The sequence below is a fragment of the Molothrus ater genome, chromosome 1, assembly GCF_012460135.2.
Source record: "Molothrus ater isolate BHLD 08-10-18 breed brown headed cowbird chromosome 1, BPBGC_Mater_1.1, whole genome shotgun sequence".
Lineage (NCBI taxonomy): Eukaryota > Metazoa > Chordata > Aves > Passeriformes > Icteridae > Molothrus > Molothrus ater.
This window is the reverse complement of record NC_050478.2, coordinates 42,314,331-42,420,888: the sequence shown is the minus strand read 5'-3', so window position 1 is coordinate 42,420,888 and position 106,558 is coordinate 42,314,331. Positions and strand designations below refer to the sequence as shown.

Below are 106,558 nucleotides of genomic sequence, written 5' to 3'. Positions count from 1 at the left end.
TAATCCACAGCTGCTTCAAAATGTCCTTTCTGAAGCTCTAGTGCCTTTTTCAAAGTACTTTAATGAAGAATGCCTTTAATTAGTATTCATTTCAAGTAGATTTTTATTCATTTCATAAAAACCTGGTCTGAGGAGAGTTCTCATCATTGCAAATAATTGACTAAATACTAACATCCTAAAAATTAGAGCTAGCAGTAAGGTAATTCATATGCCATTTTCCCAGATTTCCTTTACTACTGCTTTTCAGCATGTCTTCATCTTGGTATAAAACTTAAAAGACTCTGTTACACACTGAAGAAGGTTTGAAATGAAAGGTTAAATGGCTAAATTTCACCAGAGCTGAATGTTTTATGTAATACCAGCCTTGCAGAACACTGACAATGATAAATATTGTGCAGTTAACTCCCTTTTATTGGGTCCTTTCTGTCCCAAGGACCAGAAGCACAATACTGAGCCATGGGAGAAAATGCCTAAGAAATCTGTATTTTCTGCTTTGATTAGCTTTAGTTAGCCATTTGCTGACTTTTTCTACTTGAGCATGTATGTGCAATCGAAAAAGACCATAAGAAAATTAAAGTTAACAATTTCCCAGCCTCCCTGTTTTTCTTTCTTCATCTATGGAGAGATTTTAGCAAAAATGCAATGTTCTCTGTCTTTATTTGGACTGAAATGTATTATTTCTACCTCTGATTGGAGAAACAGAGATGAAGTGAGTTACGTGGGCTGAAGTCACGTAGTGAGCCAATGCCAATTAGTAAAACACACCTTTCCAACTACTCTTTTAACTTCACAGGACTGCACTTCTAGCAAGTTGAGATATAAAGCGCCTTATTTCTTTGCATGGATCTCAAACTAGGATGTATGAAATGTGAACACCAGAAAGGACTAAGCCATAGTGAAATGAATTTGAGAAGGTATTTCATCCCTCAGAGACCAGCTGAGGCAAACACAAGGAGACTGCTTGTAGGCTTGTAGGACACAGTCATTTACCAGCCATGTGCATTTTTGGCATTATTGGCATTAGAGTACCACCTTATTAAGTTTAATAATTCGGGATTTTCATAACACCTGCCACTTAGATTCAGTCTTTGTACATTTTTTTTTAAGTTAACTTCTACATGTTCACATTATCACGCAGTGAATGGTTCTGAAGCTTTGGTGTTCTCCACCTGTGTTGAAACTACCACCCCAATCAAAGCCCAAACACCAACTTCTATTGTTTTCTGACTATATAATCTTTTTGAGTGATTTTCTCCCCATAACTCAAGTCCTAAGAAGCTGTGTAATTTGAAATACAAAGTTGATGTCCTCAATACAAGAGACATATGGAGCTCTTAGAGGAGGTCCAGTGGAGAGCTTTAAAGTTGATCACAGAACTGGAACATCCCTCTTACAAGGAAAAGCTGTAAGAGCTGGGCCCTTTCAGCCTCCAGAAGAGATGACTGAGAGGGGACCTCATCAATGTCTGCCAGTATCCAAAGGGAGGGTGCCAAGGGGATGGCACCACCAGGCTCTTCTTGGTGGTGCCCAGCAATAGGGCAAGAGGCAACAGCCAGAGAGTGATGCACAGAAGCTCTGCTGGAATGAGGAAGAACAGCTTTACTGTGCAGATAACCAAGCACTGGAACAGGCTGCCCAGAGAGGTTGTGGAGTCTCCCTCACTGGAGATACTCAAGAATCCCCTGGACATGATCCTGTGCCATGTGCTCTGGGATGGCCCTGCTTGAGCAGGGAGGTCGGACCAGGTGATCCCACTGTGGTCCCTCCCAACCTGACCCATTCTGTGATTCTGTGAAAGAACCGCAGGGCCCCTCAGTGTTGGCGAGCTTCTGAAGTGCTGTGCTCGAAGAAGGAATCACTGAGGGGGATGGAACACCCGACGGAATGGGCGAGCCTGGGTGTTTACCCACACGACTCCGACCTCGGGGCGAGTTGGGCGTTTGCTCCCAGGCTCTGGCAGCTCCACACCGAAGCCTGGTCCCTTGGGCGGCCCTGAGCCCGCGGCCAGGCCCGCGGCCCCGCACGGCGCTTCGGGCACCATGGGGACAGCACGACGGCTGCGCAGCGCAAGCCACGGCTCTCCCGCGTGGGCGGGGGCTGCCGACACGGGGGCACGGCCGCCTGGAGCTGCCGCGCTCGCCACCCCCATTGCTGGGGTTGAACCGCGCAGGCGGCCCCGCCGATCCGGCGAGAGAGCGAGCGAGGCCAGGCGGGTGTCCCCGCCGCCCCCCGCCTCGCCGCGCCGCGGCGCCGCCCTCACGCCTCCACATCACCCTCGCCCGCCGGCGCGGCGGCAGCTCGGCTCTTTGGGCGGGCAGGCGCCACTTGGACGAGGGGAATGGATCGGTAGACGAGGGCAGATAGTGAAGGGGAGAGGGTGGGAAAGCGGCGCGGGAGGCTGCAGGCGGCGGCCTTTTTGAGTTTGGAGAGGTGCGGGGCCGCTTCCTTCTGCGCCATGGTCTGTGAGACGTTGCTCCGGTTGTGTGTTTGGGGGCCGGGGCAGTGAGGGTGTCGGGAAGGACTTGTCGGTGGCCGTGGTTTTCTCTGAGCGGCCTGGGCTCCCTCGGTAGTCCCGGAGGCGGCAGCCTGGGAGGGGCTGTTCCCCCGCTCCCAGGTCGGGCCTGCAGCCATCGCGGGTGCCGAGCTAGCGCGGCTTCAGCGAAAGGTGCCCTAGTGAGCGGGTTTTGTGGGCTCTGTTGCCGTCTCTGCGCCACCGAGATGCCGCAGTTGAGGTCAGGGAAGGTGGTGAGACCCGGCGAGGTGAAGCTGGTTGACCCCGAGGTCAGCAGCCCCGGTTCTCCGCAGGCAGGGTGTGAGCCAGAGGGAAAGCTGGTGGTCAAGCGGAGTCGTCGCCTGGCACCAAAGAGAAAGCCTGAGCAGCCCTTACCTTCCTTTCCACAACCTGCCACACTCTCTTGCACTTCCTTTAAGTGTTTTGCTCTTCCTGTGGCCATGCAGAAAGACCAAGGTGAGAACAGACAGAAATTCCCAGGTAGAAAAACCAACGGAATCCAGCACAGGAAGTCTCCCCGAAGAAGCAAGGTTGTAGCTTCACTAATTTCAGACACAGCTGAGTGCGAAGATTGGCAAGCAGCAGCCACGGCTGCAGCAATGTGCTGGGAAGAGACTCAAAGAGGGACAGGTCAAAGCCAACAGCTGTTTTTCTCAGGAACTGCTTTGCAGAAAAAGTTCTCAGCAGGGATTGAAAGGAATGAACATTGCTCAGAAGACCTGAACTTCTCACGTTTCCACAAGGGTTCAGGGAGCTCAGGAACAGAAGGCAAACATTCCTGTATGGAAGTAAAATTACAAGTCCCAAACTTGAAGAGGGAAATTGAGAGCACAGAGAGACATGGAATATCCTGTTTTCCAGAACCAGAAGTTCTTCAACCCAACAAGGTCATGTGGAGTACTGAAATGCAATGTACTGACTCTACAATGACGCAGAATATGCAAATCCAAGATTTTAGGAAGAATTTGGGTGCTCAGGAAGTTGTCCCTCAACCAAAACCTCAGGAAGAGGTTGATATACTAGAGAAGTTGAATGGGTGTCCATTAGTTGGATCAAGAGCACTAGGGACACAGGAAAAAGAAGGGAGATGCTTGGGCAAGAAAGGCAGGAGATCAGTGAGGAAACCAAAAGTACATGGTCCCAAGGAGAGGGGTAGTTCTGCCTTGCTAAAACAGCATACGCAGTGTCCAGAGTCCAGGAAAGGAGCTCTGAGTATGAGGAACAGAAATGCCTTGCTGTCACAGCAGCTGCAGGATCTGAGTGGACAAGAACAACCAACAACCAGAAGAAAGACTCCGAAGCATTGCATGAAAGAAGAGCAGCAGAGTTCAAGCACTCAGAAACGACCAGACAGCCCAGGGGAAAGTGGTAAGCACTGGTAGCTCCATTGTAGAAGTACGGGTACAGAATTTAGGCTTCCAAATTGGTCCTGAAGTAAGACTCCTTGAAAAACTGGCTGCTGACTTAGTTTGAGAAAAGCTAGGGTGTGCTTCACAGTACTGTGAATACCACCAGTCTTAGAAGACAAGAGATTTTCAGAAAGAGGAAAGGCTTTTCCTGAAGGAGAAAAGAAGCCTGTTTAAGACCAGGGAGAGGAGACCAGTTAGCCTTTCAAGGGGGTAGAGGAACAGGGGAGGAAGGGAGAGGGGAAGGGATATGGACAGAAACAGGCAGGCCGTTGGTGGGGAGTGCTGGGAGTTTGTTTCTCTCAAAAGCATTCCCGATTTCTTCAGAGGTGGTCAGCCACAAGCAAGAAAGGTGGCAGTAGTTTCAGCAATGCCAGAATAAAAGACAGTCAAGTCCTCATTCATCTGTCTATTATCTGTTTATTTTTGATTATGTATGATGCTGTCTTCTTACAGTGTCTGCCTTTATAGGATGCTGGGGTTTGCTCTCAGGACTTTCAGTTGCTATTTTATGAAAAATCCCAAAATGTAGAAGCAATGATTGTGTTTTGGTGTTTTAAGAGAATGTTGAGTCAAACTGGAACAATTTTGAAAAAGGAGTTTTTAAAGTCTCTTTTTTCTTTCAGGATGTTGTCTAAAAACATTACTTTTGAAGTGAATACATTCAAATGACATATACTTACTGTAGATTATTAATATTTTATCTAAAAAATATATTCTGAAAGACAGATATTAACATTGTGTTTTACCTTGAAAACAAAGGTCCAAAAAACCGGCATTGCACTAGTATGCTCTTGAGTCCATTCTCTAGTCTAAATTTTCAGATAAACAGTTTTTTACATAATCTGTATTTGCTTTTAAAGAAAAAGTAGTAGTCTCTAAAAATGCAAGTCCTTCCATTTTTCTGGATCTTCTTGATCAATCAAATGCATTTGGTTGGACTGTGGATCTGAAAGATGTTCTTACAAATTAGTGTTCCTACTACAGAGAATATGCTGTGCAAACAAAAGATTTTAAGGCTGAGCATGCAAACAGCATCTGCATTTTCTTATTTTCCACTTATGTGGAGTACACAACAAATACACAACTTCCGGTGTCCTTATGACAGCTGTGCAGTTCTGCTTTTCTTTGCATTTGTTCCTGAAGGTAATACATCTTTTTTACTCTTAAGTGTCCTAATAGCGTTCATTTAAAAAAAAAGTCATAAAACTTCACTGAAATATTTTAGCCTTATATAGGGTCATGTTCTTTAGCAGCCTTTTATGTTTGAGGGTTTTGATTCTCTTTATAAAATAGTCTTTTTCTCTTAGAGTTTTCTTTAATGACGCTTCTTTGGTTTTTTAATCATCAGAGGAGCACTTGAAAGCAATTGAGCAAGACTCTGGTAATTCACAGGCTGTAAAGAAGGTTAAGACAAAGCAAAACAGGGTAGAAGATGCTATGGAAAAGGAATCTCACTATTCTAAATCTTCTACAGTTTCTACTTCAGGTGACACTGAAAGCAAGAGTTTCCTATGCCATGCTGTAACAGAAGAGCCTGGTGTGCAGTGTAGAAAAAGGCAACACAGATCTGGTAAAAACAAGCACTTGCAAAGTTTAAGTGTGACTGCAGCTGAAGGAGTGATGAATGTATCTACAAAATGTGGTGCTGAACATGGCACTAATGCCCTAAACCATTGCAGTGGCTTGCTCTGTGCAGCTGAAAAGAATCCATTTGTGGTATTACAGGACTGTTGTTACATCAACACATTAGTAAAGCCTTCAGCCAGTGGAACTACCAACAGTTATAAATTAAATGGATTCTTCCATGTAGCCCATGGTACTGGAGACCTGAGTGATAGAATTTGCAGCACTAGTAGAAAGCAGAATGAGAGATCACTCATAAAAGGTGGTTTTTCACCTAGTAAAGAAAAGAATGAAAAGGAAGAAGGCTCTGTTTCATGCTGCCTGAGTGAAAGCAGCAAGTGTTTAAAGGGAAAAAAGTGGAATATTGGTAGAAAGCCTAGAAAAAAGATGAAAATCACTGAGAAATCTGAAGACATGGCTAGTAAATGTAAGAAGTGTGAGTTACAAACCATGTCAAGCTCATTTTCAGTTTCAGGACTGAATCATACTTTCTCACCTTCATGTGATCATACATCAGATTTTGATACAGAAAAAAAAACTCAGGAAGTAAAAACTGTATCAGCCTGGAGAAAGAATAGTACCAAATTACTTGCATTTGAAACTGGCTTTAAGAAGACATCTGAGCTCTCTGCAATAGTAAAAGGAGAAAATTCAAGCAGTGTGGCACGTTATGCAGCTGCCTCAGATAGCCTTAGAGGGTTAGCTCAGATCCATGATGTTTCTGATGGTCACAAAAGAAAGACAGGAAGAAATTTGAACAAAGTTACTAAGAAATTGCAGCAGTTCACCTGTCAAAGAGCAATACCCATGACTGGTAAAAAAGTTTGGCCTGTTGAATCTTGTGCCAGGACTTCTGAATGGTTTCTTAAAAGTCATAGGTTCATCTCAGAAGGAAAAAGACTTTTAAGGGCTTCTTTTGAGGATTCCTCTGATAAAAGCAGTGTTAAAGCTGTGGAACGTAGTGCAGAGACTGAGAGTGTGAGACAGCTGGATTTGCATACATCACTAGCAGAAATTACAAAAGAAATTACACATAAAAAGATTGATCCAAATATTGACTGTCAGGCTTCACATGAAACAATGGAATCCTCTTCTGTGGATATTTATGAGACTTTGACAGTGAACAATGAAAATGGAGAATCACCAGTTAATACAGATAAAAGTGCTGTGGCTTTTAACCGTGATGATGTGCAAGAAGTTAAAGCAACCTTGAATTTTGCAACAAAACAAAAAGATGAAGATGAAGGAGATATAACAGAAAGAAATGTGTCTGTGACAGTCCAGAATGGTACAATAAAACAAGAAGATAAAGATGAAGGAATTGTGACAAATAGAGACCTGTCTGTGACAGTCCAAAATGGCACAACAAAACAAAAGGATAAAAATGAAGGAGAGGTGACAAGCAGAAACCTGTCTGTGACAGTCCAGAATGGTACAACAAAACGAAAGGGAAAAAAGGAAGATGTGACAAACAGAAACCTGCCTGCGACAGTCCAGAATGGTATAACAAAACAAAAGGATGAAAATGAAGGAGAGGTGACAAACAGAAACCTGTCTCTGACAGTCCAGAGTTGTACTTCTGCAAGTAACACAAACAGTATAAACTTCAGCCCTAAAGGATCAGTAGTGAACCAGACATTTTCTGATTTAAACCTAATTAAACCATTAACCTCTGGAAACCTGACAAAATTCAAAATTCCTTTATGCAGAAACAAACCTAAATCCAAGAAATGGGAATCTGTCCATTCATTTGAAAGCAAAACTTGTAGTCCACTAGAGCTTCTTGAAAGCACTAGTCCAGGAAGGCAGAAGACAGGTGAGGAGACTTTCTTGATAAAATCTGAGCAGGGTCCTCTTCCTGTCATGAGTGATGCTGCATCTTCAGCTTCCATACAGAAAAAAGCAGATGAGGTTGATAGTAAGGACTTCCAGTACAATGGTTCTGTAAAACTCTCTGATGAGATGTCTGCGCTCCCTGAAAGTTTCTCTACATATCCACATCCTCTTCTTGATGGACAGCCAGAGCCATCTGTGCCTGATTTCTGTGGTTCTAAGTGTGTGCTGAAATCCAGTTTTCCTGATCATTCTTGGAATGCAGTCGACCACCTTGTTGGATTAGAAATAAATGGTGATAGAAAATCAAGAGGGAATCTTTCACAAAAAATCAACAGTCAAAATTTACCAGATGTCCTTGAAGCTTACAACCAAGATGTTCTTGTCATTGATGTGATTCAGGATGACCCTGACCTTTTTGGAACCAGTAATGAAGAGGAGCTTGCACCTGCGCGCTGTGAAAATTGTCCAGTGAAAGCATCCTCTGCAAACTGCATTAAAGACACAAAGGTGTATATTAAGCCTGAGTCTCCTGTTGCGTCAGAAAAGAAATATTCAGTAGAAAGTAGTTTTAGGTATGCATATCATTTTTTTTATCACAATATTCCCAAGTACTTTTATCTCATATGCATATGCTTTGGTTGTAATGGTCAGGCTTCCTTAGAGAATTCCACTAATTTTTGTTTAAATTATTTCTTTATTTGATTTTGAGTGCTAATTTTGATTGAGCTGTGACAGTATTCTGAATGCAGATAAATTAATTTTTTCTTTATAAGAGCTGGGATAAACTGAATTGTAGGACAAGGTAGTCCTAAAGGGCTTGTTTAAATGAAGTGAAATATGAAAATAGAAACAAAGATAAATAAAAATAATATTCTAGATTTGAAAAAGCAGATATCCCTTTGAAGGCATTTTTCTTAGTTGTAAAGTGGTATAATACTAGAAATGTTTTTACTTTTTAGGTGTAGCTTATTTTTCTCTTGAGTCTGTAAGAGTAAATGGTTGTCTCTACAGTAGTGTTCTGTTCTGCCATTCTTCTTCCCTCTTTTTCTCCTATCCCCAGACATGTGAATATTTTTCAGGTATGTGATTTGGCTAAAGTGTTGCATAGGTTTATCATCCTGCATCTTCATTCAGCAGGATCCCGGTGTAAATCATCAGGTGTTAATGTTTTACTGGGTTTTCAGATGATAATAAAAGTCATAGGAGGAGGAAAAGAAATTTAAAGTAGAACCTAACTTTTGTAAATGAGATGGTAGTTCTTCATGGAATGAACTCATCTCTTGTTTAGCCTGTTTTCTCTCTTAAGCTTTGATACTTGTGTTCAGTGAAAAAGTTTTAAGATTGAATTTTTCATTTTTTCAAAGAAAAAAAAAAGGAGGTTTAGATAAAAATAATGCAAGATTTTCCTCCAAAGATTGGTTTTTATTGGGATGGGTGTTTTAATTTTTTTTTGTGTGTGGTCTTTCTAGGTGGCTTTATGCTACCTGTATTTTAAGTAACACTTAAATTACTTTCAGGATTGTACCACCTTATAGCTGCATTATTTTTTTTTTTTACTCACTGCTCTCCTTATCCTTTTCATTAAACCCATGTGCAAAAGAGGAAGGGAATCTTGTTTGAGGTACTGAACGCTTTTTTGAACATGAGAATATAAAACTTACAGATGTTAACAGAATAAAATTTCTGCCAAAACAAGCCTCTAGAGAACAGGGCAAGTCTGTAGTAGGAGCATCCAACTTCTTGAGAAGAAGCTAGGCTATAGCATAGCAAATTTATTAGAAGGAGTATTCATTTCTTTCTGATACCTGTTGAATTTGTTTGCCATTAGCCAAGGGAAATAAAAATGCATGGTTCTTCTTACTTAGAATTTCCCTGGATTTGCTAAAGAAACAGGCAAAATTTCTTGTTTTGCTTTTTACCTTCCATAATTTGATGCAGATTATTAGATGGTGATTACACATAGTTGATAGCAGTCAGGAACATATTAATATTATAATTCAATATGAGAATATTGAAATAAATTTTATTGGGTAACTTATGATATTACCAGATAATACCAGTTCATGGCCAGTTTTTTTTTGGGTTTGTTTTTTTTTTTTTTTGGGCGGGGGGGGGTTTGAGAGGTTTTTTTTTTTTGAGTTTTGCCAAATACAACTGAGACTTCCAACAGGCTATTTCTCTGATGCTTGCTTTTAACATAGAGAAGAGTGCTGGTCACTTCCAGGCATAAGGAAAACATTCTGACCTGAAGCCTGAATGTGGCAGTAAAACTAATTTTTCACATATGCTTTTGTTTGCCACTTTCTGTTGCCTTGACTGGACAGCTTGCTGTCATTACGCTTGATGTCATACACCAGGTACAAGCTTCTAAAATGTGTGATGATCATGAGCATGTTATATATATACTATGTGTAACATTTAAGATATCTATTTGTCCCTCCTGAGCTTTTCTAAGGAGAAGTATTAATTTTTTCCTTACTTATCTTTGAAATAGGTGAAGTATCTTCCTATGAACAGTTGTTTTTGTTACTCTCTTTGAGATTCATTGTTAAGCAAATTATTTTGAATATAAAATTACTGTAAATCACATTTTTTAGAAACTGATGAATTGACTCATTAGCACAGTATTTTCTTGATTTGCTATACTGAGAAAATTTCCCCTCCCGGTATTTTAGGCAAAGATTAAATGAGATGATGAACTTATACTGAAAATTTTGGGTTTTGAAATGTCTTGGTTTTACTTAACATGTGTAGGTGTTCATCTGAAGGGATGAACATAAGAAAGCCAAAAGAGAAAGTTAAAAAGAGTCTTAAAACAGTGTATTGGTTGTAAGTGTTCTGTCCATGGCTAAAAGTATTACTGAGAAGTTTTGATTTTATGTAACTTATAAATTATTTTTGCTTTTGTGCAAGATGGAAATCTTAAGTACACTTTTTGTTCAAAACAGATGCATGCAAGAATCTGGAAAGTCAAGTGATACTGAAAATTCCTGTAATTTGGTGTTAAAAGGTAAGGGTCTCTGGAAATTTTTGGTATATAATCCAAAGAAGAAAAAAAAAAAAAAACAAACAAAAAAAAAGAATTTGTCTACTTGTCTGGTTTTGTATTATCTTTTTATTGTTACAGTAGTTTGTTTCCTAATGCATATTGAGTCAACATCTTTCAAAATGACACAAGCCTGAGTCATAGAGGGAGCACGTACTTCTCTGTATTACTTGTCTGTTGGTAGGACTAGTGGGTTGGAGTGAGGTTTTTTGATTTGGTTTTGGTTCTGGGGTTTTTTGACATTTCTCTGACAGTTTTAGGCAAAGAATTCTGTTAGTTGTTGAAATCATAGTAAGACTCTGAGTCCTGTAATAGTGCTTTGGAGTTTAGGTCAGAGTTAGAGGTGGTTGTTCTGTTGTGTTCATCAGCACACAGAATTTTGTAGTCAGGTTTATTTCCAGATTGTCCTTTCGGGGGTTTTTTGTGGATGCTATGCCCATTCCACTGAGACAGTGTTTTGTTTTTAAAGAATGCCTTTTTCTAATGAAATAAGGTTACTTCTGATTTAGTGGGGTTTTTCTTCCTATTTAAAGCAGAACAGTCCAGCTAGGCAGCACATGAATGTGATTTGTTTTGTTTTCTGCAGTTTGCATACCAGACCTAGTGGTATACCAAGGTATATCTAATGTAGAAGTTTCTACTAGATAGGTTGGAAGAACAGGATTTGACTTTGGATAGAAGCCCTTTACTGACAGTGGTGAACATACAGAGTACTGAGACTGGTTTTGGAGGTTCATGGTGTTTCCCTTCTGGTATCAGTTTGTCAGCTTATTGTTATTCTGACATTACATGTTGATTTTGCTTCAGGATTGAAAGGTGTCTGACAGTACCTCTTGTGCTGGTTTTCCGCATTAATGTGTTAGATTCACTACAAAGCTTGATTTCAGCAGATAGTGCCTCCTGGAAAGGAGTGACTAGAGACTATTAGGGGAAGAGAAGATCTCAGGCTTCAGGTATTAGAAGGCAAAATAAAAGATAATGAGGATTTAGAGCTCAGATACCAAGAAATAGACACAAGTTCCCTGAGGACGAGTCAAGAGGAAGTGCACAGTTATGCCTCTGGTCATGTAAAGAGATTGGAGCCTGGGCCATGGAATCTGCAATGCTGAGGTGATTGAAGCCAAACCTGACAACAAATTTTGTACTATTCAGTAACTTCTGCATGTTCTTTGTTGTTTTACTTCATGTTCTAGCAAAGTTTGAGGCTGAAAGTCTTTGGTTCTTTTTGTGGTACTTAAAGTCCTTCCCAGATCTGAGAAGCAGGATCCCATCATAATCTTAGATGAAAATGCACACAGTAACTTACCATTTAATACATGACTTTAAAAAAAAACCTGCACAGAACAAAAGAAGGGTTCCTGGTGTTGCTAATTACTGACTATTTATGTATTTATTCAGAAATAGGTGTTACTGCTTTGGTGTCCTGTGTTACGTTAGTGAAGTCATGGCTCCTTGCCTTAGTGGCTTCACCATTTAAGAAAGGGAAAAAGTACTACAGTTAAAATATTCTGGGTAACATCAATCCTCTTCACCTTTCAAGTGGAAATCTTGTGTATGTTGTCTTCAGCCAGATGTGTCTTGTACTTGGTGATCATAGAGACCAGGGACTATAAGAGAAAAGCCTTTCCAATACTAATCTGATTCTTTCTTCCTGTGTCTGGACAGCACAGTGCAGTTGGAAGTCATTTGTGTGATCCAGTAGTGAATTTCTTTTCTATGCAGAACTCTTCTGTTGTACATAAACAGCCCTTTCAGAAAGTTGCAGCCAGGTGTGTCGTTCATTTCCTGTGGCATCTCCAAAAGGTGCTGAAATTTACTGACACTGAATTCTTACTGGGTTTACTATATTACAGGAATTTGGAGTTTCTCAGAGCTTTCTATATTTAGTTCAGGGTTGCATCATGTCAGTGTGATTAACTTATGCCCTTTTGTAACAAAGGCTAAGTCTTTTTGTTTAGCAAATTGCCACACATATCTTTGGCTGTGTTTTAATAAAAAAGCTTAACTGAATTTATTTCTAAGTATTGAATTCAATATTCTATAAGTAAACGTGTTGTACTGTTCAACAGGGACCATTAAAGAACATAGTGCTTGGATAGGATTTTAATTGCAGATTCAGCCTAATATTTATTTGAAATGGTTCTTGCCTTAAGCATGAAATATTTTTCCATAAATTTCACATTTAGGAGGTCCTAGGAGTTCTTAAATGTCATTAATTCTAAACCTTTGTAATATTTAGGAAATAAAAGCTTTGTTGTCTTGTAGCCTGGGAAACACATAAAGCAGTGCGTTTGTACATTTTCAGCTGAAGATGTGAAGACCCACAACTCCTCCAGAGGAAGCAGTCCTTCAGGAGATGTTAGTGAGGACTTTCTTAAAGATAGGCAACAGAGCAAACTAGATGAACTTTTGACAAGTGTGGACGGGGATGAAAAGGTACTGAGAAATTATGCTTTCTCTACTTAAATAGTTTAAGAAATTACAATCCACATAATTGGATAATTTTAATTGCTAATGCTGTTTTATCAACAAAATCTTAAATTTCCTGAAATAAAAAGAATATTAACATTTAGTAGATTACTGTGTATTGGCAATGTAATCTTCACTTAACAGAACTTGACTTTTTTTTAATTGTCAATTAAGCTTCAAATTGGAAGTGAAACAGGATATTTATTGTTACATCAGTTGTTGCAATAACATTGTATTCCCAATGGTATGAAAATTACTGTTCCAGTGTACTCCTATGAGTACTGCTTTGCATGTATGACATTTTTACATAACATACCTAATTTTAAATGTTGCTGTTAAATGCCTCTCAGTATCAGAAGGATGGGGCAATGTTGGAAAGCTGGGGAGCTGCACAGCCATCATGCATCAAAAAAATCATTCTGGGCTTCATTACTTGGGCAGAAGGGCCTTTAACATACAGATTTCTGGCTGTTCAGAGGAAATAATTTTCATGCTTACTGACTTTATTTGACCTTTCTCTGTCTTTCCTCCTCTAGATAATAAGTCTAGATCTTTTAAGATTTACTGGAATTTTATACTATTTGCTTCTTTGATAATTAATTGGAATTTACAGAGGGAGACATCTCTCTGCCACTCATACGTTATTGCTTGCTGTTTTCCACTACTCCAGGAGTGGCTAGTGGTTTTAACTGGATAAGTTAAACTGTACAATTCACAGGGTTAAAATTGGTAAGTAATTGGGAAATTAATCAAACAGCAGAGAATCGGTTTCCCTTTAAGCAAAAAAGTATTTAAAAGAAGAGAAACATTTCCTTCAGCAAATGGAATTGGGGCAGCTAACATGCAATTCACAAAGTTAACAGTGCCATTTTGTTTGCTGATCTTTTGGAGAGACAAAAAGGGTCTGTCACATTGTAAGGTTTGCTGAAGGTGGGATACTTGTCGCAGTATTACCAGGTTAGTCCCGTTTGGCTTGTTTCATAGCTTTGTGGCTTTATAAAATCAGCATCCTAGTGCTTGCTTTTCTGTGCTGTGTTGGACAGTAAAAAATACGTGCAAATAATCTCACCCAACCCAAACTCAAACCAGAAAATGCATACTAAGCCCTACCTAAACCTGTTCTGTATGTGGATAGAAAATAGCAGTGCACACCTGCAGGGGAAATGCGATGGCAGAACCCTTATTGCAGGTACTCTACCATCTGGGGAGATTTTTAGATTATGCTTTTTTGATGGTTTTTCCAGTTAATAATCCTGTGAGAAGGGCAAAAACTACGCATGGAGAAAATGCTAAAACTGTTCAGGAAGCGGTAAAAAAAAGTTTGGAAATCCAATGAGAACACAGTCATCTCTAGTTCTTTGGCTATAATCAATTTGTAATAGAATATGAAGTCCTAAGTTACTTTGTGAAGCCAGGATTCTCTGACTTCATTCTGAATTAGTCTTTTCAGATTCTCTCCTCCAAATATGTTTTGTGTTGTCTTTTGTCTCCATATCGTTGGGGATTTTTTAACTGTCCATGATTGTGTAGAGCTGAGCAAAAGGCTTAAATTCCTCCTCAGTGCAGTTTTAAATTTCATTAAACTTGTTGGAATAACTTTTGTGGTGTTCCACACATCTGTCAGGCGCAGTTAAAGTCGGGCAGTGGGCGTAAAAATTGCTGAGATTATCATGAGAGCAAAGAGAAGTGAAGACAGTCACACTGTCTTTTTTTCCAGTTAACAATCACTATTTTAAAGAACACAGTGTATAAAGGCAGTATGTTCATTAACAAAGATGTTGTAAGAATAATCCTACACACCAAATAACAGTTTCTGCAGTTAAGACTGTCTTATCACACCTTGCAATGATCTCTAACAGTTTTAAGTCTTGTAAAGCATAACAGCCTTAGTAGTGCTTTGTTGTACCTGAAAATAACTTGAATATCTTCACAGTTCAAGCTTGCAGATGGAGTGCCTGATGTTGAAGAAGAAAATAAGAGTGAAGCTGGGAAAAGGTACATATAGTGTGTCCTTCATGTAACCTGTGCTATTCCCCAGTTACTATACAAATAAAACGTGATGTTGTTACCTGAAAACCACCAGTATTTAATTCAGTTTTCCATGTTACTGTAACTATGTAATGAAGAACATAAATACATGAAATAATATAATTTCACTCCACAAAGGACAGAAGAAGTGTAGTCATAGCCTGACAGGACAGTAGGGCTTATTTTGACTTTTGACTGGTGACAAAATATATTAACTTCATGACAGTGTCTCACTTTTGCATCTCAATGTGAGTGTAGCATAAGATGCATTTCTTGCCACAATAGCACTTACCAGAACTTAACAAAACCAAAACATAGTAATAAATAAGTCATGAAGCTTTCCTTTTTCTTTTCTGCTTATGAAAGAATTGAAAGATCTCATTCAAATTCAGGCTGACAAATATTTGTACAGCAGTAGAAAAAGGTGCTTAAAAACATGTCACATGCAGTTAAGGACATGCTTTACTGTTCTTCTAGCTTCAAGCTGTGTTTGCAGTGTTTACTGTACACATTTCTTAATCTGATTTATAGAATCATTGAGTAAGCTGAGTTGGAAAGGATCCGTAAGGATCATCAAGTCCTACTCCTGGCCCACCACAGCACTATTTCCAAGACTCACACCATGTGCCTGAGAGCATTGTCCAAATGCTTCTTGAACTCAGGCTGGTGCTGTGACCACTTCCTTGAGGAGTCTGTTCAGTGCCTGACCCCCCCCTCTGGATGAAGAACCTTTTTCTAATATTCAGCCTAAGCCTTCCCTGACGCATCTTCAGGCCATTCCCTTGGGTCCTGTCACCAGAAAGAAGAGATCAGTGCCTGCCCCTCCTCTTCCCCTCACGAGGAAGTTGCAGACTGCAATGAGGTCTCTCCTCAGTCTTGTCTTCTCCAGGCCAAACAGACCAAGTGACCTCAGGCATTCCTCACCAGGCTTCCCTTAAGGCACCTTCACCATTTTCATTGCCCTGCTCTGGACACTCTCTAATAGTTTAATGCCTTTCTTACATTGTGGCACCCAAAACTGCATAAAATATTCAAGGTGAGGCCACACCAGTGTAGAGCACAGTGGGACATCCCTTGGTCAGCTGGAGATGCTGTCCCTGATGCCCCCAAGGTCACAGGGCCCCAGTTGGCTCTCCTGGCTATCAGGGCACTGTTGACTCAACTTGCCATCAACCAGGACCTCCAAGTCCCTTTCCACAGTGCTGCTCTCCAGCCTCTCATTCCCCAGTCTGTCTGTACTTCCAGGGTTGCCCCATTCCAGATGCAGAATCCGTCACTTTCCCTTGTTGAACTTCATACCGTGGATGATTTTCTGAGCCTGAATTACTGTCAGACTGAGAAATTTTCATTCATCAGCAATCCAGAAATGACAGAGAATTAGTTTTTGTAGGAAAGGTAGACTTAAGATGAAATTCTTAAGTAATTAGAAGAGAAATAACAGAGTGTTGTGGTCTAGGAGCAGTAATCACCAATTAGCTACTGCAAAAATTAACCCTTTCCTGGCTGGAACTAGGACGTAGTAATTTTCAAAATAACCAAGAAACCTTAGCTGACATAGAAGAGAGTACTGTTTTTTTTCCAACCACGCTCACATCTCTGCAACAGACTTGAGTCTGCCAGTAGTCTGTCAGAATACTGCTTCTTTTTGTTAATCCACTGGAGAGCTCCAAGCTCCTCCTTCTGCTATAAAGTACCCATTTAAATTTGCCTTACTAGCATAAATAGTTCTTTATATTACAGAGTAAGTAGATTGTGCTGAACAAAATATGTTTGTGCAGTGCAGTACTCTGTGTAGTTAAAGAGGCCTTCCTTTGGAGTTGAACTATTTTCACTAGTTTAACTGAAAAATGTTATCGTTGCAAAGTTTTATCTAGAAGAAAACATAGTTGCTGTTCTTATTTAGCAAACTCCTCTTCTAGTGATGCTGTTACTGAAAAAAATGCTTGTAGATGCATATAGTTTACAGTTCCTGGCAAAATAGTGTGTAATTTCATGTTTAGATTAAAGAAATCTGAAGGGAAACTGCTACGAAAATCCTATTGTGTCAGAACTGAGGCTGGCATCATGAGGTAGCATTAGAAGATTTTATGTGGTAATTTGAAACTTCTGAGTAACTAAAACTGCAGATTTTTGTTCCCTCTGGAAAACAACCCAAATACATTGCTGAGAATAAAGATTGATCTTGAAAAAATTATGTTTCTTACCTGGAATTTCTTCCTCTCTACAGTAGCATTTTTATTTCAAATTGTATTGAAAACATCCTAAAGTTTAGGAACTATTTGAATTATCTTGGCTATGAGAAGTGTTAAAAATTTTGAATCCCTTCTAGGAGGTAGCAACTCTGACTGCAGAGGAGCAAGCAGGTTAAAACCAGGATTGTACTAAACCAGGATTCTTAATGGAAAGGGGGAAGGGGAGCAAGATCTCATGAAAGGGGACGATGTTTTTCCTGTAGCTTTGTTTACAAATACAAAAGAGATTACCAAGTGTTTTCCTAGCAATATTTTTATCTTATTTTTGAAAACACCACATTTTAGTCATTTAATTCTCTGGAATGTACATATTTGGGAATAAAAGCAGAACAGTCTTTAATTAGTGCTCTCTTTGAAATCACCTAAATCTTCTGTCCAGTAATCAGTTTTTTAGGAAAGAAAACAGTCAACTCTTTAAATGTAATTTGAAAAGCCTTCGGATTTATTCTTTGACAGATATTATATAACAGACTAATGTAAATACTTTTTCAGAGATGACAGAAATAATCTCAATCTTCTTGTCAGCATGGTGGGGGGAGTGGTTCATAGGTGCCTTTTCTACTTATTTATTGAATTTAAATACAGTTATGCATTAGGGCAGAATAATCTCAGCTAAAATCATAATCAGATTGGACCAGGCAAATGAGAGTAATGAAAGTAAAATTGTTGGGACTGCTGGCTATTTAAATTTATGGCAAGTTTTGAAGTGTTGCATAAAGTTTTGCATAAAGTGTTGAAGAAATTCTCATCTTTTAAACACTTAATCCCTCTTTAAAGGCATGCATCACATGAAAGAAACCCCTGTTAAATTTGGTTAAACAAACTAATTTTAACAAAATTATGGTTTTTAATATTCAACAGTGACTGTAAATACAAAGCGAACTGTGAATTGCTATCAGGATTGCCATTGAATGACCAAAAAGTAAATCTCTTCAGTGGAACTACAGAGATGAAATCCTGGACAAATGGTATTGTATGCTGTATTGATGAGCCTGTCATAATTTTTTATTTGTGCTTTATTTGCCAGTAGAATCTTACGGACTATCTTCAGTTCCTGAAGATATTGACTGGAATTTTACTTTGCATATATAAAAGTAAAACTGCAAGATCTCATATGGTAGATTAGTGAGAGGTTTGGGGTTGGGTTTTTAGCAGAATTCTATTCTAGAAATAATTCTATCTGGTATTTATGCCTGTCAGATAATGTTAGGGGAGTGCATGTGTTCTTGGTAGTCTGACACATTGTGCTTGACATGTGTTATTAGCAAGTAACTTGTTTTCCTTTATTTGTGGTCAGAGAATGTGACTGCAGATTGGGTTGGTTGATTGTTCTTAGTAAGATTTGCTAAAGTGGTTTACCCACCTTGCTGAAGGTCAGAACTTTGTTGTTTATGCCAATTCAAATGTTTTGAGGCATTCACTAGACTGGATCAAATAATTATATGGATTTAATAAGTAGCACTTCTTGTTGACCCAGTATATTTCACATGTGGGACAGATATCTGTGCCACCAGAGAAATCATAATGGAACTGGAGTCACTGCACATTACAAATCTGACATTTAGCCTTGCATAAATGTATGGTTTATTTGGCATACAAGATAGAGAAAAATAGGAATCAATTACTTGTGGATAGATACTGCATTCTGTTTCTTTGCAACAGGTGCTTTGGAGATCAATGTTTTTAGAATTACTGATTAATATAGATATTTATAAACATGGATTTCTTGAATTAAGATCAGTGACAGGGGTCCTTGTTGAGTTTCGAATTATACTGTCAGTCAGAGCTTGTAGAATTTTATCATGTTATTTAACAGAATTTTATCATGTCATTTAACAGTATTTTCATGTAGTGCAAGAAACACATGCTATAAAAAGCAATTTTGAATATGTCTTCAGACTCCAGTTATTTGAAGCTATTCATATCTTTGGCCTTCAGAGTATACCTTCTGAAGAGTTCTTCAAAGTCTTCCTTCTTAAAGTTATTTGAAAGTTGCCAAAGCAAGAGTTTCTGTGCTGGGACAGAGTAAAACAGCCTTTTATTCCCAGAACTGTGCAGGCAGGATTGGCTATTCCACTTTAGGGCCTGCTTCCCTACAAGTCTGACCTACAGTCAGCGAGAGAGAGTACAAACTCTTGAAAGGAGTTGGGCAAAAACTTCGTGCTTGGGGATGGCAAGAATCTGGAAGAAAGATCAAAAAAGAATCCGGAGGAAAGATCAAATTCCCGGTGGAATTTTCTATAGCTGTGGTTGGCTCTTTTCTCACTCTTTTTCTTGTCACTAAATGTATCCAGACCTGAACTTATCAAGTGGCCCACTGTCACTTCACAAGTTTTTGCAATGTGACAATACATAACATTTGATACTCATTGTTCTACATTATGCTCAGTCCTTCCTATCCTGGGATAGCCCTATCTATTAGGAAGACATGGAGATTAAGAGCCATGTACCTAGGGCCAGTCTCTAGAACATTCATTACTGGATGCTCTCTAGTAACTGTAGTTTGCTAGAAGGGGCTAAGCACCCTGTCTTGTGGGCACTCAGTTCTTTGAAGGGGCCAGATGAGAATCCTAGAATGCAGGGCATTCAGAAACTCATTTGTCTTTAGATATGGAGTTGAAAATTTTAACTTTTATCTTCCATTAACGTTATTCGGTTTTCAAAGAAAGAAAACTGTCATTCAATAATAATTAAAGTTCTAAAACCAAGTTTCATGGTTAAGAAACCAGTAACTTACACTGGGCTTAAACTTTCTACTTGCATTGCTTAAAACATAAGAATATGAAAGGTTTTCTATCAGTTCAGAAAAAATAGCTTAAATTTAGGGCTAGTGATGTTGGAATGCAAAGATTACTGATAAAGTGGGTAGGTTTTGAAATTAAAACTTCTGGATATTTTTATTCCTTTTCTTATCTCTGTAAGTTAGAGCAGGATCCTTGGATAAAGTAGTGAAGTTTTTAATTTAAATGTGCTTACTCTTGAAGTTTGTGTAAAGTCTCACTTTTAGGATAATTAAGAAAACTGTAATTTAAATTACTGGCTTTAGACTGCATTAATCAAATTTTCATTAATCATTGCTGTGACTTGAAGGAACTATAAATATAAAGGAAAATAAGATAAATGAGAGTGGTTTCAGTATGATTCATTTTTATTATGTGATTTGTGCCCTCATCCTAATTTTTAGGTTACAAATCTTTGGGAATAAGTACTTCACTGCCATTGAAGAATTGTGGAGATTTTGAGCCATGGAAGATGGAGAAAAATGCAAGTGTGAGTTGTTAAATCTTTGCCTTTGGCACTAAATTTCTTATGGCTCTTCAGACAGTTCCCCATGTATCAAGTCAGAAACTGTGGATCTGTATATGTTTATGTTTTTACACCTTTAAAGATGCTATCACTGAGTAAGTATAATTTCCAAGAACAAAATCAGTGATGAAGGGGCTGCTATTCACAGTGAACTTTTCTTGATTTCTGTTTTCAGCTTAAGCAAAATCAAATAATTATTTTTGCTTTATTGGTGTTTGTAGAACTGAAAAGCAGACAAGGTTTCACATGTTCAACACAGCCTGCTTTATCCATGATGCTAGGCACTGGAAAAGGGTTAAGGAAATTGATGTCCCAAAATTCTCAGATGATTACTCAGAGCTGTGCAGGAACTTGTCACCTTTCTCCTTCCTCTTTACTTTTTGTCCATCTCATTTAGCAGTTCTTGCATTATCCCTGTTTGTGGTCTTCAAGACAGGCTTTTGTTGAATTAGACAGTAACGTGACATGGCAAGGGGATTGATCTTTGTGTCCTTTGAAATGCTGCAAGTACAGTACAGAGGTGAGGGTTGTTTCAGAGGCTGAATTATAGATCACATTTTCTGCTTTTGTTTATAGTTTGTAGATATTTTTAAATTTTAAAAAACAAAGACCATGTTTGCTTTCAAGAAATATTATTTGGCTTTTTCTGCTTGTTGTAATTTTATTGTATTCCAGGCTTCTCATTCAGTCCAGCAGATCCTTGATGCACTTAACTTGCCCCGTAAATACTGCAGATATTATTTCATGACTTCACGTGGGTGTGAAAGAACAAGATGTTGGTTCTGTCATGTTCCAGGACAAGGGGATGAAAAGGTAAAAAAAATTACTGAAGTAGGGAAAATATTCTAAATGTGAACACTTTTTAAAATCAAAGCATCATATTTGTTCATTTATATATGGGAAGTAAGTAATCAATCAGAGATTGATGAATGAAAAAAATGTTGAGAAATTCTTCCTCTCAAGATCTTCTAAAGTTTTTTTTAAACATGGTGTAATTTTGAACTAGTAGATGCTTTAACACGTATCAACAATTAGGCTGTACAAATACAGAGTAGTAGAATGGGCAGATTCTGAGACATTTCTACCCTGAGCATCAGAGACTTGAAGCAAACCTTTGCAAAGACTTTCTATGTACTGTTAAAGCCAAAAGCCATCTATGGTATATTACCTTCTGAATATTTTGTGCAACAATAGGCGTGTTTGTTTTAAAATACTGTAATCTCCTTAAATAGAGCAACAATTCTCATAATATTTGCAAGCAAGAATAGTTTTCCAATGATGGGCAAAGTAAGTGTGTTTTCAAATCATTTAACAGAGGCATTTTGAGTTTAATACTTCCAAGAAATGTGCAAGGCAAGCTAGTTGTACTGACAAGTAATAAGATTTTGAAATTTGCTGTATGAAAGTTTTGTGACTTAACTGGAAGCAAATAAAAACATCAAAGCAGGTAACCAATAAAAAATGCCTAACTTGTCCTCCTCAAGTCTTACAAGATTTATTTCTTACCTACCATCTTACTGGTATGAGTGCAATTTTATCATTGATGTCAGTAAGTAAAAAATTCCAGAATCAAAATGTAAAAAAATAACTCACAGTTAACCTCTTAGACATGGTTGCTAAAAAAAATTAACACCTAAAGCAGCTTGTCTATCTTCCTGATATCTTAAATATACTGCGTCCAAATTTTTAAAATACATCAGTGTAATTTGGTTTTATTTTTCTTAATGTTTTCTCTTTTATATATATTTTGTATGGAACATTTTTCCTTTTTTCTCAAGTGTGATACATCTTTGGCAGGCTGTTGTGAATATTTGTAATTTTCAGCTAGTTTATCTGAATTATTGTGGTTTTTATTGCTTCATTATATTACAGGCCCATTAAAGAATTGTTTGCCTAAGACTATTAAAAATCCATTCCATTTGATTTGACTTGTGGTACAGCACTCCAGCAGACTTTACCACTTCTACCCACCAAACCTAGACAAACTTTCTTGGTAGTCTAAAAGTATGCCTGAGTTTTGTTCATTTGTGTATGTATTTATGTTTTTAGACCTGTCCATTTAAAAATGATAGTAGGCCAAGCACCTCATGGTGGCACCAAAGTGCATAAAAGAAAAACAGGTAAAGAAGCTATAAAGGCATCTGATTTTATGCAGGATCATTTATTCCAGGAGGAATACATCTCTTCAGGAGAACTCTTATGCAGACTGATAGTCCACTTGCTTAGAGCTCAGTGTTCTCACTGATAATAGTCACTGAGTGTTTGAAGAGAAATACTTTTCCCCATAATGATATTTTTTCTTTTTTGTTAAGTAACTGGTTGATGCTTTAAGGCATAACTTCCTAATATTTAACACTTTACAGTTGTAGTTGATCACACAACACAGCCATGCTTGAATTCGTAAAAACATCATATGTTTTGAAAATCAGCATATTCTTGAGCTCAGCAAGTTGTACAAGTTATCAATTTTTTTTTTGGTTTTTTTTTTAAGATGCCTTTCATTTTCAAACAGTGAAATCTGTTTTGTATTAGATAAACAGAAGACTGTTTCAAATACTTGCCAGAGTATTTAAGGGAAGAGTGGGTCTTAACAATATGTATCAGTGATGGAGAAGAGGATAAAGGAGATGATGCTGGATTCTACTCCATGGTCCTCAGTGAAAGGGCAAGACACACTGAGCTTAATACAGTAAATTGTTTTGCTCAAATGACATTTCAGAGTGTGGCACGGGCAATCATTTCATGGTTAAATAAGTGGTTTCAAAACATGTTGTTATGCAAGCCTGTATTTCTCTTTGTGAACCTCACTCATTTTTTTTACTCCTATCCATTGAAGAAGTTTTTACTTTCTGTGACTTCATATTCTCCTTTTCCTTCATCCTGTGAACCTCCTAACTGGAAACAAAAAGGATATAAAATAGGAATATTTCTTTCTTCATTAGTGTTGTCTTAAAACTTCAGAGCCTTGGATATTTGCTTCTGTTGTGGTGGATTTTGGTTTTATTTTTTTAATGTGTCTTCCTAAAGAAATGTGATTCTACACTGTCTTTTATTACTGTCTCTAACCACCACTAAATGACCTTTGAACCTTTTGGTCACTTTCAGCCACATTGAATAGGAATTGTGCATCTCAAAGCTTCCACAGCATTCCTGTAAGAAGGATCCTGATTTTGATCTCACTGAGATAAAGGCTGCAGTATGGGGGTTTCTTCCTTTATTAAACAACAGAGTGGGCACTGGCTGGGAGATGCTGGAGTATTTAGTGAATTCTTGTGCTTGTTCTTCTGAATAAGCACCTCTGTGTTATTGTAGTAGGACCATGCTCTTAGTGGAGAGTTGGTTGGTTGGTGTTATAAAACACAGAGGCCTTTATTATGGTTTTATTAAATTGTGATGTTAAATGAGTCATGGAATCAACTGGCAGATGACAGAATAGTGTGATATATACTGCCTTTTGAAAAGAGGAATAATCTCTTTCTACATTCAAAATCTATTACAGCTAACTCAAAATTTAAAGATTCTGACATTTTTACATAGTCTGTGGGTGCAGTTACACCTTTCAAAATCGGAACAACTAAATCAACTGAAGCCTTCTAGAAGGTGTAAATGAATAACACATTTAGTTTCTTTTATTAATGTAATACAGCATGTCCCATGATTGAATACTACTACAAGTGGTTGTGCAAGCAATTTCACTAATACTTGGAACAGTCAGAGCTCCAGATGCAATCTTGGCCTTTTTTGGGAGTCAGTCCAAAGAAGGAAAAAAATGGATTCCATAAGAAAGCAAACTAATTTCCTTACTCTAAGCTAAAGTTTATTCTGGAAATGGCCTCAGCCACCTGGGAGTATAGATTTGGATTAAGTGAGTTAACCTGTTCCCAAGTGACACTTCACATAAATTAATGATCAAAAATTTGACATGATTTTCTAAAAGGTATATCTTGGAATATAGCTCAACATTGCAATACTGCTTCCAAATAAAAACAATAAGCTTTATTTATACTTAGATGTATCATTTTTGTATTCTTTGGCTTGATGCTCTAAACAGGTTAATGGCTTTAAAATAAGATGCCTTGGCCATAAACCAGTATCTTTTGCTTTGATGATAATTAATTTGCTGCATAATGAACTTCATGTGTCATTTTGAAGTTGCATGTAAAAGTAAACCTGATTCAGTTATGTATTACCATGACTGCTAATTTAGGGCATTTTCTGTCTCTTGACGTTTAACTATTTCACAAAATAGTATTAAATATGACCAATTTACATTGTTGTGCAGAAAGACTGTAAATGTTCTAGAAGTGACAGAGAATTTCTAAAAGGAGGTGGGGGTTTTCCTGAACTTGGAATTCTAAGATATAACATCAGTAGTCTTTATTAGCAGTGTAAGTATGTAAATATGTAAAATGTGTAAGTATCACAAAGCTGACAGCTTAAGAGGTTAAGACAAGAATGTTCCAATACTAAATAACATTAAAATATCTAGGTGTGGATTTTCTTGTTTTTAGTCACTTCAATCTGTGGTGAAATGGCTCATTAAATCAAGTTAGTTCTCAGCTTTTTGTTCTGTGTCCTTATGAATGATTCTTTGTGACAATTGGTGTTACCAGCTTCATTTCTGGATGATTTTTTGATTTCTTAGTTGGTACATTCATGGAATTTTTACTTATCATGTTTCACTTTCACGTTTTTGCTTCCCTTTTTTTGTTTACAGTCTGCCACATTTATGCTAGCTCTGAAGTAACTGCATTTTCAAATTTTCTTTTTTTCTTCTTTTTTTTGTTTGCTATGAGTATATACATACACATGCAAACATTTGTGGTCCCAGCAGCCTCTTTCCCGAACATTGCATCTGCATTATTTTTCAGTTTGATTTGCTGGCCTTTTGACAGAGCCTTTGCCTACAGACCCCATTACCTTCTTAAATCATTTATCAGTATGTATGGCTTACATGGAAGCAATGTAAAGCTCATTATATAATAGAGCTCATGCTTGTGAGTAGTTCTTTTGTTCAGCATAAACTGAAATTACATTTTACTGTAATTTTTTTCTTTTTTTACAGATTTGCATGGCAATTCTTAGGACATACGTTAGTATCAAAGAATCAGGCCTCCTAAAACGTGCAGGTATGATATAGTAGTAGCTGTTGATGATCTTTGTTACTTTACTTATTTAAAGTAAATTAAATAGGCTGTCAAAAGAGAAATGGCTGCCACTTCAGCAGTGAATAAAAAGTTCTTCAAATTAAAGAATGCATTCAATCCCTGTATTTTAATGGTTCCGTTTCCCAGTAAGGGTAGAAATTTTGATAGGCACTTAGCTCAGGAGGTTCTTAGAAATCTTACTTCCACATAAAAAGAACATACCTGACTGTAACTAGACTTGGGAGTAGAAATATGTAAATAGGGCAGGTAGGAGGTTTAACAGAACCTAAATTTTATTAAGGTGCTTTTGAACACCCTGGCTAAACATTAGAAACCCAAAAAGTTGAGAATGGAGGCTCTTGAAATTAAGTGTTGCTTCTGCACCCACCCCCAACAGCTTTAGTTTAGTCCTTACACCATAGATGCAAAGGATTGTGAGTAACACATTTTAGGGACTGCAGTTCATTCAGACCCATCTGAGCTTTTGAGTTCAGTCAGAAAGGGCTTTTGTTTTGTTTTTACTCTGGACAGTGATTTCTTTTATACTGGTCCTGAGCATCTCTAAGTTTTTGAAAGCTTCTTAGAGTGTAGCAGAATGAGAATGGGGAATTCAGTTGCTCCGTGTGCTGCAGTGTTCCCGTGCTGAGCACGAGTGTTTTAACTGTGGGTAACACTGGATACCAGCAGGCCATGTTTGTCAAGGAAGGCTGGCACTGGAACAGGTTGTAAGACCATCCACTGTAACACAGCACTTCTAGAGCTTCTGTCTGGAAAGGCCGTACTACCTGATGCATGTACCAAATCCAACCTGGGTTTGTGCATTCTTCTTGTGCTGCACCAAATCAGCTAAACTTGCTGGGAACCTACAGAGCTTACAGTGCTCAGCTCAATGATACAACATATTTCAGAATAGTCAGTTTGGTTCTGATAAGGTTAATACTGTATTCAAACTGGATCCTTTCACTCATATTTCTCCTATCCCTGTTCCATAATATCTTGGACAATTAAGCTGTCATTACACTGTGTCTAAAATGTAAGGAAATAACTTATTTAAATAGTTAGCATCAGTTAACCCCAAAGTGAAATTCAATTTAATTGCTTTTTCAGTCCAGATATTTGTGCAGTATTACAAAGAAGTTACTCCTGGTGTCGATTTTGCTTCTGAAGTGCTGAATGATCTTCTTGTTTCATTGCTCAACAACTGCTTGTTGCAGGAAGTATTTCAGATATTGAATGTAATTGTACAAATCAAGACACTGGTAGGTGACTTTGTAATATTTTTTAAATCTTAGTTTCATAATTTTAGTTTTTTGACTACTATGCTATTTATAGTAATAGGTTTGTTTTTACTCTGGTACTTAAATCTTGGGTGAGGGGAGTAATTCAGAATACCCTATTACAAAATCTCTACACTTTCTAATTGAAAGGAGTTGCAAAACTGAATGTGCTTTTTTGTCTATATTAGCCAGCTGTAGAAGTTCTTCTGAAAGTTTTTGAGCATGTGGCTTCTTTGAATATAAGAAATGCTGTGCCTTCATTAATCAGTATCTTCTGTAAGGTATGAGTTTCATTTGTACTACTGCTGCTTGTTGGAATTTCTGAAATACTATATTTACACATATTGCCTGTTTGAAAACTCTAACATATCAATTTAAAAACCAGTACTGAAATAATATGAGAAGTGTTACTGTGAGTAGCTGGATTCGTGGTATAGATTTTCATTTATTCCTTCATTTTTGACTGAGATTCACTGCAATGTGTTATTCCCAATGTTGTTTGCCATTTACCTCTGAAGATGCATTAAGTCATCAAAACTTTTAATATGCTTACTTTTCTTACCTTGTTTGATATTACAGCTCATTGATGCTGGTATGTTCCTTGAGTTAGAACATTTTGACTACATTATTAAGTTACTTGGCCAATTGCAAGTTTCCAGTTGGGAAATGAGTACTGTCTTGAACATAAAATCCAGGTATGTCTTTAAGGAGATATTCTCTAATTATAGCTGCTTAGCTCCTTCTTCAGCATCTATTATTATAAATTTATGTGCAATCTTTAAAAGATGTGTTGAATGAAAATACTATCATATCATGCCCAATTGTATTTTAAAGTGCTGTCAATCTACTGTGTTTTAAAGACCAAGTATTGTTAAATCAAAATTTAGATTCTGACCACAATTATTAGTTTTTCCATATCAATCACCATTGTACAATTTGCTGCCAGCTGTGATAGAAGTTCATATAGCTAGCCAAATTAGAAACATCATGGTTTAATATATAATTTATAATATTAATATATCTCTTAGCCACTTCAGCAAATGGTACTTCTGCAACCCTTCTAGGATTAGTTATAATCTGAAGTAGTTTTCTAGTTTCCTTTACAGTTTGATTACATAAACATTTGTGCCAACACTACTAGGGAGGAGGGTCATTTTTTGAGTACTGCTGGGATATGCTGGACAAAATGTCAAATCTGTTCAAAAACTGCTAATACTTCCCCATCTCTTGAACAAGATTGTGATCCTTTTTCATATTTGTATTGTCTGCATGAAATACACACACAAAAAAGTTGAGAAACTAAATTTGTGATTCATAAACATACCTTTGATTCTTAGTGGAAACCAAATATGCGGCATCTGTGAAAATAGCTCTGTTCAATTATTTGTTTAATACATGGGCTAACTTCCCTTGGCAAGATTTTAAATGAGCGTTTTCAGTGTGCAGTTTGTGTAATGTGAAGCAAATAGGATCAAAAATCACATCTATATAATGTTCATATGTGATAATTTGTTGTTCAATAGGATGTATTAAAATTCAAGTATTCTTTTTTTTTTCATATGGAAGAATTAAGGAAAGATATTTTGAAAAGACATGGATTTTTGACTTCAACTTGGCAGTGGCTGAAATTCAGGTACAGTATGTGCATTCTTCATGACTTCTTTAAAACCTACATGAAATAGCAATTTCTATACATTTTTTAATTAGTGGGCTTTATTATCAAGTATAGTCAGCTTATGCAAAGCCATGTTTGGGAAGAGTTAACGTGCAGGAGAAAGAAAACTGTCTTTGGCCTTTCTGTAATGTCAGTCTTTTGATTTACATACTTGTAGTTTTTTATCTTCATTTTGCATCAAACTCAAAGATTTAGTAACTTAAGCAATTATTTCCTCTGCTTTATATTTGTTGTGCTTGTAACTGGTAGTGGTACATCATTCCTCACGAAAAAATTTATTTAATACATTATTTGGCAGATAGAATTCATATCTGGTATAAAAATAGATAAGAAAATTGTCAAAGCAATTGACAACATTGAGCAGTATGTTAAAGAATAAGAAAATATTGTAAAACATTCTTTATTTGGATGCTTGTGTCTTTCATATTCAAGGTCAGATTACTCATTATGCACAATTATAATATAGTTTGCATATTATCACACATACTGTATAGATCCAGAGATTGAAATATAAAAAGGGAAAAAACAGTAGTGATTTTTTTTCCCCTTTAACACCAAAGTCATCAAGTGATCTAGCAAGCAAAAGACTAATTCATATAGAAAATAACCATAAACTCAGCATGCATCATGGGAAAAAAAATACTGAATAAATGCCAGTTCCTAAATAGGATGAATAAGTTATGAGCTTTCTCAACTGGGGTCATGACATGAAAAAAGGAATTTAATTTCTTGAGGGATAGAAGTAATTAGCAGTCCATGCAAGTTTGGCAACATGTAACTGCCATATGACCATGAATGTTCTTGGCAGTAGCATTTCATCTGCATTTTTTCTCCTTTAAGTCTTATCCCAGGTGCGTATCTCAAATTTCACTTTATTTTCTGTTTGGTTTTCTGGAAGCAGGTATGCTTATATTTATCCTTTACCTCCTTTTCAGCACTGCAAGGAAAAAAGGGATTGGACAAAGCTGGGAGCTTTGTATCTTAATGCAAGAACTGGATGTGAACATTTTGAGGATCTTCAGAAATTGTTTATATCTATTGCTGAAATTCTAACCAAGGATTCTGAGACAGACAGACCAGGAGTCCCTTTTTGTGATTTTGCTGATATAGGTAAAGTTAAGGTGCAAGAAGTGCTTTTCGTAGAGGTTTTAAAAGAGATAAAAAATTAATTCATACAGTTTTCTGATTATTAGTTAATTTTATGTTACAATATTCTGAATCATTGAGGTGTAAATACAGTCAGCTGTAATGTTCAGTACAAGCTGTTTTCCAGTAGAAATAAAATGCTTACACTTAAGGAAGATTCAGAAAGAGGAGCAGTAGAGTTTTGTGAAATCAAAAAGAGAACCCAGAATTCATGATCTTTCAATAAAAATGGCCTAGGCTCAGAACAACAGCAAATGTATTTCAGTATTTTCATGTAAAGTGTCACATGAAAATGTTACATCATATTAATAGCATAAATAAGCTTTACTGCTGTAAGTATATATATACTTCTGTATTTTAAAACACATTGAACAGGTTATATCATGTATATAATTTTTACCTTTTTTTAGTAAATTGGATTTTTAGAATTATTTTATTCTCCAAAGAATCAATGGTTTCTGCAAGGGCTGGGTGCTCGAGAACCCAATGTTTTAATGGTTCTGGCAGGTTTTCTTGCCTCTTTCCTCCCTATGCCCCTTCATTTGCATATCTGTATCATTCTTCCTAATGAGTTTGCAGATTACTGAGGCTTGGTACAGTGTCAGTGGAATATTAAATCGTTTTGCAAAGGATTACTTAGATATTTTTCAACCTGTATTATCTACTAAAACATAATGAATATTTATTCCAGATATGTGACATATCCTTTCTGACCATGGACTTTCATATCATAAAAAAGCTTCAAGTTGTGACAGAGGGAGAAGATTTTGTTGGAGCTTGGAACTTAGTCTGTCTTTATTAGAGCAGTGGTCTCCCAACTGACAGGCACCTCCATCAGTAAAAAATTCTTGAGCAGTGACCCACAATTTATTTATTTATATGTTATATACATGTGCTACTACACCAATATATTAAATTCTCTATAAACCGTACACAAAAACAGGAATTACAAATACGAGTTAAATATTAAACAAACACTGTATTTTAAATTATTTTGCTTATTTTTATTTTCTAATAGTACAAAAAATATTTCTTTCCCACAACTGAATAGATTGTTGTGCTCACACCCTACTTTGAGACCACTGCTCAAAAATTCTAAGTGCTTCAAAAGAGGTTGTAATTACTCAGTTCTGCAATTGCCAGAATTTCTTCATAGTGCCATAAAATGTAAAGCTTACTTTACAAATAATGATGTTACTAAATTATGCCATCACGTGTCCAATCATTTTATGGATGACTTGGACTACTATGAAATACTGTCTGAATAAACTATAGTTATTTACTCTCCTGATGTTAAGACTTAGGAAGTTGCTGCTTTCAATGGCAAATATTTCAGAAAATGTATTTAGTATTTTCACAATTACTGTGTTTTTGAAATGTGTAATTTCTTTAAAACTGCATTTACATGTTAAATAAATAAATAAATAAGCCTTATTCTTTTTCTTTTCCAGTAATAAAAAATTCCCAGCATAATAAAGCAGACAGACTTTTCATTGGAAGGACTGGGATAAGCGTAATGTATTCGTATCACAAAGTACTGCAGTGGATAAAGGTATGCAGTTCTACAGGAGCCTGACTGGAAAAAAAAAGAGAAAAAGAATTAGCAATTTCTCGTCTGGATTTTAAACTCTAGTTTCTCTAGTGGAATGACTGGGTGTGCCCACCTGCCTCCTTGCTCTTTTAGTACTTCCTAACTGTCCAGCTGGACCAACGCCTTTATCGTGCCTTTCTGAGCAGTAGTCTTCTATGGAGCCTATCATAACTTGATCATACAACCTAGAAACTGATTGCTCATGTTCATTTTGTGTTTTTTTCTGAGTTGAGGTTGAATCTGAACTAAGAGACAGGCCTTCCTGAGATTCTGAGTATATATATAATATAATAGTATAGTATAGTATAGTATAGTATAGTATAGTATAGTATAGTATAGTATAGTATAGTATATAATAGTATATAACAGTATATAATATAATAGTATATAATAGTATATAATAATTCTGAGTATATAAATAATGATGGCATTATTTCCCAGAAACATTACTTTCTTCCACCTGACAATCATGTTGCATTCTGAGACCTCCCAACTGAAGTGGTATTTAGAGAAGTTTGGGCAATTTCCTGCACTGGTGCTTCTGCATCTGACCTCAAATAGAATGGATAAGGCCTGGAAGATAGAAAAGCAGTATAGCATGCCTGTGCTTGGTCATCTCCCTGCTCCCCAGAGCTGCTGAAGTGCTTTTCTTCCACTGAATCTAAGTTTCTAAGTTCCATGAATCTTGTAAAATTCCAGTGGTCACAAAGAAATACCTTTACAATCAAATCTTTGCTGTCAAACATTACACAGAGCCAGGGCTAAGAGCCTAGACTTTTGACTGGATATTTTACATTCCTTATGCTTCAGGCAGTATTGGTCATAATTTCACTGCAGTAAGATCCATTTCAATGTTAAATTTGTCTTTTTCTTCCTGGAAGGAGCTAGTGTATACCAAACTCAATCTCTTATAGAAAGCAACATGAAAAGTGATAGCATAAGAAGTAATATAAACCCCTAGTCATTTTAGATTGTGATCCCATCATTTAGTCAGTGATCCCATTCTGAACTTGGGCCTGATCCTTTCAGCTAATAATTATGCTGTACTGGGATGTGTGGCATCCCATGAATTCTCCCCGCTTGGTCAATCCCCAAGCCCTCAGGGATGTTCCTCATCCCGTACAGGACGATTTCTAGCTTGCATTTTTATGAGCAGGAGGAAATGCTCTCGATCCCCTTTTGTCTCTTGAAGTTTTGGGTTGGCTTTTCTGTGCAAATTACCATCAGGGAACGCTTCCTAGTTCACATCGAGGAATTAAATTGTCTTTTGTACGATTGTCTCTAGGGGATGCCCTTCAGGAATTCTGTTATTCTGTGCGCTGCTCAGTCTGTTTCCAGGGTCAAGCCGAGGAGGTACATAGTAGAGGTGCTTAGTCTAGAGACAGGATGCCTGTTCTGATAAACCATTAATTTTGCAGCATCACCTTCATGAGTTGAATGGTCTTCAGCAGGTCCCTTTCAAGCTGCAGCACAGCGTGGTACTGTTTAAGAGTAAAAGGAAGGAGAGAGGGTCTTTGCATTAGCACTTGAGTAATACTGCACTAGAACTCTAGGGTTTTTTGTTCCATAAAACTTAGCAGTTAGAGCAGTTAAGATACTCCTGACCACAGAAGAGGAATCTAAATTCTTGGCATCGAGGAGTGGCAGTGCTCACATGCCCATTGAAGAGTTTCATTTGGCGTGGGTTTTGGCTGTCTTCTTCAGCATATAGTGTTTGTGTGCCCTCAGACATTTTAGCTGTTTTCTGGTTCTTAAGGAGAGCCTTATCTTGGATTGCGTAACCCCTGATAGTTCAAGGAGATTCATCTTCATGTCCTAATTTCTTCTCCTAATGTGTGAGAAGCACGTATAGTGTTATTCTTGTACAACATGAGTTACTAAAGGTAGATACTTAGAATACTATGATTTCTTTCATGTCTAGAGCAAAACATCTTTATTTCTTTGAGAGTGTTGTGTTAGGTATCAAACCTACTTCTCAAGAGATTACTGACCAAGATCCTCAAACAGCTTTGTAGACAACCTGTGTTCACCATATTAGAGTGTGAATGAGGTTCTGCTCTGAATGATTTTTATCAAAACTGGCAGATCCCAAATTTATCTCTGCTTCAGGAAGCTGTCATTCTTACCTCTCTCTACCTGTTTCACTCCATTATATATCACATAAATTCCTAATCCTGGGCTGATGGGCTAGTATCTACTTGGTCCATGTCTTTTTTGCCCAAAAGGTAGTCCAGAAAGTAAGATAGTAATGAATTTGCTCTTCCTGCTCTGCCCAAGTTAATTTTGGCTTTAGGACATGCTCTGTGCTGTTTTATGAATATGTTGGACTGCCTGAAACCCTAAATGTGCTTTTCATATCATTTTTCCGTCAAGAACATCAAACCCCTTTATTGCAGAGCTTTGGTGGCTCTTGGGGGTAAAATATGTGTGCTGCTTGGTCCTGAAGAGAATTTTCTTTGTAAGAGGTAAGGAAAGTTCATAAAACAGATGTACTTCAAAAAAACATGGAACAAACAGCCAAAAAGTTGTTAAGATGACATTTCTGTAGAAAACCAGTCTAAATACCAGTCTGGAATCTGATGATAAAGTTGTTGGTTGTTACAGTGTTGGCCAGATAGGCCCAACTTCTTCCTATTTACTGTCCTGCTGCTTACAATCATCAGTGTTTTCTTTGACTTACGCTGGAGTAATTATTTCAGTTTAACAATTATGTCTCTGCTGCAAAATGAAAATTATCTGTGTGATCTTTTAGAATTGTGTAGATTGTGTAGTACTGAATGAAATCAAAATTAAAAACACTAATAAACCAAAGTTAGCACATAAAAATTAATTACAAAGTGTATTAAAAGTACTGTCTTGAACATTATATAGTAGAAATAATGTTATGGGTAATAGTGTGTTGGGAACTCTACAACAATAAGTTGGTAGAGTTTTTTTGTCTGCATGGTAAAAAAAACCCTGAACTCTTCATTTGAAATTCTACTAGACTTCACCCCTGACTCAGTTTGCAGCAGATAACTGCATTGATACCTATAAATCTGTGTCACCAAATTAAATCTGTTATATTTTACGTAAATATACTCTGAGTTCACTGATAGCATTGCTTTCTCTGACCTTCCCTCTTTCCCTCTCCCTCTTACACCAGGGAAGGAAGGTTTTGGATAAACTGCATGAGCTACAGATAGATTTTACCCTCTTGAAAGGACTTGTAGGTGCAGGGAGGTCAGCATCCAGATGTCAGATCGTTAATAAAGCTGCAGAAATCTTTCTTTATTCTGGACATTTGGATGGAGCAACAAGGGTATTTAGAGGTAAGCCTGTCTTAAAATTTTGACTTAAATTTGAACAGTTCACTTCTATGACAGTTTTCAGATAAAAGTTACAAGCTGGTCTGTGTTACTAAATATAGTCAATAATACTGAGGCAACAAAGGAAAGGTGATCATCTTACTGGTTAATATTCTTCTTTATATATATAAGAAATATTATAACTAATTTTTTCAGATCTTTTCACAGTATTCTACTATCAACACCATTCTACCTAAAAATCTGCCATAATGAGGGAGGAGTGCAGCATGGAAAATGATGCTGTCCCATGCTGGGAGTGTAGTTTTCCTTTGAACCAGGGGACATTCAGTGTCAAATTTCTGGCCTGGGTCCATGCAATGTTCCTTTGTGCCTCACAGAATCCTCATTTAATATAATTGCTTTAGAACAGTACCATATTTCTGCAATTATCACATATGGCTTTTTGGAACTCTGATCTGCTGAAAATAGAAGAAAGTCAGAAGTAAAAAGAATAGAATGTATGCTGTAAAGTGATATTGAGGATGTAAATTTGCTGTTCAGTTTTACAGCTTTACATAGATACATACATATCTATATATGCCACTTACAGTCCATTTTACTGCAGTGATATTTCACAAAAGAGGTGATTTACAATATAATGGTTCAGAGAATCAGTCTAAGGAGTATTGGTCACGAGGAACAAATTATTAGTAAGTCGAGCTACACTTCCTGTGCAGTTCTGAAGTCTGTGTCATGGTACAGTTTACAGTACATTCTTACTGGCTCAAAGTCTCAACATCAAGAAGTTCCAGTTCCTAGAAATAACACTGCGCTATTGTTTGCCACAGAGTCAGAGTGGATCACAGATGCACCATTGTGGCCCTGTGATAAAATGGACATCCTCAATCGACATAATCTGTTATGTGCAATAGTGCACAAATACTTGAGGAAGAATTTGTACAGGCCGGCATTTGAAGTTCTGCAGAACTTACCGGGTTTGCAGAAACATTCTGGTAAGTAAAGAAAAAGATACTGTGTAAAGAGCTAAAAATTTAACAGGTGATCCTGTGCTGTTCTTGTATGTTTTCTAGCTAAAATTTGCTGAAGTAAGATGGGTTTATACAAGCCTGTTTGTGTTTTCCAAAGAGTATAGTGTCAGTTAATATGTGTTGTGCTCTGCAGCTCTAGCTGCACTTTTGCACACACTTGGATGTGCACACACACCCGTCCTCTTTTGCTCAGTTACTATGCAGGGCAACAGGAAAGACTCATTAAATTTTTAAGGATCTGTACAGTCTATACAGTGAGATAAAATAGGAATATTTTAATTTTATCTTAATTTCAGATGAACGAGGTGGGGATTTTTTTCATTAACAGAGCTGGCTAACCTAAGCATCTCTTACATACCATGTTGAGAACCAAGTGCTCTTTCAGGCTTAATTTATCTGACAAATTTTGGATGAGTACTTCAAAATGAGATATGTAGTTACTTAGGCTCCACTGAGAAAACCTCAGCTGATTCCTGTGTGTAGGTCTCAGTCTACTGCAACTTTTAGGTATGTTAGGAGAGATTGGTGGGAAGACCATCTACTTTAGAGAATACTGAAAGATTGTAGTTCTTCAAGTTATGAGGTAAATACAACAAGGCTGCTCAGTCCTGCCAAAAAGGTGACAGTTCAGAGTAAGAGTAGAAGCAGAACACCAAGGGGGGTTTTATTGGTGGAAATCTTAAATCTGAGAGATCAGATGAAGATTGTATTTATAGGCTGGAGCAAGTGAATGTATTTTTATGTGATTCTATTGGTTTTGGCAGCATATTGTTACTTGAACCTTAACACTTGTCCTTCACAATGTGAATGAACTACTGTATGAAAAAGACTTTTGATGAATAAAGCATTCATGTTATTCCAGCCTTGTTCCATCTTGCTGATAGGGGCAAGAGTTCTGATTTAGGTACTGATTGAGAAATGATCCTTCAACTAGATTTGCATTTTCATCAATTCAGTAGTTAATATTTTTAATTTCATTTCAGATATTATAGATGCTTCTCAGTACAGCTGCCTTTTTAACAAGCTGATAAATGCCTGTTTTGAGAACAAGAACCTTGGGGTCTCATCTTCTGCAGTAGACTTCATGCTTTCCAAAAGAATTGCTATTGATTTTGTTTTACTTAGAGGATTAATCACAGCTTTGGGAAGAAGTTCTTTATGGTCCAAAGCTAGGACCTATTACAAAAGTAAGTCGCTTCTTAAACAATATCCTCCCCTTACATTCTTCAGATAATGTGCTCATAACATTTCAGTATGAGTAAAAAGAAAAACAGTAGTTTCTGTATCACTCTCAGGAATTTATTTATAACCAAAAATACTTATTAGGAAATGGTGAGTTGAAAATAAGAATACTATCTGGCATGAAATAAATGTAATTGTGATAAAATTAATTTTTTACATTCAGTTCCAGAATTTCAAGTATGTGAGCTCTGAAATGATTGAAAAGTGCATCATCTTCACATTTTCATCTAGGCAAATTAGATTTCCTGATACTTCTCTCTAGAAGTGTACCAGCATCTCTGTGGTGGTAAAATTATTAATATTTAAGATTTGAGAAGTCTGGCTAATTATTTTATCCTAACTAGAAGAAATTTCATTTCAACCAAAAGCTGATAGTCTGTAATTGTTTTCAACTCCCCATTTCGGAGCTAAGATAATACTGGATGAGCAGAGGGTCTCTCCACAGAATCACATTATTTACTGTTTGATCCTGTCTTAGAATTGTTGTGGTTAGCAGATTGCTTTAAGAGACCATCCTGTCTGGCATGGAGACTTGGTTTTGTTAACATTGGAATTAGAGTTTTTCCTCATCTCTTTTTTTTTTTTTCCCTGAAATGCTATGTTGGGTTGCTGGGCTCACTTGACAGAAGAGAGGGGAACAAAGCAGGAGATGCTGTTCAAATGTTCTCTCACTTTGACCATGATTAACAGCTTATGTTCTGACCTGCCTAAATTGTACTTGTGTTATCACAGACTTGCTATCTCCAGACTTCTGACACAGCTTTTTAATCATAGCTGATAAAAGTCATTGCAAAAAAAAATCCAACATTTTGTGAATATTGCGTGTGAATGCTGTGTGCTGTGTTCTCCAGTCAGGCTATTTCATAGGTGAAATAGTAAAATCCATTAAGGCTTTGGGGTTGGGTTTTTTCCACATTTAGTCACACAGAAGAGAGATCTGTGTTTAGTATTGGTAATCCTAATTCCTCATTTTCTGCATTTACTCTCAGATGCTTTATCACTGGGTTGCTACCCAGAGCTGCAGGGAAATTTATATCACAAACTTCTGAAGATTCCCTCTTACTTGTCTGAAGTTGAGATGCTGTTGGCCATTGAAATATTTCTTGTTTCAAATGCCAGTGATATTCAAAGTTCAAGGACTACTAGCCAGACTCTTCAAATAATACTGAAAAGGTTTGTTGTCAGATATGTACCACTTTGATTGTATTTATTCATGTGATCATGTAAGTAATAGATCTTGATTTCCTTATCCTTCTCAAAGAATACATCTCTTCCTTTTGTTCCTTGGATAAGTGAGAAGTTTTTTATCTCTTGTTCCCATGTGTATGCTACTGTATATATATGTTTGTTTTCTTAAATAGTAAGTTCTGCTTTTGCAAAAAATGTAGACATGTCACTTAGGCACAACCTTGTTCCAAAAGTAATAATGTGCCAAAAGTGAGCATGTTATAGATTCAAGCATGTACCTTAATTCTTGCTATATCCAGTTCATTAAATAGTTTGCATTCCTTTACTGAATCTTCCAGCCCAGAGACATTTTTGCATGAAATGTGCTGTGAATATCGCAGAGCTACTTTGCACTGGTATTAAAGCTTACTATTTTTCATTACCATTAAATATGTTAAAAATACTCTTTCTATAACTTTTTAATTCTTCAGAACAATAATATAATCTGTCTAGAAATTAGCATAATATTTATCAGTGAAAAATACAAGGCATTATTTTAATGCGTTTTTAATTTTCCTGCCAGTATAAAGTGTTAGACAAGTGACACATAGGCCTGTATGGTACCTAATTTTATATTTGTTAAAATTCCCTTACAGATCTGAAGATACAGTTCAGAATAATGGTGCATATCACAAGGCAGTGGAGAGGCTGATCCAGGCGGCTCATTTATCTGATCCAAAGCTTTTTCTTAAGCATTTGACAGTGAATGTTAATATGGAAGAAGTTTACAGGCTGGAGCATTCATCTGCTCTAAAATGGCTTCAGGAGAATATGAAATGGGCTGAGAAGGTCTGGTTGTTCCAGTAGTTACTGAACAGTTTCCACTGTGTTCGGACTGTGCCTTACTAATTTACAGCAAGGTTTCAAACTCAAGTTGTGGTTTCTAATACTATATTGGTGATAATGCAGAGAGTAGCACAGAAATAGCAATTTTTTCCCTATCAAAATGACTTATATAGATGTTTTGCAATAGCATCACCAGATAATGAGGAAGCTGCAGCCTCAGAACCTACATTCTCCATTCTTACAAAGAATTAGCACTTAGCTTGTTTCTCCCAGCAGGTAATCATATAATATAAGCATAGATGAAAGTGTAGGTAAGTGCATTGGTTGAGTGCATCGGCTGTTCTTGAGTGAGACATTTTCCACATTCATTCATAGTCTGTAAAGTATTCCTATTTACTTTGTCTGCCTTACAGTAACTTGTGAGGTCACTGTCCCAACTGTTTGCACCTTAGATCTTAATTTCTTTGCTCCAAAAGCCCAATAAAAAGCACTGAGAATAAAATAACTTCAAAATCACTTGAGACATACCTAATTTAGGATACCTTTCTTCACAGAACTGAGAGCCAACACATTGCTCACAGCTGAAGGTTTAGTTGATAATTTAATTAGATATTTATTTGATGCAGACAGTAGCTTGTGTATGGTTTCACATTTGTATATGTGGATACTTCCACTGAAAAGGAAAACTTGCATTCTCCCTTGATTGTGCTCTTAGAGAGAGGTGGGTTTGGCCATCTTTTATGTTCTGCTAACTGCATGATGAGATGGAGACTTCTAGCAAGCTTATTTCACCATTCCCACTTCTTCAGGATTTCTGCTTTTTTTCCACCTGAAAATCCTGAATCATATTCAAAGCATGAGTGGCATAAGTCACATTCTACAGCCTGAGTAAGAAGAACCAAACATTTAATACCAGAAAACCTCTCACGGCAAAACAATACAGCCTCTGTCAAAGCTGATACTTACTGAGCTCACCACTTTTTATTGTTGTTAGTTTAGATCTTCGGCACCAGCCTTCACAAACTTGCCAGTAATACAGCTCTTTTGGTCCTGCTCTCCATCCCCTTTAAAGCCTTTTGTTTTGAACACTTAAGTTCTTTTGGGTATAGAAGTTCATGAGTTTTTAGGCTGTTCCATCATAAGTGAGATTAAGATGGGGCCACAGGACCTCAGTGTTTGAAAAATGTCTCTCCTTTGGAGTAGCATAAGTCTGTTCCCAGTTCCTGCAGCATTATTTCACATGTCCTTTGCAGCTCTAAATCATGAAAGCCGTCATGACCTTAGTACTGGATGGTTGTGAGGAGGATTTTGGTGTCAGGGGTTTTTCTCTTTGGAGGAGGTTGCCATTCCAGTCTTGTGGTTTATGCCATTGATCTGATGTCATGAATCTAATTGTCAGTTGTTGGATTCCTGACCTCCTGAGGGCAGGTCCTGAACTTTTTCAATACCACTTCTCATCCAGTCTGTTAGAGAGTTGCTACTGGAAGAGAGAGGATTGAATCTGATGACCGCCAAGATCGCTACTTTCCTCCTATGCCACCTGTACAGAAAAATGCTAGGATAGAGGCTCTTGTTTTTTCACAGGGTGTCATTCTTCTGTAGGAATAATCTGCTTGCCTTGTAAAAAATGGTAGATCCAGTACCAGTGGTACCAAATGGCATTTCGGTAGAAGCTATTCACCTCAGTCTTAGAGAGTTGGCACTGGTCCAAACAAACTTTGAGTTCTGCCCCTTCACATTCATAAAGATAGCTCTGCCAATTGTAAGGGTATCCACCTGGTCACATCTAACTGGATTCTGCTGATTTTGCTTCCCAGTAGCTGAAAGACTGGGTAAGAAGTAATCAGGTTTCAGGTGAGGGATCTAAACTGATGCTCTTGCAAGCACTCCAGCATTACTGTAAAGAGCAATTTTGAAAGGTTCCAACAAACTAAAACTGGTAGTAGGAAGCAAAGTCAATTTTGCTAATTACTTCTTGTAAGATCCTTTGTGGCTTAATCTCCCTTGGAATTAGACAGAGGCTATCTGAACCTCGGCTAAATCCCACATTTCTGTGAGTGGTACCCGATGTGGCTAATAGTGTGTTTGACAGACACAAAAGGACAAAATTCTCTTTGTATGGCTTCAAAACTTGTGATGTTCCAGAGACAGCAGAATTTTTTGGTCTATAAGCAGCCTTGAATTTTTACTTAGATCATCCCCAGAGCAAAACTCCAAATGTTGCTTTATTTTTCAGACAAAGGTTAATCATTGACCTTCAAGCTTAACTTGGAACTGTGTAAAATATTTGCAATGTTTTGGCTCCATCTCCTGAGTATAATCTTCAGCTGATAGGATATAATCTCAGTCATGTTTTATATTAACAAGCAAAGCGAGCTCCCCAGAAGTTTTGTTACAACTGAGGCTTCTAAGTCTTTGTGTCAATATAGTGTTTTTCCATTTATCACCATGATAAACCAGTAGGCAATTGAAACAACTTTGCTGTTAAGTCCTGTATTTCAATTTTTGTTCTGCCTGGGTCCACGTGAAATACAACGCAAGTCTCGTCATTTTGATGTGTATCAGAAGGCCAGAGTAACACTCTCGGTAACATTCTCAGTGTTTTGGTTAGAGAAATTCCATGTGCCAAACAGGACAAGACCCCACTGTGGAATGGAAACAAGCCTGGAAAGATGGAAAAAGTATCCTGAAGAATGTTTAGTACAGCAGAGGCAATGCAGTTTTGCAGAGCCAGCCACTCGGACGACAATATCCATATTTTTGCTTTCTCCCAGTATAAGTTAAGCTGAAAGAACTTCTGTTTGACATTAAACAACATATTTGGTATCATTTTTCATATAGGAAATAAAATGTATGTTTACCTGTTTACAGAGAGAGAGAGATGGAAAAATGTGCAAATAAAAACTTCCCTGTGCTGTGCTCAGCAGCTTGGAGTAGACAACACTCTGCTCCTTCAGTATGTTGTTGGATGCATGAGAAATTCCCTCTGTGAAAATCTTTCTTCAGTTTTCACTGATTTCACACTATGCTCTTGGAAAGCTTATTTTTGTTGGGTATGGACAGTTTCTTGTAACTAAAACAGAATAATGTGGTTTGGAAATCTTACCACAATTTTATTTCAAATTGATAATTTTGAGAGTTTCAAGATGCAGGACAGAGGTGAGGAGCTGCAAGTAGGACCTTGATAGTTTTATGGTGTTTTATAAAGAGCAATGGGGAGGGAGGGGGAGAATTTTGGAGGAGTTGTTAAGTTGTTAATAAATGTGTTTTAATATTTATATAAAGCATTCAAAATATCTGAGTCTATATTGTCATCAAATAATTTAATTATAATTTAATCGATTTTTGTAATGAACACTCTTAGATATGCAGCAAGATAGGCAAGCAACAAAGTAGAGGTGGAGAGTTTATCTTGTAACCACTACAAGAGCCTGGAGAATGATACGCCACATGAGGAGGTTAAGAAAGTGTGAAATCAGTCAGACTATGCAGTTCTTCATCACACCAGAGCACACAATGTAGCAAATGCTCATGAATAAATTGGGCTGAAACTCCCAGCTGTGGAGATGGCCAGCTTCCAGCTTTAACTGGAAGTGAAGGCTACAGCCAGGGTTACAGGCTGTGCTGAGTTCACTGAAGAATTCAAATGGTTGTTAGTAATGAGTTTCACTTGAGGAGAAATAGTGCAATTAAATATCTCTGCTGTAGTAGTAGAAGTTTAATTCATAAAGTCTCAATTTCATACTCCTCAGCTTAATAAACTTTGGCCACAGTAAAAGCAATTATTCACATTTTTTATCCTATCACATTCTCCAGATGCATCTCGCACCTTTGTAGTTTTATTGGAGAGAGGTTTTTTGCAAATCTAGCTCTATAGTTTTGAGTCTACACTCCTGCATAACTTTTTTTAATTACTAGAATGATGTGTAGTATCAGAATGATACTGACATGATTGTCTCAGAGTTCTGGACCATTGCATGTGAGAGGATTGGAGAAACTGATGCTATTTTCTGACCTTCCACAGACCAAGGACCAAACCAGAAACAAACGAGTGAGGAGAAAACAGTTCCAATTGTCACTTGTAGCAACTTAGAATTAAGAAGCAAGAATGTTTAAAATTCTCTATTAGGGCTCAAGATGTCAAAATACAAACTTCTTCAGATGATAATTTTATCTGGTATAAAACAAGCTTTCCATTTAGAAATCTCTGCAACTCTTGCTGAGCTAGTGGGATGTGTCCTGGGTATGGATATATGGATAGGGAATATCATGACCAGATAAAACCACAGTAGTACTCCCATCAGCGCAATAAATGTTGGGACTTAGATAAAGCAGGAATTAATTCCTGAGCTGGGGCAGGATGGGGGTGCTCTGTTTGAAAATATATACCCTAAGCAGTGGAGCTGGTATCTAGCACTGGCACTTGCTCATGACCTCTCTCAATTTATTTTATTCCTCAGCAAGTTGAAATCAGGTGAAACAAACAGCATGCTTTTCTGTTGAATCAATTAAATTTATTTTTTCATTTGCATAATTGTCCAGCCAATTTGCTTACATAACTGATTGGCTTCTGTTGAAAAGTGAAAAGCACACTGCACGTTACGGAAATTATGAAAATCCCCCAAGGGCTGTGAGAATGTTAACGTGATTTAAAGCTTCACTGAACTACAGATAGTTCCTAAACCTTGACAGTTCTCTTTTTAACCTTTTCTGGGTGGAAATGCAGTAGATTGCATGCAACTAACAGCAATCCCTAATAGTTAGTCTGCTTTTGTACTCGAACACTGGCAGCAATGGACATTTTTGCACCCTGTATCAGGTGCATTTTGACACCAACTACCTTGGTGTCAAAAAAAAAAAAAAAAATGTGTAAATGTATGTGTACATCGAGAGATACTATTGCAGGACATAGTCTAAGCTGTGCCAGGGGAGGTTTAGATTGGACAATAGGAGGAGTTTCTTCACAGAAAGGGTGATTAGACACTGGAATGTGTCTAAGGAGGTGGTGGAGTCACCGTCCCTGGAGGTGTTCAAGGAAAGACTGGACGTGGCACTCAGTGCCATGGTCTAGTGGCCGGGTGATATTCGGTCACAGGTTGGACTCGATGATCTCAGAGGTCTTTTTCAACCTAACTGATTCTATGTAACTGCAGGAAAGCCGCTCTTCCATTCCCCTCGGGATTGCAGAGCTCACGTCTGGTTCTTTGCCTACTTTTTTCTGCAGAACAAAAGGCGACGTGAAGCGCACGCAAGCATTTGGCTAAATTGCTCCCATCCCCTCAGCAAAAGGGCAGGCATTCCTTCTGTCGGGGTTTTCCCGTAACGGGTTATCCCGTATTTTCTGTATCCGTGAGGAACCGCTGCAGGCGTAGCCGGACTGACGGGCGCAGCAGCCTCAGCAGCGGGAAGGGGTCGCTTCCCTCAGGCGCCCCTGAGGGGCGGGGCCTGCGGGGCGCGCGCCCGGAGCCGGGGGCGGGGCCCGGGCTGGGGGGCGGGGGAGCCCCGCCCACCCCGAGCGGCCGCTCAGCGGAGGAGCCGCAAGGGGGCGGGAGCGCAGGCGCGCGCCGGCCCCGCCCCCGGCGGGAATCCCCCCCCGGGCCCGCCCCCTCCGGGGCCGTCGGCGGGGGCGATGGGGCCGAGCCCCGGCGGTCGCCGTCCGGCCTCGGCGGTAAGCGGGGCCGGGCGGGGGCCCACGGCGCGCCTCTCTGCGAGGGGAGGGCATGAGCGAAGGCAGCGCGGCCCACCGCCCACCTGTGTGGGGGCTCCGCTCGGACGGCGGCCGGAGGATGGTGCGAGGCCGAGCCCGGGCGGTGTGTGGGGGGGTGTCTGCTTTGAAGCCGGGCCGGGCCGCGTCGCTCGGTGACCGCGGTGGGGTGGGGGCCGGCGGCTGCCCGTGCGCTGGCGCGCGCGTGGCAGTACGTGCGAGCGGGCGCGTGCGGCCCCGGGTCTGGGCTGAGCTCGGCCCGGCCCGGCCCGGCATCGGCGGCTCCTTATCCCGCGTCTTATTCCTGAGGGTGCGAAAGGCCCGAGAGCCGGATCGCGGTCAGCTCTGCCACCCTCCGGGAAGACCTTGCCTTTAGCGGATCTTAAAGCGAATTCAAACAGGGCTCTGTTTTCGGCGGTTTAATTTATTATTGCTCGGAGCGCCGCAGCTGATTCCCTTCCAAGCAGTGAGCGAGTCACGCTCACCCGAGCTGATTTTCTGAGCGCTGTCATCTTGTTGCTTTTCGCGCTGTTGTCTCCGTGCTGCCTCAAGTGTAGGTAAACACCTGAGACAGACAGCAGCGGGCTGAGCGGGGGGTGGCAGCGATGTGACACACGTCGGGGTGCCAAAGGCTTCTGCGACATAATGCACATTTCGTTATGTTTCAGCGCGTTTGTCTTTGAGGTGGGGTGCAGGTGAGGCTTAGCCAAACCCAGGAGGTTTTGTTTTTCAGCTAAGCCGTGTACCAATTTCCAAGCAGTTAATAGAGCGTTTAAAGCAAGAAACAACGATGCCTTTGTCTGGTTATATAAAGCGTCACCGCGGATTAAGTGAGATTGTTGAGTTTTTTCCATCCTCTGCCCAGATGCCTGAAGCTGAAATTACAGTGAGGGAAAATGTTTTTTTGACCAGAGAGCTTGTTAATGTATTTAACTTAATTTATGATTAGGACTCTTGTTACAGGACAGTGAAAATGACACGGATGCTGTTTTGCCTACCTATCTGAAAATCAGAAGACAAAAATTAACAAATGTTTTGGGGGTATTTTAGCTCAGTGTATTTTTTTTCCTCCCACTATCTGCCTCTAGTGAAAATTTAGGTTCTTCGTTAAGTATATTGGTATTAGAAATATGCACTTCTGAAACTTCAAGTGTTTTGCAAAGTAGGCATAGGAAGTGTCGTTCTGTGTTGGAATACAGATGATGTTTCTCTGATAGCTGTTCATCTCGGGTATTTTAGAACAGCATATATAGCAGGCATGTTCTTTTGATAAGTGCAAAGTGTATTTAAAAAGAAATGCTTGGAAAGCATTGCCAATAGGGAGTTTACCACATAATCCCTAATAATTAGGTGTATATTTGCACTCTGACATGCCAAGTGGTTTGGCTGCTGTTGGCAAACTCTAGCCTACAGGTGCCTAGTGCATAAGTTACTGGTAAGAATTGCTAATTCATTTTCATAAATGTCAGCAAACCTTTGATTAAGAATCCCAGGCATTGCTGTATGACAGTGATTTTCCCTCTGATTTTATATTACCCTCCCATAAAGTAGTTGGCACTGGTGTTTTCAAGTATTAATATTTGTTTGGGTGTAGGACTTAATAAAAGCTTACTTGTGTTAGTGCTTAAAGAAAACTTCTATTTGTTTGCTTTTTAAATTCTTATGAGTTCTGTTTCTCTAACTGGAGTACCTTTAAATGTTCATTCTCAAATCAAGATACTGTAACAACTCATAATATTGGCAAGACTCACTGCTAGTAGAGGAAACTGAAAGCATTCTTACAAAAAGCTTTAGGTTTTATGTGTGCTTGCTCAATTTTATATTACTATCCTGACTTTAAAAGTTATCACCCAAAATTTAGAAAGTGTATTGGTAAGTAACAGGGGGAAATACCATGTCCATTTCTAAAGGTTTTTTTTATTTTCTCTTTTTTTTTTTAAGTGAGTTAGTGGATGGCTGAAATTTGGCTCAACCATTAAGTTGCTGAAATGTTTTGCTGCTTGAGCACCGTGAGAAGGTATGGCATGTTACTGACCTAATTTACCTTTAGCATATGTTTCAGTGTTTGCTTATGACTTGCACATTTGTGAAACTGGTTTGGTACTTTTGTTTCATGCTTATTTCTTTGACATTCTCATCTTTACAGCTTGGAGCTTTCAGCAGGGCATCCACAGTTGAAAATCCTCCAAAGCCATATGCCTGTCCTCAAGTGAGACATTAAAAAGGCTCTCAACAAAACAAGAGTTTTAAAATGGCTTAATTGTGAGAAATATGAATATGATATCCAACATATTACTGCATTATTGAGTTATTAAAGCTCAGTGCTTCAAAATGTGTGAATATGTCTGTAACTATGAACTTAATTTAACAGAGCTTTTCAGTGCCAAAGCTATACGCCAAAAAGTTGAACTTTGGAGAGATGTGAAGAAAAAGGAAGTTGAAGGGAATTATTAAACCAATAAATTAAATCAGTCTTGGAGTGTGATTGCATAATGTGTTCTAGTAGAGATTGTGTTTCATGTCTTTCGTGAAGTACAGACGCTGCCCTCAAAGTGGTTGTGACCTTGATTTTAATATGAAGCCTTTCTCTGCGCTTCAGATCTAAATGAAGCTCTTGGAACAATCTTTGCTCCTTGTGAGTGAAGCCATAAACATCTTTCCTGCATTTTCTCCCTCTAAATCCATTTTAATTCACTTACTTTGTCACTCCAGTTGAAAGATGTCTCAGAGTTCTGTCTTTCACCTTCAGTGAATGAATTCTTCCTTCTGTCACGCAGACTAATTTTGGCCTTTGAGCATTTCTCTTTTAAGCAAGTTCAAAATAGACTTTTGGCTGGAATCCTAAGCCTTCCTTCTAGCATGACAGTGTTGTTTAGATACAAAACAAGGGAACTAAAGTTAGCCATACTTGGCCATTTTTCATCTAGAATAACAGATGGAACTTCATGATTAATAAACTCAGAAGTATGATTAATGGTTTCCAACTATGTTGAACTTTCTTTCTGAAGTATTGGAAACATCATGCAGTGTAGCTTGAGAGTGGATGTGGGAAATGGTGTACAGATAAGGTGAACAGAGAACTGAGCTACTCTTCCTCCTAGCACCTTGGTCTAGGAGGATGTGAATTTCTTGCACATCAGTCAACTGCTATCAGAAGGGTAGCTGATTAGTTTACTGTTTTCCTTCGCTGGAAATATTTTTTTTTCCTTTTACTGTTTTGTGTCCTCTTGCTACCTGAAAAAAGAGAAAAATTCACTATTTTTTTTTCTCAGCAAGACAATTATTTTGGTGCTTCCAGATCCAAACTGGTAAAGCATATGACCAAGTGGACTTTTATCCAGAGTGCTTTGCTGCCTGTCTTGCCTAGTCTAGTAGAGATGTTTTTCCTGCCTCACTGGGCAACTGTGGCATGATTTTGTCATTAAGAGTTTTCATTCTCCCTAATAATATTATATTGCTGTGGTACTTCACCATCTCCTGCTGTTTTGAGTAGGATCATGGGCTGTAGTGATGACTAGTTTAGATGAAGCCAACAAGGAGGTAGAAGTGTTTGCCAGTGATATATTTTAGCTTTTTTTTAATCTTACATTTCATCTACATGCATGAAAATTGTTTTTTAGTCATAGCAGATTTGGAATTCCATCAGCCTTCTTACATCATGAGGTTTTTGTCCCACTTTTCCACAATAACCTCATTTTCAGCAAGCTGACTTTTAAGATTTGCCAATTAAATATTTGCCCACCTCTTAGGCAGAAAAAATTAGTCTTCACTGCTTTCATGTTTCTAATTGAAGAGCTGGGAAGGTTGACAGAAAAAAAAGGTAAAGTAAGGGTCACTGTTTCTGCTTGACTACTCAAATATTATCACTTATTATTTTCCAAAATAAAGCATTCTGCTTATTATCTGAGCACAAATTTGGAGATTTTTAATTTTTTTTTTTAATTAATGATAGCAGTTGGGAAAGTCTCATGTGTCTTGTGTCCAGGATGATTATTTGATCCAGGATGCTGGATAAATAGATCTCTGTAAAACAGTCCTGGTAACTATTATTAATAAAGTTATTATTTTTATGTTAGTTGGAAGCAGCTTTGTCTGTAATCTGCCATATATTTTCCTATTTGGGGGTTGCAGTTTGAGTGATACTGTGAGGAGTGAAACTGCATTGACAGAGCAGAGTCTGTCCTTCTGATTGCAAACTAAAATGAATGTTAATCACCAGAATTGTCCTGATCAATTTGTAGCTTGTGAAATCAGCTGAAGGAGAAACCTGTTGTATATCTCCCAATTCACATTTTCTTGCTGCTTTTATGTATACTCTCTTGCTTCTTAGTTTGCTAAATGTGAATATTACCTTTGAGCTATGGCAGGATATTTTGGTGATTTTTCTTTCCATTTCAGTCTTCTGTAACACAAATGTGCTCATTACAGAACTGTTGTTTAATTTCTACATAATTGCAGGCATTCTGTAATTTGAACTCTCTGAACTTCCTAGAACTTCTTCAACTTAACTTTTCCTTCTGATCTTAGGTAAAACAATCTTTCTCCTACCATTAATTTTCTTTTAGTCTTGGTTTCTTGTAATTCAATGAAGATGTAAGTGCAAAAAGTACTGTCTTTTTACTTGATGCTTTCTATAAAGAGTATGTTCAGGAAAGTAGGTGTTTGGTTTTTTTATAGACGCAAGTATGGAACTCAGAAACTAATGCAGAAACTTTTTTTCACTGAATTGTGATTATTATTCCTGGGTAAAATTTATTAATCTTTTGGCACTGCTTGAAAAATACTGGATTTGGCTTTTTACCTTGGAGGTTCAGAGGTATGTAAAGGTTAGCTTTTTAGAGCAGCTTCAATGTCTACAAAAAAATAGCACTAAAGGCAGTATTTCCAGTTTGAACTACTTGACTGGGAATTTTTATTTGAGGCATATTTGAGAAAGTAGAGAGAAGTTTCTGTACTTATTTACATGTCTTATTCAACCATTAGCATCCACCATTCCTCAAACCCATGGGATTGGCACTGTCAAAACACTCTTTTTCCCAAGGGGAAAGATCCAGAATTCAGACTACTAATTTAAATTCTCCAGTTTTAAATTATTATACTTGCAACTAGAAATGTTTACTCCATTCTGTCGCATTTTAGTGTAATTGTTTCAGTTGTCACTTGATTGGTAACATCATACAATCATACATAAACATTTTACTACTTTGTTAGGTTGTGTCTGGACAAGATATTGCTGCAGTGCATTCTTCAGTCAAGAACTTTGTCAGGCGCCGATGCCATCAATGCTCTCAGACCTTTCTATTTTGCTGTACATCCAGATTTCTTTGGCCAGCATCCCAAAGAGAGGGTAAAATACTTTAGTATGCTTTCTTTATAAATATTTCATGTATCCAGGATGGAAATTTTCTAGTTTTCTTGCTGTCAGAGAGAGAAAAGTAATGTTAGAATTAATTATGGTTGGTACCAGAGAACAAAAAGATGCACTTCCTTAATTTTTAGCAGGGATAGGTCCCTTGAAAGTCCCTTATTTGTTAATCATATTTTCTAATTGTTATAAAGAAAGTACTGAGTCCTTCCAGGCAAATTTATAATATATTTTATCCCTTTGAAATGCTGTGCATTGTATTTGAATCAATTAATTTCTTTAAACTTGAAAGCCAGTGGGTTTTGGAATGTACACAAATATACAAGTATGTTCACCATACAAATTTATTCATGCAAGGTAATTATAAATGCTGAGAATATGAACCATATTAGTACTTGTTAAAAGCAACTGACATTTTGTGAAACCTAATTCTGCATGTAAGATTAAAACGGTTTAGATGAAAAATGCTCAAATTAATCATCTGTAATTTTTGTTTGGTTTTGTTTTAAAACAGGAAGTAAATGAAAACTCTCTGAAGAGGCTAAATGGCTACTTGGAGAACCTACAGAAACCAGGATTTCGTTCCTTTAAGCCAACTCAGCTTACTTTTTATGTAAGAGAAAGAGAACCAAACTCTTCTAATGTTCAGGAATCCTTCAGTGCTTCAGGTGCTTTTATATCGTGTAGAATGTATCTTCCTGTGTTTAAATTCCTTCAGACCATTGCTTAGCCCTGTGCAGTCGTAATGACTTTTCAACTGAATAAAATCCTGCCAAACCATGAAAATCTCTATTAGATCAGGCAGGTGGGACCATCCCAAGTAATTAAACATCTTAAGCTTTAAAAAGCCTTGAAAGAATGAGACATTACAGCCCTGAGGTCAAGTTATAAGGAAGTAAAAAAGGTGGATGTAAATGATCATATTTCTGCTTTTAATACCACTGCCATGTTCAACTGGAGCAACAGTTGGGTCCATGGCAGTTCATGTGTAGGACACAATGTCAGGGCACTTGTAGAATCAGTAGGAACTTACTCTCAAAGCAGAAGCTGTATGATATGTGAAGTTTTAATTTACTTCATTGTGTCTTATCTTTGAGACTACAAAAATATTGCCAAATTTGGATTGTTGCTTTTGATTAACTTTACTCTGCAGTTTGTCTCCAGTACCGATATGCCTTACCTAACAGAAGAGTTTTACATTCTGTATCCTGACAGTCAAAACACTTGAGCAAATTGTGTGGCACCCTCATGCTAGAAAATAAAATCTTGCTGTTTTTCAAGAAGGTGGTAGGGTTATGTCTGGTCTCCTTAACATAGCATTTGAACTGTAACCTGTCTTCTGCTCTTGAGTCAAAAGCTTACTTTCTAATTAAGGAAATTAGGCCCAGTAGCTAAGTGATGGGACATAGTTAAGCTGCATGTGAATTTTGCAGTGAGTATTGAAATAGCAGTATCATCATAATTTTCAACTACCTGTGCCTTGCCTAGCTTCTTCTGTAAGAGGAAATAAATGGGAATGCATTTTAAATAATTTTAATAAATAATACTTGTTTTTACAGGGTTTCGAGCGGTCAGTTTTACGTTACATACTAGGGATCTCCTGAGCACAGTACTAGATATTCTCAACTCCTGCAGTCTATCTACAGACCATGTTCAGAGTTTGAGTGTGAACTCTCAGCCCCACAAGGAAGCAAAAAGCACAGTGAACAGACCTATCAAATGGGATAAGACTTATTATTCATTTACTGGATTCAAGGATCCTGAGGAGGAACTAGAGCAAGCCCAGAGAGTGGAAACAACTTTACTGTATGTAATGCTTTCATTGAACTGAAATTTTGAAACCTAAATTGGTCTTATTTTAATGCTGAGTTTTTTAAAGGTAGGCAATAAACATTCTGAACAATACAAAACATTATTGTCCAACATGCAGTTTTGCCATGCTTGTTATAATTAGAGTTCAGATGAGCTCGTGGAATAACTACAGTGCCAGCAAAGCTGAAGCATTCTGGTCTGTTTGCCCAGCAGTCATGTTTGGTCAATCTAGTTTTGGTTGATCTAGTTTCTCAGATTTATGAAATATTGGTGGCAGTTCAAAAAGAGACAGGGGCCCCACTTGCTCCAAATAACTCCTTACCTCTTATAGGACTTCTGTAACACAAACCTATATGGCTTTTAACTTCATGGTTCCTATTTCATTATCCCATTCTGTTGAGGGTGGAAGATAATACATGAAAACTAAGGTTAAAAGGTTTTAATATGCATGTTAACACTATATCTTAGTGTTGTGCTTCTCATTTGTTGTTCAGCAGAAAAACTTGAATATAACTGTAGTTATAAATGCTGAACTTGCATTACATGTAGCATGTTTTGTAGTAAAGTTGGTAGTTCAAAAAAATTTGTACATGCTCATTTTAGGACACATTCACATTTTGGGGCCTTGAAAAACTTTTTGTAACAATAAGATTTAAGTGCCATTTGAAATGAATGCAGAACTGTGCTGGAAGGATCTTCAGAGCAAAGTGTGCCCCTTGTCCTGCATACCAACTCACAAATAAAACTACTCTAAAATACACAATTATAAAGCACTTAACTGAGATTTAACATGCTAGAGAATATTTTTACTTATTTTTACACATTTACAAGGAATGCCACAGACAGTTACGTATTAACAGTCTTGTTTTAATACACAGACAGCTGGCATCAGGCCTCCCTTTTTACTTGAGTTTGAATTTTTTTGCTTCAAATACAAATGAGAATGCAACTATTTGTTTGCAAAAGTTAGAGTATGAAAATTAGTTTATACTATGAAAAAGGCTAAATCTCTTAAATAGTAACCTTTTCCTAGAAACAAAATTACCTACTGAAATTTTAGATGTACTCAAAGAGTCATGTTTGTCTGGTTGTGATTATTGGCAAAAAAACTATAAAACTTTGACCTGTTTAATCTATGTTCTTGTCAGCTCTTTAAAAGTTACCTAACTTAGCCCTTTAGTACTACCTCCCATATTTGATAGTCTACTATGATCACTTTGGGGTTTTTTGTTAGGTTTTGGTGTGTGTGGGATTGTTTTGGGTTTTTTAAAGGCACATATGTGGAAACTCCTTAAATTAAATCACAGAGTTCTGAAGGTCTCCCCTGAAGTCACAGTGATCTGTTGTTTTTTGCCTTTTAAACAAACATCCAAGTCTTACAGTTTGAACACTGTCAGTGATTTTGATTGTTAGATTTCTTAGGCCTCTCCAAAGGTATTAAGTGCCAGGGTTTCCTTTGTAGATATATTAAGGTGAAGCATTTAGCAATTTCATCTTCTATCTTGTATTTTTAAAAAATCCCTTTACCTGGTAATTTGGCTTGAAACATATTGTCAGTAAGAACTGAGTTACTTGTACTGCTTTACATGATAAATCATACAGCAGCATGCTTCTACTGTTGAGTATTTTTCCTCCTCTTTCAGGTCCTGGCTAGATGATAATGAAGCAAGTGCAGTAAAAAAGCTGAAAAAGAGTTTGCCGCTTAGAAAAGAATTAGAACGTTTAAAAATTGAACTTTCTCATGAACTCCAGCTCTCAGATATCAGGTAATTAATTAGATCAGTTGAACTTGGATTAAGACAGTCAAAGCAAGGAAGTGTTGTCTAATACTCTGCTATGAACTTTAAAAGCTTATTTCAGCAAAACAGCTATATTTCATATATGAAGAAGTGTTACTGCACTGAGTAAATTTCTCGAAGTGTTCTACTGGGACAAAAGTTTCCTGTTACAATTTGCTCTGATAGATCTCCTATTTGTAACTGAAAGTGTAGGCTCCAGTTGAGGCAAACACAGAAATAAAACTGGTGTGTATGTGTTAGTTTGGATGTTTTGCTGGTTAAAATTGGATTTCCGAAATCAAGTTACTATCTACAAAGGTAACTAGACTGGCAGTGGAGTGCAGCTTTGCACATGGTACATAATGACATCCTGTGAATGCTTAATAAAAATGTTCTTTCTTTTAGTGTCTAGTTTGTCTCTCCAGAGGAGGAGATTTCTTTGTTTGAAAGATCTGAGTACAGTTGGAGATCATGATTCTTCAGAATACTTCCAGAAAATAATTTGCAATCCTTTTTTCATTTTTGTGCATTTGAGTGAGAATATTGTGAAGTGAGATATTCAGGGTGGGGAAAGTAGCAGTGAAGGTATTCACAAATGGAAAAATAAACTTTGGGGAATTATTTCAAGGGCTAGTCTGTTATGTTCTACTTTTTTAACCAGGAAAGAGAGAGTTGGAGCTTCTAAAATCATGCTTTTGTACTTTCACCCTGCAAAAGACCCTGGTTTCCTTTAAGCTGAAGCCAGGTTTTTTGAACACAATTTCTAATGCTCTGTAACTGTTCTGTGGTGAGGGTTTTTAACATTCTGGAACAGTCTTCAGTATTAAACTCATAGGTTTGATTTTATTCATGGCCTATATTAATTTTCTTAAATAGTTTGTACTTCTAAAATAAATTAAAATTATTGTGTCCCATGAAGAGTTATTTATCTTCCATGAGTTACATTGTTTTAATTCAGAAAAGAATGTGAGTGTTAGAAATCTGACAAGTCAGTATCTTAATAGGACACTATGACCTGTGGTTGGAGCTTTGTGCTAGTGTTCACAGAGATCTGAAAAACAGCTGGGTCACTGGCATTATTCCATGTATAAGTTTAGGACAGATGAAGAAATGGCCACCTTTTTCTGCTCCAGTCTGATGCTGCTGAAAGCAAAGTGATATTGCTAGGTAACAGTAAATAATTGTTTTGAATTACTTGTATTTGATTAAATTCCCTCACAAGTGCTGTGGCATAGTGCCATTCTCTGCAAACCAAAGAGTGAGGTTTTGCCAGTTAGGTTTTCCTAAATGAGATGTTGTGGGTGACCCTAGCCAGCAGCTGAGTACCCACACAACCACTTGTTCATTCATACACCCCCAATGGAAGGGGGAAGAGAATAGGAAGAGCGCAAGCAAGAAAATTTGTGGATTAAAGTAGAAGTTTAATAGCTGAAATGAAGCAAAACTGTGAGTTCAAGCAAAGCAAAAGGAGAAATTAATTCTCTGTTCCCCATTGATGGGCAGGTGTTTAGCCACTTCTGGGCAGTTGGGGTTCAGCATGTGTAATGCCTGCTTGAGGAGACAAACACCATAATCATGAGGGTACCCCTTCCTTCTTGCCATCAGCATTTATTGTTGAACATGACATATGGTCTGGAATATCCCTTTGGTTTTAGTAGGAGTCACCCAGCCTGGCTGTGTCCCCTCCCAGCATCTTGTCCAACTTAGCCTACTTCCTGATGGTGGGGGGCAGGGTGGGAGGAAAAAGTAAAGACCTGGACACTGTGCCAGCACTGCACAATAGCCAAAATATTGGTGTGTTATGATCACTATTAATAAAATATAAAATATGAGTGTTATGAAGAAAATAAATTCCAGACAGACACAGTACAGTAAAGGAATGGGAATTTTCCACTTTGAGACAGTTTTTTATCAATTAATAGTCTGTAAAAAGGTGTATTTTTCCAATACACTGGGACTTCACAGTTTAGATGCTTTTTGAAATTTGCTTAGCTATCAGTCTCATTGGTTTGTGATGAAAAAAAATGTCAAAACTATGTGTATTAAAGCCAGCAAGGTAACACCTAGCTCTTGTATGGTTTAACAAAAATTACTCCACTGTAAAATATGAATAATACATAGCAACTTTCCATTGGAATTGTGGTAATGTTTTGGGCTAGGAACCAAAAAAAAAAAAAAGAAAAGAAGACAATGTCCTTACATACTGTATTTGCTCCTCTGGACAAACATTACACAGTGTCCAAACAAACTGCATGGTCCATGACCAAACCAAATACTGGGTTGTCTGGTGCTGTTCTCTTACTAACCCCCTTCTTTCTGGGGGAGAGATTTATGAGTTCTGTCTACCTGGTTTTATATTTATTTTTCCTGGTGTTGGTTTTCTTTGTTTGTTTTTTGGGACTCACTTTAAGAAACATTGGAATTTTATTTAGGCTTTTTATCAGTTCAAATAGCATATGACATGGACAACTTTTGGGTAGCCTTTGCTTTTATTATTACTGTTGGGGTGCTATTTTGCTTGTGTTATAAGGCTTTGAGTTGCATCTCAACTTCTGTGACTTTTTTTAAAATAATATTGAGGATTAAATGCTTTCAATTACATTTTTATTTAGGTGGCAGAGAAGCTGGGGCATTGCTCATCGCTGTAGCCAGCTACACAGTCTGGGTCGCTTGGTCCAACAGCGACCTGAAATATTAGAGAATGTTAAAGGTATTTCTGTTGCTTGTTTCATATATCCTATTATAGTATTGATTCAGAAATGAGCATGGGTCCCCTGTAGCAATGGAGCTCTAGTTCTTTTTACAAATGGTACTTTTGATAACTGCAAAAACAAACTTGTCAGGCTTACAGAAAAGCTGGTGAGAACTTACCTTTAAAGCTACTGGGTATTTTTCAAAGTGACCTTTCCTTAGAATTGATTGACTGCACCCAGCTTCTAGTTTACTTCTTAATAAATGCAAGTGGAGTCTGTTGAAAGCACTAGGCTTAATATTAGCAATGAAAGTAAAAAATCTAAACTGAAGTTCTCAAAGGATTGAGTTAGCAATAGATTGTTGCCCATGGTATATTCAAGTCAAAAATGTGAGTAGGTCTCTAACCCTAGCGGTGATTTGCTAGAATACCTTAAAATGCTACTTGCTTTCTTTTCTCATGAGTTCCATAAAATAGCTATATTAAAGTCGATATTTTCTCAGGAAAAACTAAAATACTCTGTAAACCTGACCTACCATTCTTCTCATACAGCTGTTTGACCTGTGGCAGTAGCTGTTTCCTCTAATTGTAATTCCACATTTTATGCCTGTCTGCAGATACCCAGTTTTGAGTGGCTTTCATTTGAGGGTTCACCTAATCCTTTGCCAAAAGACAGAGTGGGGAGGACAATGAGTAGTAGTTTTAAATTGTATCAGATTTCAAATTAGTTTCTTTTCCTGAGCATGCTAAAGATAGAAAGCATTACAGAAGTCTGTCTTGTGAACCTGATGTAGTCTCCATTTTTGAAGACATTTAGTAATGCACTGGATAAATGCCTATCAGTAACTATACAAGTACAGTTGATGCGGCCTTAGGGTACAAGGATGGATTAGATGCCTTGAAGTCAGTGTTGCTCTTTCGTTGGGATTTCAGAACACTGATTTCTAAGAGCAAGAGCTTCTACTTAAGCCTTGTCTTGTAGATTAATACATCACACTGAAGACTTACGGAAGCTTATTTTGATAAATAGGTGCCTGTGCTTTTACCCTAAAGAATTCTTGAAGATCTTTGTACTTTGTTCTTGAAGATCTTGAAGATCTTTGTTAAAAAAACATACTCACACTCAAAACTGATTTATCCCCCTAAAAATTCACCTAGAATTAGCCCTTTATGTTGTCTCTATTTTAAAAAAGAATGAAAACATAATGTGCAAGTGTTTCTTACAGCTTGCATGTTGCTGAGAATTCAGAAATAGAGTTGAATTCCCTTATTCATAATTATTTGACCAACTTTTAATTTGCATATACTTCAAATATATAGTGTGCATTTCCTACGTTATACATGATTTTTACAGATTCTTTGAATATCCTCTCTGATGAGATTTTCTCATATTTTAAAAGGAGTCATAAGAAAAAAGCCCAATTAAATAAAAGTCTATCAAGTTCAAACAGAGAGAAAGCAAATGCTGGGTCAGGTTTGTATGAAAAAAATTCCTAAACGGGACTTTTCAGGAACCTTTCAAAATTTGAAGAATAACAGAAGCACCTACTCACATGCATTTGTGTTGCAGAAATACATTTCTTGTGACATGCTAGCAGCCTGGTTAAGTCTTCAGTAATTGTAGGAATGGTTGCAGTAAGCCAAATTAGTAAAGAGCTTTGTTCAATCTCTAGGACGCACGGTGGTATTTACAGATCGCTCGGGTATGAGTGCAGCAGGTCACATAATGCTGGGGACCATGGATGTTCACCATCACTGGACCAAAGTAAGAAGATTTCAAATCAAATGAAAATGCCCCTTGTTGTGACATCCTTTTTTAAACTATCAACAAAAAATACTGATAGGTGCAGATAACCAATGAGTGTTGTAAAGCAAACACTTAGCTAACGCATTTAGCATAATGGTGTACACTGCATTTGAAACTTAATCCTGTGTGTGCTGTTATTAACATCAGTCTTTGCTAGATCTTTGCTTTCATTAGTAAGTCAGTACTACTTCTGATTAGAGATAAATAAAACTAATTTGTTATGCACTGTTCCAGTCTGTACAGTGAGCCCTGGCAGAACACTTTGTGATCATAAAGAGCTCATTCCCATGAAGAGCTAATGGATTTTATTCCAATCTTTTGTAAATATGAGATTTAAAGGGAGTTGTGAACTGATAATTTCAGTCAATGACTCTAACCAACCCTGTCGCTCCATTTTGTTCTTTTAGGCAGCTAATGTGGATGTTGCAGAATTTTATCTTTAGTGACTATGTCAATTCTGCTGCTGCTTGTGTAAAGTTCAGAGTTTATAAGCTTTCTGACATCCTAAATGATAGCATTGTATGCAAAGGACCAAAAACTAAATATGTTGCAATATAAACATGTCACTTGAGGAATTTTTCTTTAATCTTGGTTACTGAAACATTACTGATAATTCTATCAAAAAATATTTCTTCATAAAGGGGATTCTTGGTGGAATCTCATAGTTGGAAATTTCACCCTGCTAGAATATCAGAATATTCTATTTCTGTATTCCAGTCAGTGAATAATATGAAAAGTTAACACTTGATCTTCTTTTTTTGGTGGTGCTTTGAATTTTTCCCTATATGTTTCACTGAGGGGGGGAGGAACAAACCATGGCTTGTTAGTGTGAACAATTTACTAAGAACTTAAACTGAAAAACCAGAATTTAATAGAAAACTTTCTGAGATTTGAGAGTGTTGATAGTCATTGCAATAAAAGTGTTCTGATTATACTAAAATAAACACTGGCTTCTTGAAAAGATAAATGCTTCCTCTCTCTAACCTTTGCTGCAGGTTTTTCCAAAGGTGTAAGGCCACACAAAATGACGTGCAGATGGAACAATGTGTGTAGTTAGTTGTAGTGATGGTATTTGCTTGGGAAGACAAAAGTATGGTATATATTTGAAGCTGATATCAGAGGCTTTTTATTTTGAAATGCAGTGAAGATTATGTGAAATGTTATACAGAAAGTCAGTGAAAATCTTGATGAGGTTGGTGAGTCAGTTTCTAGAGAGCATATTTGTCCAATTCTACGTCATTTTAGAAAGCAGTTCTAAGTGCTATTACTTTTTGTTACTAATTACTAGAAGAAGGAAGCGGTAGAATACTGTCCAAGTCAGTCTCTAGGATGCTTGGTCAGAGCTACAATATTTAAAGGATTTTTGCTGGTTTTCTCTGTTACAAATGCAAATGCTGAACCAAATTTTATTGTGCCAAAAGCTGTTCTGACTCTACTATCAGAACTATCTACTGTCTATTCTACTGTTCTCCTGAGTTTCTAAAGAGATAGTTCTGAAATCACTTGACTTGTTGCAGCAGCAGCTTTTTCTTTTTTGTATTAAAAGGTACTTTAAAATAATATCAACAGGGGAGATGGTAGGTAGTGACTACTGTATGAGGAATAGCTCTACCACTATAACTGTGGTGATAAATGTTTTATATAGGGATCAGATTATATATTTTTTTTTATCTGAGACTATTAATTTTTGAATATATAGAGGATATTCATCCATGTTTTTATGTCCTTTTGGTACCTTTATGTTATAAATAAGGAAAATACTTAAAAGCTTGTTGGATTATAACTTGTCCCAAAACATATATACTTGATATTTCTCATCTATGGTATTCTTTGATTGTAATTTTTTTCCCCCTCTGGGTTCCACGTTTGCATTGTTAAGTGTCTCTTTTATGGTTTCTTGTTATTTTTTTAATTTATTAAAATTAACTGTTAAGCTCTGTAACATAGAAAATGTTCATTCATGTGTATGCACAGATTTTTGAGAGACTGCCAAATTATTATAAGCTTCAAAAAAGGCTGCTGCTTTTGGAAGATCGGATAAGCCAACTTCTGGGAGGCATCCAAGTAATCTACATTGAAGAACTGCAACCTCTGTTGACTCTAGAAGAGTACTTTGAGACTCTGAACTCTTTCTATAACAAACTACGTGACAGCAGATTACCTTTTCATCCTCGCAGTCTGCGAGGCTTGCAAATGATTCTGGAAAGGTAGGTGTTGGCAGGGAAGGTTGATTTCTTTTAGAGATTTTACTCTTTTCTTTTTTTTTGTTACACTGCTTATTGCTCTCACTAATAAGAAAAGCGATATAATCTCAGATTTTCATTATGTCAAAGTCTTTTTGTTCCTGAAGGTTTTAAGTGCATTTTTATGGGTTAAGAAGGAATCAGATTGAAGAAAATCCTGCTTAGTTTTATTCAAGTTGGACTCAATTCTCTCTAGTTTAGAGTGTTAAATCAAAAGTTTTGTGCTGTCATGATGGTGTTTATATTTTTTGAGTATTATTATCAGCTCCTTTTGAAATGTAATTTTAAAAAAGCATAAAAGACTATATTTCTCCATTCTCATGAACCAAACTTGATAACTTTTTACCAATTATTCTGATTGTGATTAACTTATATTCTCTATCTCTAGTATCTCTAGATTTTTTTTCTGAAAGTAATTCATATAAATAGTTGCATTAAAAAATTATACCTTGTTCTTTACTTCCATTGTGTTTCATTAGTGACAGATACGCACCAAGCCTACATGAACTTGGACACTTTATGATCCCAACAATCTGTGATCCAGCAGCTCTTCAATGGTTTATTTTTGCCAAAGCACAGGAAGCAAGAGAGAATTTGAAAAGAAAGGAGGAGTAAGTGTTCATGTGACTTGATACACTTAGCTCTTTAAAATCTTTGCATGTCCTGGTTTTTATTTGGAGAAGGAAGAGAATTTTTAAAAATGCATTCATACTCTTTTGCTGAAAAATCCCTTTTGTTTCTAAAATAGAACTTTACCCATCAGCTTTACTAAGTAAAGAGTTACAGGATTAGTGAATGCAAACAGTTATTAGAAAATACCCTCTTTCACCTTTGTAGAGACAATTGTGCATCATTCAGAAGTAAAATATCTTTGCTTACAAGACAAAATTGCATAATTGTTTTTACAATTATGTCCTCAAAGAAAAGGTGGAAAACACCTTCTTAATGAATAAGAAAAGGAACAATTTTTATTAATGTTAATTAAAATGTGACAAAAAAGCAGTGAAATCTAAACTCAAAATAACTGAGACCAACTAGAGAATCATTATTTCTAGTTGTTGATTAGGCAGTTGAGAAAAATATTAATTAGTACCTAACAAGGCAAAGAAAAGAAAATTGGGGAAGAATGATGAGAGAAACACCTTGTGAGTACTCTCTCACAGATGACGAGAGGGAGTCACAGCACCATACTTAATATTAGGGCCATGGTCTGTAATATCCATCAGAACTGTGAGTTTGGTTCTTGACCTTGTACCCTGTATGTGTCCTTGAGGATGAAGTAGAGCTACTGGGGTTTTTAAATAAAGTACTGTTACAGGTAAGTGGGTGGTACTTGTCCTTTAGGAGGTCGTTACTGCAAGTCTTTTTTTCTGCTTTGGAAAGCTTTTAATGAGTTGTTGAACTGTTACACTGTCATCAGTATACATGATGTATAGATCCAGATATGTTCTTGTGATATTATTTTAGGCATGAGTCTTGCTGAAGGCTCTATGCTTTTAGCTCTGTTAAGACCTAATTACTTGTAAAGATATGTTTTGCAGGTGGACTTCAGTAAACATGATTTCTTGGAATTTTTCCACAACCCTAGTCCAGCTTGGAAGCTAAATTTTTGCCATATAAATTGTAACTACTGAATAGCTCTATGTAACTGTCCACATGTGACAGCTGGGAAAGTATTGTCTATAGATTTTGGGAGAGATGTTGTTGCAAATATATACATTTGCATCTGGGTAACTCTCCAAAAAACCTCGCCCTTCCGCACTTCGTAAAGACACCAATCCAGGAAAACTGTGCCCTCAGAGTAAAAGCAGCTGTGTTGTAAGATTGGAAGAGCCAAGATGCATATCTTGTGTGCTGGATGATGCTGGTTTGTATGAAATAGTACACAACTATACTGGGTCACAATATCTGTCCCCATCATCCATTAGCTTATGGAGAGGCTTTGGGGCATGGAGATGCATGGGGCAAAAAATGCGGTGGGTTTTTTACTCCATACTCCTTCCCAGTTTGTGTCTGACTGCACTTGAGAAAGTACTTGAAGGTGGAAACATTATCTCGTGTTAATAGCAATCAGTAGACTTTTTATTTTCCCCCCTCTTAATTATCTTACTGCTTTTTGAGCCAATTTGCATTTTGTGGCTCCAAATATCCAATGGCAGCAAACTGCATATTTGAATCACATATGGCATGTGTCTATGAAAGAGGGTGGAGGTGTTCTGTGATTTAATACCCACAGCCTGATGATGTCATTTGTTGTTCTTTTGTTCTTGTGTGATAGGAAATACAAAACAGTCATTCTGTATCACCTCTGCTTTTGTTTTGTAGCTGTGTCACATTTCCTCTTACTTGTCTTTTATCAAAGCTGGAAACTCCTTTTCCACTTAATGCTTCCTTGGACTTACTCATGTCCTTCTGATTTTCCTTAGCCTCGTGTGGTGGTTAAAAAGGCCCCATAATAAAGGAAAATACTTTGAGATGTACTGGCTGTACTTTGCACATGGACTTGAATGTTTTGCATGCAGTAAACAGCCTAGAGTGGCCGTAATTCTGACCTGAATGCACAAGGAAATCCAAACGCTGCTGCTCTAGAAAGTTCTGGTATCTGTGTGGATAATGTCAGTCTTCTAGTAAGGCAGGATTCTCCTTCCCATGCTTCTTTAAAGTATCAGCTTTGTGTGGTGACAAAGGTGCAAGCCTCCCTGTGGAAGGGACAGAAAACAAACCTGCAGTTCTCCAGCTGACTGGAATTCCTTCAAGGGAGCCTAGGATTTCACAGACCTGGAAAGCTTGGTGCCTTGGTATTTGGGAATGCACTCAGGAAGGTGGCATGGAAATGGTCCATAGAAGAGGAGAGGCTTGCTCTTGGTTAACTCACTGGCTCAGCTCATTGCTGACTGCCACAGTGGGCTGGGCTCTTGGGCCTCAGCAGAGCTCAGTGCCGTACAAGCACAGAGTGGTCCCATCCTGAGCTCTGGGGTGTAGTGGCAAGGCCCTACAGTAGCATTTTCGTGTGAGGCAAATGGTGTCAGTAGCTGTGTCTGTGCTTAGCTTGGGCTGATTCACATCCCATTGGTGCTGCTGCTCTGTAGCTCCTCCCCTGTCTTGCACAGGTCTGTGCTCTAGGGCAGCAGTGGAGCTGTGTCTGCAACCAGGCTGGCTTGGAAGTGCAGCTGTGTTCGTGTGGCACAGTGCCCAAGCTAGTGGGGCTGGCTGAACCTGAACTTGTCTCTTCATCAGTTGATCAGTCACAGCTCCAGTGCCTTAATTAAATCTGCACATTAACTTTCTTTCTGAATAGTTTGAGTTTGCATGCGGTGTCTTATTTCTCTGGGGTGAAGCAAAAAATCATCTGCAAGCTTTGGATTCAAAATTCATAGAATCGTTTAGGCTGGAAAAGACTTTTAAGATCATTGGGTCCAAACACATCAACAAAGTTCTGCAATTGGAAAGTTACTAACACACTTAATATGCATCAGTTTACTGGACCTATCAGTTGTTGGTTTTGATGACATGCAGAGTACTGGTTTAATTAAGACAGAGTAATTATGAACATGATGTTATGCTTAAAACCTAAGCTTTCAATGTTATTTAAATATTTTCATTCCTTACATTAAAAATGGAGCCTCACAGGATTTTTATTTTTGTGTTTTTCCCAGTTACTTAGTGAGCAAAAAGATGTCAGGGCATGGGCTTTGAAATGTGAGTCCATGGACATGTGATGCCCATAGTCATGGAAGAATGTTCACTCTGACTTGTGAGATGGTCACGTGTCACAAAAATCTCAGCTCCACCATACCTGTATATGAATTGACACCTTTGTTTGCATGCATTTAATCTACTTATTTCAGTATTTCTTGCTTTAATATGTGTTCAGTATATATTGAAATGCTTATTTTAAGGCAGGGATTTTAAGAGATGAAGTTGTAAGTTTGTCACTGTGTGTTGTCTCCATTTGCTAGGATGATGCTCACAGAGAAGGAGCTAATCAACACTTCTACGGAAAGATTTTCTTTGGATCGGCTGTATAAGGAGCCCAGTGTTTCCAGTGCACAGATGATAGATTGTTGTAAGAGGCTGCTGGAGGAATCCTTACCCTACCTACAAGGCATGCACCTTTGCATTTCGCATTTCTACTCTGTGCTGCAGGATGGAGACCTGTGTATACCTTGGAACTGGAAAAACTGAGGGATGTATCTGATAATCAGATGAATTGTTTTATTTTCTGTAAGAGGTTATAAATATGAATGTTTTTAAGAGTAAATTATTTAAATCTGTATTTTGATATCAGTGTTCAGCTCACAAATTTTCTTCCAACTGCTGCTGAGGAAGGATTGCAGTTCTAGACAATTTGCACAATGCACAGTATTCGTAGTCCTGGGAAAGACATCTGTACATTATCCATAATACTGTATGAGTCCCAGTGTATGGCTACAGTTGTGAAACCACGTTTTTGTAGTGAATTCTGAAAATACATTAAATTTCAAGTCTGCAAAAATGTGCATGTGTATCTTTAATATACATGAATATCACCAGATAAATGATCTTAAAGAGTGTGCTACTCCAGCCAGGCATTACATGCAATCTTAAGGGGTTCATTGAATGCAGAAGTTAAGTACAGAAGTTATCTGGTGGCAATGCTGGCATTTCATACTGCTGCCTATCACTGAATTAGAAAAAAAACAACAAGGGAAAAAACATTGGAATATTTATCCTTTGCAGAAGACAGCAGTACATTATCTTGGAGTCTACAGCAGAATTTCACATGCTGGTCTAACATTGTTGCCTTAGAATTCCAAAATATGCCAGTTATACTGTCTGTGGTTACCTTAAAGCAGATGTCGTTCTCTTTTTGTTTTCCGGCATTTGCTCCATAAATACCAACAATCCTCTTTACTTACACTATAACAGATTGCAAATCCCATACACAACACTTAAACCCTGAGTAGTGTAATGTGACATCTAAGGGAAGGAAGCACTGATTTGTGTGGGATTGTCTGCAAAAGTACAAATCAGTAAGAACAAGGAGTTTGCAGTATGGCAAATGCGTGGATCCTTACTGGTACTTTATTCCTTGAAAAAAAAAATGAAATAAAGTGTGAATGCATGTCAACACTTTTTCATTGTAATACATGCCAAGATGCATTTTGGTATTTGGATTACTACTTAGCAAAATATCATTTGAGAAAGGCCAACTGCTTAACATTTCTGGATTTGAATTTACCGTAACTGGCAAAAAGAAAAGGAATCATCAAATGCTTACTTACCTTGTATTTTTATTTGTATTGAGCTGGGAAATTGGTGTGGTTCTCTGTTTTCTCCTGTTAGAAGGCTCAGTATCAAGTTGTTTATTAAGACGTCAAACTTAAAGCAAAAACCCCCACTGATCTCAAAAATATCTGTTCTAAAATGTCAGGACAGAAGCTGTGACTTCCTCAGGCCTTCAATCCAGGGGATTTGCTGGCAAGGCCTGGAAAGGTTTTGAAGATCAATTGGCAGTTTCTTCCAAGTAGTTAACTTCCATGGCACGTGCCCTGCCTCAGTCCATCTAGCACTGCTGCTACTCTGTCCCACCTGTGCCAAGCAAGTGAGCCAGTGCCATCAGCTGTAGCCCAGCAATATTCCTCATTCAGCTCTTGGAAAGTAGGGTGTCTTTGGGAATAAAAAGACTGTACTCGTGGGGTGTTTCCTGCTTGAGCTGAATGACCCCTTATAGAGCTTGAGGGATGAAGCAGCTGTCCAGTTTGACTGTAGAGGTAAAAGGGATGCAAACAAGAGCCTGAGGCCATCCTGTGAGGACTGACACTAATGTCACTGAAAGCAGTGACTGCACCTTTTCCATGCAGCAAAGAATGGAGACTACTGGAACTGGCTGGAGAAGAAGACATAAAGGGCCTGTATGAAATAGAGCATGGGATGTTTCCACAAGTAATGGGGACCCTGACATGGAATGGGGGTTGGAGAAGGCAAAGCTTGGCAAGGGGGAATAGGACTGAGCTTAAGTGTAGAAGCAGTTGCTGTAAAACATTTCTAATTTGGGATGCATCTGAAGATCCTCACCATTCCCTCTAAGGGAAAATAGCCAAAATCCTCTGGCAGAATGTGTCAACCCTCAAAGGGTAGCATGGCAGCTTTCTTTCCTGATGGTTCCTCCAGGCTAGGGTCTTGGGTCTAATAAACCAGAGTTCCAGTCCCGGAACCAGCAGGGTGGTTGTCTCACATGCCATGAGGGTATGCCTTCCCTCTTCTGTTAGGTTTTTTTTTCCCCTGAGGTGTGAAGGAGATGCACTATGAAATCTCTAAAACTGCTCATAAGTTTAGCAATATAAAAATGAAGAATGAGTATAGGTCAGTAATTCAGCAGTGTAAGGTCTGGGTGTAACTAGTTTTTTATAGTGCAGTTTCTGTAAGTTGGTTTTGCTGCTGAATGATCAAGTTGCCTTTACAAACATATGGGCCTCTTCACATTCTTTAACATACTTAGAAAACAGTGGGGAAAAAAGGTGCATGTTGTAGGTGTTTATTTGGTCATGTTTGATTTATTTTGAAGACTGTCACCAAAGTAACAGAATTATCCATTTAGGTAAATGTATATGGGTTAAATCTGTCAGAATTACATTTTGATTTCTAACATTTTATATATAGCAGGGGGAAAAAAGGAGTTAGAACTCTGAAAATCTTTTGTCACTATGGCAGCATGGAAACAGATGATGAATTGAAACTCTTGTGTTTTTAAATAGTGCAGAATACCTCAAATTCTGTTCAACAGACAGTGCTGTCACAACTCTGTGGAAATATATTTGAATGAGTACTGACATCTACTGTAGTTTTATTCAGTACAACACTCCTGCTTGCTCTGTGACCAATAGCTGAAAAGGTTTGGTATGAAGTTTCAAGAAGCATCCTCTTTAAAAACAAATCCTAATATTAAATTAGGTGGAGTTGATGTCTTGCTGTTTTTATCATTATTGTTTGGCTTAAATTTGAGGTTTTCTACTGTTCAGAAATTTGCAGCATACATTTGAAAGGTAAGTAAGAAACCCTACCACTGATCAAAGAATTGAAATGTGTGTTGGTTATCCGTCATGAGTCAATAAACTGTGATGCCCAGATCGTGTCATTCAGCCTCTCAGCGAGGTTTAGTATTTTAGTGCAGCTGCCAGAAGGAAATCCAATGCTAAAATAAAAGAGATGGGGGCTCGAGACAAAATTTATCACCTTAACAAGTTGTTTTGATGCTGTTCAATGCTGTGACCTTGAGTTGCAGGCACTGGCAAACAACATTTTCCATTTTGTCAGGTGTTGGTGTAACATTTTACAGTATCAGTTCCTTGTGAATTCCAGTGTTACAGAACGCCTGCCTGTGTTTTAACAGCTGTGTATGAAAATTGCATGAAATTGCATGCAATAGTGCCCATTTTGTCATTGTTCTTATGGGTATTAACAGCTGGGATACAGTCTCCAGCACTAGTAGGCTTGAATTCATGTTTTGTAAGACATTCAAAAGGTTGATAATGAATCTGGAGAAAGACTTAAAAAGGGAAAGTCTTCCAGAAGATTAGAGCTGATGTTTCAAAGCATATCCAAAATTCATCAAAACTCTTCATGGAAAAATGTAAATCTCATCTGGTTTGTGTACATGACAGCTTGAAAAACCTTTCTGAGAAAACTGAAATTTTTACACTTAGTCATTTCCAGTTGTCTTTCTGAAAATATATAGCACTTAGTGTGTTATCTCTGTGACTCCCTGGACATACTTGTGTACGGTATGTGTGTAGTACATGTACACAAAAATGAGACTTTCCTAGTGTTTTTTATAAGCTTAACATTATGCAAATTTGTAATAGAGAAGAGCAGGAAGTTTTGTTGGGTATTTTTTATAGAAAGGTAGCCTAACTGAGAAAGAGAAAACATAGCTGTAAATACGGTAAAAATGTTAATTTTAAAATTTGAGAGAGCAGTGTTCCTTTTCAGATACATATAAATACTACAGTAATTTGACTTTAGAATGCAAGATTAAAAGCTGGGATCTCAATTCTGTGCATGGGAAAAATGTCTAGATACCTCCCTGGAAAGCCCTGTTAAAACTAAAGTATATACTGATGTAATGGGGAAATAATCTTGTTTTGCAGTTTGTCCTTTTCAGCTACATATTCCTTACACAATTGCTTAAATGCTGAATAATTTAGTACTTCATTTTTGCTAAATCCTCTGATGGGGTGCTGTGTCTAAGTAGCCAGACTGATTGATTATGAGCTCAGCAATCTCTTTAAGACAAAAAAACCTTTAGAAGATATTTTATTTAGTAGAGCTGAAATTCAATATTTTCTTGCCAGCTTTTATATTCTAAAAGTGTCTGTTCTGTGATCTTCCATTTCCATAGCTTTTTGCTATTGTGTGGCTCCATATTTTAGTGACTTTAAATGATTTTTAACCCTTTTGCTTTTCCTATTGTATTTACCAAAAGAGGTTTAAATGTCTATGCTGTGAACTATGCTAACTGCAGACTCTCCCAACATGCCTGAAATTGGGCTGCTTACCCTCTTTGTAAAGTTCTCTTGGATTTTAACAGGGAATAAGATTCCTCAGAACAGGAAATAAGATTTCAGAAAAGTGAGAGCGGCCCAAGTTTGTGCCAAATGTAACGGCTGCAATGGCCACATGAATGGTTCTAAAAAATAAAAAGAGCAGGGTTAATTTTCTTCTTACTTAGTACCAACATCCCTGCCTAGCTATTCAGGACAACACAATGCAATATACTGTAGATTAAGATACCAGTCACTTTTAATTTCTTTTTGATTGTTTCTCTTTCATCATCTCCTTTGTCATTTGATTTTTTATGTTGCAGGGACATAGTTGAGCAGTCAGCTAATGCCTGTGGAAGCTGTGTGCACCCTCTCTCTGTAATGGGATATTCTGGGACCATTTAATAAAAGCAGCAATCAGATGGGAACCTGATGTCCTCCCTCAAGACTGCTCTGTGATCTGGCAGCCACAGTTCAAGATCAAGGCGTTTCCTTGATAGTTCTTTGCCAGCCCACACGTTATTTTACCCACTGGTTTGTCATGCTCCTGGGAGCTTCTCATTCAGAGCTGTGGTTTTTTTTTTAATGGGATGTTTCAAGTTCATTGAGTCAGTGGGTTGTAGTTGTAGACTGAGTTTTTGAATCCTGTTGTGTTATCATCCAAAGGCATGGGTAACTTCTGTTTTCAGCTTGCATTGATTTCAGACAGCCCTTTGAGACAGAGCTGCAACTTTTATGCAGCGCTAAAAAAAAAAAAAAAGAGTAAATGCACAGATTTTGTGAAAAGGTTTTTTTTTCCCTTAATATCCTGTTTTGAAAGGAAGAGCTTGCTTTGTCCTGTAATTTTACTGTCATAACATGAAGGAGAAGATACATTGGTACATTCTTCATTGGTACATTCTTATTGGACTTCAATTTCACACAATTCAAAGCACTATGAAGTACTTAACAAGGAGCACTAGGTGTACTTTAATTTGATCTCTCTCACCAATTGGCAGCTAGGGCACTGCTGTGCATAGGCTCTATGATTTGGGGCTCACCCTGCTAAAAGGGTGCAGTGAAGGTGATGTCTCAGAGAAGCTGAGCTACCACGGGTGAGCCAATGTTGTCTTCATCAGGAGTGCCTGTGCAGCCCCAGGGGAGGACACTGATCACAGCAACCTTGCAGGTGAGGTGACCTGAGGAGCCTTGCTTGTCTGAAAAAAAAGGATAAATAAATAAGTAAAATAAAGATGAGAATAAAAATAAAAATAATGACAGAAACAAAAGTGAGGAATGGCCTTTCTTAAATTACTACCTGAGTTTGTAGCAGTGCTGACAGAATTAACAGCTTATGGTGTTTTGAGTCAATTCTCTGATTCAATTTTGCATAATTCAAATAAGAGAAGATTCCTGGAGGGTGATGTTGCTGTCTTCAAAATACACAATCCCTCCAGCCAGGTGATATTTAAACACAGGGCCATTAGTGTATTGCATGATCAGATGCACATTCATCTCTGTTTAATCTTTGAGCTTGTAAGACCTTTCTCTAAAAGGTCACAAAGTGTTAATCTAAATGTGACTAACCAGTCCACAAAGGTTTTAGTAGAGGGAAGTTTGTCTTGGTCAGTATTTGTGTGATGGCTGGAATAGCTCAGTCTCTTGCATTCTGTATTACCACAAACAAAATGAAATCAAATTAATGAATAAGAATTTAAAAGCCCATACGGCTGCAAAGTTTTCTTCACTGCTCAGGTCTTTGTTGCCCTGGCATGACAGACTTTGGAGGGAAAATAAGCTGTGCTGTAAGTTGAGGGATATATGTGCATCCTGACTTTAGCCAGAAATCTGTGCTTCATTTTGAGATGGGGAAAAGTGAGTGGGACAACAGGCCCTGCAGATCCAAACCCCTCATGGCCAAAGTAAGGAGGTCAAAAAAAAATTACATATACTGTATGGTTCTCTTCCTTATAACTGGGTATAAAAACCATAACTGTAATCTTCTGGCAGGAGCCACTGTTCATCTACAGTTTATGCTCTAGCCTAAAAATGAGGAAAAGGAACAACCAAGTTTAGGATTGCTTCAGCTTGGCACTTATGACTTTTTACCCACCTCCTTCCTAATGTAGCTGAGATTTCTAATTATAATTTAGTAACATATCCCTAACTGGGTAGCAGGGGAAAGCCACAGGGACCTTACTGCATTTGCAGGTATCTTCAGATGTCTTCAAGGAGTCCTAAAGGACCTTCTCAGCTCATGGGTCTCTCTTAGAAGCCTTGACATTTAATCAAGCCTTTATTTGAAAAATCTCTTGAAGATACTCCTCAAATAACAAAATGAAAATATATTCTCTCACCCAAGTAAAGGTGTGTAAGCCTGTACAGGCAGCACGGTATATCTGCATACAATAAATTGCAAGCCAGGGTTTCCAAAACTGCTTTCTGCTTCTGACAAAAAAAAAAGTTTTGGTGGGCACAGGCAGTGTCCTAAACCCTCATGTTCCATCACAGCCCCTCAAAATGTAGTCTACCTGCCTTCAAATATGTTCTTGCATGCTGCTCATCTTGGTGGTAAACTGTAGAAATTCTATACAGATACTGAGTCATCCATGGCACAGGGTACTTGATAACTCCTCTGTTCTTTTTTGGTGTAAAGTTTGTGCTGATTTTGTCATTCCCTCATTGTTCCCTTCTTTTATTATGTTCATTTATTCCAAAGATAAACCAGCCTTTCTTGAGGACAGAGTTAATATGAGGTGAAACTAAATTATGCAGTGATTAATGGAGGTCTAGGTGCAGTTAGCAATTACTTAAAATGGGCTGGATTTCCAAGTGATTACATTGTTCTCTACAAATTTATTTTGCAGACAACTTATTAGACTGAATTTTTCTTGGTTAATAAATTTGTGAAACATTTGCAGCATCACCCTGAGGCACTAACAGAAATTGCCTCCTCACTGATAAATAATTTAGATGGGTAAGATCTTGTGCAGACCCTGTACACTCAAAAGGCCTCATCAGTTCCCAGCTTCTGGAGGGAAAAGGTGACCACAAAAGCAAGGAGAACTGCCCTGGAAAATTTGAGCATTCACACCATGGTGCACTGTTAAAGTCATGGAACAGGTAGGTAAGAGGCACAAATAGACGATATCTGAAAAATAACTTGGAATAGCTGTAAGCTGTGCTAATGTTTCCCTTTCTGCTTTTTTAGTCATTGCGCACCTCCTGCTAGCCAGGTTATAACCTTGGGATCACCCTTTATATGATGAGTATATTTAGAATGAATATTTGTGTCCTATAACTTTAACCATAGCATATGTTATTAAAAATTAATTTAATAGCCCACTAGGATGCAACTCTGGAGGCAGCAAACAAGCATCTGGGTTATAAATTGTCTTCAATTATTCATTAAGAGCTAAGGGGAGATTTTCTAGAACGTATCTCTAGCAAAGCTCAGAGCTGTTCTAATGCCAATGACAAAGCTCTACCACTTAGTTTAACAAAAATGGACAAGATTTCCCTGTTGGATTTCTCTGTTTGAGCCGTGTAATATTTTATCACATTTAATAAAGTTTATTATAAACGTGACTTGGTACAACAAAAATCCTCATGGTGAGGCTAAAGCATCATTTAATTTTGAATGGACATTTTGCCAACAAGAATTTTAATATATCATCATGTGTGTGAGCATAATAAATAGTTGAGGACACACAATGATTCAGTATTAATTATTTTCTCAGCAGTTTGCACTCCCAGTTGCATTTATTCTATCCTCAGTGTTATTCTGGTTTGGACTTTGTAGTTGTTGCTGATTCTTTTTGGTAAAGCAAAGCTGTTTTCTTCAAATACTACCAGTGCTGCATCCACAGTGTGGGAAAGGGTCTCATTCCACTTTGTGCACCAGATGTACAGGTGCATAAACATACAAGGATCTATGGGAAGAGTGTATCTCGGAAAATGTCAACATTTCCGAGCCAGAGTTGAATCCAGGATGCTAAAATATTAATGTCTGAGTATTTGTTCCCATATTTTGTTTTCTTTTTGGTTGTTCTATTTTTAAACATATAGTCTTAGCCATAAGTAAACTTTTAAAAGTTTATTAACTGTTGCAGAAGTGGGTTTCCAGTGGGGAATTGCACCAGAGTTACTGTAAACTAAATGTATAGTTTAATTGCTGTCAATTTTGTGATGACAAGCCCTTGTGTGGCTTCAGTGAAGTTCTTTCTCATTTACATGACAGCCAGATAATGTGTTTTATAAAATTTCCCCTTTCCTGAAGGATTGCATTTCTGTAATCTCTGTGGATGCTTTGCCTCCAGAAATTACTGTTGAAACAATACTGCACCAAGTGTCCTGGATTTCTTTGTAGATTTTTTGATTCCTGCTATGAACAGGTCAAATGCACAGATTTTGTGAAAAGTTGTTTGGTTTTTTTTCCCTTAATATGCTGTTTTGAAAGGAAGAGCTTGCTTTGTCCTGTAATTTTACTGTCCTAACAGGAGGGCACAACATGAAGGAGAAGGTAGATTGGTACATTCTTCAGGAGGGTTATAACTGAACTTTCAACAGAGCAATGGGACATTTCCCTCCCACTGTAAGAAGGCTCTGAAGAGAGCATACCATGAGCTTCACACTGATAAATTCACTTGACTGCATTTTCATCATGCAGGGATGTGGCTTTCCTGTAGGATGCCTTGTGGAGAAAGGTCCTGTCCATGTGCATTCCCAGTGATGTGCTGCTTCCATTAAGTTACACTTGAGGGAACACCTAGGCCAGTCCTCTTCTATAGCCTGCCTATGTTTCCTTTCCAGACATTCTATTTTATAAAAAGCTGGATCCTCTGCTAAATTTCCAGCAAACCAAAGGTGAGTGATGGTATTATATGATCCAGCAGCTCAGAGCAATTCAGCAGGCTCCAGCCTGGAGGGGAGGACTGTGAGCTCATGAGCTGTGCTGGAACCATGGGGACCCCCAGGTCTCTTTCCCTGGCGTGACCTCCCCTCACGCCGCAAGAGGAACATTCCAGTGTCTAGTGCTTGTGAGAGTAGATCCATGCATATTGCTGGGTTTCTCCATCCACAGCAGTGTGGTGGTGTTGAGGGTCCCCAGGACAAGGGAAGAGATGAGAATCTTGACTCCATGTTTCAGAAGGCTGATTTATTATTTTACGATATATATTATATTAAAAGAAAATTATATACTAAAACTATACTAAAGAAAGAGAAAGGAGACACTAGAAGACTAGAAAAGAATGAATAATAAAATCTCATGACAGACTCAGAGAGTCCAACACAGCTGGCTGTGATTGGCCATTAATTAAGAACAATCCACATGAGACCAATCAAAGATGCACCTGCTGGTAAGCAACCTCCAGACCACATTCCACAGCCATCAGATAGTTGCTGTTTACATTTCTTTTCTGAGGCTTCTCAGCTTCTCAGGAGAAAAATCCTAGCAAAAGGATTTTCATAAATATGCCAGTGACACAGCAGCTCTGCCATCTCCAGAATCCGCATGAGCCATTGGTCCACACAGAAAGATCAAGAAAGCAAAAGCACTGCCAGCAGTTTCTGACCATCCTTCAGGTCATGAGCTCTGGGGAGAAATTTGGTCCTCTGATGTGCCCACAGTGGAGGCCAGGTAAGGATGAGAGTCTGCCTGCAGGACTTGCCAAGACCTGAGTGAAAGGAGAGCATTTCAGTCCTCCCTGCAACAGGTTGTTTGCAGCTCCCCTTCAGGCAAGCTGGGATGTCATAAGGGCCATGAGGGACAGTGCTGTGTTCTTGTCACACTGGTTATCAGCAATCAGGGCTACATCTTATGTTGCATCTGCTGCTGCTGTGGGTCACAGGCCAGCAATGCCTGGGGAGTGCAGGGACCCACATTGGGCAGCAGTATCTTGGTAAGGTGAGGGGCTGGATGGTGCCAAGCCTCTCCCCAAGAACCAGGAGTCCCCACGTGAGGTAAAACGCTCATCCTCTGTGAGGAGCCCATCCAGGAAAGCTGAGGCTACCTGGAGATTGGGCAAGGAATTCCATGGGCAGGGAGAGCATGGCTGTGGGCAGGAGCACTGCAGGCTGCAGCTTTGCACCATGCTGTGTGAGCTGTGTACCTCAGCTGTGCTGAGGCTGAGGGCTGCGGACCAGCACCAGGGATGTTGATTCTTTCTAGAGTGATCCAGGGCATGTGGGGTGGCTGGGCTACTCCTGCTCACCTGCTTGAAAAAAATGTGTCAGCCTCCTGGAAATGCTTCTTTACAATGGGAATGCTTAGGTTTGGTACAGGGTAACTGTGAGAACTGTACTCATCCCCTTATAGAGGGGTCACATCTAAAAACAGCACACCATCCCCACCCAAGCTCTGTGAATGGGCCTGCTCATAGGGCAGAGGTGGATGAACAGGCTTCTCCCATTTGCTCATGTTTTATCTCCAGAGGTTTGTCTTGTCTCCAGGCCTTACAGGTTGCTTTTCCTTCCTGAGTACAGGCAGTGATGGTCAGCAAGCAGAGCCCCTAAGGTGCTGCCAGTGGAAAACAAGAATGTTCCAGAGGAAGTGTGCTGTTACAGCAAAGCTGGCCATGAGACCCTGACACATCCCACCTACTGCCCATCAGGCACCTCTCAGGGTGGGCTGAATACCCACCTCTCCATCATCACCATGTGCTGCCTCCTCCAACACAAGGCAGCAGTTCCTCAGCACTCACTAAGGCACAACACTGTTCCCAACCCGTTCATGCTCTGCCATTGCCATTTCCCCCAGGGGCACAGCCAGGCCCCTCAGCTCCAGCCCCTTAAGTCACAACAGTGCAGAACATGCTGTTTAGGGCTCCACTGGCCAGTAAAATTAATTATATTCTGTCTCTTCTTTAAATAACCTTCAAAGGCAGAGATATCCAGGTTAATTGTGTATATTGAGGGTTGCATCCAGTCTCTGTGTCCAGGTGAACTCTTTGGGTCATGTTTTTCACACAAAAAAAGAAAATTTCTGATTTTAACTTAGCTATTTAAATGATAAATCTACAATGGGGTGTGGTCTAATGCAGAATGAATCTCTTAAATGTTTTAACAAGGGAGAGTAGGGTGTGTGGGACCTGGAGCTCTGTCCTGCCAGAGGAGCAGCCGCGGCAGCGCGATGAAAGATATTCCACTGCGGGATTTCTGACACATGCTGCCCCTACATTTCTGGTATTTATTATAGAGGGAAGGGAAGACAAAAGCTCAAGGGAAAACAAAAATCTAGGTCTGCCTCAGGTTATTATAAACTGAGAATTGATAGGCAGGCTCAATTGCCTGTTGCTAAGCAGCCAAGAGAATTGGTTGACCATACCCTGGGCCTTTTAAAGAAAAAACACAAAGCAGAAAGCTTTGTGCGTGTGTGTGTGTGTATGTGTCTCTGTTTGGTATATGAAATAACATGTAAATATCATATTGGAAAACAGACACACATTTTTTGTTGTTGTTGAATGTTTGTGAGATGCTGCTGTATGGGTGATGTGAAACAAGTCAGGCCTTGGGTGGGCAGGATAACCTTTGCTTTAAAATAAAAAGAGAGAGAGGGATTCTGCCATACAGAAAGACCAAGCAGCACTTTCTCAGTGCTTGCCTATGGAACTGTCCCTTTAGGGCATGATCTCACATCCCCCTGAAAAGCTGAAGGCTCTTCCTGATCACAGAGCCAAGTGCACCCCTCTCCCAGCATTATCCCCAAAGTCACCTTTAGCATTATTGTTTTCCAAACGCCAACGTATAAAACAGCACAAAGTACTGGAGAGCCCCAGCCCTTATTTTCACCACTGCTGTTCCCAGCTTGCTTTTGGCCAGAGCTGTGGGAAAGGCAGGATGGAAAACTCATACTGAGTGAAGTAGCACCAGGTCCTGGAGAGAGAAGGGAGAGCCCAGCCCCACATGGGGACCCCCACTACGCTGCTGGCTTTTCCCCTTTGTGCTCCTGGTAGTAGGCAGCTGAAGTGGGAGAAAAACTGTGTCTGCCTGGCAAAACAGTCGGCCAGAAGGTTATGGTGGGTTTTTTGTTATTTTCTTATTGCTCAGACAAGCTAAAATGGCAATATAAAATAGATAATATACTTGATGAAGACAATGTTGTCTTGGGAACCAGCTTCCCTCTCACTACCCATGATTATTTCACACTCTTTTCCTTTTTGCTTGAAGTGTGATTTGGCCTGCCCCAAAGCTAAAACCCAAAGCCTAACTTGGTTTGCAATAATCAGTCTCAAAGTTGGCGATTTCTGTGTTCTGACTCTGACATCCCCAAGTTTCTCCTCCACTCCAGTACCTTCCTAGCCACCCCTCACTCACCAGAAGCACCCACAAAGTTCTCTCAATTCAGAACAGATCTGCAGCAACCTCACTCCTTTGCACCAAACCGTGTCTTCCCCAGCACCCAGAGTGAACTTCCTTGGAATCTGCTCACTATCGAGCATTACTCATGTCCAAACCAGGTGTAACACGTGCTCCTGCTCCTCACACATGACAAGCAGACCTCAGTCTGCAGGGGTTTTGAGGGGTGGTGAGAGCACCCTGGTACCATTCCTGGCTCACTCAGTGACTTGGAGTGTGCATGGGTACATGGGGCCATCACTGCAATGTGCAAACAGGGGCAGGCACAAGGAGGGAACGCAGCGGAGCTGCGCCATCAGCCAGGGTCAGCCCACCCCTGCTCCCCCTCCTTCCCCGAGCACAGGTCTAAAAATAGCTGTAATCAGGTTTCAAAAAGGAAAAGAAATGAAAGGTCAAGTGTCATGACCTTAGACATGCTCTGAGGCTGCTTTTCTCCTGGCGTAGCTCGCCCTTGCTGGGCCCCCCGATGGCGTTTCCGGACCAGAAGCAGCCGGGGCGCGCGCCCTGGGCACGGCCATCAGCTGTGGCCTCTGCTCGGGGGGTTCTTCCTTTTCATCCCTCCCCATCCGCCTTCCTGCCGCCTGCAACCAGCTCCTTCCTTGCCTGGGAAAAAGCACCAGTGGGCCCCCAGGGCTCCATCCCTTTCTCCTTGCTGCAGTCACCTCACAGGGCCAACCCCCTCCACTGGAGCACCTGCCAGAGCCAGACTGATTTTGGGGTGCTTGAGCCCCACTCTGTACCAGGTGGGTGCAGGGAAGCACCCAGAGTGTTCCTTTTGTGAGCCCACAAGTGTTGGCTTTCCATGGCTGGCCCACATGGCTGCACTGTTCTCTTTGATTTTGTCCCCATGATAACAGAATAAAGCAGCACATTTCATGTTGGGAACTCCAGACCTAGAGCAGGGAAGGTAGTGGATATTGCATCTTTGCAATTATATTATCGTTTTTCCCAACCGGTGAGAAATCCCTCCATCATCCTTTGCTTTTTCCCTGCTCAAATAACATCTGAAAAACTTTAGTAATTTTTTTGTGCATATGTGCTTAGTGCAGGTATGAATCAGGACTCACATTCTGCCTTCTCTTTTCTTTTTGTGCAGTGAAGAGCACACAGTCCAACCTCTGGATCCAACCAAACAGCCACAGAAACTATTCTCTACCAGCTCTAAGTCTGCCCTGGCACTCTGCATTTATGAATGTTGCAGAAGTCACTATATTTCATTGTTCATCAGTGCATATGGGGCTGGCATGGCAACAAAGCCCTTTCCCTTGCTTTCCACTTGCAGATTTTCATGTTTCGTACTGGGAGTATTTTACTCGATGGTTTAATTTTTACTGCAGCAGGAAAATGTAACAGTGCAGCAAAACCAATCTGTGGGTGCTGTCAGCTCAGAGTATCCTAGGGGGAGACAAAATCCAAACTGGGTCCTGACCTGCAGATCAGGAGCTGGCAAAGCACAAATACTGCAATCAAAGCTCCCATAACAAATTTATTCTGCAGAAGGCAGAGGGGGCAGGATTTGGGTTTCTGGGGATGCCACACAGCTGCTCCCTCCTCTTCAGGGCTGGAGGAAAAGGGCAAAAAATGACATGTTAAATAAACCATGGCATTTTGGAGGTGTGAATGGTTATTCTAACTGCTTGAAATATTCATCAATGTAGCCCTCTGTCTTTAGCATTTTATTTGTCCCCTCAGTTTGTCCTTGTCCCCTGCTTTTATCCTCCAAAGCTCCCACCTCCGTGTTCCCGGTGTTTCCTTCTGGCTTGCCTGTGCCTCCACCCTCCTCCCGCATCCTGCATCCCTGGGATCCTGCCGTACAAAGCACAGTGGAGGATTTCAAAGCCGCTTGTCTCCACACCAGTCCACCCAACCTTGCCCAAAATAACTGTGGCACGCAGGGAGGTGGTGGCTGTCACAAAGAAAACAATTTTTTTCCAGGAGCTGTGCACACACACTTTACACAAGCTGTCCTGCCATCAGCTAATATCCTGGATGGATGCATGGGGATCTATAGCAGATAGTTTTTTAAAATCGAAAAGTATTGATACTAGAAAATCACTTTGAATGGGTATATTCAGAATAATACCCCCTTTTCATTAATTAAGAAGATTTATCTATTAAACAGGCATATTCTTTGCTTCAAAATGTTCATTACTTCTGCAGTTTTCTGCTTCTGTATGTCGTAAATCTTTTCTGGGCACGTGGCTTCCTCCATAATGATGTGTAGAAAACCTGGTGCATGTCATGTTATTTACTACTGGTTATTTGCTTCATCTGCAACACCAAGATCTGCCATCTGAGGTGGGATTTGCTTCAAGATCCCTAAAATCTTTAGTTCAGAATATAAATCAAAAAGCTGCTTAAGAAAAAAAAAGTTAAAATCGAGCCCTTCCAGAAGGAAGTTTCCTTGACCCAGATGGGAATTTATGGCAGCTGATGAAAAAGTATTAGTAGGAGACTGGCTCAGCCTGGCCAGTGGTGCCAAGTGGTACCTGAAGACATCAGGTGTTGCATGAGCCCTTGGCACTCCTGGTTGAGCACAGGGAAGTTCAGGGCCATTGGTATCTTCAAGCCTGTAAGGTGTCCCCAGGCAGCAGGAACCCCTGCTCACAGTCCAAAAGGATGTATGTGGGCCACCATCTCCAAAACACCCTATGTGATCCCTGCAGGAAAGGCAAGGCAGTGCTGTGAGACCCCCAGGTTTAATGCACTCATGCCCCTCTGACCTGCATTTTTTAAAATGAGATCCATTGATCATTGTTTTTATTCTTCATACTGGCCAATTCTTGCTACAACTATAGATGCCAACACACCTCCCCCTCGCTCCACCAGATCTCTGGGGCATCAGAACTGAAAGCACTCAGTGCCAGACCACACACAGCCCCAGGGAAGGATGTGGGAGTTCAGGGACTGCTGTTCCCATGGGGCTCACACAGACTGTGCCTCAGCTGACAGGGACATCGTCACCGAGTCACCTGTGGGCTCCCAGGACTCCCCAGGGACAGCAGTGCCCCAAAGGCTTTGACCACTGGTTTTATGGACTTGAGCACTGCATGTCCTGGCTTAGAGCACCCTGGCACAGCAGCCCCATGCTGCTGGTGAGTGAGGAATGTTGTTTTGGGGATGGAAACCTTGCTCTTACCAAGCAGTGTGGGCTTTCAAGGTTCCCTCTTCCCACTGGAGTTGTGAGGGGCTGTCCACCAAACTGTGTCTTTTTGGCCACATGACTGCTGGAATGCGTGGGGCTGTGTTAGTGCTGGAAGTCATGGGATTACCTCGTGTCAGGCCAAAAAAATCTGTGAATTTTTATTAGCACAGATTGCAACTTCTTCCAAAGTTTGATGAAAACTTTTCCCAGAAACTGACTTGCTTGTGCAAGGAAAACTGGCTCCTGTATCCACCCAAGCTGAGCACCTTCAGCAGCTTGAACAGGGTAACCAAGCTGAGCTGAGAAGGCTGGACCCAAACCTTGTGATGTGCAGTGTGACCTCTCCAAGCAGACAAGAGCTGTGCTGGTGAACTGGGTTCTGGATGTTTTTCTTGAGGTTTTTCCCAAAGCTTTGGTTGACATTGGCCATTTACCCACAGCAGCAGCGTTGCAGAGAACATGGGAAATGTGCAATGAATTGGGCTCTGGTACACAAAGCACATGCCCATGGCATGATCAGATGCAAACATCACTCCTCTGACACATTCAACAGAAGCCAAACATGCTTGTGCCCCATCTCCTTTGGGGTTCTGCTCTGAGTGGCACAATTACACATAGGCAGGGTCTGTGGCCTGGGCTATGAATTGTCTCTGTACTTTGTAGCTCAGTTCAGGGTCTGTACCATGAGATTGCCCCACCTCCTCTCACCTGTCCTATGAAGAAAAACATGTGTTGGAAGTGGAAACTTCCTGAAGCCTGGTTTAGACAAGTTTGAAAATACTGAGGGATAATCACACTGACTAAAGGATAATTGGGCTTACTTTAAAACATTTCTTGTGAAAAACACTGATTCCTTCCTCATGCATTTTTGCATGAACTCCTAAAGCTCCACCAGCTTCCCAAAGTGCGAATTTTACTTCAGCTGCCCTTGAGAAACTTCATATGCCAGCAGCCAAGTGGTGGTGCACAGAGCATGGCTCTTGCTGTGGCAGATGGAATTCAATTACTTAATTAATGTGGTGTCACAACTGTGATTTTCAGGCTCCTGCTGCCTCACATCTTGAGCAGGAAGAGGGTCAGGAGCCATCAGCCTGGGTGCAGCTTCTCTACTCTGTTTGCACTTGTAGAGCAGAAAATGAAAAGCAAATCCCCAGGGCCAGAGGTTTCTCTGAGGTTGTATCTCCATAAAAAGTAGTTGGATTCCTTCTGGCTTGTAAATCCTGCTGCTAATCCTGCTATGAGAGGACAGCACCCTCCAAGGTGTGTTCAATTTGGCAGGCAGACCTGACAGATGTTAACAAAAGCTTTTTAATTACCCTTTGGGAAATGCTGATGAATTATCAAGAGGAAATTCAGTTGGGCAATTCTCAGAAGGTGAGGAGCAGACTCCCAAGGAGGGGGGCAGATAAGACTTGCTGAGTTGTTCAAAGTCAACTGGGGTTAAAAAGTGAATACCACATAGCAGAAAGCAAAAGAATTATGGCAGTAGGTCAGATCTGGTGTGTCTCCTCATCCCAAACCTCCCTCTAGCAGCAACGAGTAGCAGATGTTCAAGGAAAGATGAGAAACAGGGTAAAAGTGATATCCTTGTATGTCCTCCTGGATTTCAGCACACAGTGGTTTTGGCAAATCTCTAAGTCCCAGGGATAAATCATACATTAAGCCTTCAATAATTCTTATTTCTGTGATGCATGAGTGTGAGATTTTTGTCCTGAATCCACATGAGCTCATACAGCCACTGAACTGGCTTTTCAGAAAGACTCTGAAAAATGGCATTATTGCAATATCCTGACCTTCTCTGTGGCTTTCCACATGACTGCCGTGGAAGGGCAGCCTGCTAGGCTGTCTAAATCCAGCCAAGAAGTCTATACCAGCTACCACTCAGAGTAACCAGCTCCAGCTTCCCAGCAGTTACATTAATGGTGGCAGGTCTGACCACAGGAGGAATGGCATGTCTCCCTCTGTGGAGCAAGAGCAAGGCCACAGTGTTGGGTTGCTCAGTCCTCCAGGGCTGAAAGGCCATTAAAGTCTGCCAGGACAACAGATTTGCAGATTTCTCTGCAGATTGGTGGGATATCCCAAGGGCTTCATCGAAAAAGGGAATGCCTAAAACCACAGGGGAGAACATTTTGAACATGTAGTGCAAGGGGCTCTACCCATGAGGATGGATGTGTTCAGGAGGATGGGTTTTGAAAATGACAGAGTGAAGAGGCAAAGGCCTTCATTCCTTGCAAAATTCTCCATTTCAGCTCCAGGCTTTGCACAGCAGACAAAGGAGTGGGGTTGTAAGTTGTAGCCTCCAGCAGCTGCCATCCCTGTGCCCTTGGGGTGCCTGGGGCACACACCCAGGCATCAGCCACCCCAAGATGTTTGAGAGGCAGAGGGGCTGTGGGTCAAGGAGAGGATGTGGCCTCTCTGAGGGGCAGTCCCAGGCTGTAACCCACACCGGAGACCGCCTGCTTCCACGGGCTGAGCTGGTGGTAGGAGAAAAAGGGAAAACTTGGGGCAGCCTAATCCAGCATTAAAGTCCTCACTAATTCTCTCCTTCCTGAGGACACCTGAGCCGCAGGGCTGGTGCGTGGGGGCCGGCGGCTGCCGTCCCAGTTGGCTTGAGCAGCTGCAGCCATCTGCAGCCCTTGTCCCCAGCAAGGTACAGTTTCTGCAGCATGGGGTTGGATTTCTGCTCCTCAGGAGTCACCCCAGTCGTGGGGAAAGAGGGATGCAGCTTTCTGGACAAAAAGAGAGGGAATATGTTGCATAAATAACCCTGGTGCCAGGTGGGAGATGCTAAACTTCTGTGTCTCTCCAGCAGCAATGCCTGGGAGGAGGGAGAAGTGGTTGCCTGGAGCAGAGCTCTCCCCTTACCCTGGTAGTCTGAGCTGCTGGGAGCCAGGATGTTGTTGGAAACTCTGCAAAGGGCAGGCAGAGGGAAGGCAGGGAAGTCCTGTCCCACGGGGTGAATAGGGCAGGTACTGCTGGAAGAAGCTCACACGCAGATTTTATCCCCAGTTGCTGCCAGTGATAAGGAAAATTGCCAGGTCTGTGAAAAGGTGAGGTAAGGCAGCAACCTTCTGTGCATTTATGGCTTTGCAGCTTTGCATTTTTACAATGTGGTGATGGACACACTCAGATCCAACAGTAATGGAAACTGACCTGAAAAAAATCAAATTGATGCAAAATCTAAAAAGGAGGAAAGATACAAGGATAACACACTTCACATTTTCCTGTCCTCTTGGGTTATTGGACCCACTGAGGCTGAAGCAGCTTTCAAAATGCATAAACAAATCAAAGAACTAAAAATTACACCAAATTATTAACTCACACACCTGTATATTCACAAGTGGTGCTTACTTTTAAAATGAAAGGATTGGATTTTTTAATCCTTGCTATGTTATTAAGTACACCATAGGCTGTGTTGAGCATACAAATCTATATCCTTCATCAGCTTTGCTTTCTACTCTGCACACTGATTTTTTTTTTCTCCTTATCTTTATTTTCTACTGCTTGGAGAATGAAATCAGTCCAAGGACCAGAGGAGCTTGCTTGTTCTTCTGCCCTCCCTCAAAGCAGCTGGGCAGTGCATGGACATCCACCTAAGGGCTGTCATCAGCCCAAAGGGCAGAGGGTGAGATCCAGCCTGCAGGATGCTGGTGTAGGGCAAGGAAAGTGAGAAAGGCATGGGAGTGATTCTCACAAGTTACAGCTCAACTGCAAGATTTCTCAGTGTTCTCAGGGGAGGTCCCAGGCCAAGTCTTGGGCCACAGTCCCACATGTAAAATTGGGATAATGTTTTCAAAGCTTACATGGCATTCAGGAAGGTTGTGACTATGAATGGTCATGACAAGCTCCACCACGGCAGACTTGTGGTCCTTATAAGGGCTGCTGTCTCTCACTTGAGAGAAAAGTCTTAATTCAAATCAGCTGTCCCCATTGGTATTAAAATTGTTATCACCATTCCTCTTTTGGCTGTCTTAGAGCAATTGTCCTAGAACTAAAACCGCATTTTAAAGATTTGAACTGCAGTTTGACCTCCACAGGTCAGCCAGATTCCTTGAAAATAAAGGTTGGAACTTGCTTTTGATTTTCTTCTCAGAGTCCTGGCCATGACTGGGCTTGAAAATATAAACACCAGTTATCAGCATTCAAACAAAAATGACTCAGAGGAAAAATAGTGCCATTATTTGGAAGCCACGGCACAAACTGCTGGCTACCCTTCTTCAGAGCAATAAAACACAGATAGTTTCAGTGAAGAAGTAAAATTAGTGCCTGAGTTTCCAACCCCTGACTGCTATTCCAGACTGCAGTTTAATTCAGCTGTTTATGTGAAGATGCCCTATTGGGATAAGGCAGTGAATCTATCCAATGTTGCAGAGATGAATGCCTTTATTCTTCCTGAAATAAAAATGGTGTCACGGGATCTCTCATGCCTCCCCATAGACAGAAGCGTGATTTAAAATGCTGTCTGAGGGATCACATCACTAGCAGCACATATTACTTCCTAGCTCAGTGCTGGGGTGTTGACAGAAAGCAATAAAGTGTCCTCAGCCATGACATGCAGTGAGATGTTGTGTTCCCAAGTGCGGCTCAGCACCCAAGCACCTGTGCTGTGCCAAGGGACAACCAGGCTCTTCAGTCCCTGGACCATGATGGCAGATTTGCACCCCTTCTCTGGAGATACTTGTCTATCCAAACCAGTAAAAGCATGGCTTTGTAAAGAGCTAATGAACTTGAAAGATCCCTGCTGCAGCATTTACTCAGCTCAGCTTTTGACTGTGTAATTTATATTTCCCTGTCCGCACTGCTATTTTCAGACATGGTTAGTACAAGGATTCCAAGTGTAAAGATCCTTGCTAAGCAGAAACTTCCCCATAATTTATCTCTTATTTGAACCATTCCTTGAAATGTGTTTGCTCAATGGTGTCAGCAACCCCCAGCTGATATCACTGGACATCACAGACACCCACCACACCCCTGAAGGGGCTGGAACCTGGGCCCCTGGAAAACACATCTGGGAAACATGCCTGCCATCAACTGGGAAAGATGCAACAGCAGGCACCAACTGCCACTGCAGGACCATCCTGACCCAGAAAGGAGCTACAACATCCCCAGGGGTCAACTGGTTTTGCCACGGTCCCCACAGAGTTTCCCAGTGTGGGGAGAGAAGAGAAGGGTTTTGTGGTTAAGGAGAATGTAACAGTGGGAGTGTGCAGGGAAGCAAGGCTGTGCCGGCTGTAGTGGGGTTGCACTGAGGAGAACAGGTCTGTGCCCAGAGGTGGAGAACAGCCCATGTGTGGCCCACCTGGAGCAGCTCTGTGAGATGAAAAGCGCTGCTGTTAGCAGTTTGTGACAGCCCAGCCTTTGGAAAACAGCCAGCCTGGGGGAATGGAGTGTGTTGTGTAACCAGGTACACTTGCAGGAGGAGTGACATTTTCACTGAAGTTGCTAAAACATTATTTTTCAGCCTGGCTTGATGTCCTGGCCCTGGCCCTGCCCAGTGTGTTTAGGAGAGGCAGGCAACAGGCAAGCAGGGCGTTGCTTTAACCAACACTTGGCCATGAGGAAATTCCCATGTGTGCAAACATGGAAATCTCACTGCACTGAAGTCACGACCAGGAGTAAGGCTGTCTCACCAGTACCACACAACATGCTTGGCTTTCTTCCCTGAGGGCCCATGTCCTTTGGAATAAACCCCTTCTCTGCTCTGTATCCATTCCTAATCTCCCTGTGGGAATTTGCTGTGCTGAACACCATTTTGGGGCTAACTTTCTGGCACAGCACTTCAGGGTCAGCTCTGCTCTGTGACAGCTTGCTCAGGTCTCCTCCAGTAATGTTTTCAAGACAGTAAGTGAGCTGAATAGACAAATTGTCCTGAAAAAAGAAAAAAACCCCAAAAATCCAAAAATACATTATTCAGTGATTTGCTGTCTTGCCTACAACATAGGCAAGAATAAAATAAGTAAGTAGGCAAACTTGTGAAGCCATTGATGTGAGAGGGAAGAAGCTGGGCTGATGGGGGAATGATGGCTCCACAATTGCATTTTAATGGCATTGCACTGGTTCCTCAGCAAAATCTGAGGATTCAGTTCAGTTCCAGCACTGCACAAACCCTGCCTTGTGTTGGTGGGCACAGCCCTGCATCACTGCTGACCATTCCTGCAAGTGAGTAAAACTGCTGGGCAACAAACTCCTGGATTTGTCTGCAGCCAGGCTAAGGGACACCTTCTGTGCCCCTGTGCAGCATCTCTTGGGCCACCAGAAGGAAAGAGCAGCTTTTCCTCCAGGTCTGGTCCTATGAACAGCTTCTGAGCCCAATCCCAGAAACAACTGAGTGTGAGGCATGCTGGCAGAGCCCAAGGTGGCAGACTCCCCTCTTGCACTCCTACGACTGCTGCTGCTGAAACACAACCCTGGTTTTAAATCAGTTGCAGTGAAACAGAAGGCTTTGAGAAAACAAACTCCTTCCAAACATATCCTTAACTTCATTTCCTCCGGTGGCCCTCCTTCTTTCTAGGCTGGGTTTCATGGGTCACTCTGTATTTTAGGGGTTTTTTTCTTCTTCTAATTTTAATTCTTGTCCCACATGGGGTTGTTCTTTCATAGGATCCCAACCACAAATTCTCAGATGGCAATGAGAGCTGAGACAGGGACTTGCCTCTGTTCTCTCTGCTTTGTTTCTTTCCTTTTTTTTGCTAGGTTTTAAACTGAGCTCTTAACATATCCCATATTTTATTCATTTAGGAGGATTCTTTTACACCACATGAAAAGTAGATTGTCTTCCCAGTCTGTAATCACACTAAAAAGATTTAAACCAATAATAAATACAGGCCTTTTTCCTAAAATATTTTTTCCACCACCATTTTTTCCAAACACCACTTCTATTGAAATGCAGCCATTTGAGCACTATCTATTTATCTATCATGTTTCCAAACCCACAGTTGGATCATTCTTATCAACAATCCCTTCTTACAAAGACAGCAAAGTTCAACACCTTAAACAAGGATAGGACTAAGATTCACTTCCCTTTGGAGTTTCACTGGAGAAAAACGTGGCAGAACTGGCACAGTTTCTGGATCAGACCCAGAGGAGGAAGGTGAGGGATGGGTTGTGGGCTTTGTGGCTGGTTCACACAAGCATGCAGACCATTCTGGACATGATTAATGCTGGTGTTTGTTACTCTAAGGCAGTGGATTAAGTTCTTCTTGACAAAAAATCTGTTCTTAAGTGCAGTACTCCCAGCCCACAGCAGCTCCACTGAAATGCCACTGGCTGGGATTACAGTTAGGTCTGACAGATTTTCATCTCCTCTTCCATTTTTCCTGTTGGCAGAGAAAGGTCAGGTTTGCTTCATGCAATCCAGCCCTGAAGCACCTCTGACTCCCTCTTGGTAGGATTCCCTCAGGACAAAGCTGAGGGGTAGAGAAACCATGCTCCCTGTTATTTGTAAGGTCCCAAAGCTGTAGCTCCCTTTCCCTTCCTGCCCCAGCACAGCAGCAGCAAGCCTAGACCTTCTTCCTGGCTTCCTCAGGCCTTCCACTCCTCCATGTGTGTGTCATTTTTATTAAAACAGAAACAAAAGCAGAAAGCCACACCAGTTTTCAAGGCCTTCCTAGGGCTGGGAGTCACAGAACAACAGATTCACCAAAACACAGACTCGCAGTATCATAAAATCATAAATTCATTTAATGGCTTGGGTTGGAAGGGACCTTTATCATCATCTAGTTCCAAACCCCCTGAAATGATCAGGGACATCTTCAGCTAGATCAGGTTTTTCAGAGCTCCATCCAACCCTGACCATGAATGTTTCCAGGGATGGCACATCCATCGCCCCTCTGGGCCGCCTGTGTCAGCATCTCACCACCCTCGCTGTAAAAAACCTTAAATTTTCCTTACATCCAATCCCAGGCGTCCTTCCGTCGCTTTGCACCCATCACAGACGCTGCTAACTCGGTGCCCCTGTCCCTCCGGCGTGCCCGGTGTCACACAGCCCGCGGCGCTGTCCCTGTCCCGGTGCCGCCGGGTGCCGCTGGGTGCCGCTCTCGCCCCGCCGAACCCGCCGAGCCTGGGGCGGCCGCTGCCGCCGCTGCCGGGACCCCGGGCCCCGCCGCCTCTCCGCCCGCAGCCCTCGGCCCCGCTGCCTCGGGACCCCTCAGCCCCGTTCCCCTCGGCCCCGTTCCCCTCGGCCCCGCCGCCTTGGGAGCCCTCGGCCCCGCTACCCTCGGCCCCGCCGCCTTGGGAGGCCTCGGCCCCGCTCCCCTCAGCCCCGCTCCCCTCGGCCCCGCTGTCCCTCGGCCCCGTTCCCCTCAGCCCCGCTCCCCTCAGCCCCACTCCCCTCAGCCCCGCTGCCCTCAGCCCCGCTGTCCCTCGGCCCCGCTGCCCTCAGCTCCGCTCCCCTCGGCCCCGCTCCCCTCAGCCCCGCTCCCCTCAGCCCGGAGCACCCAGGGTCTCCGGACGCGCCCGGCGGGAGCGGCGCTGCCCGGGAGCATCGCCGGGACCGCGCCGGGTGCCCGCTGTTCCTGCCTCCGGAGCGAGCCCGAGCTCCCCGCAATCGCCTGTTCCGTGGCGGGGACCGCGATCTGCCAGCCCCACCGCCGGGGAAACAGACGGGGGGCTCTACCCAAGGACCTGCAGCCGGGATCCCTGGTTTCCCATCGTTTCCCATCGGGAGCGCAGGCTGCGGCACGTGCCGGAGCTCCATCAGGGCTGCGCGCAGGGCAAGGCTGGACACCCCAGAACCAAGTTTTGTGATAGCACCCAGGCGCGTCACTCCCGCCACACTCAACGGGAGTCCGACACTCAACAACGATCGGGGTGTTAGAAGGCGAAAGATCGAGGGAAGTAGGCTAACGCGGGTTTTGGAGATTTTCGTTTGGCAACTACATTTTATGACATATTTTCATAAAGTGAGTTCAGTTTGTCCCTCTGGTAACACAAGCTATTGCATATTTTTGGTGGTTTTTTTGTTGAACAGAATGAGCTTTTTGATGGAAAACACTGGATTGTGTAGCATGAGGATAATAGTCTAAATGAACATCATTTTAGTTTATTTTTAAGCTGGCAAAGAGCAGATGGGCAACTATCAACAAGCACAGGATAGTGGCAAAAGCAGCTGGACAATGCATAAGCTCATTTCTATTTAAAAATACCTAATTAGGACTTCAATATCAGAAGTCACTTAAAAATGGAAGTTCTGGCTACAAACATAAAACAAATTTCCCTGTGTTCATCACTGCTGAAGTTCAGCAACCAGCTTCACTTATGGACTTTTCAGTCTATTTAGAATATTTATACTGACAGTTTCCAAAGAAAAGAAGAAACAGGTCATGGGAACAACTCCGTAAACACAGACTTCAAATGTAACATCTACTGAAAAATTCATTAAGTACCTACCTATCTGTTTGACCCCAGGCCCATTAATCCCAGAGTGAAAGGTCTGACAACCCAAGAGGGTGTGGGCTTTCAGAGAGGTCTTTCTTCTTGGTCCACATGGTTTCCTCACAAAGGAAGCCCCTATCCTGCACATGCACAGCAGCAATGTCCCTGTGTGACTTTTATATCCATTGGAGATTGATGGATCTAGATATCCACTGACTTGTGGCCATTAAGCTGAGATACCTTTCTGTGAGGCTGCCAACTACACTCAGTCAGAGGAATTCCTCCTGGAAATGTGTACATTGAGGGAGTGTGGATTGTATGGGATTTTAGTTGCTATAGGATTAACCTTTACTCAGCCTGTAGGCTGGGAGGAGGATTTAAGTGATGTGCTGGAAAACGTCCCCTGGAGATACTAATCTTTTCCACTTCTTTCTTATTTCACTTTAAGCCTTCTTCAGGAAATTGCTTGTGGTTCAAAACTGAGATCTCTGATGTTCCAGCAAATATATCTCCCAGGGGCCCAAATCTGCATTTCACACACAAAACTCACTTTAGCTAGCTCAGGTGTCTGTCAAAGCACCAGTGTGTAAACCAAGGCAAAGAGAAGACACAGAGAATGGAGAAACATGCTCCTGGAGCTGTGGCACACTGAAGAGCCCATCTTCAGAACTCAGCACGAGCTCTGAAAAGCAGGATAATGCATGACAGAAACTGTGAACAGTCAAGGAAAAGCAGTGATTTACCTGAATGAAAAATTGTTGAAGGTTAGGTATGTCTTTTCTTGAGCAAGGTCTGCAAAGGTTGGGTATGACTTCGTATTGTTTGGATGGACTGAATTTCTAAAGGCTGAGCTCCCAATATAGTCCAAATACAGCCTGAGTGGGAGTTTGGCCATTTATCACCCTGGGAATATCAATCAGACCATGGACTATGCCCAAACTGCACATTCTTGCAGGGTAACAATGAACGTGAAAAAGGCTTACATGCTTCCAAACTGAGCAGCCAAAGAGAATTTAGTATCCCAAATCCTGCAGCAAGCTGTGAAGGTTTCATTTGTATCCAAAACATATCATTAGGCCCTTTCATGATTTTTGGTAGTCAGAATCTTCCCAAATATCTCTGAGCATTTTCATTACTTTGTAAATTTTCCCCAAATAGTTTAGACAAATTATTTTCAGCAGATGGCTTGTTATGAATAGCTTGTGAATTTTTCACTTTGACATCTGTACTGTGTTTACTGGGTGGTTTAATCAGTTCCTGGGCTGAATGACTGAAATGTTTGCAAGGGAGGAAAAATGAGCACAGGATACTAAATAAGAAACAGTGCATTTCAAGGACAAACATATTCAGCTGACTGTTTTCACAAACACTTTCAGAGATTTCCAGCAATCGCTGCCTACCCTGTGGATTCTGAAAGCTATTATATGTCTATGCCTGCAAGCCAAACTCATCTCACAGCCCAAAGGGTGAGAAGAAGCGAGCTTCTTCTCAATTTTGAGCAGCCATGTTATTTGGTCAGAACCCACCAGCAGAATTTTTGCTCCAAGTAGTTGTATTTTAACCACTGCCCAATCCTGACTGTCTCTACTCTGATGTGGAGGCAGTCTAACACTGTTAAGCAGAGTTGCGTGTCCAAACTATGCTTATCTCCTTGCTTTGTCTTCCTCAAAATAACACTGGAAGATAAGGCATGCTCTTTCTTTGATCACTAACCTCCAACTGGTGAACGTTGACCACAAAGGATAAGTATGCATTGAACAGAAGTCCTAATAATCAGCATGTGGTTACAGTTTCAAGGAATGGGAAAATTAAAGCAAAAAGCAAAAAAAAAAACCAAAACCAAACCCACAAAAACAAAACCCCAAACCAACAAACAAACAAAAGACCCCAAACAAACAAAAAAACTACTAAACATGAGGGAGACTGAAAAGGAGGGAGAAATAAGGCCAATATAAAAAATTTCAAATATCTTCAACAGAGCAATACCATAAACAAACATACATTTGCTGATGAGAATTAGCACACTCTTGCTTCCTACTGTACCTAAAGATAGTTTAATCTATAAGAAAATTGCATTCATAGGGAGCAAACTACCAGGATAAGGATTGTCTCTGTTGTAGGTTTTATGGCACGTCGTACAAAGGGGTTCCAGCACGGCCATCATGCAAATATTAAGCAAAAATAGCACTGGGAGGAGTGGCAGGAGGTTGTGAGACTGCAGCAGCAGTGGCAAAGCCATCTGCAGCAGCGCAGGCTCCAGGCTCCAGGCTCCAGCCGTGCCTTTTCTCACACCAGATGCTGCTGCGCCCACCACCTCGGCTCAGCCCCGAGTCCTCGGCATGTCTGGCACGCAAAGGCTGGCCTCAGGTTTCCTGAAAGGCTTGTGATTTTCTGCCCTGAGTTGCCATCCAAATGGTAAGTAATAAACACTTTAATAATTCATGATCAGTCAGTAATATCTTAAATAATTTAACAAAAAATTTGTCATCTTTCCTTGTGATAGAAGATGCTGGCTGGAAAAAGGCTGAGCAAGGCTTTGTGTCCACCTTAGCCCTCCCCAGGAGTGAGCTTTGCCCCTGCCTGAGCTCAGCCAGGTGGGTGCAGCCTGCAGGAGAGCAACGAGAGCCTACCCTGACCTCAGGGAGGGGTGAGCACCGACCAGCTGGTCAGAGGAACAGGGGGAGCCACACACCCTCTCCTGTAGTGGTTGTCCATACTCAGAGTTGTGTTTGTGGAGCTGCTTTCCTACCCACTGCCCTTGGTGCTGAGACACTCAATTCCCATCTCATGTATCCCTGCTTTCTTCCAGTTAAGCATCCAGCTTCTCTGCACTACAGTGCAGACCCTGGAAGTGGCAGCTCCTGCTGTGTCACCCAGGCTGTTAAAGGATCACAGCAGGCCTAAGGCAGCTGGGGAGGCAAATGGCCCTTCATTCCCACACCGTTTAATCAGCAAGTCCCAACAAGGAGGATGTTATCTTCCAAAAGCATGGAGAAGACCTTGGAGCTGTGCTTAGTCCAGAGAACCACTTCAGAAGATAAAACCCCAAGAGAAATAAGAGACAAAACACACTTAAGTCAAAACCAGTAGTTTTACCTGTTTAGACTGTAGCACACACTGCAGCACAACCCTGGCATCAGGCTGAACAGAAGTAGCATCCAGCAAAGCAAGCCAAGGTCTCCAGGTGCTTGAAATTATACAAGTGCTTAAGAATGTAATTGAGAAAAGCACATAAGGAGCACAAGTGCTGTCAGCCTGAGCATAATGAATATATAATAAATCATACAGAAGCATTCTTTTTTATTATGTTTCAAAAGAGTCTGTGCTGTTATTTGCAAGCAGTTCCAATGCTGATAATGGATGCCATCCCCTGCATACAGGCTTTATTGGAAAAGATGTTGCATTGACTCCATGGAAGTTATGCTGGCAGAAAATGTAGTTCCCTGAAAATTAGCTGTTGCCCAAAAGCTAGAGCATTTGCTGTGTATATAAGTATATATTTTCATTTAAGAATAGCAGGCCACCCCACTGTTAAAAGTGTTTAAGACAACCCCAGCTTTGCAGTGAGCATGTAGCCCAGAGGAGCACTGGGAGAAGGATGGCAAGAGGAGGAGGACAGAGCATCAAAGGGCAGCACTGCCCAAAAACCACACCAGAAGGTAGTGCAGCTCGTTCCTGCCATCCATGAGGGTGAGAGCTCAGACATTTTGCAGAGCTTGCTCACAGGAAATGGTCCAGCTGAAAAAAGCAGGGGAATGTCTAGTAGCACCCTTCTTACCCTGAAAACACATCTGCAGGTAATTGGCATGGCACATTTTTAAAAGCACCAAAGCAAGGCTTAGGAGCTTTGCCCATTCCCAAACAAGTATAAAGTTCTAAGCATTAAATCACTTAAAAAATTCCCTCTGGCAATTAAAAGTCACTTCTGTGACTCGTGACATGAGGCTGCCATTTCTGAACTTTTTTAATGGCAACTCCAGGATGAGGGAGAGCAGAGGGAGACAAGCCTTTCCTTGCATGCTCTTGTCCACTGTAGGGAGTTCCCTCTCCAGGAGATGATTTTGCCCTGACCCAGCTGATCCTGGGGATCCAATGGCTCCCAAAAACAACCCCAGCCCAGCAGGAAACAGCTGTAGATGGCAGGCAGCTAATCTGAAGCAGTCCTGGGGATTTCTTTGAAACAAAGGACTCGGACTTGACCCTGCAATGCCTTTTCCATAATGAATTACATGTAAATTATCTCTCATAGCGGGTATTTGTGTGTCAGCACTGGCATTTGCCAACAAAGAGAGCTTCTTTGGGAATTTCTAAATGACCTCACAAATGTATGTCCTTACTTACTGTGTCTGCTTGCCCACAAACACTAAAGAAGCACTAATTAACTCCTTGGAAGTTCTCTCCTAGCCCTCAGTTCCCTGCCATTTCTTCTATGATAGATTTTATTGTGCTCAGGGGAATCCCAGTGTGTTGCAAAAGTCACACCCATTTGATGATTCCGATAGTTTTTGACTTCTTTTTGAAGCAATCTTTCCGTTGCCTTACAGGTTTTCCCCCTCAATAACCCCAGAACCCTTTTCGAAAATATACAAGCTGACACAGTTGGTGCATGTCAGGAAAACTGTCAGTTACTGAACGGGCAGAAATCAGCCTTCTGGGAGATGCAATACATTATTCATCATCCTCCTGGGACCATCTAGAGGTCAGGTTATTTTGGCCCCAAGGTGGCTAAGATATGCACTCACTCTGTGGGCTGGCCACGCTCCCTGTACCTGGAAGCCTGTGGTGTTACGCAAGGTGCTTGCATCAGAAACCTGAAAAGCAGAGAGGGCTTCATAGCTCTGCAGATCTCTGCTGGCAGCATCAGATAGCTCCTCACTGGCTTTTGGAGACACCCTCAGGTCTGAGACAGTCAGCACTTCAGGATTTGCACAAAGGTAAAAGCTTTGCTGTTTTGCCAGTGGGGAACTACAGTTTTACCAGATTTCCACGTAATTTTGGGATCTGCATGATCAGAGAATTAAAGTTCAAAACTTCATCCTAAAAGACAAATTTATGCTTTCTGTTCAGAGCAGCTACCTGCTAGGGCCAGCGTGGCAGGATGCCCAAGGGCAATCAAGGCAGTGTAGATGCTGCCTCAGCCCTCAGCTCCTGCTGTCAGGCACCCTGAGATGCCCAGTTTCCTAGTGGAGTTCTGGAAGTTTTGTTTTGACAGTCATGGAGCCAGTCATCCCCATGTCATGCCTTTGGGCAATATTCAAAGTATCTTTGGGAGCTGTTTAATATTACAGGAAGTTTAAAACCGTTAAACATTTTTCTCTTGAAAACAAAATATAATTAGCCAGTTAGGTGAAAGCTTTTATGGTGCTGTATATAGCTACATCAAGGAAAGATATAAAATCAGTTTAAAAAATAGAGTTTTTTCATGTCTGGGATTTAAAAGAAAATGAGTGAAAAGTGATCCAGCATTACCAAGTAGAAATACTGTTTGCATCCAGGAAATACAAAGAATTCCCTCATACCTCCAGAAAAGATACATTATTCCCCAACAGTTCTGATACTGCCTTGTTTTCACATCAGAAAGGCTTGAACTAGACCGTATTCTCATATCCAAATTTGTGCCTCTCATTCAACTCTGCAATATACATGCAATTGAAAGGATTAACCACTACCAGCAGAAATGGAAACATTTCAGAGGACTAACCAGTAGTAGTTCTTCAACCTGAGGAAGCCAATATAGTGAGTTTTTCCATTGTTTGAAAATAGACTCTAACACCATGGAGTATTTATTGGTCAAACTGCAAAAGTTCTACAATTTTAATTGCAGTTATAAACTTTGGCTGTCCTGTGTTGTCCCCCAGAAGGAGACAACAGAGGGCTGTGTTTTCCAGGCTGCACAATGCTCACTGAGCATGGTGGCTTCTGCAGCAGCTCTCAGTCTGCACAGAGATCTTCACTTGCTGCTTTTTCATACTTGAAGGCTGTTCTGTACATCCATCAGCTTCAGCCAGGTCAGTGTTTGATCTGCAGCCTTAAAAAAAAAAAAAAAAGAAAAAAAAAAGAAAAAAAAAAACCAAACCAAAAAAAAACCAAGGCAGAAAGAAAGAAGAATCTGAGGAAGGACCAGATGGTCAGACTCAACTCAGTGCCTGTGAAAATTATGAAGCAAGTCCTGAGGGACTTTATGTCCACCTCATGAAGGATAAGAGAGTGACTGTGAATAGCCAGCATGGGTTTTCCAAGGCTGGAGTGTGCCTGACCAGCCTCCTGCCTGCCCTGCTGATGGAATATGGGCCCTGACCTGCAGGGATGAGGAGGGCAGTGGATGCCTCTTCCCTTGGCTTTAGCAAAGTTTTCACCATGGTCTCCCACAGCATCCTTGTAGCCAAACTGAGGTGATATGGGCTTAGGTTCTGGAGGGAGTGGTCACAGATTCAGAGTCCATCAGGCAGTCCATAAGTGAGTTTTGGGGTCAATACTGAAGCTATAATTGGTTATTGTCACACACAGCCTGCACACTGAGGAATAACACCTCCTCAACAGGCTGAGACACAATGTCAAAAAAGGAGGAGGTCAATACCCTCGAGAGCAGGGCTCTTTCAGGACCTGGACAAGATGGAGAAATGGGGCAATGGGCACCTCATGAAGTTCAGCACAGGCAGATGGAAAGTCCTGCACCTCATCTAGAATAACTCCCTGCATTAGTGGGGACCTATTGAGGACCTGGGCAGCAGGTCTGCAAAAAAAGACCTGAGGGTCCCTGTGAGCAATGCCTGAATGTGAGACAGCAGAGTGAATGTCAGTTCCAGACTGGGTTTGCTCAGCAAGTGCATAACCAGCAGGTGAAGGAAAGTGATCCTTTCCTTGTTTTCAGCAGCAGTGAAATTGCACCTGTGCTATTGTGTCCCAATTGGGCTTCCCAGTGCAAGAGAGTTATGAATATGATGAAGGAAGTGCAGGAGAGAAGCACTAAGATGGTTGGAAGACTGAGGTGTGATGTGTAAAGAAAAGCTAAGAGAACTGGGTTAATTTAGCTTGAGAAGACTGGGAGGACAAGAGGCAGCAGTCAGGAATTGCAGCAAGGAAAATCCCACCTGGATGAAAGGAAAAGCCTTTGTGTTGTGAGGGATGGGTCAGACACAGGAACAGGAGAGGCTGGGGAACCTCTATCCCTGAAGATTTTCAAAACCACCCTGGCAGCATTTTCTGTGCCTGATACCAATGCAACAGTCACTCTCACAGGGGCTACAAGAAATAAACATCTTTACCTGACTTATTTTCAAATTCCTACCAGAAGAGTGACAAAAAGTACCATTTACTCTGTGAAGACCTGAATGTCTTTTAGGAACAGAGATGCTGTGACTGGCCCATGGGCAGTGTAAGGGCAGGAAGGTGAGTGCCTGGGGCTGCAGCAACACTCAGTCTCATCACCCTGGTATGGAACTTCATGGAATGATTGGAAAAGCTGCTATGGCCACAGTTTAGCTGGAATTTGGCCTGGAGTGAAGTCAACAAGAAAGAAAAAAACCTCTAACATCAAAGCTTTCCTTTCAGGGTCAATTTACACCCTCAAATTGTCTGTTGTCTGAGTCAGTCTAACAGCTCGCTGCTGAACAGGGAAGGTTTACTTACCTCCAAGGACCCTCGACCTCCTGGTGCTCCAGCTCCCCATCCCATCACCTCCTCTGCTCGAGCACTCATCAGACCCTGCTGTCAGCTGCCTGGGGTGTCCACTGATGAGCAGCAAAGAGTAGGAGCTGCAGGGAAGGAGCAGGACTTGCCCCTTTCTGATGTGTTGAGCTGTTAGATCGGCTCAGCCACCTCCTGTCACCTCCTGCCAAAGGGCTGGGTGGGAGGAAGAAGGAGCTGACTGAGCTGTCTGGCTGCAAAAGAAAATGCTACTGCTGGAAATGCACAAGAACAAATTTCCCTAACCTAGTGCTGGCAAGGTCACTTGAACAGGCTCAGTGTGGAAGAGGTTCCCTGGGATGTAGTGGCAGCAGACAGAGGAGTGGTCCTCTCAGAGCGCCACTGGCAATGGCAGGACAGGCATTGGGTGCTCTCCTTGGTCTCTGCACAGGGGATTGCAGGGTGCATTTACCACTTTCAGAGGGGAGGTCACTGACTCTGTCCCCTCAAGTACCCAAAAGGCCAAAACAATTCCCAGGTGGATGCTTTTTCTTCATCTACCCAAGGCCAAGGAAGCAGGCTATCTCATATTGCCTGGCATAGGACCTGGTGAGAGCAGATTACTGACTAACCACTAATTTTTACATAAAAGAAGCTAGCAACATGCATGGGTCAGATTGTCTTCTTTGTGCATCACAACCTAGAAGACTGTTCCCTACAGCTGCTGCAAATCAATCAGTCAAAAGTTTCCTGCCTTGGTCTCCAAATAACTTACCTTTGATTATTTCTAGTTTCATTGTATAGTCCACCATGTCTTGAGGTCATGGGACAAAAGCCAGGAGTCCTATAGTGCAACTGCTCTCTTAATTCCTTGGGTGTCTTCCCTGCTGATACATAGCAGAGATTGGCAACTAATCTATATATAGTACAGCCCTGCAGGCTGAGACACAATGCCTGCATTCAGCGTGCATACATGATGATGTCAGCAATGGCTCTTTAATTGCATCATGGGAAGTGAGGGGAGAAAAGAATTGGAAGAAAAAAAAAAAAAAAAAGAAAGGGGGCCCCTGGCCCCTCCACTTTACATAATTTCCTTCACCACCAGATGGGAACGCATGGGAATGCTGGCTGTGCATCTCAGGAGCTCCCTCCCCAAAGCCTGGCATCGCCACATCTGTTTCCCTGATTTCCTACTCTTCTGATCTTCTTCACCTGCCCTGCACCCCACCACCTTGGGCGAGCTTCCTGAGATGCTGCTACCGCCATTTGATTTGGCTTCCTGAGGCTCGCTCCCTCCTTCCTTATTTTTACTTCTCCAGCTTGCAGTAGCGTCCAAAGGCCTGTAGTTGTGAAACACACTGGAAGGGCAGGGTCTGCATGCAGAGACCACACAAGCCCCCTGGCTGCTTTTATTTAAATAAGGGAGCATCTGTAGTGCCAGGCAGTGGTTCACAAAAGGGGCTGTCAGGCTGTCAGCACAACTCCACTTCTCTGCAGCTAGCAGAGAACTGAAGATATACAAACTTCTCTTCCCAGCAGACATCCATCACCATAAATGCACGTGGGTTTTATTTGAAAGGAGAGACAGCACCCTCCCTGCTTTTACAGCAAAAAGGGGGAAAGATCCTCAGTGACAGTGTTCCCCTCGCTAAGACCTACAGTGTCAGTCAAATCAACAGCTTTAAAATTTCCCTATAAAGTTCCTGCTCCTGCAAACAGGACCTGTGATATCCTCCATTTTAAGAAAGCTTCCCTTTGTCTTATCCCCCAGCCTATTTATAGCTGCTGTGGTGGAGGTATACTGGGAAGGCTTCACACCAGCAGGCATAGGGCCCTTCCATCCTCAGTGAGGAGGCACATGCAAAGGGACATTTAATAGCCTCCAAGAAACATGTGGCTCCTTGGGGCTCATTTTCTGGGAGGAGACTCCCACCCAAAGGGTTTTAGCTGCCTTTTTTCCCAGTGGCATGCCACGGGGGCTTTGGGCTGTGACGTGACTCACCGGCTGTTTTTGTAGGTCCACTTTTATGAAGGACTGTAGGGATGCCATTGGGGTCTCATGTAGGAGAGGAGGCAGCTGCCTTCTCCCACTGCCAGAGAGAGCTGGCCAGGCCAAGAACTTCTTCCTCCTAGGCTCCCTGGCAGAGCAGTGAGGAGGGGAAAGGCCTCTTCACAGGTCACTTCTTGGTCCCAGAGTCTTTGCAGAGAAGCCAAGACAGGAGACTCCAACCTCTTGCATGTCTGTGAGTACACAAAAGCCTCAACCTGTAACCTGAGCCTAGAGGAATAGCATGCTGCAAGGTAGCAGAAGCTTCCTCTGAGTCCACCTTACCGCTTTCCCTACAGGAAACACAATTATAACCACAATAAATACTCACATGAACCAGAAAGTTTGATTAGCACCTTGCCTGGCTGCTTGCTTGTTCATTCACTCTCGTAAAGGAGCACATTACCTTTGTATGCACTGTCCCTGACCAGTGTTGGTTTTAACACATAAATCCCTCAACATTTCAGCTCCAAATTAGCTCAAGCATGTTTCCTGCTAAAGACAATGCAGAAATACCACTGCCTTTCCCTCTCAGCATTCCATTTATACCTTTGGAACTGACCTGTCTTGATCAGAGTAGCTGCAGGAGAGAACAGCACCTGAATGTGGGTCAGGATTAGTGCTGTATTTTACATGGAATCACCTGAGGCAGCCTGCCACTGGCTGAGGTTCACGATTTGCCAGTGCTCAGGGAATTACACTGCATGGCCCTGAGGGAGAAGAGATCTGCCCACACTCCCCAGGGAATAATGATGAGGAGGCAGAAAGGGAGAGGCAGTGTTGGATACAGGCAGCCCTAAGATGTACAAAGATGCAGGTGACCTTCACAACCATTCAGAGAGATGGGAGACACTATTGTCCCTCGGAACAAGCTACACCCTTCCCAGCACAAGGTCAGTCACAGCAGTGCTGCAGCCTGCTAGGGGACACTCCCACCTCCCAGTTTGGGGGCTGGTAATGGATAGCTGAGGGTGCCAGGCTTCCCAGCTCCCGCCGCCAGATCTGGAGGGGAACAGCTGCCTGCGCCCAGAGTTTACACAGCTGTGGGGAAGTGTTAGCAGCTGACAAGCCACTCTCCCTTAAGTGTCAGCATACACCACCTCTCCCTGCTAGGGACACTCCCCCAGCCAGTAAAAGGATCTTGCAGATGTGAACAAGACCGAAGGCAAGGAGAACTTCTGAGTTACAGCCCAGCCAACTGTGAGGAGAGGATAAATGTGGAGTGAGGTATCGGAGCAGAAACAGTGTCAGGAAGCAGGAGGCTAATAACAAAACTATTGCAGCTATTAGCCCACAATGTTGGCACCTGCTTTCTACCTCCACCTGCTCAGAGCTTGCATTTCTTGACCTGCAGAGCATGTTTGCCAGGTATGTCTATTTTGCCAAGCTTTTCCTGAAAGGGAAAAGTGATCTGAAGGGACATTTTGTTGAAGGTGAGTTTGAGAACCTTCAAGACTACTCCAGCATCAGTTTTCACTCCCAGTCAGAGAAGTCACTTCTTGTGATTGAGACATGGATTTAGACCATTCTTAATGGTAGGCATCGCATTTGAAAGCTGTTTAGAACAGAATCAGGGTGAGAAGAACCAGACATTTGCATCTTCTGGCCTTGAGCCCATCCTTGGGGGGCAATAGTTGAGCTGTCATCATCAAAGATTAAAGCCAACACAGGTACTTAGCCTAACAAGAAATCTGATTGAACAGATGGTGAATAGGGAGAGATTTGAGCAGTCTGGAAGAGGAAACTGGCTTTAGAGATACAGTCATTGGGAGGTAAAAGTGCTAAAAGTCCTTGTGATGCTAAATCCCATTATGTGGTTAGAAATGGATGATTTTCAGCCAGAATTTCTGAAAAGATAAGGGAATTTATCAGAATGCACAGGAAAAAAAAAAAGAAAGGTAATTTAGTTTTGTCTCAAATGCATACTGTGCAGTAGGAAAGAGAGCAAGGCCTAAGCATAAAGGTGCTCTTGAAGACATGGTAATAGAAGTGAAAAAACCCAAAAGCACATTGAAAAATGACATCTTTGCATCAGCTGCCTGCAGAGCTTAGTGCTGTAAAGCAAGACAGTAAGTGCTTGCTTCTTTGTGGGAACAGAGGATTGATGCCTAAACCTGGCAGTGTCTCTGGGGCTAAAAGTAATGTCAGCTGCTGGAGTGCAAGATCCCTGCTTCCCAAAGCCAGCCCTTGAAGACTGTACAGATGCAAAGATGCACACCAACAAGATCTATAGATCACTTTCACATGTGCACAGAGGAGGCTCTCTCTGTTCCTTTCTGGATCCCATCACACCCTAACAAGCACATCTTTAAACTCAAGGTGACCCTGCTGTAGGGGAGATGGATGGGTGGAGGAGGGGGTGTCAAGAGCTTGAATTAATATGCTGAGCAAGCCAGTTTCCAATGATTTATACCATGGGGACAACACTTACTGCTTCTTTGCTCCCCAACCCTCCACCCTGCTCAAGATCCAGCATATCCTACAGGAAGCTCAGCAACACATGCAGAAAGTTGAGCTTACTACTGTACTTACTAATGGATCCAATGACAGATATGTGGTTGAGCGAGAGTCAGTGTGCAGGAGCAGGCATGGCAAATTTGGAATCTGAGGCAAATTTAGAAGTTTGTGCTCACAAGAGGAAAAATGAGGGAAGGAGAAAAAAAACCCAGCACAAATCAGAGCTAAAGTGGCTGAACTTAAGTGGCACAGTTGTCCATGGAGCACAGTTGTGGTGAAAACCTAAAAAAAGATGGATATTCCTCTGAGCGTAATGAATAAGTCAGTAACAGCGAGCTAAAAACCAACAACAAAACCTTTCTCTTTCATTTGTCTGGCACTATTTGACAAATGCCAAATCTCCCAAGGCTACACCAGCATCAAGATCTTGCTAAAGACTTTCTTTGTGAGTAGACCTATTGTAAGTGATGTTTTTGTACATTGATATTGTAGATGAATTCTTGAGCAGGAGAGGCAAAGATCCAAGCAGGTTGTAATGCTCAGTCTCTTGTCTCTTTGTTAACAGATAAACAAGGAAGGGGATTCTCAGGGGCAGCAGGACAGGGAGAGTTTTAGATCTTCGTAATCCCTAGGAAAGACTGTGCAGAATTTGAAACTATGAACCACTGTATTGGCTTTTAATGGCTGTGGTATAGCAATACTGGAGTTGGAATTTTTTTCTGGGTCCTTAGGTGCAAAACAGCAACAATAAAAGGAGTTCAGACCCCTCTGTTTACCATCACCTGTGCACATCTGGGGACTTGCACCAGCTCCTCAGCTTCTCTTGCTCACAAGACCCACTGAGCTCTGAGCTCACAACGCTGCCTTGGAGCTCAGCACAGCAGGGCAACCCACATCAGGCTGCTGGACCACTTCATGCAGGTGGCATAGGAGCTCTTTCTGTGAATGTTTGCCTCTAAAATTACAGTAAAATATCCCCAAACTCACAATTACTCTACCTGGTTCTATTTAACAAAGCTTTTAACCTCCAGACCTCTGGGTTTTCCAGCTGTATTGCTTTTGGCAGGAGCACCATTCTGTTTGTCCTGTAGTGCTGCTGGCAGAAAGCAGATGCTTTCCTTCAAGAAAACGGAGCTTCCAAGTGGAAAGCACATCCTGGTATTCTAAGCAGATGCCAGAGAATGACTCAGGTGCAGTCTATTTTCCACTAAAATTTAAGGGGAAAAAGAAAAAAAAAAAAAGCATTTTTAATGCATCCTTTAGCTGCAGTGGCTGGGCAGTTAGTCAAGGACAGACAAATGTTGCCAAATAGAGATTTTTCAACTAGGTAGAAGCTGGGCTAGGTTATCAGAGCTATTTTAATTCTTGTTAAGTGTCTCTGAAGATCTGACCATTCATGCCTAAGTTTCAGTGTTGTGAAAATGTTTTAATGGTTAATGCTTTAACATAGTTCTGACATGATCATGACACAGTTATGATTTCAACACAGTTTAGAAGATGGACTTGCCTTTAGTACAAACCACATCATTTCAAATTCAGACCAGCAACCGTGTATGAATGGAGGACAAAAGAAAGATGAGAGAAATGGGTTGAAAAAGACTGGAAAAAGGGGGATAAAATGCGAGAAACCTCAGCAGAGTGACACAAAGGAGAGCTAGCAGAATGCAGAGAAATGTCTCAGACGCTCACGTAAGCAGGGAGATTTCATTTATTTGGCACAGAGGGACAATAGCCCTGCTAACCAGGATAGCTATTGTTCTTTTGTTTTTAACAAACAAAAAGGGAAAACGCAAAGCACTAGCTTCCCAGGGAAAAATCATAAAAATAAGTTCTCATCCTGCTGTCCAACAAGGAACGAGAAGCCTCCCGCACTTCACCTATCGCCCCCACGCTGTTACTCACTCACGGTGTTTGTTGGCATAGAAAACAAATGAAATATATTGAGGCCTCACTCTGAGGAGAGCTGAGGGCGTTGTTATAGCAGAACAACTTAATTGAATCGAAAACCACTGAGTCAATGCATTAAGCAGAAAAATGCACGGTGCTATCTGCTGTGTCGTTGAGCGCACAAGTGCTCCAGCAGCCAACGCTTCAGGAGGATTATAATGCTGGTGTGTTCCCTTTAGCTTTATTTCAGCATGTTTCATAGTGAAGACAGAAAGCCATCCATAACTGGAGGAAGCCTCAAAATGTTGCATTCCTTCAGTGGTGGAAGTGGGGAGAGAAGAAAAGGAGGACTTTGATTCAGCAAGACAGAGGTGCTCCCATACGAGGGTGACAGCTGGAGAATAAGGACCCTCTGTTCAGGGACAGTGAATTGCTTATAGCCTTTTACAAGCTCAGGGAGGGTGTAAGATGTATACGAGCTTTGGGAGCCTTGGCACAAACACAGAGGATCCTGTCAGCAGAAAGGACCTTCCACAGCACATAGGTAGCATCGTGAGCCCGCTAAGGACCATTTGAAGCATCGATGTGCAGAATTGCCCCCTTCAGCCGGCTTGCTGGAAAGCAAACAGCTGTCACTGAGGGAGGCAGGAGTGTCAGATATGCCTGGAGACACGCATCTGGGAATTTCTGCCCAATTAAAATATTTCTGAACACAAAAGATGACAGCTTCCATTGAGGGAGCCGGTGCAAAGCGTTATCTGGGAAACCCAAACAGACCAACCGTGCGCTTGTTGTTCAGGGAATTCCCACTCTTCACAACTGACTTTATTGGGGAAAGGACAAGCTCTGCAGCATCATAACTCTCTACAGCAACCACAGGACAAATAAACAGAGCTGAGGCAAGGCTCAATGATGTTTTTAACCTCTGGATAGTCAAAGCTGTGGCTGATTTCACCTGCATGCTCAAATGTGAACATACGGATATGTAATATAAAGAACACAGCTCCAGAGCCAAATCCTTTATTGATACATAAGGCAAGTTCTCAGCAGAATATACTACTGAGGGGCATAATAAATATTCATGCTTGTTTACACCTTAATGCACCTGTCTTGCCCCATGGACTTCATCAACAATTCCCATTGCTTGGTCTTGGATAAGGGTGTTAGCACTCCTGAGTTTCTCAGTTCTCTGAAGGGCTTTTTGAGATATGGCTTGAGCTGTGTTTAGTACCTGACAGCAGAAGACAAAAGGCATTTTTAAGTAGACAATTTAAGTTAGTGTTATTTGTGCGTCTAAGGCCTAAATAGCATTAGTTGTTTGTGCATCTAAGGGTTAAACAAAGCAGAAACATAACTGAATATGCTTTAATAACCACTTTTCCTGTTCTGTGATGGTTCTGAGAATTCATTATCATTGCTGAACAGTAATTAGTTTTGAGTTTATTTTGGTTATTTACAGATGCTTCCATTCACTAATCTGTATATTTTCCCATTTTTATCACTTTTCCTGTCTTTTCGACTTTCCAATCTCTAAGCCAGTTCCACGTTTTAAAATTTCTCAGATCTCCAGTTTCCTTGTTAAGGGTGCAATGCCATGTAACCTCTCTTGCTACCGCAAGCCCCGCTAACCAAGAGTGTGGCCGCTCGGTCGTGCTGCAGAGCCGAAACTTTCCACCCACGCGTTGCTGGTGGCGGGGCATTTCATTAAAACCAAAATAATTGTTGCGGACTTTTAAGCGCGGTCTCGCAGCAGCGCAAATGGCATCCCAGCTAATTTTCGCTAAGTTCATCGCGTCACTTTGAAGGAGAGGAAGCGCCTGCCCCTGCCAACAAGCAAAGCCCCCGGGCTCGCCCGCCTGGGCACGGCAGACCCGGCGGCAACCGCAAGAGCGCGGAGAGGAGCCCGTCACCCCTAGACTGGGCGTCAGAAAAAGGGAAAACGCTCGATTACTCGAGAGACTTCATGTTTAAAGCTGCATTAACGCCTCGGTGCTTTCAAAGAACGGCCCCGAAGCCCCGCTCGCATCCCAAACCCAAAAAGGGCGCGAGGGTCTGGCGGACCGCCCGAGCGGCGGCGCGTCAGACCCGCAGAGCTCGGGGGGTCCCCAGCGCTGAAACCGGCGGTGTTAAAAGATGGGGGGTGGGCCAAGGGGGCTGGATGCGGGCGGATGGGGGCAGGTCGGGCCCGAGGAGGGAGAATGTTTCCTGCCCGCCGCCGCCGCCCCCCGGCCGCCCCCCGCAGCCGGGCGGAAGTCAGCCCGCGCCGTCGGAGCTTAAAAGGCTCCCGCACGCCGCGCCGCCCCAGTGCCGGCGGCCGCAGCGGGGCCGGAGCCAGCGCCGCCGCCAGCCCCGCGCCCCCCCCCGGGGCCGCCCTCCGCACCCCGCCCGGCGGGGAAGGCGCCCGGCGCGATGGCTCTCCCCGGATCCCACGCCGCCTGGGACGGTGCTGCCGCATCAGTGAGTAATTCCTGCTAATTTACCCCCCGGGGCCGGTGGGCTCCGGCTCGGCAGATCGCGGGGGAGGCGGGCGTTTTGGTTTTCGCTGCTTTCCTCCCGCCGCCCCCCTCCTCCTCTCGCCTCTTCTTCGGGTTTTATATTATTTTTGTTTTCTCAATAAAACACCACGCGAAGAGGCGAGATGACAAAGGAAATGTGATCCTAGGCGCTGCAGGGGCTCAGAGCGAGAGAGAACCGGAGAGGAGGAGGAGGAGGAGGGGGCGAGCGTAGCGCTCTCGGATAGCATTGCACAGCGGCTCCAATTTGTGCGAGCGAATATAATACACCCCCCATGAATAATTCAGGCCGGCCGGCGGGGACCTGCCGCTGCTCCTCTGCCCGGCCGCCGCAGCCTGTGCG

General features: G+C 40.8%; 2 protein-coding genes across 3 annotated transcripts; both read left to right on the top strand.

Annotated features, from left to right (window-relative positions):
• The first annotated feature begins 2,718 nt into the window (after positions 1–2,718).
• Positions 2,719–38,929, top strand: TOPAZ1 (testis and ovary specific TOPAZ 1). Its single transcript, XM_036378810.1, has 20 exons — positions 2,719–3,880; positions 5,270–7,952; positions 10,329–10,390; positions 12,732–12,862; positions 14,829–14,890; positions 18,037–18,143; positions 20,360–20,445; positions 21,157–21,294; positions 25,547–25,610; positions 26,736–26,887; positions 27,094–27,186; positions 27,485–27,600; positions 28,472–28,538; positions 29,516–29,690; positions 31,178–31,278; positions 34,463–34,628; positions 35,453–35,617; positions 36,637–36,840; positions 37,885–38,068; positions 38,719–38,929. The coding sequence occupies exons 1-20, from the start codon at positions 2,719–2,721 to the stop codon at positions 38,927–38,929; spliced, it is 6,129 nt and encodes a 2,042-aa protein (XP_036234703.1).
• Positions 38,930–44,470: 5,541 nt separating this feature from the next.
• On the top strand, positions 44,471–64,804 carry TCAIM (T cell activation inhibitor, mitochondrial). 2 transcript variants are annotated; one of them, XM_036403765.2, is made up of 11 exons: positions 44,471–44,576; positions 46,554–46,629; positions 49,824–49,959; positions 50,492–50,645; positions 51,537–51,783; positions 53,433–53,555; positions 56,180–56,277; positions 57,933–58,024; positions 60,041–60,273; positions 60,789–60,920; positions 64,269–64,804. In XM_036403765.2, the coding sequence occupies exons 2-11, from the start codon at positions 46,601–46,603 to the stop codon at positions 64,492–64,494; spliced, it is 1,470 nt and encodes a 489-aa protein (XP_036259658.1). In that variant the 5' UTR covers positions 44,471–44,576; positions 46,554–46,600; the 3' UTR covers positions 64,495–64,804. The 2 variants fall into 2 exon arrangements, with proteins under 2 accessions (XP_036259658.1, XP_036259664.1); XM_036403771.2 differs by lacking the exon at positions 44,471–44,576 and adding an exon at positions 44,589–44,697.
• Positions 64,805–106,558: the final 41,754 nt, after the last annotated feature.

Bases quoted from the DNA above. Each gene is read 5' to 3' on its own strand.
- TOPAZ1 (XM_036378810.1), top strand. From the start codon at position 2,719: ATGCCGCAGTTGAGGTCAGGGAAGGTGGTGAGACCCGGCGAGGTGAAG. The intron at 7,953-10,328 runs GTATGCATATCA...TGTTCAAAACAG, and splicing joins TCAGTAGAAAGTAGTTTTAG to ATGCATGCAAGAATCTGGAA. The intron at 25,611-26,735 runs GTATGATATAGT...TTGCTTTTTCAG, and splicing joins AGGCCTCCTAAAACGTGCAG to TCCAGATATTTGTGCAGTAT.
- TCAIM (XM_036403765.2), top strand. From the start codon at position 46,601: ATGTTTTGCTGCTTGAGCACCGTGAGAAG. The intron at 46,630-49,823 runs GTATGGCATGTT...CTACTTTGTTAG, and splicing joins TGCTTGAGCACCGTGAGAAG to GTTGTGTCTGGACAAGATAT. The intron at 60,921-64,268 runs GTAAGTGTTCAT...TCCATTTGCTAG, and splicing joins AATTTGAAAAGAAAGGAGGA to GATGATGCTCACAGAGAAGG.